Source organism: Sus scrofa, chromosome 17 (genome assembly GCF_054392235.1).
Source record: "Sus scrofa isolate SSC_HxYL_T2T_F1_AM1 chromosome 17, Sscrofa_HxYL_maternal_Yorkshire_Landrace_v2.0, whole genome shotgun sequence".
Classification (NCBI taxonomy): domain Eukaryota; kingdom Metazoa; phylum Chordata; class Mammalia; order Artiodactyla; family Suidae; genus Sus; species Sus scrofa.
The window spans coordinates 33,764,685-33,881,354 of NC_139399.1; the positions used below are offsets into that span (position 1 = coordinate 33,764,685).

The 116,670-nt window shown below is 44.3% G+C and overlaps 2 protein-coding genes and 1 pseudogene across 3 annotated transcripts; all 3 read left to right on the forward strand.

Annotated features, from left to right (window-relative positions):
* Nucleotides 1-21,232: 21,232 nt before the first annotated feature.
* On the forward strand, nt 21,233-61,943 carry KAT14 (lysine acetyltransferase 14). Of its 2 annotated transcripts, none has more exon segments than NM_001445176.1 (11): nt 21,233-21,431; nt 25,228-25,944; nt 28,087-28,205; nt 34,530-34,651; nt 38,135-38,316; nt 39,209-39,625; nt 39,741-40,309; nt 55,702-55,838; nt 56,463-56,638; nt 58,188-58,378; nt 61,207-61,943. In NM_001445176.1, coding segments are annotated over 10 exon segments (2,346 nt in total). In that variant the 5' UTR covers nt 21,233-21,431; nt 25,228-25,685; the 3' UTR covers nt 61,381-61,943.
* PET117 (PET117 cytochrome c oxidase chaperone) lies at nt 21,336-25,377 on the forward strand. Its single transcript, NM_001445175.1, has 2 exons — nt 21,336-21,431; nt 25,228-25,377. The coding sequence occupies exons 1-2, from the start codon at nt 21,336-21,338 to the stop codon at nt 25,375-25,377; spliced, it is 246 nt and encodes an 81-aa protein (NP_001432104.1).
* Nucleotides 61,944-82,028: 20,085 nt separating the features above from the next.
* On the forward strand, nt 82,029-82,127 carry LOC146395210 (U6 spliceosomal RNA; annotated as a pseudogene).
* The last annotated feature ends 34,543 nt before the right edge of the window (nt 82,128-116,670 follow it).

Consider the following 116,670-nt stretch of genomic DNA (forward strand, 5'->3'; position numbering starts at 1 on the left):
AGGACTTGACATTGTCTCTGTGAGGATATAGAATCCATCCCTGGCCTCGCTCAGTGGATTAAGGATCTGGCATTGCTGCAAGCTGCGGCATAGGTCACTGATGTGACTCAAATTGATGTTGCCTAGCTGTGGTGTAGGCTTCAGCCGCAGCTCTGATTCAGACCTTTGCTTAGGAGCTTCCATATGCCACAACTGCAGCCCTAGAAAGAAAAAAAAAAAAAAAAAAAAAGGGATTTGAAAAGAGCAACTGGAAGGAAGTTGTGTGTTATGGAACTGCTCAGTATCTGTGGTAGCTGATTATATGAACCTACACATGAGATACATTGTATAGAATTACACACACACACACACACACACACACCAATGAGCACAAGTAGAACTGGGTAGATCTGGATAAGACCTGTGGGTTGTCTTAATGTCAATATCCTGCTGACAATACCTCCCTCTCCTGCAAAATTCACCCTTGGGGGAAGCTGGATTATCTGCATTATCTCAAAATTTAAAGTTTAGTAAAAAACAAAACAAAAACAGGAATTCTCATCAAGGATCAGTGGAAATGAATCTCCTTAGCATCCATGCAGATGCAGTTTGATCCCTAGCCTCGCTCAGTGGTTCAAGAATACAGTGTTGCTGTGGCTGTGGTGTAGGCCAGCGCTATAGCTCCTATTCCACCCCTTGCCTGAGAACTTCCGTATGCCACAGGTGCAACCCTAAAAAAAAACAAAAACAAACATTGAAAGGTGTTAAAAGAGTTGATCTTAAAAGTTTTCATCAAACTTTTAAGAATAAAATTGTAATTATGTATGGTAATGGATGTTAACTAAATTTTTTTTTCTTTTTCTTTTTATAGCACTACATATTTTTTTTCTTTTTATAGCCACACCTGTGGCATATGGAAGTTCCCTGGCCAGGGGTCAAATCAGAGCTACATCTGCAGGCCTGCGCAGGCAACACTGGATCCGAGCCGCACCTGTGTCCTGAACTTCAGCTTGCAGCAACGCTAGATCTTTAACCCACTGAGTGAGGCCAGGGATGGAACCCATGTCCTCATGGAGACAATGTCAGGTCCTTAACCGGTTGAGCCACAATAGGAACTCTAGATGTTAACTAAATTTATTGTGGAAATTGTTTTTCCATATCATATATTAATCATTATGTTGTACCCTAAAACTGATACAATGTCATATGTCAATGATATCTCAATTTAAAAAACATTAGGCAAAGCAGTAAAATGATGGATACAAAAGTCAGAAGATTGCTGCTCACTTGGGCAGAGGAATGGGTGTAAAATTAGGGAGGGACAGACAGGTAGAGGTGAGGTTCCAAAGTACTGGTTATATTGTATTTGTCACCCTGGAAAGAGAATAACTGTTGTGGTTACTTAACCATGCATATGTATTATATATGCTCTTGTCTGTGTAATATATTTGACAACATTTTAAAAAATAGAAAACCAAACCAGCTGATGTAGTGGACGTGTGCCCTGCTTGAGGAAACCCAGTAACTTTGCACAACTTTGTTTTTGAGTAATTTCCCCCCAGGAGTCTCACCTTCTCACAAGGGAGCCAGAAAATTGCTTTCCCAGACTCCCTTGATGATGGGTGCAAGCATGTGACCCAGGATCTCCAACTGGGGCTTACCTAAACATTCCCTTTTGCAAGGAGCAGAGGTCAGGTTGGTGGAGGTGGGTTCCTGTGCTTGGATGATAGAAGCTGAGGTAAACCCCAACCCAACCCAACCCATACAGAGACGGCTGCAACAGAGCCCCTACCGGAAGAAGCCTGAAACTGCAATCTGAGCATCCTGTCAGGCAGTTTTTTTCTGAGACTGATTCTATGGTCCCCTAGACATTCCATGAGCTACCTACCATCCTTTAATTAATTCCTTTTCTGATTAAACAAGCCAGAGTGGAGTCTGTTGCCACATCCTGCGCCACCCATGCTGATTGGTGTTGTATCCTGGACCTCATTAGGTTGTCTGCCAGGCAAGGACAAAACTTTGGTGTCTCTTTATTCCCAGGCTACTGTAATTCAAAATAAAACAATACTAAACCACAAAATGTGTATACTTATATAATTAATTTATTTTATGACCACACCTACAGCATATGGAAGTTCCCAGGCTAGGGACTGAATGTGAGTTGTAGCTTTGACATGCACCACAGCTGTGGCAATTCCAGATCATTTAACCCACACCAGGCTGGGGATAGAACTCATGCCTCTTCAGAAAACCAAGCCGCTACAGTCAGATTCTTAACCTGCCGTGCCACAGCGGGAACTCCTATTTTATTTTATTTTGCTCATGCCTGCTGCATGCAGAAGTTCCAGGCCAGGAACAGAATCCACACCACCACAGTGACCCACACCACAGCAGAGAAAATGACAGATCTTTAATAACCACTAAGCCACCAGGGAACTCCCATATACTTATTTTAAATTTGCAAGGTTTTGGAGTTCTGTTGTGGCACAGTGGGTTAAGGAGCTGACATTGTCACTGCAGTGGCTTGGGTCGCTGCTGTGGTCTGGGTTCCATCCCTGGCCCAGGAACTTCCACAAGCCACTGACATGGCCAAAAAATAATATTAATAAATTTGCAAAGTTCTGGTTAAACTCATTGAGGTAATCTCTCTCTCTCCTCTCAGCCCTTCTCATACTATTGCTTTTCCAGTGGCCTAAATTAATATCTAATCTGCCTCTAGTCCTGCACTGTCACATAGAGAACAACCAGTGGTCATACGTGGCTGCTGAAAACCTGAAAGTGACTGGTCTGAACTGAGAAGTGCTGTAAGTGTGAAATACACATTGGACTTTGAAGCCTTACTTCAAAAAAAAAAAAAAAAGCTGAACAATATTTCATTAATAGTTTTGTATATCCGAGTTCCTGTCATGACTCAGCGGTTAATGAACCTGAGTAGCATCCATGAGAATGCAGGTTCGATCCTTGGCCTCTATCAGTGGGTTAAGGATCCAGTGTTGCCGTGAGCTGTGGTGTAGGTCACAGACATGGCTCGGATCTGGCATTGCTGTGGCTGTGGCTACAACTCCAAATCACCCCCTAGCCTGGGAACCTTCATATGTCGTGGGTGCAGCCCTAAAGAGACAAAAAGACAAAAAAAAATAGTTTTGTATATTGATTTACATGTTGAAATAATAATATTTTGGATATTTTGGGTTAGATAAAGTGTATTTTGAAAGTAGCTTTCAGAGCTTTGTTCTGTTTTTTACTTTTTAATGTAGCTACTAGAAAATTTAACATGACATCTGTGGTTTGAGTTGTAATTCTGTCTCACAGTGCTGATCTAGACAGTTAATGACCAGCATGAAGAGCCTCTGTGGTTCTGGAAGGCGGTCCTTCAGTGTCCCCACATTTTTCTAGTCAGCACTGTGATTTGGGGGGGCATTACAGGGAGGTTGCATTGAGAGGCCAAAAACTTGGCTTTGAAACATGGCTCTACCACTGACCCGTTCCAGGGACATGGCAAAATCATTTAAATTCTCTGAGCCTCAGCGTCTTCATCCCTAAAATGGGACAATAATGTGTCTTTTACCTACTTCGTAGAGTTACTATGAGAATCAAATAATCATATTTGCAAACGGGCATATAGGAAGCAGCTTGCTAGTGTTCAAATAACAATGACAAAAATATTTTTTCTTTTGTCTTTTTAGGGCCGCACCCGAGGCATATGGAGGTTCCCAGGCTAGGGGTTGAATCAGAGCTGTAGCTGCCAGCCTACGCTACAGTCACAGCAAAGCGGGATCCCAGCCGCATCTACAACCTACACCACAGCTCACGGCGACACCGGATCCTTAACCCATGGAGCGAGGCCAGGGATTGAATCCAAGTTCTCATGGATCTTAGTTGGGTTCGTTAACCACTGAGCCACAACGAGAACTCCAACAATGACTAATGTTAATCAAATGCCTTCTCTAATCTAGACACTGGATCATATGCACCAGCCATATTGTTTCACTAAGCAACTGTCTGTGGGAGAGAAATTTTTTTTTTTTCCCATACCCTCGGCACATGGAAATTCCCAGGCCAGGAATCAAAACTGAGTTGCAGCTGTGACCTATGCCACAGCTGTAGCAATGTTGGATCCTTAACCCACTGAGCTGGGCTGGGAATCAAACCCATGCCACGACAGAGACAACACCAGAGCCTTAACCTGCTGCACCAAAATGGGAACTCTGAGAAATACTCCTTTTACACCCATTTCGTAAGTGAGAAAACAAAGGGCCCCTACTTATTAGGAAAGCACCAGATGCCAAGAATGTCTATCCTAGATAAAGAAAGAAAGGAAAGAAGAAAGGAAGATAAAAAGGAGTTCCCTGTTGACTCAGTGGGTTAAGGATTCTGCATTGTTACTGCTGTGGCTCATGTCACTGCTTTGGCACAAATTCTATCCCTGGCCCCAGGAACATCAGCATGCTATGGGTACCACCAAAAAAAATTTAAATAGGGGGGAAAAAAATAAAAAAGAGCATCCATCTACGCTCAGCAGAAACCATCAGTGTGTCCTTCAGGGCTCCCAGCCGGGCCAGGGTGTGCCACGTGGGGGACCCTCTCAACTGAGGGTTACTCAGTCTGTAAACACACTCTGAATCTTCCAAGATCTCAGTGTCTCTTCCACACTAACGAGCTCTCCCTGCTTCTGGGCGCACCTGTGTCTGAGGAAGGGCATCGTCTACCTATGGAGACCACCTGGTGTTTTCACTTGCCCTCTGGCATCCATTCCCCCATCTTCCAGTAACTGAATGTGCAGTTCTGGACAGGCTGACTCCACCTATCCTGGGGGGAGGTGGGCATTTCACGTGGCTAATTAGAACCTTCATCTTGGCCACAGTGATTGCTTTGAGGGCCGAGATCCAAGCTGAACCAGCACTGGAGAGAAGACTCCTTCCCCCTGAGGCTGAGAGAGGATGTGACACAAGCCCAGGGCAGGCAACCACCTTTGCCACCAGCAGCTGCCTGAGGATGTTGCCAGCACTAAGGAAATCAAAGCCAAGAGATGGAGAGAGCCAGACCGAGGCCTCAGAACAGTACTGGATCTAACCTGGCCTGAAGCAAACCCACCCCTGGGACTGTTGAATAAATTCTTACTCACTCTCTTGCTCAAGCCAGTGGGCACTGTGCGTTCTCACTTTCTACCAAGAGTTTCAATTACATACCTAATAAAATGACACGGGCTCACGTCTCTGCTCTCCAGTGACATGTGGAAAAGGCAATATATTCCTTCCCCATGAACAACAAGGTGCATCTCCCAAGGCCACCAGTTACTTGTTCGCTCACTCCTATAAGTCGGAGGGCATGGTTCTGTAAATCAAACAGCAAATCTCCATCATCTAGGGCTCCATTAATATATAGTTATAGGAGTTCCCATTGTGGCTCCGCAGGTTAAGAACCCCACAAGTATCCATGAGGATGCAGGTTTGATCCCTGGCCTTGCTCAGTGGGTTAAGGATCTGGCATTGCCACAAGCTGTGGCTTGGGTCACAGAGGCAACTTGGATCTGACGTTGCGGTGGCTGTGGCGTTGGCCGGCTGCTGCAGCGCTGATTGGACCCCTAGCCTGGGAACTTCCATATGCCACAGGTGCAGCCCTAAAACAAAATAAAACAAAACAAAAACAAAACACTATAAATAGATAAATGGCTTGGGAGTGGGTTGATTATCGTCATGAGTTACTGATCTAATCTTCTTAAGATGCTTACAAGTGTGTTTGAATCCAGATTCACAAACTCAGGTGTGGAAACAATGTTGCGGGATTTTCTTTTCTTTAACCTGACTCGGAGGTCCCTTCCCAATGTGGTGGGTTTGCCATGAAGCCACTTTCTTCTCCTTCCCCTCTAGAAGCCACCCTCAGTGAGGGGCATGGGGAGTCTCTCTCTCTCCGCAGCCTCCCCACCAGCCCTGCTCTCCTTCCATCCACACTTCTCTATCATGTGTCTAGGCATTCTCTTTTTTGTGTTTTTTGTTTGTTTTTAATTTTGTTTTGTTTTAAGGCCTCGCCTGCGGCATATGGAAGTTCCAGGGTAGAGGTCTAATCAGAGCTGTAGCTGCTGGCCTACCCCACAGCTCATAGCAACACTGGATCTTTAATCCACTGAGTGAGGCCAGGAATTGAACTTGCGTCCTCATGGATACTAGCCAGGTTCATTACTGCTGAGCCATGACAGGAACTCTGAGTCTAGGCTTTCTTCAAAGACTGAAAGAGAGCTGCCCTCAAAAGTCTTTGCTTTTTCAACCCAGACCTCCCCAAAGCCTAGAGAGCATGAAGGCACATCTACCTGATTGTACTGATGGGAGGAAAATTACTACTTGAACATAATACTTATTAATATCTCAGTTTTCTCACTGCAAGACTTCCCAGGAATGAGCTCACCATTGTTCCTTGTTAACAGTGCAAGGCTCTGTGGCTGCTTGAGGCCAGTTTCTGGTAAACATTACATGGAAACCGAGGGAATTCCCTGGTGGCGAAGTGGGTTAAGGATCGGGTGGTGTCATTTCTGTGGCTCAGGCCACTACTCCGGCCCAGGTTCAATCCCTGCCCCAGGAACTTTTGCATGTTGTAGGCTCAGCCAAGAAAGAAAACAAACATGGAAGCTCCCAGGTGAGACAGTTATTCTCTTAATTCTATTTTACACATCTGATTAGGTCAGGAGAAAGTCTCAGCTTGGTGCTAACAGGTCTTTAACACCTTTCTGATATTGGCTAGACTCCCTTTAACCAGCAAGCCAACCTCAGGCTTTGATCCTCTGTCAGGCAAGCCATAGGCACCTGGTTAAACTTTAACAACATCGTTCTGCTGGTTTATATCACTATATTTTCAGCTTTCCCTCTGTTTATGGCAAGTGATATTGGCTTTCTATTTCTAGTACTGATATAAAATGTCCTTTTTATTTATTTACTCTTATATTCTCTTTGATTATTTTATTTTATTATTTTGTCTTTTTAGGGCTGTACCCAAGGCATATGAAAGTTTCCAGTTTAGGGGTCAAATGGGAGCTATTAGCCTACACCACAGCCACAGCAACGCCAGATCCTTAACCCACTCAGCAAGGCCAGGGATCAAACCAGAGTCCTCATGGATACTAGTCAGGTTTGTTACCACCGAGCCATGATGGGAACTGCCTTTTATCTATTTAATCTTTGAAATTGAAGTATATTGAAGTATTATATTAGTTTCAGGGATACAGCGTAGCGATTCAGTATCTTTGCAAATTATACTCCATTGAAAGTTATTACACAGAGTTCCCATTATGGCTCAGTGTTTTAAGAACCCAACTAGTATCCATGAGGATCCAGGTTCAATTCCTTGCCTCACTCAGTGGATTAAGGACCCGGCGCTGCCATGAGCTATGGTGTAGGTCTGGTGGCTCAGATCTGGCATTGCTGTGGCTATGGTGTAGGCTGGCACTGAGGCTCTGATTCGATCCCTCGCCTGGCAACTTCCTTCCACATGCCGCAGGTGCGGCCCTATAAAGGAAAAAGAAAGAAAGAAAAAAAATTACAGCTTGCAAACACCATGAAGAAACAAAGAATGCCTGAGCTATGGAGGAGAATTGTGAGTTTAGACTGGGTGCTCATAGAGGGCTCCTCTGAAGGACAAGATCTTGCCATTAACAGACGGCAACCATAAAACAAATACAGTGAAAACAAACCAGTTCTGGAGTTCCCATCGTGGTGCAGAGGAGACGAATCCGACTAGGAACCACGAGGTTGTGGGTTCGATCCCTGGCCTCACTCAGTGGGATAAAGATCCAGCGTTGTTGTGAGCTGTGGTGTAGGTCACAGACACTGCTCAGATCTGGCGTGGCTACGGCTATGGTGCAGGCCGGCAGCTGTAGCTCCGATTGGGTCCCTAGCCTGGGAACTTCCATGTGCTTTGGGAGCTGCCCTAAAAACAAGCAAAAAAAACCCCACCTTGGTATTCATTCTAACTCCATTCCCTTGCTCTCCGGAGGCCAAATTGGAGGCCCTGCTTTCTCCTGCTTAGAGACTCCTGAGGAGTGTCTTATAGCACAGCAGGTTAAGGATCTGGCATTGTCACTGCTGTGGCTCTGCTTATATCTGTGGTGCAGATTTGATTCCTGGCCTGGGAACTTCTGCATGCCTCGGATATGGCCAAAAAGAAAAAAAAAAAAAAAAAGCTGCATACTTAAGATTTGTACTTTCCCTTGTATAAGTAATGCTCTGACAGCTTCTTTGTTTATTTTTTTCTTTTTTAGGGCCTCACCTGCGGCATATGGAAGTTCTCAGGCTAGGGGTCCAATTGGAGCTGCAGCTGCTGGCCTACACCACAACCACAGCAACACTGGATCCAAGCCTCATCTTCGGCCTACACCACAGCTTGCAGCAATGACAGATCCTTAACCCACTGAGCAAGTCTAGGGATCAAACTCTCATCCTCATGGATACTAGTCAGGTCTGTAACCCGCTGAGCCACAGCAGGAACTCCTACCACAGTGTTTTTAAATACTTAAGATTTAAAAATTATTTTAATCTTATTTGTGTATGTCTGTGCGGTGCAGTAGAACGGGCTTAGGAGCAGGCTCCTTATCTCCACTCAACAAACATGGACAGGGCTCTGTGCTAGGCTCGGGGGACTCGAGGACAAAGACGTGGTCCCTGCCCTGGATAAATATTTGCTGTTGATAGCAAAGGTGATGATGGTATTTAGAATCCACCAAATTCAGGATTCCTTTTTGTTCTGCTGGTGAAAATGTAGCTGCATGAGAAGAACACGTGACCCGTTTTTCCTCAGGAGGAAAAAGGTTTCTAAATGTACCTATCATCCCATGATGGCATCAGGAGGGGATTAGACGTGATTCATGGTAGATCTCTCCTGAAGGGAAACTTGCCAGGGACTGCAGAAGCATAGATCCAAATTCATACTAGAATGATCCTGGCACAGGGCTGCCTCCAACCGTCTTCCCGGGGGACACACCGTTCTTTCCTTTTGTCCCCACAGTGGTTTGATTTATGCTGTCTTTGCCTTCTGCCTTCATGTTCCTTACAAAAAGTTCCCGAAGAAAAATGGAAGTCCATTCCCTGTAAGAAAAACACTAAACTTTGAAAAAAAAAAAAAAAGGAAAGAAAAATACTAAATTTTGACTCATTTATTTGAGGAAGTTATTTAGGCTGCACCTATGGCATACGGAAGTTCCCAGGCTAGGGGTCAAATCGGAGCTATAGCTGCTGGCCCACACCACAGCAATATCAGATCCGAGCCGAGCCTGCAACCTATACCACCGCTCAAGGCAGTGCTGGATCCTTAACCCACTGAGTGAGGCCAGGGATCGAACCCGCATCCTCATGGATCCTAGCTGTGTTCATTAACCACTGAGCGAGGAAGGGAACTCCTACACACATTAGGTTTGAATGACATTCTGATATGATTTTTAACACCTTTTTCCAAGTTCCGAAATACTATCAGCCTATCCTTAAAAATGCAAAAAAAAAAAAGGACAATTACATATGTTTTTAATTATTTAATTAATTTTTTGGCTTCCTCTGCATCTTGTGGACATTCCCTGGCCAGGGATCAAACCCAAGCCACAGCAGTGACAATGCCAGATCCTTAACCCACTGAGCCAAAGTCCAGTGGTCATGAGATTGGTCACTATTGGAAAAGTATAGGTGTTGCATACATTTTCCTAATATTAATTCATTTATTCCACAAAGACCTGTTCATCATCTTTTTCAATTTAGCTCACCTTTATGGACCATGTGTGAAGGAAGCACTGCAGTAGATAAAGCACTATCAGAGATAAACAAGACACAGCTTTCACCTCCATGAGTTTGAAATATAACAGGAATGAAGAGATCTACTTGTGTGGCAGGTTAAATGATAATCGTACTAAAATTATTTAAACTAGGACTTCCTGTTGTGGCTCAGTGGTAATGAACCCAGCTAGTATCCATGAGGATACAGGTTCTATCCATGGCCCCACTGTGTGGGTTACGGATCTGGCATTGATGCTGTGAGCTCTGGTGTAGGTCACAGATGTGACTCAGATCCCACGTTGCTGTGGCTGTGGCGTAGTCTGGCAGCTACAGCTCCAATTTGACCCCCAGCCTGGGAACTTCCATGTGCCTTGGGTGCAGCCCTAAAAAAAAAAAAAAAAAAAAATAGAGTTATTTAAACTATATATATGGGTGTTCCCTGGTGGTTCAGCAGAAATGAATATGACTAGTATCCATGAGGTTGCAGGTTCGATCCCTGGCCTTGCTCAGTGGGTTGAGGATCCGGCATTGCTGTGAGCTGTAGTGTAGGTCACAGACACGGCTCAGATCTAGTATTGCCATGGCTGTGGCATAGGCCAGTGGCTATAGCTCTGATTTGACCCCTAGTCTGGGAACCTCCATAAGCCAAGGATGCGGCCCTAAAAAGACAAAAAAAAAAAAAAAAAAAAAAAAAGAAAGAAAAAAAAAAACACCCCTGTATATGGCTATATAAGAATTTTTTTTTGATTCCTACAAAGACATCAAGAACAGGAGAAATCATTCCCTGGCCCCAGAACCTCTGCATGCTGAGGGCGAGGCCTGTATCTATATGAGATGGTGAATATTCACTAAACTGATACTCACTGGAGTTTCTGTGTGGTTCAGTGGGTTAAGGATCCAAGTCATCCTGGCGCAGGAACTTCTGCATGCTGTAGGTGTGTCCAAAAAAAAAAAAAAATCACTTCATGATGTATGTAAGTCAAATAATTAGGCTTATACTTTAGCTTATCTTGTGCTCTATGTAAATTATATCTCAATAAAACTGGAAGGAAAAAATGAGGAAAAAAAAAAGATCAGCTAGTTTGGTCATTTCAGTCGGCTCTGGGGCAAAGGGGCTTTTCCTAGTTTCCTCATACGTGGCCTGGGTATGAGAGCCTGATTAATGGCTGATTGGGGTGTGGGCTCTGGATTAGTGGTTTGCATGTGAGAGGCATACTTACTTGCAGGTGGTCCTTGTAGGAATTGGCTAGCCTGGGATGGGGAAGCATCTCTAGGTTCAGCAAGAGGCTCCAAGTGTTAGAGTACCAGGAAATAGAGAAAATAATAGACATGATTACTGTGATACTGCTTTAAAAAAATGAAAAATTAACATAAGAGTATATGCGCTCCCTCCTAGGATATCTATCTGCCTGACTTACAGCTCTGCCTTCTCTCTCTCTCTTTTTTTTTTTTTTTTTTTTTTTTTTGCTTTCTAGGGCTGCACCCACGATATATGGAGGTTCCCAGATCAGAGCTAGAGCTGTCAGCCTACACCACAGCCATAGCAATGCAGGATCTGAGTCATGTCTGTGACCCATATGCCATAGCTCACAGCCCAGATCCTCAACCCACTGAGCGAGGCCAGGGATTGAACCCAAAACCTCATGGTTCCTAGTTGGATTCGTTTCTGCTGCGCCACGACGGGAACTCCAGCTCTACTTTCTTCAACATCCAAGATGGTCCCCAGTAGCCAATTCTCCAGTTGACATGATGACCTCTGGCCGTGGCTGCTTGGTCCAAAGTAGGCCCAAGATGGACCACTGAGATTCTCTCTTCTGCAAACCTGGTATTTGAAACAGAGACACAGGCAAAAAAAGTCAGGAGCTGAGTTCCTTCAAGAGCAGTAAGAATTATTCTCCATGCTTGATTGTCCAATATGGTAGCTGCTAGACATGTGGGGCTACAGAACACTTGATTTATGTCAGGTGTGAACTGAGATGCACTGCAAGTGTCAATTACGCAGCAGATTTTGAAGCAGTACAAAAACAAAATGTAAAACATCTCTAACACATTTTTATATCGATTACACATTGAAAGAATATTTTGGGAGTTCCCCTGTGGTGCAACAGGATTGGTAGCATCTCTGGAGCACTGGGACCCAGGTTTGATCCCTGGCCCGGTACAGTGGGTTAGGGATCTGGTGTTGCTGCAGCTGTAGCCTAGGTAGAAACTGTGGCTTGGATCTGATCCCTGCCTGGGGAACTCCATATGCCACAGGGCGGCCGAAAAACAACAACAACAACAACAACAAAAACCCCACAAATGGGAGCTACAGACCTGCCCCACACAACCTTCTAGTTCATTGCCTTGTACATCCACCCTGGCCTGCACATTTGTGCCCACCATCTATTCCACTTTGAACCTGTGCCTCTCTGTTTATACCCCCTGCTAGAGTAGATGATTAATATTCCCAGAGACAAAAGTGACTTGGAAACCCAACTCTCCCACAATAGCTTCGAAGACCTGGCTCTGATTCAAGCCCACATCAGAGACGCCAAGTTACACACTCAGTGGTGAAGGCATTTTTTCAAATCCCGCCCTTGTTTGAGTGAATGGGGAATAAGCATTGGGTGACCACATTGTTCAAACACAGGGAGATGACTGTACTCCCTTCCGCTTAGTTTCCAGTTCTTGGTTCCTCTCCAAGCTGCTGATTTCCACCTGTACCTCTTTTTGTTTGTTTGTTTTTGTTTTTGTTTTTAGAGGGCTGCACCCAGCAGCATATGGAGGTAAACAGGTTAGGGGTCGAATCAGAGCTGTAGCCACTGACTTATGCCACAGCCACAGTAACACCAGATCTGAGCCTCGTCTTCCACCTACGCCACAGCTCATGGCAATGCTGGATCCTTAACCCACTGAGCGAGGCCAGGGATCGAACCTGTGTCCTCATGGATACCAGTTAGATTTGTTTCCACTGGACCACAATGGGAATTCCCAACCGTACTTTTTTTTTTTTTTTTTTTTTAATATTTCCTCTTACTTTGAAGAGCCTGCAGAGGAGAGCAGGTGGTAGTATTCTAGAGAGTTTGGGGTTTTATCCTAGAGGAATGGGCAGCCACCAAGAGGTTTTTAAGACGGTCAGATTCATATTTTTGTCTTAGAAAGTTCAATCTGGAGTTCCTGCCGTGGCTCAGTGGTTAACGAATCCTACTTGGAACCACGAGGTTGTGGGTTCAATCCCTGGCCTCGCTGAGTGGGTTAAGGATCCGGCATTGCCGTGAGCTGTGGTGTAAGTTGCAGACGCGGCTCTGATCCCGAGTTGCTGTGGCTCTGGTGTAGGCCGGTGGCTACAGCTCCGATTAGACCCCTAGCCTGGGAACCTCCATATGCTGCAGGTGCGGCCCTAGCAAAGGCAAAACACACACACACACACACACACACACACACACACACACACCCAAAAAGAAAGTTCAACCTGATGGCAGTGGTTATGCCTCCCAATGATTTTACTTAGGAAGATGTATCACGCAAGCAATCAATTTCAAAGGGACTTTAAGGTTTGAGAATAACTTCAGTGGGGTAGGCTGAAGCTCCTGGGCTTCCAGGGCACCTGAGCTTGGCCAGATTTGCTCCCAAGACTTCTTGTTTTCCTGTTACCACCAGCCTCTTCTCCAGCTCTAATCAGAGCTGACATTAAAAGGACAGGAATTGTGGAGTTCCTGTCGTGGAACAGTGGTAACGAATCCAACTAGGAACCATGAGGTTGCGGGTTTGATCCCTGGCCTTGCTCAATGGGTTAAGGCTACGTGAGTTGTGGTGTGCTGGAGCTGTGGTGTAGGTCACAGCCTTGGCTCAGATCCTGCGTTGCTGTGGTTGTGGTGTAGGCCAGTGGCTACAGCTCTGATTTGACCCCTAGCCTGGGAACTTCCATATGCCACAGGTGAGGCCCTAAAAAGCAAAAAAAAAAAAAAAAAAAAAAAGGACAGTAATTGTGAATGGAGCAGTGTCCCCTGCAGGAGAGCACTGTCACTCTGGGCACATCTGGGTCAGTCCACAGCTGAGAGGAGTAGGAGCTGATGTGATTGCAGGACACAAGACACTAGAATAAAGGCCGATACACAAGGTTCTGAAGTTGCCTACAAAGCAAATTGTGTTAAACTAGCCATGCTTCCTAATCTTCGTCCCATTGGTAAACATTTTACTGTGTTGTTTTTCATTATTAATGTATAATTGATTTACAACAATTTTTTTATTTTTATTTATTTTTTTTTAGGGCCACGCATGTGGCATATGGAAGTTCTCAGACTAGGGTCTAATCAGAGCTGCAGCTGCCAGCCTACACCACAGCCACAGCAATGTGAGGATCTGAGCCTCTTTTGCGACCTACACCGCAGATTACAGCAAGGCCAGATCCTTAACCCACTGAGTGAGGCCAGGGATCGAACCCACATGCTCATGGATGCTAGTCAGTTTCTTAACCCGCTGAGCCACAACAGGAACTCCCACATCTAGCTTTTTTACATCAAGTTTTATGTTTAAAATGTCTGCACACAATTCCCAATTGAGACATTTTAAATGATAATCTCTTCAATCCTTTTTTTAAAGTATAGTTAATTTACAGTGTTGTGTTAGTTTAAAAAATACAGCAAAAAGATTCAGTTATATATATTCTTTTTCAGATTATTTTTCTACTATAGGTTATGACAAAATGCTGAGTAGAGTTCCCTGTGCTATACAGTGGGTCCTTGTTCTTTACCCACTTTATATAGATTAGTGTGCATATGTTAATCCCAAACTTCTAATTTATCTCCACCCCCACCACGCCATCCCCTTTGGTAACCATAAATTTGCTTTCTATGTCTGTGAGTCTATTTCTGTTTTGTAAATAAGCTCATTTATAGCATCTTTTCCATTCCACATGTAAGCGATTTCATATATTTGTCTTTGTCTAACTTACCTCACTTCATATGATCTCAATTCTTTTTTTTTCCTTTTTTGTCTTTTTAGGGCCGCACTTGTGGCATGTGGAAGGTCCTGGGCTACGGGTTGAATCATAGCTGCAGCTGCCCACTGGATCCTTAACCCACTGAGCAATGCCAGGGATCAGACCCGCCAACTCATGGATACTATTCGGATTCATTAAATGAGCCACAATGGGAACTCCCAGATCTCTTCAATTCTTGATGTTCATCGCAGAGAATAAACTTTCTTGGTGTAAGAAGTGGTGATAAAATTTGAAGCCATTTTTTTCAATTCATAATTTTATGTACTATTTTGCATAACCATAAGTCAGACATATAGATATGAGTACAAAATCCATGTACCACTTGATTAAGCTTCACAAATACCCAGTACCAACACCAGGATCAAGAAAAAGAAGCTCGAGAGGTCCCGTCACGGTGCAGTGGTTAACGAATCTGACTAGGAACCATGAGGTTGGGGGTTCGGTCCCTGGCTTTGCTCAGTGCGTTGACGATCCAGCGTTGCTGTGAGCTGTGGTGTAGGTTGCAGACGCGGCTCGGATCCTGAGTTGCTGTGGCTCTGGCGTAGGCCAGTGGCTACAGCTCCGATTAGACCCCTAGCCTGGGAAACTCCATATGGCGTGGGAGCGGCCCAAGAAATAGCAAAAAGACAAAAACAAAAACAAAAACAAAAAACTCCATTTACACCCCATTCTCCCAGTAAATATTCTTCCACTGCTCCCTCCCCTAGCAAGGTAATCCCCTGCCAACTTCTGCAAGGGGGGTTTATACAGATGTCTTTGGAGGTTCACATGCATGCAGTTCTGAGGGGCCTCTATCTGGGGCTGAAGTTGCTGGGTCATGGGTGCATGTGCGTTCAGCTCCAGCCGATACAGCTGAAGTGGTTCCAAGGGCCAGTCCCACCAGGAGTACAGGGTGTTCCAGCTGTTCTGCGTCTTTGCCAATGTGTGGTATAGTCAGTTAAAGGCATTATTATTATTTTTTAAGCAATGATTCATAAATTTACAGCAGTCAAAATTGCATGGAAAGGATTTAACAGCTCTTTCTTTCCCTTAACAGTAACGTTGACATTTTTCTCTGACGATGTGACTGGAGTTTGAATCCAAAAGAACTGAGCCACACTACGTATTCTGGAACCACAAAATGCTAATCCAGTTTGGGCAAGTGCCATGAAAGCACTCACAATGCCGCCAGCTTGGGTGTCCCTGAAAAGCGCTCTGAACAGCAAATGAACAGACTTCTCCTGAGGGTGTAAAGATGAAGATTCCCCTTCCCCAGGGCTGAGGGGTTCCCTGTCTTATATCTCAGTGGGACCAGTGAAGGCTCATGACATGCCTCCTTGCCACCTCAGTGGCAAGGCTCAGTGCTTTTCACACTACTAACTTGTGGTCTCAACCAGCAAGCTCAGGAGGTGGCAGACACATGATTGTTCCCATTATACAGATGGGGAAACCGAGGCCCCAGAAGGTCAGGGACTGTCCTCTGTAAAGCCAAAAGCCCTTTGTGGCTGTAGAGCTTCGATCACAGAGGCCACCTTCTGCGAAGGATATCCCACTGGAGAGCTCCTGGGAAGGGAGGGGTCGGAGATGGGAAATCGGAACCCCAAAGGGTCATGTGAAGGAGGCGGGGATGTCAGAAGTCCAGTGAACATCCCCAGAGGTCAATGCCATGACCTCAGAACCCAGGAGGAATTCCTGCTGATTTGTTCTCTCCCGTTTTCTCCTCTCCCACCTGAGCATCTTGTCCTAGTTCCCCTATTTCCTCTCCTCCTGTTCTTTAAGCAGCTGGAATAGAGAATTGGAAAATTCTACATATATACATTCTCCTTGTCTATTGTCTGAAGATACACATTCACTGGGTTAAACTTTATTTATTTATTTTTGTCTTTTTAGGGTCGTACCCACAGCATGTGGAAGTTCCCAGTCTAGGTGTCAAATCAGAGCTGCAGCTGCCGGCCTACGCCACAGCCACAGCAACACGGAATCCATCTGAGCTTCGTCTGTGACTTACATGACAGCTCACAGCAATGCCGGATCCCTGACCCACTGAGTGAAGCCAGGGATCAAACCCATTCCTCACGAATACTAGTTGGATTCATTTCCACTGCATCACAGTGGGAACTCCCACATACTTTACCATTTTTGTCTGTGGTGAGAACACTTAAGGTCTACTCTCAGCAAATTTCAAGTATATAATAATAAACTATAGTCACCAGGATGCATAATAGACACCCAGGATGTATTCATCTTAGAATTGAAATGGTCAACAGGCACATGAAAAGGTGCTAAACATCACTAATCATCGTGCAAATCAAAACCACAAGGAGATATCACAGACACCTGTTAGAGTGGCTGTCATCAAAAAGATAAGAGATAACGAGTGTTAATGAGGATGTGGAGAAAAGCACTCCTGGTAAGAATGCTGAGCACTGCTGGTAAGAATGTTAACTGGTGCAGGAGTTCCCATTGTGGCTCAGTGGTTAACGAATCCAACTAGGAACCATGAGGTTTCGGGTTTGATCTCTGGCCTTGTTCAGTGGGTTAAGGATCCGGCGTTGTGGTGAGCTGTGGTGTAGGTCACAGATGCGGCTCGGATCCCAAGTTGCTGTGGCTCTGGCCTAGGCTGGCGGCTACAGCTCCAATTAGACCCCTAGCCTGGGAATCTCCATATGCCTCGGAAGCCACCCTAGTAAAGGCAAAAAGACCAAAAAAAAAAAAAAAAAATGTTAACTGGTGCAGCAACTAAGGAAAACAGTATGAAGGTTCCTTGAAAAATTAAAAATGAACTATCATATGATCCAGCATTCCCACTTCTGGGTATTTATCCAAATGAAATGAAATCAGGATATCAAAGAGATATCTGTACTCTCCCATTCACTGAGGCATTATTCAAAATAGTTAAGATATGGAAACAACCTGAGTGTCCACTGATGGATGGATAAATAAATTGTGGTATTTGTATACAGTGAAGTATTATTTAGCCATACAAAGAAGGAAATCTTGGAGTTCCCACTGTGGCACAATGGGATCAGCAGCATCTTGGGATCACTAGGACGAAGGTTCAATCCCTGGCCCAGCACAGTGGCTTGAGGATCCAGTGATGCTGCAGCTGCAGCCTATGTGGCAACTGTGGCTCAGAGGGAAAAAAAAGGAAGGAGTTCTTGCTATTTGCAACAACATGGATGAACCCAAAGGACACCTTATTATGCTCAAAGAAGTAAGCTAGACACAGAAAGACAAATATTGTATGATCTTGCTTAGATGTGTAATTTCAAATTGTTAGAGAAACAGAGTGGAATGGGCATTGCTAGGGGTTGGGGGGTGGGACGTGGGGAGATGCTGGTCATAGGATGAAGAGCTTTAAATTGTGCATGGTGGGAGTTCCATGGTGGCCTAGCAGGTTAAGGCTCAAGAGTTGTCACTACTGTGGCTCTGGTTACTGCTGTAGCTCTGGTTTAATCCCCAGCCCAGGAACTTCTGCACACTGTGGGTGCATCCACAAAAAAAATACATGTGTTCGGTGCCTGAATGTGCTGATGTTTGCACATTTTGGAGTACTTTTTTTTTTTTTTTTTTTTTTTTTTAATTTTCCCACTGTACAGCAAGGGGGTCAGGTTATCCTTACTGGAGTACTTTTTTTTAACCACCTTGTAGCAGAAACTCTGCCTGTGATATTTCAGGAGCACCTGGCACCCGGAGTCTCCAGTGGTTAAGCAGGACTTTTCCATTTAGTCAGCATTAGTGATGATTTACTACTGAGAGGAAGAGCGTGAGGAATTTAAGACAAGCCAGCACCTGGAAGGAGACTTACCGGAAGGTTTTGACCAAGGTCTTGAATCTGTGCATTGGGTGATACTGCCTCTGGAGCAGTAGGCCCACACCCGCACTTAACTTTGGGGAACAGTTAATTGCTGTTTTAGTCAGCTCAGGCTGCTGTAACAAAAGTACCATAGACTGGGTGGCTTAAACAATAGAAAATTTATTTCTTACAGTTTTGGAGGCCGGGAAACCTGAGGTCAGGGTACCTGCTTGGTCAGGTTCTAGTAAAGGCCCTCTTCCTGGTTTGCAGTGCTATCTCCTTGCTGTGTCCTTACATGGTAGAGAGAGAAAGCTCTAGTCTCTTTTTCTCCATGTAAGGATGCTAATCCTGTTATGGAGACCTCATCCCTATGACTTCATCTAAACCAAACTGCCTTCTAAAGGCCCCACCCCCTAATGCCATCTCATTGGGGATTATTACTTCAACATAAGAATATGAGCGAGCTGAGTTCCCTGGTGGCACAGTGGGTTAAGGATCTGGCATTGTGACTTCTGTGGTTTGGATTGCAGCTATGGTACAGGTTTGATCCTGGCCTGGTAACTTCCAGACACTGTGGCATAGCCAAAAAATAAAAAAGAATACACGGGAAACAGAAAAACACAGAACATAAGAATTGCTACTGTTTGATAATACTCAGCTGTCTCCCTATCTTTTTTATTGTGATTATTTGATATAACAGTCTGTCTTCCCTCCAGGCACTGAAATGCTTTTGGAATGGGAGCTACCCAGTCACTTCTCCTGAGACATTCACTCAAAGTCTGTTGAACAGGAGTTTCCTTTGTGGCTCGGTGGTTAACGAATCTGATTAGGATCCATGAGGATGGGGTTTGATCCCTAGCCTCGCTCACTGGGTTGGTGACTTGGCTTTGCTGTGAGCTGTGGTGTAGGTTGCAGACGTGGCTCAGATCCTGTGTTGCTACGCCACAGCTCGCAGAAACACCAAATCACCGACCCGCAGAGCGAGGACAGGGATCGAACCCACATCCTCATGGATCCTAGTTGGGTTCATTAACCATTAAGCCATGACGGGAACTCCTAGAAATTTTTTAATGAAAAAAAAAAATTGGTCTCAATGTTTGAAAATGTGCACTCTCTCTAAAATCAGTAATTTATGTGGCAATAATCACAGAAAACACCCTGCTTAGGTTTATAAATATTTAAACAGATAATCCATTTCTGAATTTGACACTAATAGTACATTAAGGATTTACAGGAAACAATACATTTGAAGAAGACAAGTTGAAAAATTAGACGTGATAGAATAAAAGGCCATCTGACTCTGACATACATTCTAAAGACATGTAGTTTATTGCAGGCTCACTGACTTAAACAGAAAAAATATCTAGAGTCTACTACAAGTAAAAAGCAGTCTAAAATAATTTTTTTCTTTAGAGAAATATTCAAATATGCCCTGAATTCAATTGCTTCTAACTCTGAGGTCTGTTAGTGCAGGGACTCCTCCTCTCTTTTCCAACTCAATAGTTCTTGTTCCTCTGATGAGAAAAATGCTGAAGACAAAATGACATTTGAAAAGGATATTTATAGTTTAAAAATTATTTTATCTTATTATATTTAAGAGCAACATTCATCCCATGCTATTTACGCTGGCCTAACAGATGCTGCAAGAGCTCTAAGCGCTGTAGAGATGAATGTGGGAAAAGCCCTGGGGTGAGGCTAACCGAGACCTAGTCCAAGTCGACATTGTCCACAGTCCTTTGCACAGGTTTGTTCTTCATGAATTCTAGTATAAAAGAAAGACGCAATGATGATATCTCTTCTTTGGAAAGCCAAATACCTGTCTGCACCTCGCATAGAATCTTATGCGGTTCTCAAGGCACAAATTTAATCATTTATGTTTCTAGTAATGTGGGCACCAATCCCCAATCCTGCCTACTGATGTTGGCAACTAGGTGCAGAAATGAGCTCACAAGGATTGTGGGCAACATGATGACCTGCGCTTTTCTTATCAGCAGGCAAGGAGGTGCCGCTGCGCAGCGAACATGCTCTCTAGCCAGAAGGCTTTTCCTTTCCTTTATCTTTTTAGGACTGCACCTATGGCATATGAAGTTCCCAGGTCAGAAGTCGAATTAGGGCTACAGATGCTGGCCTATGCCTCAGCCACAGCAACACCAGATCCCAGCTGTCTCTGCGACCTACACCACAGCTCCTGGCAACTATGTATCCTTAACCCACTAGGAAGGCCTGGAATGAACCCTCATCCTCATGGATACCAGCTGGGTTCCTTACCGCTGAGCCACAACGGGAACTTCCAGAAGGCTTTTCAATTTAAAGAAAAACCAGACCCCGACCTTGTTCTGGGGACACCTCCCCCGCCAAAGGGGCAATGAGAGCTGCGTTTGGTGAAGGTGGCATTGAGCAAAGCAGCCCCGCGCTTGGAAGGGACACGCGTGGTAGACGCGACACGGAAGTACCCGGTGGGTAATCCAGCCTCCAGCCCCTCACTCCGCTGGGGGCGGTGGATGAAATGAGGTGGCTCAGGCCTGGAGCCCCCGTCCTGTAAGGCGCTGGGGCCAGCTTTGGGCCGGGGCCCTGTAGAGTTTGACTTTGGAATATTCCCACTCGGCCGCCCGCAGAGAATAGAGGAGAAGCCCTCGGTTCCCTGTGCCCACCCAGGAGCCAGGTTCTCGGCAGAACAGAGGCTCCAGTCGGCGCTCGATTGCTCGTGTCTGGTAGCGAACCGCGACTCTCAATGCAGTAGGGCTCTGTGCTCGTGGGGTCAGGCCTGGCGCGCACCGGTTGTGACGCGCACTTGGCGGCGACCTTGGGACCCCGAGGGCCGGGACAGGAGGTCTCAGCGGCTGGCGCGGGGATGTCGAGGAGCTCGAAAGTGGTGCTGGGCCTCTCGGTGGTGCTGACGGCGGCCACCGTGGCGGGCGTGCATCTGAAGCAGCGGCAGGACCAGCAGGTCGGTATCACGTGACCGTCTCTTCCGGGCTCGCGCGGCAGCGGCTGCGGCCTCGGGGCTGGGGTCTGTCTCCGCGTGGCTTCCCGCTTCCTCTTCGCTTTTCCTCCCCTGCCCCATCCCTTCTCCCGTGACCGCGTGTCCCCGAGCGCCGGGAGACCCCTTCCTGGTTGGCGCCTGCGGAGCGGTCATCGGCCCTGTTCTCGGGTTGGGGCCAGCTGACCCCTCGAGCATTCTAGGAAGTCGGGTGGGGGAAGGGGTTCCCCTGGCCTGCATTCGGCGGGGTACCGCCCCCCCCCTCCCGCGAAGGCTGCGCTCTCCTTAAGTGTTAGTGACACTTTACCCACGATAAAGAAGGCGCCCCGCACCGCCTTCCTGCCTTTGGCCGAGGGAATTTGGTGAGATAGTTGTGTGTGTGTGTTTTTCCTTTTTAAGAAACAGTTTGCTATGGAAACTAGGTTTTGGGAACGAAAGACATAACAGCCTCCAAATTTTCTTTTTTTGGTACTTTTATCTCTGGAAACATCCGTGACTTAACTGCTCAGTGGACTGACCGCCCATACTGTGTCTCTCGGTTCATATTTTCATCCTTTTTCAAGTTGGCAAACGTTTAATGACTCAGCTCTGTGCGCCACGCTCCACACTGGGCACTTTGGGAGACAAGGATAAGGAAGCATAGCTGCTTCTGAGACCGTAAATTATGGGAAATGGTCCTGAAGGTTGGATGTGGGAAGAGGCGGGCAGGTGGGTGTGGTATTAGGGTTGATCCTGGTTTGCAGAGGTAGAAGGAATGACTTGATGAACCAAGAGTAACCAGGCTTGTCTTGCATTGGACTGTGCGGTGTGCTTGGTGAACAGGGATGCATCGAATGAGGCCTTTGTCCTCGGTGTTCACACTCGGAGAAGTGGAAGCTTGTGAAGATAAAAGAATTGGGCAGGAGAGGGGGTGGGTACATTTAAGGATGATAGGGCATGAAAGAAATTGGAGATTTGGGATTAAAGGAGGAGTTCTAAGGGTTTTTGGAACAAAGACAAGACACTTCCTCCTCTAAGAAGGAAGAGATGGTGACCCGGAGGAAATTTGAGATGGGTTTGAGGATGGTATGTCAGATGTAGTTCTGAGGTCCATGAACAGGGGTTTTCTGAGTATGGAGTAGGGCTGATTTTAAAAACTTGGTTCTGACCTTAGCTACAGGTGTGATTGTCCCTGGGAAGTTTTTACCATGTGATGGCCTGGGGCCCTGCTCCAGATCTTTTAAATCAAAATCTCTTGGGGATGGGAATCCTACTTAAGTATGTTGTAAAAGTGATCCAGAGGGAGCTTCCCTTGTGGCTCAAAGGGTTAAGAACCGGACTAGTATCTGTGAGGATGTGGGTTCGATCCCTGGCCTTGCTCAGTGGGTTAAGGATCTGGTGTTGCAACAGGCTACAGTGTAGGTCACAGGTGGTTGGATCTGGTGTTGGAGTTGCCGTGGCTGTGGCATAGGTCAGTGGCTGCAGCTCCAATTCAGCCCCTAGTCTGGGAACTTCACATTGCTGCAGGTGTCTGTAATAAGTAAAAAAAAAAAAAAGTGGCCCAGAGATTCTAACATGCAGCCAGGATTGAGAACTACAGTTAGAGCATGAAGGAACAGCAAGATTTAGATATTTGGAAGTTAGAGGTGAAGATTGACTAGAATAACCTGTGTGTTTTACATCCTGTCACTCACTGTGGGCTTACCTTCTAGCAGCGGGAAAGAGGTGAACAAATGATTTGTTGGAAGGTTCAAGGAAACAAGAAATAAAACTGTCATTCCTTTTTGTTTCCTGTTTATCACATACTAGGCACTGTATTAGCACTTTGTATGCATCGTCTTTAATCCTCACAGGAAGTCAGCAAAACCAGCAGAACTGCGTGAGGAGCCAGAGTTGTAGGTTTTAGAGCTGCAGTAGTAAAGAGATTTTGGTCAGAAAGTGTCATGGTTATTAAAGTAGTTAGTGGACATTGCAGGAAGGATGTGCAAGGCAGTTAGCATAGACCTTGAAACTTGGAGGAAAGTAGCAAATGGTGGATGGAGAATAAGATCCTAAGCCATGTGCTAAAGTCTCTGAGAAAGGAAGGGAGGACCTCAGAGCAGGTATGGATTCCATTGGGCTTGTGGGTTAGTTATGTGCTGATGCACAGAGGACAGGAAGAGCTGGTGAGGGAGGAGTGGAATTGGAGCCCCCGTTTCTGTCTGGAGATCTTGCCAAGGGCACAGGGTTCAGGAAAGTTGGTTTAGAAGTCCCAGGACTCCTAAATTTCCTGGTTCCCCTGTAATTGGGGCTCTAGGCCTGGAGGAGGGCCAGCAAACAGGTACCTAGTGAGTTTTTAAAGTAGACATAATAGTAATTTAAAAAAAAAAAACCCATACCTGTGCCCCAGGTCCTGTTCCCATTATTCTGCCTTACACGGCCACTGTGAAAGGTTATGAGTATTTTGGAGTTCCCAGATGGCTCAGCAGGTTAAGGATCCGGTATTGTCACTGTACTAGCTCCGGTCTGATCCCTGGCCTGGGAATTTCCACATGCTGTTGGTATAGCCAAAAAAAAAGTTGAGTATTTTGTGACTTATAACCTATAAAATGTTAGTTATTAGTAACGACTGAATTGATGCTTTTGGACGTCTCATCTTAGATGCCAGGTCCATGTTCCGGAATATTCTTCTTGTCTTTTTAGTGCTTATCAAAGCCACAACCATTGATGGGCCGTTATTTTTGCCTCTGCTGGTAGTGTTCTTTTTTTTCCCCCTCTCTCTCCATTGTGTAATTGATAGTAATTCTGTATAATTTTTACTTTTTCTCTTAACCTAATAGAAGAAGCTGAGTTCTTTCTTGTATCTTTACAGTTGTTTAAATTTTAATAATTATTTTTTTCTGTGATATTTATTGCTTAGCTTGCCAATAGGAAGGTAGTTCATAGTCACTCAGGTAACTCTCATCAAGTTTTTAGAGCATCACATATCAACTAAACTTGTAAAATTCAGGTGGGGCAGTTTTTTTAAAAAAAATATTTCTTATTTGGAGTTCCCGTCGTGGCGCAGTGGTTAACGAATCCTACTAGGAACCATGAGGTTTCGGGTTTGATCCCGGACCTTGCCCAGTGGGTTAAGGATCCGGCATTGCTGTGGCTCTGGCGTAGGCCGGCAGCTACAGCTCTGATTAGACCCCTAGCCTGGGAACCTCCATATGCCATGGGAAGCGGCCCTAGAAAAGGCAAAAAAGACAAAAAAAAAAAAAATTATTTCTCATTAAACTATATTTAATTTAGATTTTCATGCTAAACGGTGAGGAATTTCTTAAAACATGATAAGAAGTCTGTAATAATACCATAGCACTCTGCCAAATTAATTTGATGGTTTCTTTACTACATCATACTTACACAGAGGAGTTCCCGTTGTGGCTCACCAGAAACGAATCTGACTGGTATCCATGAGGACGCAGGTTTGATTGCTGGTGGGTTAAGGATCTGGTGTTGCAGTGAGCTGTGGTGTTGGTCGCAGATGCAGTGCAGATCTGGTATTGCTGTGGTTGTGGCTATAGTTCTGATTTGGCCCCTAGCCTGGGAACCTCCATATGCTGCAGGTGCAGCCCTAAAAAGCCAAAAAAAAAAAAAAAAAAAAGACACGTTACACTTATGCAGAAAATTAAAATAGTAATTGGGTACTTGGAATCTAAAAGTTTGAAGTGTATTTTGGTAACACTGTTTTTGGATTTGAATGGCACAGGGATGGGAACCACCTGTTCAGGGTTTTATTGAAATCTGTTTCTTACACTTTTAGAGGCTTCGTGACGGAGTGATCAGAGACATTGAGAGGCAAAGTCGGAAAAAAGAAAACATTCGTCTCCTGGGAGAACAGATTCTTCTGACTGAGCAACTTCAAGCAGAAAGAGAGAAGATGGTGTTGGCAAAAGGATCTCAAAACACATGACTTAAAATGCATGTGAAATATGGATGGAATAGACAGCATTAAGTGTGTGTGTGTGAATGATGGAGAACAGCTTATTGAAATCTTCAGCCTGTGTTTTTGGTCACTGTCCTTTTAAACTTGATTAGAAAATGGACAATGGATCATGTGTTCTAAGTAATTGCTTTAAGAGCCTTTTGTATCTGAGTAGAGGTGGGCAGATGATTTTCTGAGAGTTTCTGTTTGTATGGTCAGTGAGGAGCCCATTTAAGCTTGGTGTCCAGAGCTTAGGATTGTTCCTGGGAGCACTCTGAACCTTCAGGAAGAGGGGGATGGAGACTAACATCCACCTGGGCAGTTTGATCAGTCGGCATGATGATGAAGCCACAAGAACGTCCACATCAGAAGGGCTGGAGGAGGGGGAGGTGGAGGGGGAGACCCTCCTGATCGTGGAGTCGGAGGACCAGGCGTCTGTGGACTTGTCTCACGACCAGAGCGGGGATTCCCTCAACAGTGACGAAGGGGACATGTCGTGGATGGAGGAGCAGCTGTCCTACTTCTGCGACAAGTGCCAAAAGTGGATCCCAGCCAGTAAGGAGCCTCTCAATTCCTTTGCGTTGTCAGTTCCTGTGGGAAGGTTTGCTTTTCTAACCTGGGAAAGCAGTGTGAATGTAACATAGACCTAAATAAAAAGCTAACAGTTGGGAGTTCCCATCATGGCGCAGCGGAAACGAATCTGGCTAGGAACCATGAGGTTTCGGGTTCGATCCCTGGCTTCCCTCAGTGGCTTGAGGATCCAGCTTTGCTGTGAGGTGTGGTGTAGGTCGCAGGTTCGGCTCGGATCCTGTGTTGCTGTGGCTGTGGTGTAGGCTGGCAGCTACAGTTCCAATTAGACCCCTCGTGTGGGAACCTCCATGTGCTGCGGGGGCAGCCCTGAAGAGACCAAAAAAAAAAAAAAAAAAAAAAAGCTAACAGTTATATTTGTTATTAGTTTAGCTGATTACAAATTTATGTTAAATAGACACATTTGTCAGCCTCTGATCACGTTGTTAAGTTAATGTTCTTGATTGTAACCCAATAAAAATGAGAAAATGGGAAATCCTGTGTTAAATTCAGAGATAGCCACATTTTTCTATCAAGATCATGTAATTGTGGGGCCAAATTATAAGACCAGTGTAGAGCTGAAGTTCAGGCTCATAAAAATGACTCTGGTGATATTTAACTTACACGGCCAGTGACTTGCTATTGTATGCTGATGGAAGGTCGGAATTAGCAGATTGAGAGTCTTACGCCTTTTTCTAGGGTGGCTTTCTACTTGCTGGCCTTCTTGATCTGCTGACAGTAGATGCACACATGTGCTTTCCTAACAGCTCACTTTTTCAGCTGTGAGCTTCCAGCTCTCAAGGAGTGTGCTCTGCCGGGCATCAGAGCTCTTACCAAACAGGATTTTCAACTAGGCCGAGACTAGTAAAGACATATGTACTAGAGAAATACTTGTGCAATAGAATTTGTAACTAGGTCAGAGAAGTTTATGTATATGCATGTATGTCTGTATCATTGTGAAGCAGGCCATTTTCTGCTGTGTGGAAATGTTTTGGATTCAACTCTTCACATTTGTAATTACTGTTAATAAATTGATAGCATTTTCACCAAAAGCAAACCCAAAATTGACTACATTTTAGCTAGTTTCTGCTTTTGAGCTGTCTCTGCTTATAAATTCAGGGTTCTGCCTAAGAATGTTTCCCATTGTCTTTGCAGCATTTTCTGCCCTTCCTGATGAGGCCCCTGCTAACTTCTCCAGCCTCACTCTTTAGTGTCCACCTATCTGCACATGGAAACACAACTTTGCAGTTAGAGTGAGCCTTTAATTCCCCATGAGCAGTTGCAGTTCTTTCTTCCCCCCAGGACTTCGCACACACAAACGTCCTCTGTGGAATATGTCTCTACAGCTTATGTCCCCCCACCTTCCCCACCCCGGCCCAGTCTCACACACACAAGCATCTCTTTTCGCCTGCCAATTTTGGCCATCCTTCAGGTCCCTGTCGGCCCCACTTCTAGCTCTCCTGTCTTCCCGATGTAGGTGGGCACCTCTTATGTGTCCTCCTATTGCCTCCTGCATGCATCACAGCGACTGCGGGGGTTTCTGTTTCTTCTAGAGCACCGGATCACCTGGGGAACTTCAAAAACTGCACTGCTTCCAGGGCTTGATTTATTTTGTGTGCAGTAGGCCCTGGGCATATTTAAAACAAGACAACCCCCGGGTGGTTCTGATGTTCAGTGAGGGTGGAGCCCTGCTGAGCTGCTCTGATTCCCTGCTTGCTCCTTTGTAGCCCTCAGACTTTGTAAGCTCAGGATCTGGCATCATATCTGTGTTGTGTGTTATGTTACAGGCTCCCAGCCTAGACCCTGGCTCAGTGAGAGCTCAGATATTTTCTGGAAGAAAGTGTGAAGAGACCTATAGGAATCTGGAATGCTAACGGTTGGAATAGCCAGTGAGAACAATCTTACCTGCTTTTCCAGGCTCTTCTGAAAGTTGGGGAACCACAGAAATACCTGAGTGGACATGCACCTGCTGTTAGATGAATAAAAATCTCCCTTCCCGACCCTGACCCTGCAGAAAAGAAAGGGAAAAACACAGCCTGGAAACTTGAAAAATAGTTGATAAATTGATTCAAGCTTTGGGTTACTTCTGCTCTGGACAGACGTGTGATGTGCCTTTTGTTTTTCTCCTAGGTCAGCTGAGGGAACAGCTCAGTTACCTTAAGGGCGATAATTTTTTTAGGTTTACTTGTTCTGATTGCTCGGAAGATGGCAAGGAGCAGTATGAGAGGCTGAAGCTGACCTGGCAGCAAGTGAGTAAAAGCTCTTCCTTGGGTATTTGTGAGGTTGGTCCCCCAGGTAATTTATTGGAATAAATATCTAGAGAATGAGGAGTTTAGGGATGAGCTTTTGAGTTGTTTTGAGGGTCAGTTTATTTCACAATGAAAGTCATGTAGCAAATACGTGAAGAAGGGATTTCTTAGTAAAAAATACTTGCTGCTAACTTAATGAATTGGGTTTGAGATTCTTTTTTCTTTTTTTTCTTTTTAGGGCTGCACCTGTGGTAAATGGAGGTTCCCAGGCTAGGGGTCGCATTGGAGCTGTAGCTGCTGTCCTACACCATAGCCACAGCAATGCTGGATCTGAGCTGTGTGCGTGACCTACACCACAGCTCACGGCAGTGCTGGATCCTTAACCCACTGAGCGAGGCCAGGGATCAAACCTGTGCCTTCATGGACACTAGTCAGATTCGTTACCACTGAGCCGAAATGGGAATTCCCCAAACTGATTTTAATGGAAGAGGTTTCTGGCAGCTATATGTATGTATGTATGTATTTTGTCTTGTCTTTTCTAGGGCTGTACAGGCAGCATATGGAGGTTCCCAGGGTAGGGGTCTGATCGGAGCTGTAGCCGCCAGCCTACGCCATAGCCACAGCAACGCGGGATCCAAGCCAAGTCTGTGGCCTACACCACAGCTCACAGCAACACCAGATCCTTAACCCACTGAGCAAGGCCAGGGATCAAACCCGCAACCTCATGGTTCCTAGTTGCATTCGTTAACCACTGAGCCACGACGAGAACGCTTCTGGCAGCTATTTTTAGAAAAATAAAGCCATTCTAAAAAATGTAAAGATGGTGAATCCTTAAGCTCTGCACCTGAAACTAGCATAATATTGTAAAACAACTATACTTCAATTAAAAGAAAAAAGATGGCTACCCTAATCACAGCCAACTATAGCCTGAACAATATCTTTTAACTGAGCTCCAGGTTGTATTAGTTTTTTGGTTTTGTTTTTATATTAATATCTTTTTTTTTTTTTTTTTTTTTTTGCTTTTTAGAGCTGCACCTGTGGCATATGGACGTTCCCAGGTTAGGGGTCTAATCGGAGCTACAGCTGCCGCCCTACACCACAGCCACAGCAACGCCAGATCCAAGCTGTGTCCATGGCCTACACCACAGCTCACAGCAATACCGGATCCTTAACCTACTGAGTGAGGCTAGAGATCTAACTCACAACCTCATGGTTCCTAGTTGGATTCATTTCTGCAGTACCGCAATGGGAACTGCCTATATTAATATCTTTATAACGAGGCATGAATGTATATGCAGCCTTTAAGTTCTAAAAATGAACGAATTAGACATCACATACTGGGTTTTTATGTTTATTCATTCAATAAATATTGAGTGTCCATGATGAACCAGACACTGTTCTAGGCCTGGAGAATAGAATCTAGCGAAGACCAGTTGGTTCTCTTTGTGATGAATAAGAAAGTCAAGACCCCAGCCCCAGGCAGCCGACATTCTAGACATTAATTCTAGACAATAAGCAGACAAACAATTTAATTACCCCAGCACTTCTTGCTATGAAGGAAATAAACAGGGTAATGAGAACAAGATTTTAAATTATACCCTTTAAGTCATTTAAGATGTTCCTTGTAAAGTGTAGTGGTGTTGGCAACCTTAGGGTATTGTTTTAATTATCAGCGCTTTATTAGGACATCTGATGAAATCTGTCAGTGGAGCTTGTTGGAGCCTTTGTTGACGTACCTGAAAATATCAAAGTAGAAAATGAAGGGAAGTTTGTTTGAGGATACAGTCTCATGAATATTACCACTGGGATTTTTTTTTCAAAGTGTACATAAGATACTATGTCTAGGGAGTTCCTGTCATGGCTCAGCAGAAATGAATCCAACTAGGAATCATGAGGTTGCGGGTTTGATCCCTGGCCTCGCTCAGTCAGTGGGTTAAAGATCCGGTATTGCCGTGAGCTGTGGTGTAGGTCGCAGATGTGGTTCAGATCCACATGCCACGGTTGTGGCCCTGAAAAGACAAAAAAGACACTGTATCTAGGCAAGGTCAGATTACTATTAATAGGTGATTCTGACATGTGCGCACAAAGGCAGATATGCATTTGGCCTGCAAGTAGCTTCTCATAAAACTGTGAAATGGAAGAAGAACGAATTTACGTTCCTTTCAAGATAATGAGTTTTTGGGAGTTCCTGTTGTGGTGCATTGGAAATGAATCCAACTAGTATCCCTGAGGATGTGAGTTCAATCCCTGGCCTCACTCAGTGGGGTCAGGGATCCATCGTTGCTGTGCTGTGGTGTAGGTCACTAGGTCACAGATGCAGCTTGGATCCCCAGTTGCTGTGGTTGTAGTATAAGTCTCAGCTGCAGCTCCAATTCGACCTCTAACCTGGGAACTTCCATCTGCCACAAATGTGGCCCTAAAAAAGCAAAAAAAAGACTACGAGTTTTCCATGGAGGTTCTTTTAAATGAAATTCTTTCTTTCTTTCTTTCTTTCTTTCTTTCTTTCTTTCTTTCTTTCTTTCTTTCTTTCCTTCCTTCTTTCCTTCCTTCCTTCCTTCCTTCCTTCCTTCCTTCCTTCCTTCCTTCCCTTCCTGCCCTTCCTTCCCTTCCTTCCCTTCCTTCCCTTCCTTCCCTTCCTTCCCTTCCTTACTGGTGCCAGGGATCAGATTCAAGCCACCGTTGCCACCTCTGCTGCAGCTGGGGCGATGCTGGATCCTTAACCCTTTGTACCTGGCCAGGGATCTAACCTGCTTTCTGGCGCTACAGAGATGATGCCAATTCCGTTTGCCACATGGGGAACTCCAAACTTTTTTTTTTTTTTTTTGGCTGTGCCCATGGTATGTGAAAGACCCCAGGCTAGGGATCAAACCTGTGCCACAGCAGCAACCCAGGCTGCTGTAGTGACAATGCTGGATCCTTAAGCCACTGAGCCACCAGGAAACTCCTGCCATTTTAAATCTTAAACTCTGTTGATTTATCAAAGCAAGAAGTAGAAATCCTTGTTACAAAATATCAACAGTAAAGAGGTGGCTAAAAGTTCTACTCATTTTCTTTTTTTAAAAATTTTATTGGCATATAGTTGACTTACAAAGTTGTATTAGTTTTAGGTATATAGCAAAGTGAATCGGTTATACATACACGTATATAAATTCTTTTTTCTCATGTATGTTATTACAGACTATCAGGTGGATTTTCCAGTGCTGTACACTAGATCCTTATTAATTATTTTATGTATGGTAGTGTTTGCATTATTCCCATCCTAATTTATCCTCCCCTACCCCCTGCCCCCACAGTTTCCCTGGCGGAAACCATAGTTTGATTTCGAATCCACTCGATTTCTGTGTCCTCTCCTCTTCCTTGGAGACTTTAAACAGTAGTCTGGAAAGTAGGGGAAGTGATCAGGTGTTTGAGAGGGATAGGGCAGGTTTTTTTTCTTTCTTTTTAGGGCCGACCCGGAGGCATATGGAGGTTCCCAGGCTAGGGGTCAAATTGGAGATGTAGCCGCTGGCCTATGCCACAACTGCAGCAACATCAGATCTGAGCCACATCTTCAACCTACACCACAGCTTTTGGCAAGGCCAGATCCTTAACCCACTGAGCAAGGCCAGGGATCGAACCTTCGTCCTCATGGATGCTAGTTTCTCCTGAACCACAGCAGGAAATCCTGGGATAGGGCAGTTTTACATTCTTGTCCTGGGTGCTTCTTATCTTCCTGGGTGCTCTTTAGACATTTGGGAGGTTCCTTCTGGGCAGTGCCAGCCTGAGTGAGGCCTTGGGGTTGCTGGTCCCCAAGGCTGGCCTGTTACTGTGAGCTGGGACTAGTGGTGTGAGAACAGAAAACAAAGCTGGGATTCATTCATTTAAGATTATAAATGGGGGAAAACCATGTCCTTAATGCTTTGGATTTGTAGTTTGCTCAGTAAATATGACAATAGGAAAAGTTATTTTCAGTAAATATGTGAATCTTAATTTTTTAAAAGTCGTGAAGTGTTTCAAATATTTCAAAAAAGTACCAGAAATGGGACAACACACTTATGCCTGTACCACTGAGGTTAACAGTGAGTACATGTTTCCAAGGAGCCTGAGAGTGGGCAGAAGAGTTCATTCCATTCTTTTCTTCAGGTATTTCTTAAACCATTGTTAAAATTGTAGTGAAATAGTCATAAAGCTTTATGTAGTAAAATAGACATAGCAAAGCTTACCAGTGTAATTATTTTTAAGCATACAATTCAGTGGCATTAGTTACATTCACAGGGTTTTGCAACCATCACCATCATCATCTCCAGATCAAGCTCATGTTCCCAAACTGAAATCTTGTATCCATTTAACAGTGACTCCCGTGAACAATAATTGTTTAAAGGGAGAGGTATGTTGGCCATTGTTGACCTGATGCAAAAATAAGTGGAAGGATTTGAACAAACTCCATGGGGTTAATTGTTTGGCAGAATCCCGCCAGAATCCCCAGGCCCCTTTGAGGTGTTAATCATAGGTCTTCCTGTTGGACATTAGGATTTTCTGCTGATGGAGAGCATGAGCTGCCGTTTATTAGACTCTTTACAGCTTCTTATGGAAAGAAGAATCATGTAAGGATTTCAGTTTCATTGGCCCCAAAGTAATCATTATTTTTATTAGGTTGAAAACATGATTTTGGATAGCTTGTGGGTTTTTTTGTTGTTGTTATTCATTTACAGTTACAAAATTGCATTTAGATGCAAAGAGAAATATTTGGGAGTTTTCCTCGTGGCACAGTGGAAACTATCCAACTAGGAACCATGAGGTTGAGGATCCACCGTTGCGGTGAACTGTGGTGTAAGTCTCAGACGAGGCTCGGATCTGGTGCTGTGCCTCTGGTGTAGGCTGGTGGCTACAACTCCAATTCAGCCCCTAGCCTGGGAACCTCCATATGCCTCGGCCGCAGCCCTAAAAAGACAAAAAGACAAAAAAAAAAAAAAATATATATATATATATATATACATACACACACACATACATATATGTACATATATATGTGTATATATGTATGTATGTGTGTGTGTGTATATATATATATATATATATATATATATGTATTTGAAAGGACAGTCACTAAAAATGTTAAGAAGGATTATTTCTTTTGTTTTTCTTTTTCTTAGGGCCTTTCCTGTGGCATATGAAGTTCCCAGGTTAGGGATCAAAATTGAGTTACAGCTGCTGGCCTACACCACCGTCACAGCAACACCAGATCCGAGCCTCATCTGTGATTTACACCACAGCTTATGGCAGCACTGGATCCTTAAATCACTGAGCAGAGCCGCATCCTCATGGATGTTAGTCAGGTTGGTTTCTGCTGAGCCACAACAGGAACTCCCAGGATTATTTCTTTTTTAAAAATATTTTTCTTTTTTTGGCTGCAGCTGCCGGCCTACACCACAGCCACAGCAATGTCAGATAGGAGCTGCATCTGCCACTTACACCACAGCTCACGGCCAGGGATTGACCTTACATCCTTGTGAATACTATGTCAGGTTCTTAACCCACTGAGCTACAACAGGATGGAGGATTGAAAATTATTTTTACTTCCTTCTTTGCTTATCTTTATTACTGAGGTCTTTTACAGCGAGCATGTATTACTTATCCTCTGAAAAATTCTACCATGTTTGGGGCTGTAAATTCATTATCTAAAAAAATTGGATAATGAATTCACAGCCAGATGTGGAGGCTCTTGTGGAGCTGGAGGGTTGTCCACTTTCTTAGAGGGGCCTGGCAGCCAGGCCTTTCAGGCCCCATCCCTTGTCTCTGCTGATTTCATCTCAGTAAAGGTTTCTACAGCTGAGAAAGGCTAAACCCAGAATAGGTTGTACCTCACGTTATCTTCAGTTATGAAATTCTGAGTCTTTTGTTTTTGCCCTCTGAAGAGTATATGTGCAGGGGTGAAGTTCAAAATATCTAATAAAGGTCAGTACCGTCTGTCAGAAATGTGGGCTGCAGCAGGCCCTGGAGCCTCCAGCTGCCAGTAGCCAGTAGCTGGCACAGTATTTTGTGCTGCCTTGTGAGTGTTGGAGGGAGACTGGGTAGAGGCTGCTTAGGGCAGTTGCTCCTTATCCCAGCTCAGCCACACATCAGCCTGGCATATGTAACACACGAGATTGAAATCAGTGCTACTCATTTACTGAAAGCAAAAAAGGAAGTAAAATTCTGTGCTAAGAATATTCCAAGATGTTATTCTTCCTTTTCCTGCTCCATTCCTCGCTATTCCTACTCAGAAGACAGAACAGCCAACATTGTCCTCGGGAGTCGATCATCCCCGTTTGTGCTTTTCTCCAGCCTTGTTTCTTTGTGTTTCAGGTGGTCATGTTGGCGATGTACAACCTGTCTCTGGAAGGGAGTGGAAGGCAAGGCTACTTCAGGTGGAAAGAAGATATCTGTGCATTTATTGAGAAGCATTGGACTTTTTTACTAGGGAATAGGTAATGTGATTGTAAAAAACTTTATACTTGAATGAAGATGCAAAGGATAAAGTTTGTGAGATTTGAGGCACCCTAATGCAAGCCTTTAGAGGATGCGAGTATTTACTTGTGGCAATTACTGAGTATTTTTTAATCCAAACAGTTTTGTTACTTTAAGTTAAAAATCAGAGTGGGTGTGTATAAAATTACAAATCTAGATTTCGATACTTCTTAATGCTACTTTCAGAGGAAATTGCTGGTTTCTACTGAGCAAGAAGACATTTGAACAGATTCTTAGGATGTTAAAAAATAGAGAGTTTGATTAAATGAGGCTGTTGTTGTTGTTTTTGGCTGTTCCCACCACGTGTGGAAGTTCCTAGGCCAGGGATCAAACCCATGCCACAGCAGCAGCTTGAGCCACTGAAGTGACAATGCTGGATCCTTAACCTGCTGAGCCTCTCGGAAACTCCAAATGAGGCTGTTTAATAGTTGGTTGATGGAGTTTCTTTTGTGACTTAGTTGGTTAAGAACCCAACTGGTATTCATGAGGATGCAAATTTAATCCCTGGCCTCACTCAGTGGGTTAAGGCTCTGGCCTTGCCACAAGCTGTGGTGTAGGTCACTGTGCAGCTTGGGTTTGGTGTTGCTGTGGCTGTGGCATAGGCCAGCAGCTGCAGCTGCAAGTCAACCCCTAGCCCTGGGAACTTGCATATGCTGCAGGTACAGCCCTAAAAAGAAAAGGAGAAAACGGTTGAGTGACTAACTTGAGGATAGAGGATTATTATGTCCTTTAAAGATCAGTGCCTTATAGGAGGTCAGAAGAAGAGACAGAGGCAGTAATTGACTGCACTCATTCCAGTTGCTCTTTGTTAATTAGTATTTGTCTTTAGTAATTCTGGCAGGTAGAAACCACTGTGTACTCTTTGGTCTTCACAGTGCTTCACCAAGCCTGGGCATATTAACATGCACCCAGTTTATTCATTCATTTCTCTTTTCATCATTACTCCTGAGCGCTCCACCTCTGTGACTCCTCCCTGGTTCATCAGACTTAGGGAGGGATTCGGGGCGCAGACATCCGGACCACATGCATCTAATAAGATTTTGATTGCTCTCGGGGATTATCTTGTATTTGCATTGGTGGATGGTTTGAGATTCTAATTGTTAGTTGTCTTCTGAAGTCCTCTGAGATTCATAAATCTTGCCTAAATGGATCAGTGTGGACACAAGAAATGTCAGAACAGGGAGTTTGTACCCGTCCTTACTCTGAACTCTCTGCTGCCAGTTTCCTCAGATGCCGAGAAGTCACAGCTCTGCTCAAGTTGTTGAGGAATCAGGGAGGCGTGACCTTCTGCAGGCCGCAGTGAGGAAAAAATAGAATAGATGCAGTGCATTTTTACAAAAGAAGTTATTTTTGTTCTTGAGTTATTTAGTGGTACTAAGAAAGGAATTGACAGTCTAACTGGTTCTTAAAAAAGGAAATCTGTTGTCTTAGTTTAATGATTTAGCTCTATTTATGGATCTTAATATACCCCATTCATAAGGGACAAGAAAGGGAAAAAAGTGGTAAAATTAGATCTTGGAAGGTTTTCATGATCTTTGAGTGCTGTTCTGTTTGGTGGATTATCTTCTGGAAGTTGGATTTAAATTGCCTGTTTTAAGGATGTTGCTGTATTTTAATAGCAGTTGCTCAGTTGTTTCATTTGTTCATTTGTAGAGTGTGTTCTGTAAGGCATCAGCTGAGGCTTTTTTCTTTTTACTACTTTTGAAAGGCATTAATTACTCTCCAACTTATAGTTTAATCGTTAAACTAGTGGGCTTTGGTCATATTAGTATATCACTGAATCAAGTCACTTAAAAATACATTATTTTTAAAAAGAAATGTCACAGTGCTATGGTTAGTGGAAAACCCATATCATTTGCTATAAATAGAATGAAGCTATTAAAAAGTGCATTAGAGTTCCCGTTGTGGCTCAGCGGTTAACGAACCTGCCTAGTATCCATGAGGATGCAGGTTCGATCCCTGGCCTTACTCAGTGGGTTAAGGATCCACTGTTACTGTGAGCTGTGGTGTAGATCACAGATGCAGCTCAGATCTGGTGTTGCTGTGGCGTAGGCCGGCAGCTATTGCTCTGATTAGACCCCCTAGCCTGGGAACCTCCATATGCTATGGGTGCGGCCCAAAAAAAAAAAGAAAGATACTTCTTTTGCCTCCCTAGCAATATTTTCCATATGTTATACTGGCCTTCTTATGAGAGACTGTTCTTTAGGATTTCTAGTCCTTGATTTTTGTTTTTAAGATGGAAATAGAATAGTTTCCTTAAAAAGAATTTTTAATAGGGACCTGAATAGTTGACATTTTTATATGTCATTTAAAAATTTTGGTGCATACACTCTTGTGCGGTTATTTTGAAATGCTTGTGTGTTTTGAGGGGTGGTCAGAGTTGGTTTTTCCCCAAGGTTCAGTTCTGTGTTTGTGGGACGTAGTTTTATGTGAAAGCAAGTAGCAGACCAAGGGTTGCCTCTGACTTTATGGGTACGATGACCTGTTCACCAGGCTGATGACCCTCCTGTCTTCTTTCATGAGGGCTGTGTTAACTCATATGTAAAAGCAGTTCAAGTGAAGTAAAAGTAGCCTGTAGAACTCCATAATCATGGTGATTGTTGTAAGAAGTGCTTTACGAGCTTTGAGTTGTTTTATTTATTTTTACTTTATTTTGCCTTTTTTTTTTTTTTAGGGTCACACCCGTGGCATATGGAGGTTCCTGGGCTAGGGGTCAAATTGGAGCTACAGCTGCCAGCCTTTGCCACAGCCACAGCAACACAGTATCTGAGCCATATCTGTGACCTATACCACAGCTCACGACAACGCCAGATCCTTAACCCATTGAGCAAGGCCAGGGATCAAACTGGCAACCTTACAGTTACTAATCAGATTTGTTACCACTGAGCCACAATGGGGAACTTCTGAGTTGTTTCATTTGATTCCCACAGTAGCCTTGCAGGTTCTAATATTCTGGTTTTATTTTATTTATTTGTTTGTTATTTTGCTTTTTAGGGCCTTACCTGAAGCACATGGACGTTCCCAGGCTAGGGGTCCAATTGGAGCTACAGCTGCCGGCCTACACCACAGCCACAGCAATGTGGGATCCGAGCCATGTCTTTGACCTACACCACAGCTCACAGCAACGCCAGATCCTTAATCCTCTGAGCAAGGCCAAGGATTAAACCCGTATCCTCATGGATACTAGTCGGGTTTGTTACCACTGAGCCATAATGGGAACTCCATTCTGATTTTAAAGATGAAGCAACTGAGGCAGCTGGAAGGTGATGGAGCCGGGATTTGAAGCCACACAGACCCCAGAGCTTTTCCCTTCTTTCATTGTGTTCTGTTCCTTCAAAGAGAGGAGGTGCTGTAGCCCATCACAGACTTGGAGTCAGAGACTGCACTTTCTGTATAAGGATAGAGTTGAAAACCAATAATTTTTAAATTCTTGGGCTCTCCAGGAAGAAGACTTCCACCTGGTGGAGCACAGTGGCGGGCTGCCTCAGCGTTGGGAGCCCCATGTACTTCCGCTCAGGCGCGCAGGAATTTGGGGAGCCGGGGTGGTGGAAGCTCGTGCACAACAGGCCCCCAACCTTGAAGCCCGAGGGCGAGAAGCTGGCCACCTCGGCTCTGAAGGTGAAAGGTACTGTCGTGACTGCCAGAAGTACCAGGATAGACAGTCCTCTTTTACCAGGCCCAGCCTCCCTGCCTCCCTGTGGCTGCTCTGCAGTTTTGTTCTGATACTGTTTCTTATGCTATAAATAAATATGCAAAAAATATTTTGCTCCTTCCCAATGAAGTTGCCAGTTTTATAAATTTCCTTTAGTATCTGAAAGGGTCTCTATTTCCACTCTAAGTTTTTAACCTTTTCATTACGGAAAATTTTAAATCTATAAATGTGAAGAGAGTAATACTATGTGAAGTACCTTCACTTCAACAGTTTTTTGCTGGCAATCTCTTTTTATCTGGCCCCTGGGTACTTTCTCCCCTCCCAGCCCTCCACCCACTGGTCACCACCCTTGGATTATTTAGAAGCAACTTCCAGGCAACAATATTTCCTTATTAAATATTTCATTTTTTTCTCTCTTAGCCATAAGGACGTTCTTTCTCATAGCCTAACCATAATGTATTTTCACACTTTAAAAAAATTTATGGTAACTTTTTATTATTCACACATTGATCTGATTTTTTTTAATCTAAAAAATTTTTAATGAGCTTTAAAGAATTTTAAACAGGCGTTCTTGTAGTGGCTCAGCAGAAGGGAATCTAACCAGTATCCATGAGGCTGCAGGTTCGATCCCTGGCCTCACTCAGTGGGTTAGGGATCTGGCTTTGCTGAGAGCTGTGGTGTAGGTTACAGATGCAGCTTAGATCCTTTGTGGCTGTGGCTGTGGTATAGACTGGCAGCTGTAGCTCCAGTTCGACCCCTGGCCTGGGAACTTCCATAAGCTGCAGGTTCAGCCCTAAAAAGCAAAAAAAAAAAAAAAAAAAAAGAGAAAGAAAAAAAAAATAGATATTTTATTCTTTTCTTGCAGCCTCAAAACCAACTTTAGATCCCATCATTACTGTTGAGGGACTTAGGAAACGGGCAAGTCGGAATCCTGTGGAATCTGCCATGGAATTGAAAGAGAAAAGGTCTCGGACTCAGGAAGCAAAGGACATCAGAAGAGCCCAGAAGGAGGCGGCTGGCTTTCTGGACCGGAGCACCTCATCCACCCCCGTAAAATTTGTAAGCCGAGGCCGCAGGCCAGATATGATCCTGGAAAAAGGAGAAGTGATCGACTTTTCTTCCCTGAGCTCCTCCGACCGCACCCCACTGACAAGCCCATCTCCTTCTCCGTCTCTGGATTTCTCTGCCCCTGGGACCCCCGCCTCCCACTCAGCCACACCCAGCCTGCTGTCAGAAGCTGATCTGATTCCAGATGTGATGCCGCCACAAGCCTTGTTTCACGGTAAGACCAACGGTTCTCAGGTTCTGTGTTGTGTGTGGGCCTCCATGTCAGTGGGTCCGCTCCCCCTCGTGGGTGGTGGGCTTGCATTTTCCCTCCTCTTTTCTGTTGCACACAGATGATGATGAGCTGGAAGGCGACGGCGTCATAGACCCTGGGATGGAGTACGTCCCGCCCCCTGCCTGCTCTTCCGCCTCAGGGACAGGGGTCGGGGGCAGAAAGAAGGTCAGGGCCCCTGAGCAGATAAAGCAGGAGGTGGAAAGTGAGGAGGAGAAGCCCGACAGGATGGACATTGATAGTGAAGACACAGACTCCAACACATCCCTGCAAACGAGGGCTCGAGAGAAGAGGAAGCAGGCGCTGGAGAAGGACCGTAAGCCCAAAGGGCCCAAGTTCACCCCTGTGAGCATCTACGAGGAGAAGCTGCTCCTCAAGCGCCTGGAAGCCTGTCCTGGTGCCGTGGCCATGACCCCAGAGGCCCGGCGGCTGAAGCGGAAGCTGATCGTCAGGCAGGCAAAGCGGGACCGAGGGTTACCGCTCTTTGACTTGGATCAGGTTGTCAATGCGGCGCTTCTCTTAGTGGATGGGATTTATGGGGCCAAAGATGGAGGAGTTTCCAGGCTTCCAGCTGGACAAGCCACATACAGGACAACCTGTCAGGACTTCAGAATCCTTGACCGGTACCAGGTGAGTTTTGGCCACACTCCCTGACTCCTGGGGCTGCTGCTCCATGGAGCACGTGCAGGAATGCAGGACAGAGCAAGAGAGAGAAATACAGAAATGACTGGGTTTGGGAGTTCCCTGGTGGCCTTGAGGTTAGGGATCTGGTATTGTCACTGCTATGGCAAGCAACTTCCACATGCTGAGGGTGTGGCCAAAAAAAAAAAAAAAATGGCTGGACAGTATTTTTTTTTTAATTGTCCAATGTCCCTTAGTATATCTGAGTTTGGTTCTTTTGTCTTCCTTTTGGGGATTTTGGACAGAACCTAGACTCTGTATCTTTTAGCTGCTGAGGGTGGCTGTACATGGCGCTGATTGACAGGTTTGTTAGGACAGTGCACTAGACACAGCTGAGCATTAGTGAAGGAGTGTGGACATCTGTGTCATCGGGAGACACCCTAAGAAAACAGTAGCCAGGGTCAGCATGGCTGGAAGACCTCGGTGGAACCCTGTCTGTGCTCTCGGGAACAGTGCTTATTACTAACCAGTTAATCAGATTAACTTGTTTTGCTAATATGATGGCTGAAAATGAAATCTTGTTTTTTATTCATGTTTCTTTGGTTACAGGTGAAGTTAAACATTTTCCCTGTTTCCTGGTTGTCTGAGAATTGCTTATTTTGATTATTTCACGTTTTCCTATCTTCTTTGGGAACTAGTTGGATCTGGTCTCATTGCCTGTCTTTATTGCCAGTGTTCTGATGCTGTTCAGTGATGTACTGTGTGGGGCTTTTCTTTTCTGCTGCTGGGCTTTGGTATATGGCTCTTTCCATATGAAACGCTCCTTCTTGAGTTCCAGAATTTCCTAGCTTCTCTTTGCTCTGCTCCGTCTGTTAGGAGCACCCCTCTCATTTGGATGTTGGACCCTGGGGTTGGCAAGCCTTTTCTGCAGAGGGTCAGATAGTAAGCAGTTTTGGCTTTGCAGGCCAGCACTGCCATATGGTATGAAATCAGCATAGATGGTAACAGTGAGTGGGTGTGGTTCTAACACAGGTTGGATTTTTTTTTAATTTATTTTTTTATTACTCACCGAGTTTATTACATTTATAGTTGTACAATAATCATCACAATCCAATTTTATAGGCTTTCCAACACACAACCCCAGTGCATCCCCCACCCCCCGAACTATCTCCTTTGGAAAGCATAAGTTTTTCAAAGTCTGTGAGTCAGTATCTGTTCTGCAAAGAAGTTCAGATTCCACATGTCAATGAAAGCATTTGATGTTGGTGTCTCATTGTATGACTGACTTCACCTAGCATGATAATTTCTATGGCCATCCATGTTGCTAAAGATGCCGGTATTTCGTTCCTTTTAATGGCTGAGTAATATTCCGTTGTGTATATGTACCACACCTTCTTGATTCACTCTTCTGTCGATGAACATTTAGGTTGTTTCCGTGTCTTGGCTATTGAAAATAGTGCTACCATGAACATCGGAGTACATGTGTCTTTGTGAGTCATGGTTTTCTCTGGATAGATGCCCAGGAGTGGGATTGCTGGATCAAATGGTAGTTCTATTTTTAGTTTTCTGAGCAATCTCCATACTGTTTTCCACAGTGGTTGCACCAATTTACAATCCCACCAACATTGTAGCAGGGTTCCTTTGTCTCCACACCCTCTGCAGCACTTATTGGTTATAGACTTTTTGATGATGGCCGTTCTGGCTGGTATAAGGTGGTACCTCATAGTGGTTTTGATTTGCATTTCTGTAATCATGAGTGATGTTGAACATCTTTTCATGTGTTTTTTGGCCATCCGTATGTCTTCTTTGGAGAACTGTCTGTTTAGATCTTCTGCCCATCTTTGGATGGGGTTATTTGTTTTTTTGGTGTGGAGCTGCAGAAGGTGTTTATAAATTTTGGAGATTAATCCCTTGTCAGTCGATTCATTTGCAAAGATTTTCTCCCATGCTGTGGGTGTCTTTTTGTGTTGTTTAGGGTTTCCTTTGCTGTGCAGGAACTTTTAAGTTTGATTAGGTCCCATTTGTTTATTTTTGTTTTTACTGTCATGATTCTAAGAGGTGCATCTGAGAAGATGTTGCTGTCATTCATGTCAGAGAATGTTTGGCCTTTGTTTTCCTCTAAGAGTTTTATAGTGTCTGGTGTTATATCTAGGTCTTTAATCCATTTTTAGTTTATTTTTGTGTGTGGTGTTAGGGAGTGTTCTAATTTCATTCTTTTCCATGTCCAGTTTTCCCAGCACCACTTATTGAACAAGCTGTCCTTTCTCCCTTGTATATTCTTGTCTTCTTTGTCATAGATTAGTTGGCTATAGGTGCATGGGTTTAATTTTGGGCTTTCTATCCTGTTCCACTGATCTATATTTCTGTCTTTGTGCCAGTACCATACGGTTTTGATGATTGTTGCTTTGAATAGTCTGAAGTCCGGGAGCCTGATTCCTCCAGCTCCATTTTTCTTTTTCAGAATGTCTTTGGCTATTCTGGGTCCTTTGTGCTTCCAAACAAACTTTAAACTATTTTGTTTGAGTCCTGTGAAAAATGCCATTGGTAATTTGATAGGGATTGCATTGAATGTGTAGATTGCTTTAGGTAGTATAGTCATTTTGATAATATTGACTCTTCCAATCCACAAACATGGCATATCTTTCCATCTATTTGTGTCATCTTTGATTTCTTTCCTCAGTGTCTTATAGTTTTCAGAGTACACGTTTTTTGTCTCTTTAGGTAGGTTTACTCTGAGGTATTTTATTCTTTTGGATGTGATGGTAAACGGGATTGCTTCCCTAATTTCTCTTTCTGATCTTTCATTGTTAGTGTATAGAAATGCCATTGATTTCTGTTTATTAATTTTGTATCCTTCGACTTTGCCAAATTCATGGATGAGCTCTAACAGTTTTCTGGGAGAGTCTTTAGGATTCTCTAGGTATAGTATCAAGTCATCTGCAAATAGTGATAGTTTTACTTCTTCCTTTCCAATGTGGATTCCTTTTATCTCTTTTACTTCTCCAATTGCTGTGTCTAGGACTTCCAGAACTATGTTGAATAGTAGTGGCGAGAGTGAACATCCTTGTCATTGTTCCTGATCTCAGCAGGAATTCTTTCAGCTTTTCACCATTGAGAATAATGTTTGCTGTGGGTTTGTCATATGTGGCCTTTATTATGTTGAGGTAGGTTCCCTCTATGCCTACTTTCTGAAGGGTTTTTATCAGAAATGGGTGTTGGGGAGTTCCCGTCGTGGCGCAGTGGTTAACGAATCCGACTAGGAACCGTGAGGTTGCGGGTTCGGTCCCTGCCCTTGCTCAGTGGGTTGACGATCCGGCGTTGCCGTGAGCTGTGGTGTAGGTTGCAGACGCGGCTCGGATCCCGCGTTGCTGTGGCTCTGGTGTAGGCCGGTGGCTACAGCTCCAATTCAACCCCTAGCCTGGGAACCTCCATATGCCGCAGGAGCGGCCCAAGAAATAGCAACAACAACAACAACAAAAAAAAAAACAAAAAGACAAAAAAAAAAAAAAAAAAGAAATGGGTGTTGGATTTTGTCAAAGGCTTTTTCTGCGTCTATTGAGAGGATCATTTACGCACGCTGGATTTGGCCTATGGGCTGTATAATTTGCTGAAGACCCTTGCTCTAGCCGAATCCCGTTCATTTTCTCCCCCGGCCCCCATTTCCCAGCTTTGCTTTCCTGAGAAGCAGTGACCTGCCTGCCTGCATCCTAGGAGCAGGGTGGGGGTACGGGCAGTAGCTGACCATTCAGTGGTTAAACTTCCACTGAGTCTCCTGCTTCCAGGACTGAACTTCCCCTCTTGGCTGTACCAGAATCTCTCTTTGGAGCCTCCAGAGAGTCTAGCCTGCCATCGAGAGAGAGGTCGTTTCTGGCTGTGGGCAGCAGAGATGTAATTGGAGGCTTTAATCTCTTAACTAAAGACTCTCCTTCCCACCCTCAACTTTAGCAGGACCTGATGCCCTCATTGCTGCACTTTCTTAAGGCTCTGATGTGTAAACCACTGGCTCCTGGCCAGGCTTCGCTGCTGCCTTAGGTTTTGGCTCTCTCTGGTCTTAGTCATCTGCCACTCTTTCATATGCTTTTGTTGCTGTCATCTATTCACCTGTTCTTTGTCTTCATAAGTTTGTCTTTTTAATTCCTGAACTTCATTTTTTAAAATTTTGAAATGCATCATACCCACAGAAGAATGCATAGAACATATGGGTATAGTTTAGAGGTTAGTAAGATAAATACCTATGAATCCAGTTCCTGGATTGACGTGGGGCGTTACAAACACTTCAGTGATCCTTCTGCTTACTGCCTGCTCCCCTCAGAGGGAGCCACTCTGACTCTTAGTGTTAATCGTTCCTCTGCCTTTTTTTTTTTTTTTTTTGTCTTTTTTGCCATTTTCTTGGGCCGCTCTCACAGCATATGGAGGTTCCCAAGCTAGGGGTCCAATCAGAGCTGTAGCTACCGGCCTACACCAGAGCCACAGCAACACGGGATCCGAGCTGCGTCTGCAACCTACACCACAGCTCACGGCAACACTGGGTCCTTAACCCACTGAGCAAGGCCAGGGACTGAACCCGCAACCTCATGGTTCCTAGTCGGATTCATTAACCACTGTGCCACGAAGGGAACTCCTCCTCTGCCTTTTTAATGTCTTTATACCTAAACAGTGTACTTTTAGATTTTTTTTTTTTTTTTTTTTTCTTTTTAGGGCTGCATCCATGTGGAGGTTCCCAGGCTAAGGGTCGAATTGGAGCTGCAGCTGCCAGCATACACCACAGTTACAGCAACACCAGATCTGAGCTGCATCTTCAACCTGCACCATAGTTCACGGCAATGTCAGGTCCCCGACCCACTGAGTAAGGCCAGGGATCAAACCCGTGTGCTTTTTGGATACTAGTGGGGTTCATTTCCGCTGCGCCACAACAGGAACTCCCTAGATATTTTTCTAAAAACCAGGTGGGAAGCATAGATGGAGCTGTGGAAGGAAGCTTGCCACTGTTGCCTGAAGGTTTCCAGAAGATAAGTTTAGCAGGCTTTGTGGGTCACTGGTGTAGATTGAATTGTGTCCACAGAAGCATGTATTGAAGTCCTGACCCCTGTTGCCTGTGAACATGAACTTAATTGGAAATAGGGTCTTTGTAGATGTAAGTAGCTAAGACGAGGTCACACTGGAGTAGGGTGGACCTTAATCCAATGTGACTGGTGTCCATATAAGAAGAGGAGAAGAGACACAGACACAGGAGAGAAGGCCATGTGATGACTGAGGCAGAGATGATAGTGATGTGTCTGCAAAGCTAAGAGACACCAAGGCCTGCCAGCAACGCTGGAAGCCAAGAGCAAGAGCCTCAGGGGAAAGGTGGCACTGTTGGCACCTGGACGTCTGACGTCTCCAGAACTGTGAGGGAGTAAATTTCTGTTGTTTCATGAGCCCCCTGTTTGTGAAATGTTGATATGGCAGCCCTGGGAAACTGACAGGCGTGTTCTGGCTTCAGCTGCCATGAGCCTCTCCTGGGGAGGTTAGTGGTCAGGGTCCCTAGGAAGTCCTGGGAAACATGAGGCTTTCCACTCTGTCACTGTCAGCAGGCTGCGGTGTATGCCAGGGAACTTGCACAGATCTGGTCAAGGGCATGGCATGGGGGTCCCTGTCTAGTCTCAGGGCTGATGTGCATCCCTCCAGCTTGTGGGAGGTCAGGGTGGTCATCTGTCAGGTGAGTGGGCTTAGCTGACCCGGGAGCGTATGTTGGGGGAGCGGGGGAGTCTTGTGCATTGTGAACCGAGCTGAGCCCAGACGTGATGCTGCCCACAACTCCTTGGGTATAAAAGACAGTCCAGGGGCAGGGACTTAGTGATGGTCACCTCAGGTTATCTGCCCCTTGATAAGAGTCACACTTGCTATTGAACCGGAGTCTCCCCTGGCTAGAGCCACACTTCCCCTCCACTGTACTGAACCTCTGTTCCTGCGCCCCGTCTATACCTTTTTTGTAGATTGACTCCCTTTAGTGAAGCACACCCTTTGCAGCTTGGGTGTCCAAAAGCCTTGGACTTAAAGCCAGAATCCCTCATCAGCAGGGGGTAGAGCTGAGCTCCAGCTTAACAGCAATGAGGCGCTTTCAAATTCTGAGGGAAAACAGGACTGAACCTGGAATCCTGTAGCTGCCACATTACCTTTATGCAGGACCCCCAGTGTCACTTTAGATCCTTCCCCCAGGCGGAAGAGTCTTCTGTCTCAGAACCCTTGTTGTCCCCTGGGGAGGGGGGAACTTCGCCTTTTCAGCTGGCCGTGTCAGAGCCCACTTACACTGTTTACACAGTTTGACCTGGTCCTTTCTTCCTGCCTCCTATATTCCCAGTTCCAGAGGAATCTGCTGCTGCCACCTGGGCTTTAGGAAGATCTGCAGGACGGAATCCTGGGCTGGTTCTCACTTTACCTAATAAAGCCAGCTTGGATTTGAGCTTCCTATCTGTTGCTTTTTGTCCATCTGCTTCCCAGTTGCTGTTGTTTCTTTTCCTGATCTTTTTGTTCTTGTGTGCTTGTCTTTTTTTTTTTTTTAATCTATTTTTATAGTTGTAATAAGATATGGGAAGGAAGTAAAATTGGATATGTGTTTAATCCCCCATCCTAACCTAAAATTTTAGTATCCTTTTTAATGCAGTTACATTGGGGAGCAGCTGTAAATGCATTTGTTCAGTTTATTGTCTTTCTTGTTTTTTGGTCAATATAGTCATAGCTATAACTGTTGCTATGATATTCTAGCTATGACTCATGACTTTTGAAATGATGTGATTTTTTTTTTTTTTTCCTTCGTTTTAGTGCCGCACCTGCGGGATATGGAAGTTCCCAGGCTAGGGGTCAAGTTGGAGCTACAGCTGCTGGCCTACGCCACAGCCACAGCAACTAGGTATCCAGGCCCCATCTGTGACCTACACCACAGCTTCTGGCAATGCCGGATCCTTAACCCACTGAGCAAGGCCAGGGATCGAACCTGCTTCCTCATGGATGCTAGTCAGGTTTGTAACCTACTGAGCCACAACGAGAACTCCCTGAAATGATGTGATTTTTAAAATCAGACAGTACTTAGCAGAGTTCTTTCTGTGGTGTAGTGGATTAATAATCTGGATTGTCTCTGCGGCATGGCCAGTTCAATCCCAGCCCAGCACAGAAGGTTAAGGATCTGACGTTGCCACCAGCTTTGGCTTAGGTTGCAGATGTTGTTGAGATTCCACGTGCTGTGGATGCTGGGGGTGAGGGGGAATCAGTATTTAGCGTTTTATAATCTTTCTCAGCATTTCTTCTTTAACCCAGGAGTTATTTAATGCCAGATAACTCTTAGTTTTCATATACATGAGAATTTTTAAGGTATCTCAGTAAATGGTTTAATTTCTAATCAAATTACATTGCAGTCAGAGAAAATAGTGTATGTGATGTTGATTCTTTGCTAGAAAGACAATTGTATGTTCTATTTTTATTCTTTTTATAGGTCCTAACTTAAGACATGTATTTATTTTTCTCTATTACTTTGTAATATTATCATGTGATCTTCTCCCTGAAAACAAAAAAGCAGCTGTGCACTGTGCATGCTCTTGTTGGTCTATTTTCTTTGTGTTGCTTATTTAGATAATGGTAAATCTCACTAAATTGTTTATCTAGCTTCTTTTTTTTTTCTTTTTATTAAAGTATAGTTGATTTACAATATTGGGCCAGTATCTGCTGTACAGAAAAGTGACCCAGTCATTCATACACACACTCACACATACACACACACACACACACACACACATTCTTTTTTTTTTTGTATTATTTTTCATCATGGTCTGTCCCTGTGCTGTACAGTAGAACCTCATTGCTTATCCATTCTAACTGTAATCATTTGCATCTACTGACCCCAAAACTCCCTGTCCACCCTACTCCTTCCTCCCTCCCCCCTTGGCAACCACAAGTCTGTTCTCTCAGTCCGAGTCTGTTTCTGTTGCATAGATAGGTTCGTTTGTGCCATATTTTAGATTCCACATATATGAGTAATATTTGTCTTTCTCTTTCTGCATCCAGTCTTGCTTTCCATTGTTTCTTCTCAGATTATTTTCTTGCTAGAGTATTTCCTGTAATAGTTCTTTAACATATGATCTTTTTAAAGTTAATTTTAAAAACTTGTATCTTGGAGTTCCCATCATGGCTCAGTGGTTAATGAACCTGACTAGTATCCATGAGGATGCAGGTTTGATCCCCAGCCTCGCTCAATGGGTTAAGGATCTGGTGTTGCCAGAAGCTGTAGTGTAGGGCACAGATGCAGCTTGGATCCCACGTTGCTGTGGCTGTGGTGTAGGCCAGCAGCTGTAGCTCTGATTGGACCCCTAGCCTGGGAACTTCCATATGCTGTGGGTGAGGCCCTAAAAAATCAAAAGACAAAAATAAATAAATAAAAAGAATATCTTCACTTTACTCTTGCATTTGAATGATAGCATAGCTGGATATAAAATTGTAGTTTGTTTTTTCTTTTGACATTTTAACATGATGACTCCATTATCATCTTGCAGATTGCATTGTTTCTGAGAGCCACAATGACTGTCTTGCTCTTGTTTCTTTGTAGGTGACCTCCTTCCCAAGCCCTGGAAGCTTTCAGCGTTTTCTCTGTTTTTGACTTTTATTTATATTCATGCACTTTAAGTGCTTTTTTGTTCTCATTTATCTTGCTTGACACCTCTGCTTTTTGAATCAGAGTATCTGGTACACTTCTTGGCAGTTATCCTGCTTGTGCTATGGATCTGTGATTTGGGTTTGGTGTCTGATTAACTTGGGGAAATTCTTAGTTCCTGCTGCTTCAAGTGTTTCTTCTGTTCCTTTCTTCTCCTCCTGGTGCTCCCATTATGCATGTATTACACCTTTTGTAGTTGTACCACAGTTTTTGGCTATTGTTCCATTCTGCTTTTTATTGGTCTTTTTTCTCTTTGCTTTTTAGTTTTGGCAGTTTCTGCTGATGTGTCCTCAAGCTCAGGTAATCTTTCCTCAGCTATGTGCATTCTGCTTGCTTCCCAGGTCAATAATTGCAACATCTCTGCCGTATCTGAGTCTGGTTCTTCTTATGCTTGCTGTCTTTTCAGTCTGTTTTTTTTTTGTTTGTTTGTTTTTTTGTGGGTTTTTTGGTTTTTTTTTTTTTTTTTGCTTTCTAGCTTTCCTTGTAATTTTTTGTTGAAAGCCAAGGATATGTTCTGAGTAAGAGGAGCTGTGGGAAATAGGCCATTAGTGATGTGCTGGTGTGGGTGGAGAGGCTGTTCTAAAGATTAGTCCTCAGTCTGTGAGCGTGAGCCCCCTGGGCTGTGACTTCACAAGGGTGTCTCAGGTTTTACCCCCATTTAGGTGGGACAGGGTGGCTCAAGGGGGCTGGGGTTGGCTATTCCCCTTCCACAGGTAGGTTAGGCTCTGATGAATCTCCAGTGGGTCAGGCTCTGGCAAAATAGTTTCTCCTGAGGGCAGTCCTGTGAGGAAGCACAGAAGCCGGCACCTTTCACAATGGAATGCACCCCACAGAAGCGGGAGGGAGGGGATCTTTCTTTGATCTTCAGGGTAAGAAGCTGGTGAAGCTCCTGGTGGTGAAACTCATGCAAATGTAAATCAGGGCCTCCCTGGAGTTATGTTCTCAGACTCTCCCTGCAGGGCCTCCAGCAGTTCAGCAACTGCAGTTAAGTTTCCCCTCCCCGCCCTGTTTCCCCGAGGCTGCTCACTCCATTGGGTCCCAAAACCTGTGTACCCATCTTCTGGCTCCAGCCCCGGGGCAGCAGTTTGCCCTGTGACTTTACTTCTCTGACGGATCTGAGAAGAGTTGTTGACTCTCCTTTTGTTCAGCTGTTTACTTGTTAGGTTGGAGTGGTGACTTCCAAGCTCCTTATGTGCAGGACTGGAAGCCAGAAGTCTGCTCGTGCTTCTTTAGTTTGGGAAACTCCTCATCATTACTTCTTTAAATATGTTTCTCCTTTATTCTTTTCCCTCCCCTTCTGGAGTCCTCATATGGATCTCAACATCGTTACTTCTTTGGTTTTTTGAAGAGACCTGTCCTTGATGTTATTTGTTGAGTGTTTTATAGGCAGACCTAAGAGATAATAATGAGGGTTTGTCAGGACACCACAATAAAGCAGATACTGTAACAGTGAGTCACATGAATATCGTGGCTTTCCAGTGCATGTAAAAGTTATATGTACAGTATATTGTAGCCTAGTAAGTGTGTATTATTATTATTATTATTATTATTATTATTTTAAAAGAGTACGTACCTTAATTAAAGCATACTTTATTGCTAAAAAAATGCTGACCATTATCTGAGCCTTCAGTGAGTTTTACTACTTTTTCTGGTGGAAGGTCTTGCCTTGATTTTGATGTCGATGTGGTTGCTAAAGTTTGGAGTAGCTGTGGCAATTTCTTAAAGAAAGTCAGTGATGAAATTTGGCTTGCTTTTATAAATGATTTCTCTGTAGCATGCGATGCTGTTTAATAGCATTTTACACACAATAGAACTTCTTTCAAAATTGGAGTCAATCCTCTCAAACCCCTCACCTGCTTTATCAACTAAGCTTGTGTAATATTCTAAGTCTATTGTTGTTATTTCAGCAATCTTCACAGCCTCTTCACCAGGAGTAGATTCCAACTCAAGGAACCACTTTCTTTGTCCATAAAAAGCAACTCCTCATCTGTGAAAGTTTTATCCTGAGATTGCAGCAGTTCACTCGTATCTTTAGGATCCAATTCTAATTCTCCTGCTATTTCCACCACATCTACAGTTACTTCCTCCACTGAAATCTTGAACTTGTTAAGGTCATCCGTAAGGTGGAATCAACTTCCAAACTCTGGGAAGTTTGATATTTTGACCTCTTCCTATGAAGAGATGTAGATGTATTTCAGAGCTCATGTGTTTAATATCTGGTAACAAATGTATGATCGATAACTTCTCATTCCTGTTTCCAGGTGCCTTCATTATCTCGGAGCCTATTTATCATGCCTTGTGTTTTTGTTTTTGTAACAGCTTTATTTAAGTACAAATCACATACCAGACAATTCACCCATTTTAAAGTGTGCAATTCAGTAGTTTCTGGTTTCTTCACAGAGTTGTATAATCACCATAATCAATTTTAGAACATTTTCCTCACCCTAAAAAGAAACTCTGTCCTATCATTCTTACTGTTCAACCCTCCATACCTGCCCATCATTAATATACTTGCTTTCTCTGTAGAGCTGCCTCTTCTGGTCTTTTCACATAAATGGAATCACACAAGCTGTGGTCTTTTCTTACTGTCTTCTTTCATGGAGTCTCAGGATTCATCCATGTCATAGGATATGTTAGTACTTTGTTCCTTTTTGTGGTTGAAAAATACGCCCTTATGAATATGCACATTTTGTTCATCCGTGCATCCGTTGATGGACGTCTGGGTTGTTCCCACCTTTTGGCCATTACAAATAATGCCGCTGTGAATATTTGTGTAAAATTTGTGTGGACATGTGTTTTCATTTCTCTTGTATTATGTCCCTGGGATTGGATTTGCCTGGTTAAGTGGTAACATTGTGTTCAACTTTTTGAAGAACCGCCACACTGCTTTTTCCAATGACTGCACCCTCCTATAGTCCTGTCAGCAGTGTGTGAGGATTCTGACCCCTCTGCATTGTTATTGTCTGTCCTGCTCATGGCCACCCTGGTGAAGTCAAGTGCTGTCTCACTGTAGCTTTGACTTGCATTTCCCTGATGACTGTTTATTGTGCTTTTGAAAAATCCTTGTCTTTCTGGTAAATCAGTTCTGCCTTTCCCAGTACAGTTTGTGTACTTTATCCTTCTTTTGTTATCTTGCGGTTCTTATTTACACGTCTGGAATTTTTTCTCCGCGAACTCACATTCCCTTTGTCTGATTTGCTGCCATTGCTGGTAGTGTCCGTTTGCCCCCTGCAGGGAGGGGCAAAAACCTGGTTCCTCGCTGGTCATCCCCTGGCAAGTTTGGCAGAGTGAGAGGTTCTGGGCTCAACCCCTTCCCATCCTCACCTTTCTCCAGGCAGGGACCCTCATCTCTGGGGACGCTCCCAGGACCTCTGCCCGTCATCTTTTTCCCTCCCTCTGCCTTTGCTGCTGCTCAGGGGTTGGAGGTCCTGGAATGGTGGGGCTGTTAGGATGGTCTACCCTCCACCTCAGGAGGTTCCCTGCTGCCCTGGTAGCCCCCCTCTGGCCAAGGGTGGCTGGGGAGGTTATGGGCAGAGATCTAGCAGAGCAGAATTTGGGAGAGACCGTGTCCCTACCTGCCGTGCCGGCAGCCATTCTGCACCCTGGCTGCCCTCTGCTGCCTCACCTGTGCCAGCCACCACCCGTCTCCCTGGGGGGGGTCTCACCGCGCATCTGTCCCCGTTGTCCCTTTCATTTTCGAGGCCCTCCCAGCTTGGGTTTGGGGTAGGGGCCCAGCAGCCCACCCAGTGCTCCATTTTGTTTAGGATTAGAAGTCTGAGGAAACTTGTTTAACATTTTCCAAACTTATTTTACTTTAGGACACTTTCCACCACCATTTTGTCATTCAGCAAGTGTAAGTTAAGTATTTCACATATGCCAGGCGCCAGCCTAGCTGGGGATGTGCAGTGAGTTAAGACAGAGGAGGTCCCTGCACTTAGGGGGTGACATCCTGAGCAAGGAGGTGATAGTACTAGTCAGCTAACAAGGTGAGCGCTGTGGGGAACAGAGGGGTGGTTGGTGCCTTTCTATGGAGGTGACGTTCAAACCTTCTTCTGATCCACAAGGTGGAGCCAGCCTGAGAGGGTTCAGGGCAGGAGGCCCTGAGGTGGGAGAGTTGGCTGGGACTTCTGATGGCAAAGGAAACGGGTGGTGGTGGGAGATGAGCCGATCCTGCAGGTATGGGAAAAGGGTTTGAGTTGTATTCAGAATACATAGCAGGAAGCCACATAGGAGTTTCAGCAGAGTTTATGAGTTTGTTTGTTTTTTGTTTTTTGGTTTTTTTTTGCTCTTTAGGGCCAAACCAGTGGCATATGGAAGTTCCCAGGCTAGGGGTCAAATTGGAGCTATAGCTGCCAGCCTATGTATGTCACAGCCACAGCAATGCCAGAGCTGAGCCTCATCTGTAGTCTATATCACAGCTCACCGCAACACCAGATCCTTAACCCTCTAGGCGAGGTCAGTGATTGAACCTGCATCCTCATGGATAGTAGTCAGGTTTGTTTCCACTGAGCCATAATAGGAACTCCCTGTGAGTTTTTAAAAGGAGAACCCGGCTTTGTGGGGGGTGGGAAACATGGCAGCAGGGAGCCCGGTTGGGAGAGGAGGGGTGGTCCAGGTGGAAGTCGAGGGTAGGTAGCCCAGCGTGGAAGCAGCGGGAAATGGAAGGACCTGGCCTGGGATGGTGTAACAGCCACAGGGCTTCACAAACTCACTGACATGTTTACCTGACACTATTTCATGGCTCAGTGGCTGGCATTTGGGTAATCTGTGGCTGCATCACAGATCACCCCAAAACTTAGTGGCTTTAAACAGTAAGTGTTTGATTCTTCTGAGCCTATGGGTTGATTGGGCTCAGCTGGGTGTTTCTTCTGCCTGATGTGCTAAGGGAAGGGCCATGCTTGTGTCTCCACTCAGCTGGGACCTGGGTCTGGGTGGAATGGCCAGGATGGGCCTCTCCTGTTCCAGAGCCTAGCTCCATGTGACCTCTGGTTCTTTAGTGGTCTGGTCTGGATAACGTGGCCTCTGGACTCAAGAGGAGCAAAAGTGAAAGCTGGCTCCCTTACAGCCTGGGCCGAGAAGTCCCAGAATGTTACCTGGGCCACATTCTGATTGGTCAAGCCTGGCCCAGGCCCACCAGATTCCAGAGAGGGGACCATGATTCCACCTTTTGATAGGAGGAGACATGTGTACCTGCAGGCACGGAAGGAAGCATGGGGCCGTATTTGGAAACTATGCTGCAGCTTGGAATTTCACTGCGAAACTTATTATAAAGTCCTGGAAGAAGTTCATGAGTGGCCTTTGAAAGTTTTGGTGTCCAGTTTGGGAAAGTAACGAGAGCACATTCTTAAAGAAGGAATTCTTGCTCTTCCAACAGGGTTATTTTCTAGGTTAAGAGCAAGCTGATTCTACAAAAACAACTCAGGTTTCTAAACTTCATCCAACCCTTGGCAAAGCACTTCATAAATGTGCCTTTTAATCTTCCATCCGAGCGCTTTGCTGTAAAACCCTAATTGTCCGTGTTCTGTTATGACATGACCGAGGGCCCTGGAGCAGCACTGTCTGGAGAGCAGATGTCTACAGCTGTTCTTTTGGGATGCCCTCCTGAGGAACAGGAGCCAGGTCCTCACGGACCCTCTGGTTGGGCCTCTCAGCTGTCATGGTGTGTTTTAGGGATGAAGATCTACATCAGTTCCACTCCGTCAGGTTTACTCAGTAGAGACAGATTTGAATAAATCCGTATACAGTACAGACACAGCAGTAACTGGCCCCATGCCTCTTGAGGTAACAGAGGCCATTGTGAGACATCAGCCCCGTGTGTGTTACCTATTCGATTCTCAGCCCGGTTGATATTTGATGAGTGGATTAAAGGTACAGTGTAGACAAAATGAATCCTGGAGAAGCAGTAAATCCAGTGGTCATTTGTGTATGTCACCTGTTTAAATGTCTTTTAAAGTTGTTTACATAACTAACATTTAAAAAATTATTATTATTTTTTTGCTTTTTAGGGCCGCACTCATGGCATGGAAGTTCCCAGGCTAGGGGTCTAATCGGAGCTACAGCTGCCAGCCTACACCACAGTCACAGCAACATGGGATCTGAGCCACCTCTGCAACCTTCACCACAGTTCACGGCAACCCTGGATCCTTAACCCATTGAGCAAGGCCAGGGATCGAACCTGCAACCTCATGGTTCCTAGTCAGACTTGTTTCTGCTGAGCCACAACGGGAACTCCAAAAGTTATTTTGCTTTTAAACTGGTATAACTGGGGAGTTCCCGTCGTGGCGCAGTGGTTAACGAATCCGACTAGGAACCATGAGGTTTCGGGTTCGGTCCCTGCCCTTGCTCAGTGGGTTAACGATCCGACGTTGCCGTGAGCTGTGGTGTAGGTTGCAGACGTGGCTCTGGCGTAGGCCAGTGGCTACAGCTCCGATTAGACCCCTAGCCTGGAAACCTCCATATGCCGCAGGAGCGGCCCAAAGAAATAGCAAAAAGACAAAAAAATAAAAAAATAAAAATAAACTGGTATAACTGGGATTAATTTTCAGTTATAATTTTATGCAAATTACCTTTGAACTTTGTATTAAAACTTGAGCTTTCCAATTAATGCAAAAAGACCTACTTTCTGATACATAAAAATGTCACAAGTACTGCTTATCTGTGAGAATTAAACCAGTCCTTTAAGTAATTTTATTTTTGTGTAACTAGTATGTGTTTCTCATAGACTGCCTTGCCATCCAGGAAGGGATTTCGGCACCAGACCAGTAAGTTTTTGTACCGTTTGGTGGGATCAGAAGATATGGCTGTGGACCAGAGTATTGTCAGCCCTTATACTTCTCGAATCCTGAAACCTTACATCAGGTACATGGAGTGTGTCATGGGGAATAATGTTTGTGGGTTTTGAGCCCCCATTGGAGTGAATAAAGACCAAAGCCTGATGTCCAGTCTCATCCTTGGCTTGTTTTAATTGTACTCCTGTGCAGAAAGGATGATCCTTTGAAGGAAACATAAAAGACAAAGTTTAAGTTCTTGGTTCACAGTTGCCCCTGCTGAGCACACTTGCTCTGCAGTCAAGTCATGTGGTCCTGCTCGCCCAGCACTGCCCTCCCTGGCAGACACGTGGAGGCAGCCTGCGTCACTGCCCCAGTCCCCAGCTGCCCTGGCAGGGTTGGCCCTATCTTTCCTGGGCTCTGTCCTGGGTCAGAGCATTCAGAGGGTTGAATTAGGATGCTGTTTCCTTTCCCCACTGTGTTTGTTAAGGCTCGCCAGCACCAGGTAGAATTCCTGGCCAGTATCGAGGGGTTTGGTCTGACTAATGTTAATAGAGTGAATTTAAAAGTATTGTAGCTGTTAAGCTGGCTGCCATATAAAGTAGGGCAAATTAATTTAAAATTTCGAGCAGATCGAAGAGTTGTGTGAATCAAATGGCTAGGAATAATGGGTATTTTTCTTGACTTCAGTTTGTTTATTTTCTGGGTTCTGGAGGCGTGATTATGAAACCAAGCCACCCAAACTGCAGCTGCTGTCCCAGATTCGTTCCCACCTGCACAGGAGTGACCCTCACTGGACACCGGAGCCTGATGCACCTCTTGATTACTGCTACGTCCGGCCAAATCACATCCCAACGATAAATTCCATGTGTCAGGAGTTTTTCTGGCCTGGTATGTTCTCCCCTCCCAGACTAGGCAGATCCATTTTCTGTGTCGCTTGCTTTAGCAGATTTTTAAAATTAGTGTATGTCATGTGATCCCCAAACCTTCACTCATATATGACTTCATTCAGTTTGTCTCTGCTAACATGGAAATTTTGAAATACAAATACCTCTTTTTTCCTAAGATCAAGAAGAAGCCAGCAATTAAAGTAACAGTGTTTTTGTTTACTTCTCTTATTGGTTTGTGTCCGGTTCCAGGATAAACAATTCATCCTGTTTTGCTTCTCCTTGTGTTTAGATCCCAGGTAATGTCCATCAACACCGCACAGGCTGCTAACTTGGAGATGTTTGGACACCTCTGATTTTTGCTTAATAATTCTGTGTGCTTTGTTTATTTAGCTCTTCTTTAGAGAGTGTTAGGGCAACCAAAAGTTGGTTTTAGAAAGCCAGGTACAGTGTTCCCATTGTGGCTCAGCGGTAACAAACCTGACCGGTGTCCATGAGGATGCAGGTTCCATCCCTGGCCTCACTCAGTGCATTAAGGATCTGGCATTGCGGTGAGCTGAGGTCACAGATGCGGCTCGGATCCTGTGTTGCTATGGCTGTGGTGTAGGCCAGTAGCTACAGCTCCGATTCGATCCCTAGCCTGGGAACCTCCATATGCTGTGGGTTGGGTACTACAAAACAAAAACAAACAAAAAAAGAAAGACAGATACTCCAATCACAAACTTTAAAAATACGAATAAACCCAATGTGATTTGTTGTTTTATCAGCTTTAACATATTGTCTCTGAAGCCCTCAATTTTCATTGCTAAATGTAGACACGTTCTTTGTGGATCTGTTTTACTGTGGTGCTTTGAAATGTAAGGGATAAGACATTTCTTCCAGGTGTTAGATAAGTTTTTGTCCGGATGAGAGCTGTGTCACCTTCACTGTCTGATAATCATGTCACAGTGCATGTGGTGGGGGGGTGGGATGGAGGTTGGAAAGAACATTCTGGGAGAGTCTGCTACTTCCTGCTCCTACGCCGGGCACCTTCCAAACGTTAGGCGTGGAGTTATGTTATATAACTCCTTTGTTGTAAAATGTGGCATTTGGACCAAAGAGCCTGTCAGTTGTCTGTGTATGAGGTAAAGAATGCAGTGCTGGGGGCGGTCTCAGGATTTTTCCCAGCCCAGTGGGGTCCAGGTATCTCTCATTTTAAACAAGGCAGACACAAGGCGGTGGTGTTTAGGGAGGGACGTGTGTCAGCTGACACATGTGGCCTGGAGGCCGAGTTCAGTGCCAGGTGTGTCCAGCTCCGAGCCTGCTGCTCTCTCCCACCCACCCTCTCCTGCTTCTCTTCTTTTAACATATGCACTCACACCAGACAATGCTAATTTTGATATTTGCTAAAATTCACTTTTACTTTTATGATCTAAGTGTGTGGTGTCTACGGCGACATCTGTCTGCGGTTTGGGGTTTTTAGCATACAGGTGCAACTGAAAGCACAAACCGGGCAGCCTGGTGCTCCCTCATCCCAGGGCCCGGCCGTGACCCCCAGTTGTCTCTTCCCTCAGGCGTGGACCTGTCTGAGTGCCTGCAGTACCCAGACTTCAGCGTCGTCGTCCTCTATAAGAAAGTCATCATTGCTTTCGGCTTCATGGTTCCCGACGTAAAGTACAACGAAGCTTACATTTCATTTCTCTTTGTCCATCCTGAGTGGAGGAGAGCGGGCATCGCGACTTTTATGATTTATCACCTGATTCAGGTATGTGGTCGGGGCCTCCCTGAAAGGAGGGATGAGGCTGAGCCCAGGGGGAGGGGACACAGGGTGAGGGGAGGCTGGTCTGTGTCGCTTGTGGAGGAGTTATTAACACCCAGGCAGAAACCTTCATCCCTGGAAAAACAGGTCACTCCTCAGACCCAGGTTTCAAAGAAATCAGTTTGTGAACATATGCAGTAAATAAAATGAAGAAAAGACCAAAGGTGTGGGAGGGCCTGAAGCACTTGTACCGTCTGTACTATAACCTTGGCTGCTCTTGGACTTGTCTGTGGGGACTCTGAGAAGTGGAAGTGGAGCTGGGGGTTTTAGTTCTTTTTAAACATTTAGCAAAAGCCTATCAGTCATGAGCACGTGCCTTCTGTTATTGCTGATTGTTGCTGTATAAGCTGATAGGAACCTTCTAAGAATTCATCCTTGAATATATCTGTATCACCTTTGAGGAAAATAGACCATATATTTCTATACTAATATCAGAAAAGAAAGCCAAGATTTTTTTTGTCCCTCAGAATTTTTCTTGTAGTTTTATTTAGAAACCATTTGGAAGGGGGGCTTGTGTGTCAAGTGGGCAAAGGTTCTTTTTTAAACAGAGGGTGGAGATGATTAAATGTCTTTTGCAGTTTTTAATGAAACTTGCTTGGTGGCTCCCAGATGTTGGTGGGAACCTTGAGACCCGTTTTCCTGGGAATTGCTTTCTTCTCTCTCTTGACAGGTGGTACTTGCTGCCCGTGTGGTCTTAACCTGGTTATTTCCACCAGGCCCCCTCTTTTCTCTGCCCCTCCCTGTCCTAAGGACCGACCTCCTTGTGCTCACTTGGCAGAACTGGCCACAGGACTTTTGTCTTCTCAGTCACCAGCAGCGGCCTGGGGCAGGGCAGGGGTGATATTTAGGTGGCACCGTCAGTCCTTACTGAGCCTCCCTGGCTGGGAGGAAGCATGTCCATCTTTGTATGTGGGTCCCTGGCCCGCGGTCAGACCATTAATCCTGGTCCAGATGTAGTCCTGCCTGGTTGGTCAGCCATGCTCCGCCTTGGTCCTGCTGGGACTGGGCCTCTTGGCAGCAGAAAGAAGGCTCTTGTCCCTGGCATGCTCATAGTTCTTTCTTGTTCTGAAAGTGTCCGTCGATGCAGAATGTGAGTTAAGCAGAGAAGAAAAGGGATCTGTCTTCTCTACCTTTGACTGAGGCCTCTTAGTGTAGATGCTTGAGGAGCCTGGGGTTATAAAATCTCAAGGACACCTCGAGTCTAGGATCTTGGCACCTCCTCTTTAAAGAGCAAGTTCTGAATTTATGCGACATTTAGGATCCTCTATTCTGTGTAGCTAATTAAAGAATCTAAGAGAGTTATTACTCTTGTCCCCTAGGAATAGGCTGATGCTCAATGTAGAAACCTGAGTTCTGAGAGTTCCTGTTGTGGCTCTGCGGAAACAATCCAACTAGTATCCATGTGGATGCGGGTTTGATCTGGTATCATTCAGTGGGTTAAGGATCTGGCGTTGCTGTGAGCTGTGGTGTAAGTCACAGACATGGCTGGGATCCTGCGTTGCTGTGACTGGTGTAGGCTGGCAGCTATAGCTCTAATTCAACCCCTAGCCTGAGAATTTCCATGTGTCATGGGTGCAGCCCTAAAAAGCAAAGAAAAGAAACCTGAGTTCTGAGAAGTGGAGGGTAATGAAAGTGTTCTTTAGGGTTCAGAACATCTGTACAGGGTATTCAGGTTATGTAATTAAATGGACGTCTTAATATTTCATATGCAGCCACATACTTTAACACTTCTGGAAGGACTAGGAAGGGAGTTTTTGTGATTCCCTTGCAGGCGACACCTAGTTGTGTTTTTTTGTCTTTTTTTTTTTTTTTTGCCTTTTTCTTGGGCCGCTCCCTCGGCATATGGAGGTTCCCAGGCTAGGGGTCTAGTCGGAGCTGTAGCTGCTGGCCTACACCAGAGACACAACAACGCGGGATCCAAGCCGAGTTTGCAACCTATACCAAAGCTCACGGCAATGCCGGATCCTTAACCCACTGAGTGAGGCCAGGGATCGAACCCACAACCTCATGGTTCCTAGTCGGATTCATTAACCACTGAGCCACTATGGGAACTCTAGACACCTAGTTTTTAAAAACAGAACATCTCATCTCATCTCATCCTCTAGTTCTTCAAGATTATCATATTGTTGGTGTTGAGGTGATTGATCTATTTATTTATTTATTTGAAGGTATTTATTGATTTACTTATTTTTTGTCTTTTTGCTATTTCTTTGGGCCACTCCGGCGGCATATGGAGGTTCCCAGGCTAGGGGTCGAATCGGAGCTGTAGCCGCTGGCCTACACCAGAGCCACAGCAACGTAGGATCCAAGCCTCGTCTTCGACCTATACCACAGCCAATGGCAACGCCAGATCCTTAACCCACTGAGCAAGGCCAGGGATCGAACCCGCAACCTCATGGTTCCTAATTGGATTCATTAACCACTGAGCCACGACGGGAACTCTGATCTATTTATTTTTGATTGATCTGTTTAAATGTGATTGAAGTATAGAGCAGTTGATGATGAAATATCCCCCTTGGCTCTTTGCTCCAAAGAGAAAAAGCGCACCCACCCAGCTTACAGCTTAGGTTGTTTCCTTGGTCTTGATGAGTGTTTAGATCGGCAGCAGAACAGTGTTGGGCCTCTCGCTGTTGCTGGGCGTTGCAGTGTCTCAGCTTCAGGCCCCAGTTTCTCCAGTTTCCATAACTGCCTGTGCTTAAAAGATTTCCTTCACCCACTCATTTTCCCTCTGGCATTTTCATTTTCACCTTGTGTTTTTCCACTCTTTTTGGCAGACCTGCATGGGCAAGGACGTAACCCTTCACGTCTCAGCAAGCAACCCCGCCATGCTGCTCTACCAGAAGTTTGGATTCAAGACTGAAGAATATGTTTTAGATTTCTATGATAAATATTACCCCTTGGAGAGCACCGAGTGTAAACACGCGTTCTTTCTGAGGCTGCGACGCTGACGTGAGCGCCGCCCTTCCCAGGGGGCCGCACGTGCTGGTAGGGCAGGGTCTTCAGTAGACCTAACAGCAGCTCCTTTCACCGTGGGTTCTGTTCTCTGTGATGGCATGTCTGTTCCAGCTCTCAGGCGAGAGGAGAGAGGCCTGGGCAGTGGAGTGAGTGGTGGGTGCCCCTTCAGTGGAGGCTCTGTCCAGCGCTTTCTGGACAGGTCTTCACCCCATACCTTGGACTATATAGTCAAGTAAGACTGACAGGTGTGTTGACCTTCACCCGACAGCCTCTCGAGCCAGGAATGTCTAAACTGATGTTCTTGGGGAAAGAGGACCCGTCCAGGTTAAAGTGTGAGAAATGTGATCGTGGTTAAAAGATTCCTGCCTGAGAGGAACGTCCTGTCCTGGGACAGTGAGCGGTTGTGAGAGGAGAGTGACAGTTGTTGCCAGCCTGTTCCCAGCCTGGTTGTGTCGTCCCTGAATCCAGGAGGACTCCGGGGCGCTGAGGTTCTGTTGTCTCACTGACTTTGGTCGTGGTCAAAATAAACTCAGTGTTTGTGTGTGATGTTGCTTCACCTGTTGTCCCGTGAGCATCTCACTCCAAGGCCGGGGCTGGGAGGCAGGATCTCGTCTCCCGGCCTGTGGTGTTGGTTTGGGGTTGGTTCTGATCGTGCGGGACAGAGGTGGGTGGAACTGGCCGTGGGCAGAGCCTGTCTCGTCTGCAGGATGGAGGTGTTTGGTGTGTTTGTGGGGGGTGTAGATAGACTGTCAGGTGTTTTTGGATTCAGCAGGAACATTTCCAAAAGTACCCAGTGTTCTCAAATAAAAATCTTTCCTTGTGACAACCTAGGGCTAGAGCTTCAATCTAATTAGTTTGCTGTCAAACTCTCTTTAATTAAGAGCTGAGGTTCTTAACTTTTGGGGACTTGAATCCCTTTGAGAATCCAAAGAAAGCTGAATACTCTCTGGAAAACTGTTTATGCATGTCTAGGATTTTGCATCTGTGGTCTGTGGACCAGAAGCATTCTTGCTCCAGAGGCTGTGCTTAGAGCTTGAATCACTTTGTTCAAGGGGAATGTGTGTCGCTCCTGGGAAGTCTGGAAGTTGTCCTGTCACTTGGCTCTGTTAACTGCTATCAGGGCAATGGCTGCCCTTCCCCTCCCCCTTGTGGGGTCCACGGCTGGACACATGGAGTCACTCAGCTGCCAGGGTCCCCAAAGCGCATCGATGGGCAGCCTCTGAGAGGGAGTCTTATGGGCTCTTCATCCCCCCTCCCCCCCTCCCAGAGAGTTAAATCCAGCAGTCCCCTGCCTCACCCTGCGGGGACCCCTGCATGCCTGTCACCTGATGGTCACTTTTAAGGTTCAGTTTTTTAAGATCACAGGTATGGTACATTCTGCTGAGTATATCTGTTTTAATGTTGAAGGAGTGGGTTTTTTTCATTTGAGGGAAACAGGCAGGTGGAGCCTCTGCACAGACTAGCCCCCGGGTGGGTGTTTGTGCTTATGGACCTGCAGTCTCGTATTTTCCTCAGCAGTGAACCAGCAATGACCCACACTCTGAATGGCACCTTATAATTCATGTTATTTTGAGGTGAAGATGAGTGTTGGCTGAAAAGCAAAATGTACACTGCTATTATGTTCATGTTTGGCCAAAATATCTAGTGTTCCGGTTACTTTGACTGTGGCAGAAGGCTAAGTTAAATCAGAAGGTATGTCCAGCAGGAGTTCTCAGTGTGGCTCAGTAATAACAAACCTGACTAGTATGCATGAGGATGAGGGTTTGATCCCTGGCCCTGCTCAGTGGGTTAAGGATACAGCATTGCTGTGGCTGTGGCGTAGGCCAGCAGCTGCAGCTCGTATTCGACCCTTAGCTTCAGAACTTCATATGCTATGGATGTGGCCCTTAAAAAAAAAAAAAGAAGGCATGTCCAGCAAAAGGCAGGAAGTGCCACGTGGGATGACAAGCAAAGACCTGATCTCAGAGGTTCTTGGAGAAATAAGAATTGTTGGCAACTTGGGGCCTCTGGGGCGAAAGCCTCAGGCGGGGGTTGGGGGTATGGCTGTCTGCTTGCTCCGAGCAGCACCCAGCACTCAGCACTCAGCCCGGTGGGCTCTGGTGGAGCAGCAAGTTCCCTGGGGAATAGAGCAGACAACATTCTAAGTGCTAAAAGTAGGAAAAGCCCCATTTCTGAGCTCTGAATTCTCCCAGAGACTCCATGAGGTGGTGTTACAGTTAGTTGCCTCTGTTTAATGCGAGAAAACAGGCCTGAGAGGCCCAGTAGCTCTGTGCAGAGGGCGGGACCCCAGCCCAGGCCCGGCTCCTCCCCGCCTGCAGGGGCCTGTGAAGTGGAGGAGGAGCTCTCCCCAGGCCTAGACCGCCCAGGAGGGCTTCACAAGGTTGAATATTGGCGTATGTGGTTCCACGGGGACCACCAAATCATAGTCAACCACAGAGGCTGTTATAGAAAAGCCAGAGGGCAGCTACCCAGCTTTGGAACTGTCCCACTTCGGGGCAGCCGAGTGGGTCGTAACTGGTGGACCCCTCATCTATCTGGGAATTACAGTGAGGGCGTTACTGGTGGTGCTCTGGGAGGCCACAGTTTGGGGTTTTGTCTTGTTTATGGGACAGTCTATGGAGAACAGGAGAGGGAGACAGTCTGAGGTACACTTCAGGTGAGGCCTTTCCTTGAGGGCTGGCTGGAGCTCCCCCAGGACCTGGGAAGGCCTCCCCTTAACATCTGCCCAATTTTACAGTAAGTTATTCCTTTTTCCTTGTAAAGTTTCATTGAGATGTTATTTGCATACTATCAAAATTCACCAATTTTAAGTGTACAGTTCAGTGATTTTTTTGAAGTCCGTTTGTAGAGTTGTACACCCATCAGTCAATCAGTTTGAGAACATAGGGCCTAAAAGGTCCCTGGTGCTCATTTGCAGTCAGTCTCCACTCCTACCCCAGCCCAGTCAACCACCAGTCTATTTGCTGTTGCTCTAGATTTGCCTTTTCTGGATGCCACATGTCAAATGACCCTTCATTGCTTTACTTCACATTGGCTTCCATTACCAGCTACTAGATGGACTTCTCTAACCCAGCAGAGCCAATTGCTTCGGGTATTTTGGTATAAACCCTCCAAGGCCTTTTATGCACATACACACGCCTTCACATATAATAATTATTTTCATATACTGATTTTTAAAATGAACTGTGATCATATTGTGTATCTTGTTCTATACATTCCTCGAAGTGGAATTGCTGGATTGGAGGAGATGCAGTGTCTTGAAGTGCAGGCCGTGGTGCTCCTCATAAGCCTTGTTGTTTACTGAGTGTTTCTGCTGTGCGGAGACTGTCCTGAATGCCTTTAACAACTCAGAAACGTATTCAGATTTCACAGCAGCTTAGTGAGGTGGGTACATGGTGATTGTCTTTTTTCCTGGAAAAAAATAGGCTCAGCGTTAGTAACTTGCCCCAAACCTCACAGCTAGTGACTGGCAGAACCTGGAAGTCTGGCTCCAGACCCTTTACCTTTAACCACACACAAAAAATTTAGTTTATGATTCCATCCCTTCACTTCCTTCCATTACATCTACATTTCCTACTTTTGTTGCTGTTTTGTTGTTGTTTCTGTTGAATAGACACTTGTGTTGTTCCAGGAGAAATTCCAGAGCAAAGTGGGAGAACTTTACACATCACTTTCAAACCTTACTACAAAGCTGCAGCAGGTGATCGTGGCAGCACGGTAATAGCATAAGGGACAGATGTTACCGAACAGTGGAAGAGAATGGAGAGCTCAGAGATAAAGCTTCATATTTGTAATTAACCGATCAATGTGAGATTTAGCAACTGGTGCTGGGACAACTTGATGTCCAAATGCAAAGAAACAAATTTTTATCTTTACCTCACACCATACAAAAATTAACTCAAAATATATCCCAGACCTAAATATAAGAATTAAAGCGGCTTTTCTGACCTTCAGTGCCCTGGGATGATAAAACTATAGCCCATCTGATCCTCAGGGAAGAGCCTCCTTACCTGCCCTCTTGCATCTCTCACAAGTGTCCCATCTTAATAAATCCATTTCTTGCCTATCACTTTGTCTCTCACTGAATTCCTTCTGCGTGGAGGCATGAAGAACCTGAACTTCAGTGAATCCAGACACTGGAACCAAAACCCTCAGCAAATGGAAGATGTTGATGAAGCATTCTTCATTCCAAAAGAAGGATCATCAGAACCAACTCTGGGACCACCTAAGCACCAGCTGTGAGAAACAACGCACAGTCTCATCTACCCTGATCTTTATCAATGGCCCTATTTTTCACTCCCAAACTGTAAAATCACCTCCCCAGGTGGCCATGGTATTTAAGGCACTAGCCTGCTGTGGCTCCCTTTACCTGGCAAAGCAATAAAGCTATCCTTTTCTCCTTCCAAAAAATAAAAAAAAGCACAGTTCCCATTGCAGCTCAGTGGAAACAAATCCAGCTAGTATCCATGAGGGTGTGGGTTCGATCCCTGGCCTCTCCTAGAGGACCGGGGATCTGGTGTTGCTGTCAGCTGTGGTGTAGATTGCAGATGAGGCTCGGATCTGGCGTTGCTGTAGCTGTGGTGTAAGCCAGCAGCTACAGATCCGATTTGACTCCTAGCCTGGGAACTTCCATGTGCTGAGAGTGTGGCCCTAAAAAGCAAAAAAAAGAAAAGGAAAAAGCAATAAAACTCATTGGAAGAAAACAGGAGGAAATCTTTTTTTTTTTTTTTTTTTTTTTTTTGAAGAAGAAATCTTCATGGTCTTGGATTAGGTGATAACCTAGCCTGAAATGAGAAATTGGATTTCTTAGATACAACACCAAAAGCACAAGTGATAAAAGAAAAAAACGGGTAAATTGGACTGTAAAAAAATACTTACACTTCTAAAGACACCATCTAGAAAGTGAAAAGATAACCCACAGACTGGGAAAAAATACTTGGAAATCAGGTATCTGAGAAAGTATGTATAGAATATATAAAGAATCTTACAACTGAACAATAAAAAGAAAACTACTCACATGGATTCACTGGTAACAATTAAGGAAGAAATGATACCAGTTTTCTACAGTCTTCCAGAAGATAGAAGCAGAGGGAGTAATTCCTTACTCGTAATGAGGCCAGCATTGCCTAACATTAAAACCAGACAGACTAATGAAAGAAAACTGGGCCAGAACATAGATGCAGAAATCCTCACCAAAATATTAGCAAATCAAATCCAACAATTTATGAAAAGAATTACACACTGTGATCAAGTGGGTTTTATCCCAGGTGTGCTTAAATTGTTCACCATTAGAAAATCAATCAATGTAAACACACCACAAACAGAGAAAAATCTTTGCAAAGCACACATCTGATAAAGGACTGTTAGCCAAAATACGCAGAGATCATTTAAAACTCAATAATAAGGAAATGAACATGACTTTAAAATGGGCAAAAGAGCTAAAGAGAAGATGTGCAGAGAACGTATGAAAAGATGCTCCACATCATATGTCATCAGGGATCTGCAAACAAAAACGAGATACAACCACACACCTATTAGAATGGCTCAAATCCACAACACTGACACCACCAAATGCTGGCGAAGATGCGGAGCAACAGAACTCTCATTCATTGCTGGTGAGACTGAGAAACGGTGCAGTCACTTTGGAGGGCAGTTTGGTGGTATCTTACAAAGATAGATATACTCTTATCACATGATCCAGCAATCACACTCATATTTACCCAAATGATGTTAAAATGTCTGTCTTCACACAAACCTGCCTATGAAACTTTTTTTTTCATAATTGTCAAAACTTGGAGGTAACCGAGATATCCTTCAGTAAGTGAATGGATAAATAAACTGGTATGTCTAGACAATGGAATCTTTTTCAGCACTAAAAAGAAACAGGAGTTCCCGTTGTGGCTCAGTGGTTAACAAACCCGACTAGGAACCATAAGGTTGCAGGTTCAATCCCTGGCTTTGCTCAGTGGGTCAAGGATCCGGTGTTGCAGTGAGCTGTGGGTGTAGGTTGCAGATGTGGCTTAGATCTGGTGTGGCTGTGATGTAGGCTGACAGCTGTAGCTCCAATTTGACCCCTAGCCTGGGAACTTCCATATGCCGTGGGTGTGGCCCTAAAAAGCAAAAATAAATAAATAGAAACAAGCTATCAAGCATGAAAAGACATAAAGGAACCTTAAATGCACATTATTAAGCAAAATAACTAGTCTAAAAAGGCTATATACTGTGTGATTCCACCTATATGACATTCTGGAGTTCCCTTGCGGTTCCCTTAAAGATCTGGCATCACTGCAGTGGCTCAGGTCGCTCCTGTGGCGTGTGTTTGATCCCTGGCTGAACTTCCATGTGTCACAGGCACGGCTAAAAAATAAAAATAGCCCAATTACATGACATTCTGGAAAAGATGAAACTGTGAAGACAGTGAAAGGGTCAGTTTCTGGGGGTTTGTGAGGGAGGGAGAGATAATAGAGCACAGAGGATTTTAGAGCAGTGAAAATACTCCGTATGATAGATAGCGTAATGATGGGATATATGTCATTATACATTCGTCTAAACCCCTGCTGTGCGCAGCACCAAGAATGAACCCTAATGTAAGCTATGGGCCTCGGATGACAATGTGCCCGTGTAAGTTCTCCTATAACCAGTGTACCACCTTGCTGGGGGATGTTGATAATGGGGAAGGCTGTGTATCCGTGGGGCAAGGATATGTGGGAAATCTCTGCTCCATTTTGCTGCTCTAAAAATTAAAGTCTAAATTAAAAAGCTAATCCAATTAAAATGGGCAAATGATTTGAATAGATAGTTCCCTGAAGAAGGTGTACCAGTGGCCAATAAGCACATGAAAAGATGCGCAGCATCATGAGTCATTGGGGAAATTCAAATGATCTTCACAAGAAGATGTAATCAGGATGGACAAGGCTATGCAGAGATGGGTGCCCCCACACATTGCTGGTGAGAGTGTAAAATGGTGCAGTCCTGTTGGGAGAGCAGGTTGATAGTTTTTCAAAGTGTTAAACATAGAACCATATGACGCAGCAGTTCCTCTCAGGAGTAACGAAAACACGTCCACACAAAGACTTATACGTGAATCTTAACTGCAGCATTATTCATAATAGCCTCCAAATGGGAACAACCCAAGTGTCCATCAACTGATGAATGGATAAACAAATGTGATAAGTGCATACTCATTAATAAAAAGGAGCAAAGGAGTGATAAATACTATAACGGGAGAAACGTCACTCATCAGAAAGTTTCAAAACATGCTCAGTGAACAAAGCCAGGCTTAAAAGAACACATATTGTAGGATTTCTTCCATATGAAATATCCAGAAAAGGCAAGTTAATAGAAACAGAAAGTAGATGAGGGACTATCTACTTGTATCACTTTACAGTCGTTTCTTTCAATTTGCTAAATGGTTTTCATGACCATTCTGTAGTGGTTCTGTTTTCGTAGTTATACTTCTATTGTTTCTCAGTGAGATTTCTGCTTTTATATATATATAAAACACTGCAGTGAACATATTTATGGTTAAGGGTTTTTTTTTTTTCTTTTTTCTTTTCTTTTTTTCTTTTTTTTGCCATGGATTGGACTTGTTTACTTCTGGATAGATCCCAGAAGTGGAATTCTTAAGTCAAAGGATATGAACTTTTTCACTGCCAGCTTCTCGTTGCCAACTCTATCATTAATATGTTAAGGCTCTAGTCTTACCTCAAAACTCCCAGGATTAAGTATTATCACTTAAAGTACTTGATGCTAATTTTAAAATAGCCAATAATTTGCCATTTAAAAATTATTAGTGTGGTTGAACATTTTCCATTGTTTTCCTAATAGCATTCCTTCTTTTTATTGTTTGCATCCTTTGTTTTTTAATTTCAATGAAATAGGGGAATCTTGGTGCTTCTCATCGTTTAGTCATAGGAGCTTTTTCCACAACTGAAATGATTTTCAACCAAGTCTAACCAACTGGTCCCACCTGGGAATTTGTGGTGAGGGTTCCTTAAAAGTCCCCTTTATGTGGTGTTGAGGAGAGGGATGGAATGGGGGAGGGCAAGAGAAGGGAGGGACCAAGGTTAAAAAAAAGGTAGGTCCTGGAGTATCTTTTCCAGGCCCTTGGCTGGTCCTCAACCATGCCCCCTCCTTATTTCTGAGTCCCAGGAGAAGGTGCTGCATGGAAGAATAAGGCACATGCTCTCTGTTTTGGGGGCCCCTTGCTCCAGCTGCTCAGCCTGGTTCCCTTGTTAATCTGCCCCCATCAGTCCACGAAGTCCATCCCAGGAATCCTGCCCCCCTCTTGGTTCCCCCAGGGCAACAGCTATGCCCGCCCAGCCCAGGCCCTCTTTTGAGCCTCTTGGGAATGTCTGTCCTCTCCCCTAATTCTCAGGTTATTTGAATCCCTGAGGTGTGTGGCATGGCCGTCAAAAGCTTGGCCTCTGGACTGTTTGGGCCTGACCCCTACACCTGCCACTGGCTGACTATGCCTCAGTTTCCCTATTTGTTAAAAGCCTGTCATGTGTTGTGAGGAGGACATGCAAGAGCTTGTGAAGTACGCAGTGTGCTGTCTGGTGGCCGGCAGCCTGGGATAATGATGGTTATTTCCCTTAGGGGAGTGGAGAAAACCCTAGTTCAGATGAAGCTGGAGGGTCGTGTTTCTCAGCCTTGGCCACAAAAATGCCCAGACCTGGGTGCTGTCCTCAGAGAATCTGCTATAGTTGGTCTGGGGCCCAGGCATGGGGATTTTTAAAAGTTTCCCAGCTCAGGTGATTCTGTTGGTGGCCAAGGCTGGAGAGCCTGGTCCAGGTGGAAACCTGCCCTTTATCACACACGATTCCAGGCTTGGCTCTTTGCCTCCCCGGTGGAGGCTCCTCACCTCATTCTCCAAGATGCGTGCCTTCTCCAGGCCCGAGCATTTGGTGCCCAAGCATTCGGTGACTGACCTTCCCCAAAAGGTCAGGTCCTACTTCCTCTCCCAACTCAGGGGTTAACTCCATTTTATTGTCACACCACTTTTGTTCTTTTGTACATACTGGTTTCTCTTTTGTACATATTGGTGTGTGTACACATTGGTGTTTGTCCTCCCTGCACGTCTGTAGGCAGAAAGGCAGATGTACTGGCTTTTTTGATCGTGGGACATCTTGGAGGAGCTGAGTGTCAACTAATGTTTTAGAAAAGCATGCCTTTCGTCCCAGGCTCCTCAGAGCTTCTCTATGGCTGGGGAGGGTGAGGCCAGGAGAAGGCCATGCAGGTGGACGAGGTAGGATGCTTTCAGCAGCAGGTAAGGTAAGGCCCAGCTCAAACTACTCAAAGACCAATTATTGTCTCACCCAGCAGATGTCCAGAGGCATTGTATCCTGTGGTCATATAGCCATTATTAACTATGTGAGCTTGGACAAGTAGCTTCAACTCAGTCTCCTCGGGAGTTCCTGTTGTGGCTCAGTGGTAACAAATTTGACTAGTATCCATGAGGATGTGGGTTTGGTCACTGGCCTTGCTTAGGTGGTTAAGGATCCAGCATTGCCATGGGCTGTGGGGTAGGTCGCAGACTCTGCTTGGATCCTTTGATGTTGTAGCCGTGGTGTAGGCTGGCAGCTGCAGCTCTGATTCAACCCCTAGCTTGGGGACTTCCATATTCTGCAAGTGTGGACCTAAAAAGACAAAAACGAAAAACACAAACAAAAACCTCAGTCCTCTCATCCATGAAGAAGGACTATTTCAGGTGCAATGAGTTAACATAAGTGTAGGTCTTACAACAATCCCTAACATAAAGAGAATCTTTTGTGCATGTCGGCTACTGTATCAATAAGTTGTTGCTGTGTAAAAAATGTAAAATTCTCAGTGATCCACAGCAATAACCATTTCTTCTGCAGGTTGGCAGGGGTTGGTTTGGCCTCTCTAATTCAACCTGTGCATATAGATAGCTCAGGGGTGTCCCACGCGTATTTCCTCTGGGTCCCAGGGCCGCAATGCAGCAGGCACGGGGTGGAGGGATGCTCTTCACATGATGATGTTCAGAGGTTCTCTATGGCATCTGAGATACAGGATAGAAGAGAAGCACAAGCCTTGGTCAGGAACTGGCCCATTCTGTCTCCACCCCCTTTCCTTTGACTCTAGCAAGTCACATGTCCCAGCCCAGTTTCAGCAGGGAGGGGAGAGAAATTCTGCTTACGCCAGTGAGTGGTAGTATCAAGTCACGTGGCAAAGAACTTGAAGAATTATAAACTGTGTAATTGGTAGGTGAGCTCAAAGTATTGTAATATTTAACATTGTTAAATTTGGAATGTTTTCTGATTTCTGCTTTGATTCATGGGTTATTTAGAAGTAAGTTACCTAATTTCCACGTCTTGGGGGATTATTTTCCTGTATCTGTCTGTGATTGATTTCTAGCTTAATTTTCTTATGATCAGAGAACCTACTTTGTATCAGTGTTAAATTTCTTTTTGTCTTTTTTTTTTAAGGGCCATGCCATGGCATATGGAGCTTCCCAGACTAGGGGTCAAATCAGAGCTGCAGCTGTTGGCCTCCACCACAGCCATGGCAATGCCAGATTGGAGCTGCGTCTGTGACCTACACCGAAGCTCATGGCAACGCCGGATCCTTAACCCACTGAGCAGGGCCAGGGATTGAACCCACATCTTCATGGATAGTCGAGTTTGTTTTTTTTTTTTGCTATTTCTTTGGGCCGCTTCCTCGGCATGTGGAGGTTCCCAGGCTAGAGGTCTAATCGGAGCTGTAGCCACCGGCCTACGCCAGAGCCACATCAACGCAGGATCCAAGCCGCATCTGCAACCTACACCACAGCTCACGGCAACGCCGGATCGTCAACCCACTGAGCAAGGGCAGGGACCGAACCCGCAACCTCATGGTTCCTAGTCGGATTCGTTAACCACTGCGCCACGACGGGAACTCCGGATAGTCGAGTTTGTTATCACTGAGCCACGATGGGAACTCCCTGATTGTCTTTCTTAACAGTACATCATAAAAGTCCTTCTAGGTCCACAGGCATAGGTTTAATCACTTTTTTAAAATAATATTTCTATTTTTTCTATTATAGTTGATTACAGTGTTCTGTTCATTTCTGCTATACAGCAAAGTGACCCAGTGATACATACATATATACATTCTCTTTCTCACATTATCCTCCATCAATCGTGTTCCATCACACATGAGTAGATATAATTCTCTCTGATGCACAGCAACTTTTTTTTTTTTTAATTGAAGTATAGTTGACTCACAATGTTGTGTTACTTTCAGGTGTACAGCAAAGTGATTCCTATATATATATATATATATATATATATAGATATAGGCTATGCATATATTCTTTTTCAGAGTCTTTTATAGGTTATTACAAAATTTTGAGCATAGTTCCCTTACTTTTTTTTTTTTTTTTTTTTTTTTTTTTTGCTATTTTAGGGCCACACTTGGGGCATATGGAGGTTTCCAGGCTAAGGATCAAATTGGAGCCATAGCTGCCAGCCTAGGCCACAGCCACAGCAACGCAGGATCTGAGCCACATCTGCAAGCTACACTGCAGCTTACGGCAATGCCGGATCCTTAACCCAATGAGTGAGGCCAGGGATTGAACCCACATCCTCTTGGATCCTAGTCAGGTTTGTTAAACTGCTGAGCCACAAAGGGAACTCCAGTAGTTCCCTTAATTTTAAACAAAGCTGCAGTGTATCCATAGGTGTGTAAGTGTCACAATTTCTTCAGCCATCTCCCTATTGTTGGACATTCTGGCAGGTTCCAGTTTTTTGTCACTACAAGCACGGCAGCAAAAACCATCCTTGTACACGTCCTCCATGGTCTTGGTGGGGAGTCCGTGATCACTGCTGGAGTTAGAATTTCAGAGTCAGGTGGCACCACAAATGCTTCATGATCCACTATATTCAAAGTGTCGCAGTGGGAGTAAGGCTGGTCTCCAGACGCCATCTGCTCACACCTTGTGTCCAGTTGCACACACTCCTGGCATTTCCAGAGGAAGGCTGGACTGTCCTCCAGGGAGCTGGCTACACTGCATTTCTCTCTGGATATGGGGGACTGCTGGAACCTGTCTGTTGTCCTGTGGCAGGTGCCTTATGTTGATGTGACAGGTGAGCTCAGCATCATACAGGTCACCCTGTCTTCACAGGTCACTCCTGGTTCATGCACCTGCTCATCATGTAACTTTACAAAGCTTCTGCTAGAAATTTTAGGCAGAGCCCAGGCTTCTGTAGGTAGGGCCACTGGTGGCTCAAAAATAGCTGGTTGGATGCTCAGGTGGAGACAACTTCTAGCACAATATATATATATATATATATTTTGTCTTTTTAGGGCCACACCTGAGACATATGAGGGTTCTCAGGCTAGGGATCGAATTGGAGCTGCAGCTGCTGGCCTACACCACAGCCACAGCCACACGGGATCCAAGCCATATCTGTGACCTACACCACAGCTCATGGTAACGCCAGATCCTTAACACACTCAGTGAGGCCAGGGATGGAATCTGCATCCTCATGGACACTAGTTAGATTCTTAACCTAATGAGCCACAACTGGAACTCAAACTTCTAGCTCAATTAATGTGGCTCAGATCTCGTTTTTGATCTTCACATGGGACAGTGACCCACACCAAGAGTAAGAGTGAACATTCATGGCATGTTGTTTTGTGCCTGGCACTGAATTAAGCACATTACATACAGCATCTCATTTAACTCCCTCCGTGACTTGAGGTACAAGAGTTATGTAATCCTATTGCCTGACTCACCTGCAGCCATGGTAGTTCTGCATAAAACCACTCCCAAAATTTAGGGGCCTGAAAACCATCACCAGTTATTTACTCGTGATTCTGTGAGTGGATGATTTAGGCTGGGCTCTCATAGGCGATCCCTCTGGTTTCAGCTGGTCTCCCTCATGGGTCTGTGGTCACCCGCAGATCAGCTTGGCTTCTGGGAGTGGGCTGGCTGTTGGCTGGAGCAATAAGGATTTTGGTCCATATGGCATCTCTTCCTCCAGCAGGGTAGTCTGGGCTTGTTTTTGTGGTGGGGGAAGGGATGGGCATGGGAAACAGGTGAAGATGAGGGAGAAAGACAAAGGGCGCCCAGGCTTGTGGAGATCTAGCCCAGAATCGACACAACATCACTTTTGTCACATTCTGTTGGCCAAAGCAAGGCACCCGGTCAGCCCAGATCAAAAGGTAGGAAAATAGCTCCAGGAGTTCCTGTCGTGGCGCAGTGGTTAACAAATCCGACTAGAAACCATGAGGTTGCGGGTTCGGTCCCTGCCCTTGCTCAGTGGGTTGACGATCCGGCGTTGCTGTGAGCTGTGGTGTGGGTTGCAGACGTGGCTCGGATCCCGCGTTGCTGTGGCTCTGGCGTAGGCCGGTGGCTACAGCTCCGATTGGACCCCTAGCCTGGGAACCTCCATATGCCACGGGAGCGGCCCAAAGAAAGAGCAAAAAGACCAAAAAAAAAAGGAAAATAGCTCCACCTCTGGATGAAAGGAGCCACAGTCAGATTGCCTGGGGCGGGATTCAAGGAGGGGTGAAGGTCTGGGGCCATTTTGGGAGTTTACCTCAATGGCTTTTCCAGGTCAGGTGGGTGACATACAGAGAGGTTATTTAATATTGCCCAAGCTCACAGAGCCAGCTGGTGGTGGGTCTGAACTTGGGTGGGCAGATGCTAGTGCCCCAGCATCAGTCCCTCTCCCATCTGTCCGGGTCTGTGAAGTCTTCCTGCCATGGAAGCCACCCTCAATGATCTTGCCATCTATGAAAACCCCCAGTGCAGTCAACCTCCAGGAGAATATCACTCCCAAAGACCCTTAGCTCCTGGAAGGACAGGTGTGTGGTGGAAGTCACAGGTGGTATGTGGATGGATGGCGTGCCAGATGGTTGAGTGGACTGGTGAGTGGATGAATCTTCGCCAATTAGGTAAGGATGTGAGAGGGCTGAGGATGTCTCTAACCTCATCTCTGACCCATCACTGAAGTGGAGGGACAGGAAATAAATCTGCACCTCCAGGTGGCCTTTCTTGGGGTCTTCAGGCTGAGAACCTGAGGTGTGAGGTGAGACAGCCTGTCCAGTCAGGGAGATGTGAGCAACTGCAGCCTCTGAGCTGGGAACGGTGAGTGCAGAGTCTTCCTTCAGAGCGTGGGGTGCCCAGAGCGAAGTTTGGAAGGCAGTCTTCAGTGCCAGGGTTTGGGCTGATCACGTCCCAAGTCTCTAGCCCTGTGCAGGGCACCAGGATTCCCAAGAGGACTCTTGTCTTCGAGGAGTTTACAGTTTGAGCCTCCTCACAGGGCCGTCAGCAAGGTCAGGGACACAGTCTCCAGGCTCAAGTCCTGGCTGATGGGTCAGTCCTGTTGTGGCTCAGTGGTAACTAACCCAACTAGTATCCATGAGGATGCAGGTTTGATCCCCGGCCTCACTCAGTGGGTTAAGGATCCAGCATTGCCATGAGTTGTGGTGTAGGTTGCAGATGCGGTTCATATCCTATGTTGTTATGGCTGTGGCTGTGGCTGGCAGCTGCAGCTCCCATTCAACCCCTGGCCTGGGAACTTAACATATGCTGCAAGTGCAGCCCTAAAAAACAAACAAACAAAAAAACCCAGGGTCACCAGCAAGACCAAGTTGTGGATCCCATATCTCTGACCAGGTGTCGTATTAAGTATCCCAGCCCATCCCCAAGGGATTTGGTCTTGAGAAAGGTCTTGAGTCTGGTCTGATGCCACCCCCAGGCATCCTCCTGCCAGATGATGCCATCAGTGTTGTTCCCAATTGCACTGGTTCATAGTCCATCATACCATCAACCATGACACCACTTCTTCCCCATAGAACCCCGAGGAGTGAGACTGGGGCTGAGAGCCCTTCAGTACCGGGATGGGCTGCTGTGATGACCTCTCAGGTGTGGCCTCAGAGAGCAGCTGCTTCACCATCTGCCAGCTTCCATCGAATTCCACCAGGCTCTTTTTTCTTTGAATGTGTGTATTTTATTGGGTCAGCTTGATGACTTTTTACCTAGGTACACAAGGTACCTACCTGAAGACACCAGCATTTCCAGTACTGCAGGTCCCTCGTGCCCTCCTCGGTCACTGCTTTTCTGACCTTTATCCCCATAGGGGAGTTTTGTTAGTTCTTGACGTTCATGTGAGCGGAGTCATTCTGCATCCCATGTTTTTCTGGGGTGACACCCACTGTGAGTCTACACTAGTCTGTCCCTGAAGGGCTGGAGCTCCGTGAGGGTGAGACCGTTACTGAACTCAGGTCCGCTGCTCACCACTCAAGACAAGGGCAAGTGTTCACAGGAAGGGAAAGTTGGCTTTACGTCAAAGTCCAGCAACTCGGGGAGAAGATGGACTCATGTCCAAAGGCCAACTCCCTCACTGACAATCGGGGGGAAGAGCTTTTAAAGGGGAGCTTCAGGGGTGGATAAGTGGAGGGAGGGGGCCACGTGCAGAAACAGCACCATCAGCTCTGACAGTTATCTCAAAATTGGGCATTCAGCGGTCTGATCAGCATCATCTTGATTGTTTTAAGTACAGTTAGTCCTCAGTTCCAAGGTCAGTTTGTTCCCATTTCTTTGAGGCCAATTCTCAGAACCGTGACAGCTGATGTCATGGTTACAGTCTGATCATCATGTACTAACTTCTTCCACCTGGTGGGGGTTTCAGTGTCTGCAAAACAGCGCCCAGGCTGTGGCTTAGAATATTACCTATAGTCCTTGAGGAGGAATGAAAAGTCCTTGACTTTGTTCAATGACTAAGCTATTATTAGTTTGTCCCGTTTGACTGCTTTCCTTTGTTTCTGTGTTTTCTCATTTCTCTGATTAATTTTATTCTTTGGCTAATGTTTCTCTACAGACAAGAGGCAGGTGGAGGGCACGGGGGTGGGGGGGGTCTGTCCTGGGAAGGCCCCATAGGTTTCTGTTTCATTTCAGGACTGGGTCTTTGTCATCTCTGTCCCTGTTCCCCTCCCCGCCCCAGGCTAGCACAGAGCAAGGTGCCCAATGGATGTTCCTTCCATGAAGGCCATCCTGCCTTTCCACAGCACAGGGTGATGGCGAAGAGTACAAGCTGCGTGCATCCAAGTCCCAAGGCTCTCACGTACCACTGTATGACCTTGGGCAAGTTACCTGACCTCTCTGTACCAAACCAGGGAGAATAATAGCACATGCCTTGTAGGGACATGGCAATAATTAAGTGCACCAATATTTATAAAACTCTTCCAGATGTCCGGGACATTGTGAGAATATTTAAGTGTCTGATAAATGAAGACATAACAAAATATTTTCCACCTGAGCAGCTGAGGGCAAGGTTTAGTCCTGTTTTTTGGACCACCATCTCCTGAGTCAGGAGTCAGCAGATTTTGTAAGTGGCATTTTGTGCGTGTGTCTTTTTTAAGGGCCACACCTGCCGCATATGGAAGTTCCCAGACTAGGGGTTGAATCAGAGCTGCAGCTGCTAGCCCACACCACAGCCACTGTACCATGGGATCCGAGCAACATCTGAGACCTACACCACAGCTCATGGCAATGCCAGATCCTTAACCCACTGAGCGAGGCTAGGGATCGATCCCCAGTCCTCATGGATACCAGTTGGGTCGTTATCACTGAGCCACAATGGGATTTTATTGGTCTGTGTGTTGTCTAAGGCTCCTTTCACACCGCAGGGGCAGAGTTCCATGGTTACAACAGAGACAACATGGCCCACAAGCCCGAAACATTTACTGTCTGGCCTTTTCCAGAGTAAGCTTACTGATCTCTTCCCTGAGTTTTCTAAACCCAAGATGACAGGTGCTGCTGCAGCTTCAGTGCAACCACTCCAACCTGGAAAGAGTGGTTTCATGGATGTTGCAGGTTCATGTGCATCAACACCAGCCTCTGCACAAACCCCCTTGGCTCCCAAGGGTTTCCTTGGCTTCTGTCCTGGTCCTCGAGAGCCCATGTGGGCCAAGCCTCTGGTGGCTTCTTTGTCTGGGGGGGGCAGGTAGGTTTGAATGTGTGGGGAGAGGTGAGGAGAGAGGCGCAGACACGTCCTCCGGGGATTGAAGTTCCGCCCAGAGCAGTGGCCGGCTCCCTCCTGCCACAGGGGCACAGTCACAGCACAGTCCTGTTTGAAGTAAGTGATTAAGTGGTGGCCTTGGGGCCAACTCTGGCAAGCCTGCCATTTCCTCCAGCACTTTCCACCAAGTCTGCACTGCAGAGGACTCAGAGAACAGGTCATGAGATGCAGTTTACTGTGGAGAGCTGGGGCTGGTCTTCCCAGGCCATGGGTTCACTGGGGTCCCCTCAGGACCTGGCAGGGGCTTCTGTTACTCCTGGCAACAGACTCTCCCACAGTTCATGGTCTCACTGAGCAGGCTGCCTTCGCAGACTCACCTGGCTCTGCCCCATTTCCTGGGTCTCTTGCCAACAGGAGAACAAAGCAAAACCAAGAAAACCAGCACAAAGGCATAAGTTACTCGAGAGGAGACATGCAGGGGGAAAAGGACAGAGGACCTTAGCACTTCAGTAGGAAAAATCTGCTCACATATCACTGGGGGTGGGGTGAGAGTATACATTGGAACCACCTTTTTGGAAAGTAAATTAGCAACATGTGTCAGGATCTTGAAAATGGCCCCAGCACTTCTAGTCATGGCTCAGCAGAAACAAACCTGACTAGTATCCATGAGGACACAGGTTCAATCCCTGGCCTCGCTCAGTGGGTTAAGGATCCAGCATTGCCATGAGCTGTGGTGTAGATCACGGACATGGCTCAGATCCTGTGTTGCTGTGGCGGTGGTGTAGGCTGGCAGCTGTAGCTCCATTTCGACCCCTAGGCTGGGAACCTCCATATGCTGAGGGTGCGGCCCTAAAAAGAAAAAGAAAAGAAAATAGCCCCAGCCTTTGACCAGGTTGACCCAGTTACAGTAATGAAGCGACCCATCTGGGAGTTCACTGTCATCTATAGCTGACCACCCCCAAACTCAGATTTATCTTATTTATTTAATATTTTTAAAAATATTTGTTCTTTTTTGGCTGCCCCGAGGCATATGGAGCTCCCGAGCCAGCAATCAGATCTGAGCTGCAGTTTCAACCTACACTACAGCTGCAAGCAATGCCAGATTCTTAACCCATTGTGCCAGGAAGGGAATTGAACCCATGCCCCCGGGTTTCAGAGATGCTGCCAATCCCATTGCACCCCAGTGGGAACTCCAAACTCAGATTTACAATAATAAACAGTTTTTTTGCACACAAGTGTCAAGAACTGTGAAGAATCTAAGGTATTATCCTATTTCCAAGTTACTGAGTGAGCCAGCTGGTTTCATGGGGGCCGGGAGGAGACATGCATCTTCTGGATCCAAGAGGAAGGGTGGTTTATTAATCTCAGCATTGGCAGTTGTCAGAACACCAGCATTTGCCCCAGTTCTTAACGTTCTGATTCTCACCCAGCAACACAGTTGGGACAGGGGGTACCTGCACACACAGCAGCTTACACAAAAATGCACCACAGTCCATTCAAGGTGGATTGTGGACGTAAATGCAAAAGGTAAAATAGTAAAGCTTCCAGGAGAGCAACTTGAGACAGACAAAGAAATTAATGATTTGGCCTCGATTTCCAGTCCAAGCAGCTGCTTGAGAGGTCGGACCAAGGCAAGACCGCCTCGCTGAGCAGCAGAGCCGCCCAGGGCCCCTGGGTCTGTACCTTCTTTCATCCAGTCATTCATCCCAAGTTTATTAAGAGTCAACTATGGCCAAGGCTAACAGCAATGAAAAAACAAAGACATGAACCGCCAATGAAAAATGGATTAGACTTCATTACGAGTATAATTTGGGGGCAGAGCCTCCTTGCCTGTCAAAAAAAAAAAAAGTATATTTGGGAGTTCCCATTGTGGCTCAGCGAGTTAAGGACCTGACACAGTATCCATGAGGTCCATGAGGACATGTTCTGATCCCTGGCCTTGGTCAGTGGGTTAAGCATCCGGTGTTGCTATGGCTGTGGTGTATGCCTGCAGCTGCAGTTCTGATTCAACCTCTAGCCTGGGAACTTCACATTTGCTGAGTTTTACTATAACGCTAAAATTTCTGAAAACTTGTGGCTAAAGCTTTGGTGCCAGATCAGTGACCAGGATCAGTAGGGCTGGTTCGCCTGGCATCTGGAAGCCAGCTTTAGCTTCCAGGTCCCTTAAGGCTGCTGGCACCATTAAAGGCTGCATTTCCCAGAGCATCAGGCTAATCAAAGCCAGCCGTAGCCATTCCTCTCCCTGCCCCAAGCTTACCATTACTGATCTCAAGAGTGCCCCATTGCCCCCTGATCAGCCATGCCAGTGCCATATGCTGCAGGTGCGGCCGTAAAAAGAAAAATAAATAAAAACAAATGTTTAGAGTTCCTATCGTGGAGCAGCGGAAACAAATCCAAGTAAGAACCATGAGGTTCTGGATTCCATCCCTGGTCTCGCTCAGTGTGTTAAGGATCCGGTGTTGCTGTGAGCTGTGGTGTAGGTTGCAGACAAATCTCGGATCCTGCGTTGCTGTGGCTCTGGTGTAGGTCGGCAGCTGTAGCTCCGATTAGACTCCTAGCCTAGGAACCTCCATGTGTCGTGGGTGCTGCCCTAAAAAGCGAAAAAACAAAACAAAACAAAATAAATTTTTAAAAAGGATGAGGAAAGAGTTTCAGAGAGATTTAGGAGCTTGTCCAAGGTCACACAGCTAGTGACCTGTGCAGCTAGAATGTGTACACATACCTGTGTCTGTCTCTCAGGTTGTGTCCTGAGATCTTGCTGGGGAAATCACTGACTGTCATGAAGTCCCAAACTCTTATCAAGAGTCTGGATACTCTTATCAATATAATGTCACAGCAGTGAACATGCGGCCTTCTAACACCGCAGCTGTGTTAGTTTCCCTAGACTGCAGAAATGAAACACCATAAGTTTGGCAGCTTGAAACAGCAGAAATTGGTCATCTCACAGGTATGGAGGCCACAAGTCCAAGATCAAGGTGTTGTTGGTGGGACACTTCTTCTGAAGCTCTAGAGAAGGTACCATTCAATGCCACTCTCCTGGCTTCTGGTGGCCTCAGATGTTCCTTGGTTTATCCATCCAGCCCTCCTGCCTCTGCTAGACTTCTCCTTGTGTCCCCATCACCTTCCCTCTTGGTGTGTCAGGTCCAAATTTCTTTTTATAAGGACACCAGTGACTTTTTTTTTTTTTTTTGGTCTTTTTAGGGCCACACCCATGGCATATAGAGGTACCCAGGCTAGGGGTCAAATCTGAATCGAAACTGTAGCTGCCAGCCCATGCCACAGCCACAGCAATGCAGGATCTGAGCCACATCTGTGGCCTCCACCACAGCTCACAGCAATGCTGTATCCTTAACCTATGAGGGAGGCCAGGGATTAAGGCTGCGTCCTCATGGATCCTAGTCAGATTTGTTTCCACTGAACCAGGACAGGAACTCCTAGTGACCTCTTCTTAACTTGGTTAAATCTGCAAAGACTCTATGTCTGCTTAAGGTCACGTTCTGAGGTACCCAGGGTTAGGACTCCAACACATCTCTTTTGGTGGGTGCAGGGTCAGGGGGATGGGGCTGGGGCACAACTTAATCCATATCAACTGTTCACACTTCCCATGGTTTCAGTACATTTTTTCATTGATTTCCAGTTTCCCAGAAGCAAAGACATAAAAGATTATAGAGTTCTTACTTTGGCAGCATTTTACTAACATTCAAACAATACAGAGATTAGCCTGTACCCTGGGCAAGGACACACGAATTCGTGAAGTGTTCTGTATTTTACAATAAATGTTCTGGTTCAAGAAAAAAAAAAAAGACTTTTGGAGTTCCCATTGTGGCTCAGTGTTAACAAACCCAACTAGTATCCATGAGGACTCGGGTTTGATCCCTGGCCTTGCTCAGTGGGTTAAAGGGCATGGTGTTGCTGTGAGCTGTGGTGTAGGTTGCAGATGCATCTCAGTTCCCGTGTTGCTGTAGCTGTGATGTAGGCCAGCAGCTACAGTTTTGACTTGACACCTAGCCTGGGAACTTCTATGTGCTGTGGCTGTGGCCCTAAAAAGACCAAAAAAAAAAAAAAAAAAAAAAAGCAAAAAACAAAAAAAAACCACCTTTAGATGGAGTTCCCATTGTGGCTCAGTGGTTAACAAATCCGACTAGGAACCATGAGGTGGAGGGTTCCATCCCTGGCCTTGCTCAGTGGGTTAAGGATCCTGCGTTGCCATGAGCTGTGGTGTAGGTCACAGACAAGGCTCGGATCTGGCATTGCTGTGGCTCTAGCGTAGGCTGGCAGCTAGGGTCCCATTCGACTCCTAGCCTGGGAACCTCCATATGCTGCAGGAGCGGCCCTAGAAAAGGCAAAAAGACAAAAAAACAAAAACAAAAACAAAAAACAACAACAACAACAAAAAACTTTAGAGATGTAAAGAAACACAAGAGTTTTCTTCTATTCCTTAAAAAATTATTTTAAAATAATACTTCTGGGAGTTCCCTGGTGGCCTAGCAGGTTAAGGATTCAGCATTGTCACGGCTATGGCTCAGGTTGGATCTCTGGTCCAGGAACTTTCACATAGCATGGGTGTGGCCACAAATTTAAAAATTAAAGTACATAAAATAATACTTCCTTTGCAGCAAGCTCTGTCAATGCTGAGAAAACAGTATCTGTATCAGACGTCCCAGGTTTAAGTCTGTTCTAAACCTGGCCTGATTCTAGGAATTTCTGTTGTTGCTATGGGACTTTCTATCAGCCAAGAGAACCAAGAAAAAAAAAGTCACTTCCAGGGACCTAAAAATATGTGGTCTCGGAGTGTCTGCTCTGGCACGACAGGATTAGCGGTGTTTTGGGAGGCTGGGACGCAGTTTTGATCCCTGGCCCTGCAAAGTGGATTAAGGATCTGGTGTTGCCACTGCTGTGGCTTACGTTGCAACTGTGGCTCAGATCTGATCCCTAGCCTGGAAACTCTAAAAAAAAAAAAAAGAAAAAAAAAAAAAACAACAACAGGTGGTCTCTTTGCATCACCCTGGTTTTAGGCCCTCTCTGAACCCAAGGCTGATTCATGGGGAAGGTTCTTGAACCTCAGTCTTTTTTTTTTTTTTTTTTTTTTTTTTAATTTTCTTTGCTTTTTCTTACATGCCACCTGGCTTTCCTACTGGCTTCCATGGGCAGCGTGCCCAGCAGTGCCCCATCTCATGCTCAAGGCCAGTTGACAGAGCTGCTGGCTGAGGAACCTAGGGACTGAGATTAAAACAGCCTTCAACTTCTTCACCCCTGCCTGCCAAATAAGAAAGGCTCTGAGCTGAAGGGTGGCAGGTCCCACCCATCATCCTGGGTGAGTGATGATTCTTGGATGATCTATGTTTTTCTTGGCTGGATGCCAGAGCCAACACATCCAGGCAACATTTGTAGAGAAAAACCCTTATGTTTGCTTACTTTGCTTTCTTGTTATTTCTCATCAAGACTTAAGCAATGCTGGGGCTGAGAACAAGCAGTTTCAGGGAAAAACAGCAACAAAAACTATAACAACCTGGAAAATGAGTTGTCGAGTTCCATTGGCTGGGCTGGCAGTCTCGGAGGCCCTCTGGAGGTGGTGACTTTTTGACTGTCACTCGAATTTCTACTGTGTTGTCCCGCCATCTTTTCCCTTACTTTTCCAAACCTGGGTTATGCAATTAAGGTCCAGAATTGAGGGCTGATAGGAACATGAGACCTGGAATAAGCAGAGATATCAGTGTTGTAGGAAGAGAAACCCAAATTCAGCCAAGTAGATAATTCTTCTGAAGCTAAGAGAGAAAAATGCAAGTGTGGAATATGAATTCTCAGAGATGTTATGACCCACTATGTGTCATATACTGTTCTAGATATGACTTAAGTGAACAAAAATGTAAAACAAAACCATAGTATCTAAACTAATTTCAGAGTTTCTGAATGGTAATGATAGAGTGATCTGGGATATTATTTTAGCCCCATCATGCAAATATCAATAAGCATATTTTGTTTTATTCATGATTAATTAGATAGCAGTATAATTTGAGCTTCTTTTCTAGGACTGGGACAGGAAAAATACAAAATGAGCCTGAAACATCCTATGTTTTCAAAAATTGAGGTGTAGTTGATTTGCAATATTATGTAAGCTCTTAGGTGTACAGCATGGTTATTCACAATTTTTAAAGGTTATACTCCAGGAGTTCCCATTGTGGTGCAGTGGAAACAAATCTGATGTGTAACTATGAGGTTGCAAGTTCGATCCTTGGCCTCGCTCAGTGGGTTAAGACTTCAGTGTTGCTGTGAACTGTGGTGTCGGCTGCAGACTTGGCTCCCATCCTGTGTTGCTGCGGCTGTGGTGTAGGCCAGCAGCTACAGCTCCAATTCAACCCCTAGCCCAGGAACCTCCATATGCCTTGGATACAGCCCTGAAAAAAAGAAGAAAAAAAGCTGTTATATTCCATCTATAGTTATTATAAAATTTTGACTATATTCCCTGTGCTGTACAATATATCTTGGTGGCTTGTTTATTTTTATTTTATACATAGTAGTTTTATCTCTTACTCCCCTACCCCTATCTTGCCCCTTCCCCCTTCCTTCTCCCCCACCTGTAACCACTAATTTGTTCTCTATATCTGTGAGTCTGCTTCTTTTTTTGTTATGTTCACATTTGTTTTATTTATTAGATTCCACATATAAGTGATATCATACAGTATTTATCTTTCTCTCTTTGACATTTTACCTAGCATAATGCCCTCCAAGTCTATCCATATTGTTGCAAATAGCAGAATTTTATTTTTTATGGCTGAGTAGTATTCCATCATATATATATATATATATATATATATATATATATATTCTTTATCCATTCATCTGTTGATGGACACAGGTTGCTTCCATATATTGGCTATTGGAAATAGTGCTGCTAGGAAAAATTTGAGGCATCTTGTGGTGCCAGTAAGTAAGTAAGGCAGGACTTGAAAAGGATGGGGACATGTCCAACCAAAGACACAGGAATCAACTTGACAGAGCTCCTAATGGCCAAAGCTGGAGCAATTGGAGTGATGAAATGAATGACAGTAATGTTGGGTTATAACCTATAGGATAAAGTAAACATCCTTGGACATATACTGATATAAATAAGTAAATTTTAAAAATCAGTAGAAAAAGGGAGAAAAGACAACTCTTCCTTATAGAAGAATTCTAATTAATAAATGCAGAAAGGCAGAGGAAAATTGAAAATCACCTTGAGAAAACCAGTCTATTGAACATCGGATCCACTGATGAATGCTAATGTAGTTGGCAAAAGTTTGAGGAAAAACAGGATGTTTGCAGTCTCAAATATCTCCCTGAAGATATATATTAATTTATAAGAGGAAAATAGTCGTTGTCTTTTTTTTTTTTTTTTTTTTTTTTGTCTTTTCAGGGCTGAACCCACAGCATATGGATGTTCCCGGACTTGGGGTCGAATCAGAGTTGTAGCCACCGGCCTACACCACAACCACAGCAATGAAGGATCTGAGCCGTGTCTGCAACCTACACCACAGCCCACAGCAATGCCAGATCTTTAACCCACTGAGCAAGGCCAGGGATCAAACCCATGTCCTCGTGGTTGCTAGTCAGGTTCATCAACCACTGACTCACGAGGGGAACTCCAAATAGTCATCTTCTGGTGCATAACTCCAGGAGACAGCACCACAACCAAGTGACCAAAGGCAGCATCACTATGAAAAGATAGGCAACTCATTGCTTCCTCTTGGCAGCACTGAGGAGGGCACAGTAATGCCAGGGCTCCTGCAATATGCTTCTCCTGCATCTGATACTGAAAAAAAAACCAAACTGAGGGATTTTCTACTGACTAACCAATTACTAAACAACCAATCAAGACTTTTCAGGAGTTCCCATCGTGGCTCAGTGGTTAACAAATCCGACGAGGAACCATGAGGTTGCGGGTTTGATCCCTGGCCTCGCTCAGTGGGTTAAGGATCTGGCGTTGCTGTGAGCTGTGGTGTAGGCTAGCGGCTATAGCTCTGATTAGACCCTTAGCCTGGGAACTTCCATATGCCACGGGAGCGGCCCTAGAAAAGGCAAAAAGACCAAAAAAAAAAAAAAAAAAAAAGACTTTTCAATAACGTGAGTCACGAGAGACAAAGAAAGACAGGAATGGTCCCAGATTCGAGGAGATTAAGGATATGTCATGTCCAAACGCAGTCATGGGAAAACTGCTGAGGTCCAAATAAGGTCTGCAGATGGGTTAGTGGTACTGTACCCATGACAGTTTCTTAACTTTATATGGTTGTGCTAGATAGTAACATCGGGAGAATCTGGGTAAAGGGTAGGTGATAAAATTCTCCAAGTCTAAAAAAATTTCTCAAGGACAGAATACATTTGAAAGTAGGTGTATTTTATGTTTCATAGAAAAAAGATTTACCTTTCGATTCAGAATGGTCTGGTTATACAAAGCACCTGTTCATCATGGACTTAAGGTCATTTCGAGAGACAAATAAGTATGTCTGGGAAGAAGGAGCCAGAAACCAATGATCAGGGTAGCCAAGATTCTCCTCTTGCTCACTCAGTCTTTCCAGGTCATTTTGGTTTTCCCAGATTTGTACAAATGAATCCCTGGCTCCTAAGTATTACAAATGATTACAAATCTTTGTATGGGGTAATGGCTTCTACGATACTTTGTTCTTAAAAAAAAAAAAAAAAGTAACACAAAGACCACTTGGTGTGAATTTTGTTTACCTGAAATCAGATGTCATGTTGACCCTGTAACTTTTCCTGGCCCCACATGGGTATGGTAAAGTCTTCAGACCGTATCCAGAAAGACCACATCTCTTTTAACACAATGCTTCTTCGGTTACAGGGACCCAATTGATAGGATGCAAAATAAAGAACAAGGGATTTTTCCCTACTACCCAAACAATTAGGACCTTCTGAGAGAGGAAAAAAATCAAATTTCAAGTAAGCAGAAAGTTTCACAGGTTGTTGTGATTATGAAAAGCATAGACATCAACAATTAGCAGAAAATTTGGATGGTGCCCTGTTCTGCATCACTGAAACAACTGAAAATAATGAAACAGTCCCCTTTTCTACCTTTTGTATGATTTCCAAAAGAAGTATTTATTTTTAAGGAAATTGTATTTTTAGCAAGGGTGCTATGTGTTCTTTCTTGGTGTATGAACAGTAAGACTGGTCAAATAGGAAAAAATGGCTCTAGACAGGGCCCCCATGAACAGTTGTGGATGTTGTGCACTGCAAAAAAGCCCAGCTGGAGGGCTAATGTGACTGAAGTCCAGACTTCTCTCTGCTCTTCAAGCTGCATGTCTATAGGGTCATAACCACCCAGAGAAATGGTTGCTTTATTCTAATTACACAAAGTTGCTGAGCAGGTTAGTGTTGGCCCTAACAGTAGCTGTGCTGTAACTGTTACAGAAAATTTAAGTTTGGTGTGGCAAAAGGGATGTTGATGATCTGTGACTGTTGGAAACTCTTTACTATTTTATGGCAAGTATTTTCCCCAAATCCAGTGTTTTTGTTGAAAAAGTAAGGCTCTCTGCTATCCCAGAAACCCAGCATATTCTGCTTTTATCCTTTAGAAATTTCCTACACATACACAGCACACATATACATTTACACGAATGGCAGCTTATTATTATACCTTTAACTTTTTAAAAACTTTAAAATAATATTCTTTGGAGTTCCCGTCGTGGCTCAGTGGTAATGAACATGACTGGGATCCATGAGGACACAGGTTCAATCCCTGGCCTCACTCGGTGGGTTAAAAATCTGGTGTTGCCACAAGCTGTGGTGTAGGTTGAAGATGCAGCTTGGATCCACTGTTGCTGTGGCTGTGGCTGTGGCCAGCAGCTGCAGCTCCAGTTTGACCCCTAGCCTGGGAACTTCCATTTGCTGTGGGTTCAGCCCTGAAAAGCCAAAAAGAAAAAAGAAAAAGAAAAAGAAACAAAAAGTATTCCAATTTCTCTACATCCTCATTAACATTTGTTATTTTCCTGTTTTTTGATAGTAGTCATCCTTATAAGTGTGAGGTTGTATTTAACTGTAGTTTTGGTTTGCATTTCCCTAATGATTAGTGATGTTGAGAATTGTTTCTGTGCTTATTTGCCACTTGCATATCTTCTTTGTTGAAATGTTTTTCCAACACCATCTGTTGAAAAGACTGTCCTTTCCCCATTATATGGTGTTGGCTCCATTGTCAGACATCATTTGACTCTGTATATGAGGTTTATTTCTGAGCTCTCTTTGCTATTCCAGTGGTCTGTATGTCTATCTTTGTGTCAGTACCACACAGGTTGGATTACTGTAGTTTTTTGTTTTGTTTTGTTTTGAATGGCCATACCCATGGGAAGTTTCTGGGCCAGGGATTGAATCTAAGCTTCAACTGTGGCAATGCTGGATCATTTAATCCAGCTGCACTGGCCAGGTATTAAACCTTCACCTCTGCAGCAATCTGAGCCTCTGCAGTCAGGTTCTTAACCCATGGCACCACAGCAGGAACTCCTGGATTACTATAGTTTTTGTAGTAAGTTTGGAAACTCATTGGAAACCAATGAGTCCTCCAACATTGTTTTTGTTTTTTTTCAAGATTGCTTTAGCTATTTGGGGTCTCTTGAGATTCTATATGAATGTAAGGGTGGATTTTTCTATTTCTGCAAAAAAAGTCACTGGGATTTTTTTTTTTTTTTTTAGAGCTGCTCCTGTGGAATATGGAAGTTCCCAGGCTAGGAGTCAAATTAGAGCTGCAGCTGCTGGCCTACGCCACAGCCACAGCAACAGAGGATCCTAGCCACATCTGTGACCTACACCACAGCTCACAGTAACGCTGGATCCTTAACCCACTGAGCAAGGTATCCTATGGATCCTAGTCGAGCTCATTAACCTCTGAGCCGTGAAGGGAACTCCCATGTCATTGGGATTTTGCTAGGGATTGCATTAATGCTATAGATCATGCTGGGGAATATTAACATTTAACAACGTTAAGTCTTCCAATCCATGAACATGAAACATCTTTCCATTTATCTGTGTCTTCTTTATTTTTTTAATAATGATTTTTATTTTTGCCATTATAGCTGGTTTGCAGTGTTCTGGCAATTTCTACTGTACAGCAAGGTGACCCAGTCACACATACATGTATACATTCTTTTTTCTCACATTATCATGATCTGTCATAAGTAACTAGATAGAGTTCACAGTGCCATTATATAACAGGATTTCTGTGTCTTCTTCATTTTACCAATGTTTTATACTTTTCAGTATGTCTAAGTTTTTCACTCCCTTGGTTAAGTTAACCCTTAAGTATTTCATTCTTTTTAATGCTACTGTAAATGGAATTACTCTCTTAATTTCCTTTTCATTTTTTTTTATTTTTTTATTTTTTTGTCTTTTTGCCTTTTCTAGGGCTGCTCCCACGGCATATGGAGGTTCCCAGGCTAGGTGTCTCATCGGAGCTGTAGCCGTCAGCCTAGGCCAGAGCCACAGCAACGGGGGATCCGAGCCGTGTCTGCGACCTAAACCACAGCTCATGGCAACACTGGATCCTTAATCCACTGAGCAAGGCCAGGGATCGAACCCACAACCTCAGGGTTCCTAGTTGGATTCGTAAACCACTGAGCCATGACGGGAACTCCTCTTAATTTCCTTTTCACATTGTTCATTGTTAGGGTATAGAAACACAACTGATATTTGTGTGTTGATTTTGCATCCTCCTCTATCTCTTGCGTTTTGAAATGCACTGCGGGCTTTTCACATAATTAATATTTATTTAAATATTAATAGACACACATCATCATACTCTGGAGAACATTTCATTCTGTGGATATTCTAGATCTGAGACCAAGTTTTCATACCTGAGCTGAGAATATTGTTAACGTAGTACCTACATAATAAACTCTTATATTGCTTCTTGGCCGCAGAAGCCCAAAATATTGTCTGGCCCTTTAAGAAAAAACTTGTCAGTCCCCATTCTCAAACACACTTGGCCAGTCTCTTCTGGAAAGGTCATTTGAATGGCTTCTAATTCAGTGCTTTTATAGACAATTCTCATTTACTGAGTTTCGCCCTCAGGTATAACTATCTGGAGGTATAATCCTAGTAAAGAAATGCTAGATGAAGAAGTACATGAATGTTAGTTTTTGATAATTAACACCAAAGGGCCCTAGAAAGAAACCAGTGCCATTTACCTCTTTCAGCAGTGCCCCTTTCTCTGCATGTTTACTATGTGAATTATCCACTTTAATATTTATTGTCTCATTAGAATTTTCATTTCTTTCATTGTAAGTTAGGTTGAACACCTGTTTGTTTATAAACTATCTGTTCTTGTCTTTTGTTCACTTTTCTCTTGGATGTTGGATTATTGATGTTTACCAGCACTTTTTGTTTTTATTTTTTAACCGCTTTTTTTTTTTTTTTTTTGGCTTTTTGCTATTTCTTGGGCCACTCCGGCGGCATATGGAGGTTCCCAGGCTAGGGGTCTAATCAGAGCCGTAGCCACCGGCCTACGCCAGAGCCACAGCAACGTGGCAGGATCTGAGCCACGTCTGCAACCTACACCACAGCTCACGGCAACGCCAGATCGTTAACCCACTGAGCAAGGGCAGGGACCGAACCTGCAACCTCATGGTTCCTAGTCAGATTCGTTAACCACTGCGCCACGACGGGAACTCCCCGCTTTTTTTTTTTTCAGGGCTGCACCCACGGCATATGAAAGTTCCCAGGCTACGGGTCGAATTGGAGCTGTAGCTGCCAGCCTACACCACAGCTACAGCAATGCCAGATTCTTATCCCTGAGCAAGGCTAGGGATCGAACCCACATCCTCACAGATACTAGTCAGGTCCATTACTGCTGAGCCACAGTGGGAACTCCTTTTAACTGGCTTTTTATTTTAATTTTTTATTATGGTTGATTTACAATGTTCTGTCAATTTCTGCTGTACAGCGAAGTGACTGAGTTATACAATATGTGTATATATATATGTATATATTTATATACATTCTTTCTCATGTTATCTTCTATCATGTTCTGTCATAAGTGATTAGATATAGTTCCCTATGCTATACAGCAGGATCTCATTGCTTATCCATTCTAAATATAATAGTTTGCATCTACTTTCCCCCAAATCCCTGTCCATCCCACTCCCTCCCCCTCCTCCTTGGCAACCACAAGTCTATTATCTAGGTCCGTGAGTTTGTTTCTGTTTTGTAGATAGGTTCATTTGTGCCATATTTTATTTTATTTATTTATTTTTTATTTTTTTGTCTTTTCTAGGGCCGCACCCACAGCATGTGGAGGTTCCCAGGCTAGGGGTCAAATCAGAGCTGTAGCTGCCGGCCTACACCAGAGCCACAGCAACCCGGGATCTGAGCCATGTCTGCAGCTACACCACATCTCATGGCAATGCCGGATCCTCAGCCCACTGAGCAAGGCCAGGGATCAAACCCACAACTTCATGGTTCCTAGTCGGATTTGTTAACCACTGAGCCACGACAGGAACTCCTGTGCCATATTTTATTTTATTTTATTTTGTTTTTTGTCTTTTCTCCTTTTAGGGCCGCACCTGCAGCATATGGAGGTTCCTAGGCTAGGGGTCTAATCGGAGCTATAGCCACTCGCCTACACCACAGCCACAGCAACACCAGATCTGAGCTGCATCTGTGACCTACACCACAGCTCACGGCAATGCCGGATCTTTAACCCACTGAGAGAGGCCAGGAATCAAACCCGCAACTTCATGGTTCCTAGTTGGATTCGTTTCCGCTGCGCCACAGCGGGAACTCCCTGTGCCATATTTTAGATCCTAAGTATAAGTGATATCATATTGTATTTGTCTTTCTCTTTCTGACTTACTTCACTTAGTATGAGAATCTCTAGTTCCATCCATGTTCCTGCAAATGGCATTATTTTGTTCTTTATGGCTGAGTAGTATTCCATTGTGCTTATGTACCATATCTTAATCCGTTCATCTGTCAATGGACATTTAGGTTGTTTCCATGTCTTGGCTATTGCTAATAGTGCTGCAGTGAACATAAGGGGGCATGTATCTTCTGAATGAAAGTTTTGTCCAGATATGTGCCCAGGAGTGGGATCTAGCACTCTTTGTTTTTAAATAACATTTCCTTCAGTATTACAGTAAGTAGGTCTTTGCAGTATGAGTAGCAAATTTTTTTTCTAAGTTTGCCATTTTAAAAAACATTTTAAATAAATATTTTCCCTAAATAAACTCTTTTTCCTTAGAATATTAATCCGCTTTTTAAAAACGTATAGTTGATGTACAGTATTATGTAAATTATAGGTGTACAATATAGTGACTCACAATTTTTAAAGGTTATACTCCATTTATAGTTATTATAAAATATTGGCTATATTCCTCATATCATATAATATATCCTTATGGCTTATTTTATATATAATAGTTTATTCGTCTTAATCCCCTATAAATAAACTTTATAAGCACATAAATGTAACAGTCCTTTCCTTTATGGCTTCTGGGTTTTATGTGTCATGTAGAAAGATCTTACCTATTTGGAGATGATTTTTTAAAAAAATCAACTCGCAAGTTTCTTCTAAAAGAAAAGTACTTACTTTCTTTTAAGAGTTTTTGAAAGTACTTTTATCCATCTGGAATTGACTTTGGTGTAAGGAATATGGTATGGCTCCAGCTGGCACTCAGCTGTCCCAAAGTCATTTATTGAATAATCCATCTTTTTTTCACTGCTTTGAAATGCCATCTTTCCATATGTATTTGGGTCTATTTCTGGACTTTCTTATTTGTCCCATTGATCTGGCTATACATTCACATGTCATTTCCTGGTCATTTAATTAAGTATAGTTTTATATGTCTTTTATTATTTAGAAGGAGTAGCGTTCCCCCATTAGCCTTCTTTTATAGCATTTTCTTGGCTGTTTTTGCATGTTTTACTTTTCATGTGAGCTTTAGAATCAGCTTGTCTAATTAAAAAGCAGATATTTTCATTGGAACTGCCTTAAATTTTTAGATAAACATAAGGAGAAAAAAACATAATATCAGTTCTTTCTCTTCAAAAGTGGAGTGTCTTGCTATTCATTCAAATTGTTTGTTTTTTGTTTTGCTCGAGCTTTAAAGTTTAGGTTCATTTAAATTCATTTCAATGAGTTTATTCCTAGATATTCTGTCTTTTGTGGGTATTGTAAGTGGAATTTTTCTCCCACTGTATTTTCTTCTTCTTCTTCTTCTTTTCTTTTTAGGTCTGCACCTGTGGTATATGGAAGTTCTCAGGCTAGGGGTTGAATTGGAGCTGCATCTGTCAGCCTACAGCACAGCCACAGCAACACAGATCCAAGCCACATCAGTGACCTACACCACAGCTTGTGGCAATGCCGGATCCTTAACCCACTGAACAAGACCAGGGATTGAACCTGCATCCTCATGGATACTAGTTGGGTTCTTAACCCTCTGAGCCACAATGGAAACTCTGCCTGTTGTTTTATCTAACAGGTTCTTTGCACATCAAAAAGCAATTGCTTTCTGTGTATTAAATTTGTAATTAGCCACGATACTGAATTTTCTTATTTCTATACATCTTCTAGTCAGTTCTCCTGGGTTTCCCAGGTACACAATCATATTACCTAAATAAGTAATGATACTTTCTCCTATAAGTACACATTTATGTAGGATTTCATTACAGGGCCATTCAAAAGTCTTCTAGTTCTGCTCTCTGCAAAGGCTGGGCTCTGCTCTCCAATGCTCTGCTCTCCAGCCCGGGTCCTAGTGGTTGATTTCCCACCAGCATAAAACTGAACAGAGAAGAGCTTTAAGCAGAGGTGAGACAAGGTCATTTCTGGAGATAAGAAAACCACCCAGCACCTGCCATAATGATGTTCCTCTCTGAAGCTGTGAGCTGCATCTTCCAACCTCTGTCGAAAACGAAGATGGTCCAGGAGTTCCCTGGTAGCCTAACAGGTTAAGGATCTGGCATGGTCACTGCTGTGGCTCAGGTCACAGCTGTGGCACAGGTTTGATCCCTGGCCAGGGAACTTTCATATGTGGTGGGCACGATGAAAACCCCCCCCCCAAAAAAACAAAAAAAATGAAGATGGTCCAACTCATTCAAATCATTACCAGGCCTTGTCTGGGCTGTTCAAATACTCAAATTACTTCAGGATTAAAGGTGTGTGTTCCTAGGTCTTAAAGCTAATTCCAGGCAGGAGAAATTTAGTACATCCACCCTAGAAACCTGCTTGGCATAATTTCCTAAAGATCAACACACCTATGGCCTCTGATTCAGCAATTCCACTCCTAAGTTTTATTTTTATTTATTTATTTATTTTTTAAGGTCACACCCTTGGCCTATGGAAGTTCCCAAGCTAGGGGTCGAATCGGAGCTATGCCAGCCTACACTGCAGCCACAGCAATGCAGGATCTGAGCCTCGTCTTTGACTTACACTACAGATCACGGATCCTTAAGCAAGGCCAGGGATTGAATTCATGTCCTCATGGATACTAGTTGGGTTTGTTACCCCTGTGCTACCACGGGAATTCCACCACTCCTAAATTTTATACTCAAGAGAAGTGAGTGCATAGAGCCATCCAAAGTCATAGGCAGGAACATTCTCAGTATTTCTGTTGGTAGCACCTTCTAACCAAAACCAACTCAAATGCCCGTCAACAGAAGGGCGGATAAATTGTAGTTTATTCACTGAACATAATCTTTTGTAGCAGTGAAAATGTCTGATCTTCACATGAGAATGAACATATTCTTGCTACACTCACAGCATAAATAGTTCTTTCAAAAATGATGTGAGCCCAGAGGCCAGACCCAGCAGAGTGCACGCTGAGGGATTCAGCTCTGAACTACTTTTGTGTATCTTCAAAATTCTCCATAATAAAGGTGTTTTTTTTTCAAGCTCTGAAAAGAAACGTAAAGAGAATGTCTAAAGCATTTTAGAAAATTTTCCATCAAAATTGCTAAAATAAAGCCTGGCAGGGAGTTCCCATCATGGCGCAATGGTTAGCGAATCCAACTAGGGACCATGGGGATGTGGGTTTGATCCCTGGCCTTGCTCAGTGGGTTAAGGATCCGGCATTGCTGTGAGCTGCGGTGTGGGCTGCAGACATGGCTTGGATCCCGCGTTGCTGTGGCTGTGGTGTAGGCCAGTGGCTACAGCTCCAATTAGACCCCTAGCCTGGGAACCTCCATATGCTGCGGAAGGAAAAACGTAATGTATTTTACAAAAATGTTAACCTAAAATATCATTTAAGGAGTTCCCTTTGTGGCTCAATGGGTTAAGAACCTGACTGGTATCCATGAGGATGCAAGTTTGATCCCTGGCCTCATCAGCGGGTTAAGGATCTGGCATTACCATGAGCTGTGGTATAGGTCACAGATGAAGCTCGGATCTGGTGCTGCTATAGGCCGGCAGCTGTAGCTCTGATTTGACCCCTAGCCTGGGAACTTCCATATCCCACAGGTGCAGCCCTAAAATGAAAAAACAACCTCCCCCCCAAATATCATTTAAGAAGTTTTTAGGAGTTCCCTAGTAGTGTTGCGGGTTAAGGATCCAGCATTATCACTGCTGTGGTTTGGGTTGCTGATGTGGTTTTGGTTGGATCCCTGGCCTGGGAACTTCTGTATGCCGCAGGTGTGGCCAAAAAAAAAAAAAAAAAAAAAAATTGCCATATGGAGCAGTAGGGTGATGTCATCAGTGATCTGAATTGGGCAGCCCTGGACCAACCTGGTGACCAGAGGTTTGCTGGTCACCCACCATGGGTGGACCACAGGGGCCTGGGCTCTGGGGCAGGGAGACTGTGTGCCCTGTGTCTGCCAGTCACCTGTGCCCACATGGCCCAACCCTTCCTGGTTCTAGATCAGTACCCACTTTACTGTGTCGTGGGGATTAGAGAGAATCACGGATGTAGATGATCTCACTTCTTATAGGAATTGACAAGGGGTGTGGGAGGCATATTTGCTTTTGGAATGATGCTCTGAGCAGGCAGGGTGAGCAGATAGCAATTCTTTTAGAGAAGCACACAGAACCCTAAGGTTATGGTAGTTGAAGGAACAGGCTCAAAGAGTGGCTGCAGGACCCCCATAGCCAGAGCCCTGAGACCTATCCGGGGTACAGCTATGTCATCCCTGAAGTCAGTAAGACCTCAGAGACCTGCAGTGACAGAGAGTTAGTATTTGGGAAGGTTGAGAACACTTGGCCTGCAGGTAGTGCTTAATGCAGGTGCTCAACAAGCCTACTTATTGTTGTTACAATAATGACACTGACTGTTTATTCTGATGCCCCATGGGACACTTAAGCATTTCTGGAACCTGCCTACATTTGCAAAATGACAAACCCTTCCATAGGTATATTGAGCATCCTTTTGTTAAAGCCATAATCAATTCAGGCTGCACCTAATTAACTTAGCCAGGAACTCAGAATTTCAAAATGGCCAAGGAGACCTTGAATAGCACGTTTATAGGTCACGTACAAGGTCACGAGCCACTGTGACACAATCTTCGGTTTTCCTCTCCTGGGAAATGGATGCAAACCCTCAAGGTTCAAGGAAAGAGAGGCTGCATTATTAGTATGACTAGATCCTTGCATAAGGGTAAGACTAAGAGGTCCCTGGAAGGGGGCCTGGGTAATTCCTCTTCTCTTTGGGTTTACCCCAGACTCTCCTGTATCTTGCCTTCCTCACTGTGAGATGCTGGTGATTCACCAGGTTCAGTCTGGAAGCAGGTGCTGAGGGTCTTGCCCATCTTCCCAGATATTCAAGGCCCCAGGTTTCCTTCTCCCAGTCTCGCTGCCTTTGCCAAAGATTCAGGGTACTGGCTGCAAAGCGTGGGAGAGAGGAGCGCCCTCCAGCTTCTCCTGGTGGGGCATATTGAAGGCATTAGTCACCGAGTAAGCCCTCTGTGCATTTGTTTAGTCACTGTAGCAATAGAAATGTTCCACATCAGTAACTTCTTTGGTATTCCGACTTTGTCATCTAAGAAAGCCTCATCAAGCCAGAGCCATTTACTGCAAAGCACAGCGCCCGTGAAAGCACAATGCCAGGACTGTGGGCTGTGTGCCTGGCTCCACACTCACTCAAACCGCCCTTTATGTCAAAAGCCCTCTGGCAGTCCCTCCCAGAATCACCTGGGCTCAGAATGTCACTCCCTGGTCACGCCCAGATTCTTAACTGATTTATTAAGTTTCATGGGGAAAGGTCCTTCTCTGTTATTTGCTTGGGAAAGACTTTTTGGCTGCTGTTGGGAAATGATTACAAGACATGCGTGGAAAAGAGGTGGAGGCTCCAGTCCCACGTAGTCCCCAGATCTGACCGACAGTTTTCCAGAGACCCAAGGGGCTGGGGCTGGGGCTGGGGCATGTGTGGCTGGATGGGGAGAATCATTCACCTCAAGATCTGGGCACACTAATGAGTGGAGAGCAATGCTGATCATCCCCCAGGCAGTCACAAAGGCCCAGGTCCCCTGGGTCATGCAATAGGGAGTGGTGGAGACTGTGGTAAACTCGAGAGTGGTTACCCCTTCCAGAGAGCAGCCCCCTCCCACTCTGGCCTTGTGGGAATGAGGGCCCAGCTTTGCCCGACCTTTTGATTTGTGAAAAGAGGCCAGAAATTTGGAGTTATGAAATTTCCACATTGTTCAGGTTGGGAATTACTTTTTAAAAAATAGTATAAGCACATGAAAAGATGCTCAACATCAGTCATCATTAGGGAAATGAAAATCAGACACAGTGAGATATTATCTTATATACCCATAGGGTGGCTATTATTATTTTTTTAAAAAGGAGGAAAAATAACAGATCTTGGTGAGAATGTGGACAAACTGGAACCCTTACACACTGCTGATGGGAATGCCAAATGGTACAGCTGCTGTGGAAAGCAGTGTGGCTATTCATCAAAAAATTAAAAATAGAATTCTTATGATCCAGCAATTCCACTTCTGGGTATATGCTCAAAAGAATTGAAAGCAGAGTCTCAAAGAGATGTTTATACAGTCATGTTCATAGCAGACTCATTCACCATAGCTGAAATGTGGAAGTACCCCAAGTGTCAATTGATGGGAAAGTGAAATACGATATATTCATATGATGGAATATTATTCAGCCTTAAAAAATAGGATATTCTGGAGTTCCTGTCGTGGCTCAGTGGTTAACAAATCCAACTAGGAACCATGAGGTTGCGGGTTTGATCCCTGGCCTTGCTCAGGGGGTTAAGGACCTGGTGTTACCATGAGCTGTGGCGTAGGTCGCAGACGTGGCTTGGATCTGTGTTGCTGTGGCTGGGGCCTAGGCCGGTGGCTACAGCTCCAATTAGCCTCGGAACCTCCATATGCCTCGGGTGCGGCCCTAGAAAAGGCAAAAAGACCAAAAAAAAAAAAAAAAAAAAAGGATATTCTCACACCTGCCACAACGTGGACAAACTTGACATTATGCCATGTGAAATAAGCCAGTCCCGAAAAGACAAATACTATACCATTCCATTTATAGGAGGCATTTAGAGTCATCAATTCATAGAAATTCTACAGAAAGTAGAACTGTGGCCGTCAGGGTCTGGGGGAAGGAAGACTGGGGAGTGAGTATTTAATGGGGACAGATTTTCAGTTTTATAAGATGAAAAGAGTTCTGGAGACAGATGGTGGAGATGGTTGCTCAACAATGTGAAGATATTTAATGCTATTGAACTACACACTTAAAAGTGGTTAAGGAGTTCCTGTTGTGGCTCAGCAGGTTAAGAATCTGATATAGTGTGCATGAAGATGCAGATTTGACCCCTGGCCTCGCTTAGTAGGTTAAGAATCTAGTGTCGTCATAGGTGGCAGGTACAGCTCAGATCCAGCGTTGCCTTGGCCATGGCATAGGCTGGCAGCTGCAGCTCTGATTCGACCCCTGGCCTGAGAACTTCCATATGCTGCAGGAGCAGCCATAAAAAGAAAAAAAATAAAAGTGATTAAGATGGATTTTTTTGTGTGTGTGTGGCTTTTTAGGGCGTCACTTGAGGCTAGGGGTTGAATTGGACCTGTGGCTGCCAGCCACAGCCACGCAGGATCTGAGATGCCTCTGCGACCTACACCACAGCTCACAGCAACGCCAGATCCTTAACCCAATGAGCAAGGCCAGGGATCGAACCTGCATCCTCATGGATGCTAGTCAGCTGAGCCACGACGGGAACTCCAAGATAGAAATTTTTCTTTTTCTTTCTTTCTTTTTTTTTTTTTTTTTTGTCTTTTTGCCTTTTCTAGGGCTGCTCCTGCGGCATATGGGGGTTCCCAGGCTAGGGGTCTAATCGGAACTGTAGCTGCCAGCCTTCACCAGAGCCACAGCAATGCAGGATCCAAGCTGCGTCTGCAACCTACACCACAGCTCACAGCAATGACAGATCCTTAACTCACTGAGCAAGGCCAGGGATCGAACCTGCAACCTCGTGGTTCCTAGTCGGATTCATTAACCACCGAGCCACGACAGGAACTCCCCAAGATGGAAAATTCTATATGTTTTTTTCCTACCAAAAAAAAATTTTTTTGGAAAAACATTGTAAGTACAGCACAAGCTAAAGAAATCTTTTCTTTGGGCCAGTGGGGCCTGAGGCTGCTGGCTTGTCCCCTTTGCTGTACATGACCCTCCACATCAGTCCATTCACTGCATCCACTTTCCTGCCTGGTCCAGCCCTGCTCAGCCTCTGGAGCTGGGCACACCTGGGTTTGAATCCTTGTTCTGCTTCTTATCAGTCATGGGATGGTTACTCCTCTGTGACTAGATCAGGGATTATAAAAGTTTTGTTACTCTGTTTGTTTCCTACCTGAAGATCTCTGGAAATTCTGACCTGAAATGCCTTAGCCCAAGTGACCTGGGTGATGATGCAAAGTTGAGCTCAGCTCCTGGCCAGGTCACCAGCACACTGGTTTGATGTGGTGCTTGAGAATTATAATCGCTCTTTGAACCTAGGCTTAGCAGTTTTGGAAGAGGGCAGAAAAATCACCAAGGCATGCTGAGGGCAGGAGTGCCACGTGAGCCAAACTAAACATTGTGCAGGAAAGAGGAGAGAGTGGCTGTATCAGCAAAACTTTTTTTTTTTTTTTTTTTTTTTTTTTTTTTTTTTTGCTTCTTAGGGCCACATCTGCAGCATATGGAGGTTCCCAGGCTAGGGGTTAAATCAGAGCTACACCTGTTGGCCTACATATACCACAGCCACAGCAACATGGGATTCAAGCATCCTCTGCAACCTACACCAGAGCTCACATGGCAGCGCCGGATCCTTAACCCACTGAGCAAGGCCAGGGGTCGAACCTGCACCCTCATGGATCCTGGTCGGGCTCGTTACCACTGGGCCACAACAGGAACTTCCTCAGCCAAACAATTTTTAAATAACTTCCCTCACAGTTTCCTTGTCAAGTTTAAAAGTTTTTGTGGTTGCCTGTTTTCTTTGAGGGGTTCCAACAGACTTGCTTTTTCTGACAGTGTAAAATTTAGTAAAAGTCAATTAGACTTTTTTTGGTAAAAGTAAGTTTGTGAGTTATAGTCTTAACCTGTACCATCTTTTCTTGGGCCTTTACTGAGGATGTGAAAATGAATGAATAAGTTGTGTAGGTTCCGTGTCCTCAGGAAGCTTACATTGTAGAAGACAGAAAAGTAAATGTCCTTTTTTTTTTTTCCCAAGCAAGCAAAGTCTTTATTACAGGAAAGCAAACAGCTCCCAGGACAGCTGGGAGGGGGAAGAAGAGCCCCCTCTCTCTATTGTCCTTAAGGGGGGTTTATCCCTTAAAGATGGGAGGGGTACCACCGTGAGGTCTAGAAAGATGTGGTTTTCCCCCATTGGCCTTGCCCAGTTACCTATATCAGTCCTTGTCCAATAGGGGTCCTAGAGGTGGAAATGTCCTGTAAGTTTCATGGTTTCTTTGTCCTTCTCTTCCCGTAGACTGAGTCACAGAGGGTTAGGGATTCGTGTCCATCTGGGCATAGGTACACTCCCCATAGTAAACAAGGCCTGTGGGGATGTTACGCCCTGGAGCCTTTAAGCCACAAATGTTAATTAATGGCCATATCAAAGAATGCATCGAAGCCCATGCTCCTACACTGACTCCCTGAGTGATTGCTCTGCCTCAATCCCCCCTCTAGAGTTGGACACTCTAACTGCGGGGGGTAAATGTACTTTTTTAGCTTCTAGGCAGAGGGAGACCATGAGGATTACCTACCATGAGGGGTAGGTAAGTGACCAGCTGGAGGGGAGCGGTCAAGGGAAGTGTCCTGCTGAACAGAAAACCTGAGCTGAGAGCACAGGGGGACCAGGACTGAGCCAGAGAGTCAATGGGAAGGAAAACGGAGAAACACAGAGATGAAGTTCTTGTGCCTGAATGATGTAAAGTCTAAACTTAGGGTCTGGTGTAAAGGCTTCCTTGACATATGGTGAAACCTACAGAGCCTCAAAGGTCCTAACCACAGGCTCCCTCCCCACCCTGCTCCTGAGGATGAGCAACCCCCCCACCACCCCGCAAACAAACCTCCGTGTCAAGGAGTTCCTGCTTATCTCTGGCAGCAGCCTGTGGAACGGTTCAAATAAGTCAACCACATCCTTCCATGTGGGCCTGAGGTCACCCCTGCCCCTTAATATTACCAAGCTGACCCCCACAAAAATAGGCTGCTCCTTCTGTCTCCAAGCACAGCTTCCATGTGGCCCTGTGTGGCACCAGCTCCTCCTCTCTGGCTGTGAGCACGTGTGACTAAACTGCTGGTGGTCTCGTCTGTCCAGACTTTAAAATTTTTTTTATTATAGTTGATTTATAATGTTCTGTCCATTTCTGCTGTACAGCAAAGTGACCCAGTTATACATACATATACATTCTTTTTTTTCACATTTCCTCCATTGTGTTCCATTGCAAGTGATTAGATATAGTTTCCCGTGGTATGCAGCAGGACCTCATTGCTTATCCACTCCAAATGCAATAGTTTGCATCTACTAACCCCAAACTGCCAGTCCATCCCACTCCCTCCCCCTCCCCCTGGCAACCACAAGTCTGTTCTCCATGTCCATGAGTTTATTTCTTTTCTGTAGATAGGATCATTTGTGCCATGTATTAGATCCCAGATATAAGTGATATCATATGGTATTTGTCTTTCTCTTTCTGACTGACTTCACTTAGTATGAGAGTCTCTATTTCCACCCATGTTGTTGAAATGGCCTTATTTTTTTCTTTTTTATGGCTTAGTATTCCATTGTGTATATGTACCACATCTTCTTAATTCATTCATCTGTCAATGGACATTTAGGTTGTTTCCATGTCTTGGCTATTGTGAATAGTGTTGTACCACAGAAAAGAAACTCGTGGACTTGGAGAACAGACTTGTGGTTGCTGAGAGGAGGGAGAGGGCGTGGGATGGACTGGGAGCCTGGGGTTAATAGAGGAAAACTATTGCATTTGGAATGGATAAGTAATGAGATCCTGCGGTATAGCACTGGAAACAATGTCTAGTCACTTGTTATGGAGCATGATGGAGGATAATGTGAGAAAAAGAAAGTGTGTGTGTGTGTGTGTGTGTGTGTGTGTGTGTGAGAGAGAGAGAGAGAGAGAGAGACTGGGTCACTTTGCTGTACAGTAGAAAATTGACAGAACACTGTAAACCAACTATAATGGAAAAAATAAAAATCATTAAAAATACATTAAAAGTGAATAGTGCTGTAATGAACATATGTGTACATGTATCTTTTTCAAGGAAAGTTTTGTCCGGATATATGCCCAAGAGTGGGATTGCTGGGTCATATGGTAGTTCTATAGTTTTCTGAGGTACCTCCATACTGTTTTCCATAGTGGTTGTATCAATTTACATTCCCACCAGTACAGGAGGGTACCATTTTCTCCACACCCTCTGCAGCATTTGTTATTTGGTGACTTTGTTATTTGATGGCCATCCTGACTGGTGTGAGGTGGTACCTCACAGTAGTTTTGATTTGTATTTCTCTAATAATTAGTGATGTTGAGCATTTTTTCATGTGCTTGTTGGCCGTCTGTATGTCTTCCTTGGAGGTGTGTGTGTGTTTGTGTGTGTATGTGTGTGTGTGTGTACACTTGGCCATCCCCCTGACCCCAGGACTTGAATCCCTACCTCACCAGCAGGATGAATAGGAGGTGGTTACACAGTGGGCATAGGGATGTGCATGCAGAGCCCCTAAGCAGCATCGCTGGAGGCTTTGGTGAGGCGGGAGAGCTGAGCTGGCTGCCCAGGAATTGGGCAGAGACCAGGTCATGACAGTTCTAGAGCCTTTAACCAGGTAGTGTGGATCTTAGTGGCAGGAAAACTGGCTGCATCTGAGTAGTGAACAGATGACTCTGGGCAGTGTGTGAGCTGGGTTCGAGCGGATGGGGTTAGAGGTAGAAAGTCTGATGAGGGAGCTGCTGCTGACATCCAGGTAAGAGAAGATGAGGACCTCAACCAGAATGGGCGGGTGAAGTCGGGGCGCAGAGGAAGGGAGAGCCTCAGGGAGGGTTTATAAAGTGGGAAACGTAATCAGTTGCGCACCGCCCCCCACCCCACCTCCCGCGCTCCGCACCCAATCAAAAGGCAGCAGGGATGTGTTGGATCTGATAGTGAGTGAATGAGTATTAACGGAGCGCTTGCGAAGCTCAGCAGGACCGTAGGGTAGGGCTGTGCAGGGTGAGGGGGCAGCCAGCCTGAAGACGTGAGGGCTGTGGGGACCCACCCTGTGCCCCACCCACTACGCGTAGTAGGTCACCAGGAGATCTGAGATAAGGCCCCCCCCCCCCAGGTGATGGCTTTGATTTATACACCCCAAAGATGATGTGACCGCATGCTCAAGTGCAGACTCAGGCTGTGCCTGCAGAATTCTGAAAAGGCAAACAGCATCTCTCTCCATTTTCGCATGTAAGATAAGAATCGGACTTCTTGAAAAAGAAAAAAAAAAAAAATGAAAACCCTTTCATTTCCTTCCTCTGGGTAGGATTAACCTTCAACATGTTGACTCAAGCATGAATTAAGCAATGGATCCGAATTTAGGGTTTGGTTTTTTCAAGGCTGGGGAGTGCTACCAGGGTCCTCTGGACTACAATTTCAGGAGAAAATTTAGGAAGATGAGAAACTCAGTGAATGAAACACTGAAGAATTTTCTGCCAGTGGTTCTCAACCCTGGCTGCATGGTAAAAATATCTGGGGTTTTGTATTTTATTTTATTTTATTTTATTTTATTTTATTTTATTCTGTCTTTTTGCCTTTTCTGCGGCTGCTCCTGCAGCATATGGAGGTTCCCAGGCCAGGGGTCTAATCGGAGCTGTAGCCACCGGTCTATGCTAGAGCCACAGCAACGCGGGATCTGAGCCTCGTCTGCCACCCATACCATAGCTCACGGCAACGCCGGATCCTTAACCCACTGAGCAAGACCAGGGACTGAACCCGCAACCTCATGGTTTCTAGTCGGATTTGTTAACCACTGAGCCAGGACGGGAACTCCAAGGTTGTTTTTTTTTTTTTAAATTCAGTAAATTTTTATTATATTTATACAACCATCATCAACCTAATTTTAGAACATTTCCATCCCAAACCCCCAGTTCACCCCTCCCTCCCCTCCACCTGTTTTTCAAAGTCTGTGAGTCTGTTTCTGTTCTGCAAATAAGTTCATTTATATCTTTTTTTTTTTTTGATTCTACATATAAGTGATAGCACATGATATTTGTCTCTCACTGTGTAACTTCACTTAGTGTGATGATTTCTAGGTCCATCCATGTTGCTGCAAATGCCATTATTTCATTCTTTTTAATGGCTGAGTAATATTCTATTGTATATATGTACCACATCTTCTTTATTCACTCCTCTGTTGATGGACATTTAGGTTGCTTCCATGTCTTTGCTATTGTGAATAGTGCTGCAGTGAGCATTGGGATGCATGTATCTTTTTTGAGTGGAGTTTTTAAAAATACTTAAACCCAACTCCACATCTGGAGGTTGTGATACAGCTAGAGGGGCAGGGCCCCTGCATCCGTTTTTATGTTATCACCCCCAGAACAGCCCAGGCACTGGTGGAAGAGAAAATGAATGTTATGAGACCAGCAAGAAACGCTTCATGTTAAAGGGCTTGCATAATCACTAGCCTTTACTACCTCCTTTTCCTCACACATGACACTGAGTCACTTTCAAAATCCTTGCTCATGAAATGGTTCTTAGAGCAAGCATTTAAGTGAAATCTCCAAGTTGGGGGGAAAAAAGCATTCAAGAAGATTCCAACTTATTGATTCAAACTTAAGCACATTACCAAGCACTTTGGAGGATTAGTTGTTATCCAGTGTGTTAGCCGGGTTTGAAGAACCACCCAATAATTGAACACATTAGATGCTGAACCTGAAAGCCCGGATCCTTAGGTTGATATCTTAAATTCAGATGACTCTACTGCATGCCCCACTTATGTGACATTACTGTTGTGTAAAATGAGTGGGACAGGGTGTAAAAATGGTCTTTCAAAAATGATCATTGGGAGTTCCCATCGTGGCGCAGTGGTTAACGAATCCGACTAGGAACCATGAGGTTGCGGGTTCGGTCCCTGCCCTTGCTCAGTGGGTTAACAATCCGGCGTTGCCGTGAGCTGTGGTGTAGGTTGCAGACGCGGCTCGGATCCGGCGTTGCTGTGGCTCTGGTGTAGGCCGGTGGCTACAGCTCCGATTCAACCCCTAGCCTGGGAACCTCCATATGCCGCGGGAGCGGCCCAAGAAATAGCAACAGTAAAACAACAACAACAACAACAACAACAACAAAGACAAAAGACAAAAAAAAAAAAAAATGATCATAGACATTCCTATTTCCAGTAACAAATAAAGTCAGAAAATACCATATTATAAATGGAGTTAAGAAATTAAATACTAATTATCTTGAAAATTATTATCATCTTTTAAAACTTACCCCTTAAAGTGTGGTCTAAAGACTGGCAGGAGTTCCCGTCGTGGCGCAGTGGTTAACGAATCCGACTAGGAACCATGAGGTCTCGGGTTCAGTCCCTGCCCTTGCTCAGTGGGTTAACGATCCGGCGTTGCCGTGAGCTGTGGTGTAGGTTGCAGACGCGGCTCGGATCCCGCGTTGCTGTGGCTCTGGTGTAGGCTGGTGGCTACAGCTCTGATTCAACCCCTAGCCTGGGAACCTCCATATGCCGCGGGAGCGGCCCAAGAAATAGCAACAGTAACAACAACAACAACAACAAAAAAGACCAAAAAAAAAAAAAAAAAAAAAAGACTGGCAGCTGCTGGGAACGTGCTAGGAATGCAGACTCTCAGCTTCACCCCAGCCTTACTGAATAAAAACCTGCACTTTGATGTCTCCCCAGGTTAAGGATCTGGCATTGTCACTGCTGTGGTGTGCATTTGACCCCTGGCCCAAGAAGTTTTGAATGCTGCAGTTGTGGCTGGGGGAAAAAAAAAAACACCGCACTTTAACCAGATATCTAGGTGATTCACATGCACATTAAAGTTTGGGAAGCACTGATCTGATTTACTTTCATTTTTTTTTTTTTTTGTCTTTTCAGGGCCACATGTGCAGCATATGGAGGTTCCCTGGCTAGGGGTCGAATTGGAGCTGCCGCTTCCTGCCACAGACACAGCCACAGCCACAGCAATGCCAGATCTGAGCCACATCTGCAACCTACAGCTCAGCTTATGGCAATGCCAGATTCTTATCCCACTGAGTGGGGCCAGGGATTGAGCCTTGAGTCCTCACGGATACTAGTCGGGTTTGTTACAGCTGAGCCACAACAGGAACTCTCATCATTCTGTATTAGTTAGTTATCACAGTAAAGGACTTGCCCAAACCATAACAGAGCAGAAACCGAAGAAAAGAAATCTTGGAAACCTCCAAATGTTTGGAAATTGAATAACACCCTTTTAATTAACCCATGGATCAAAGAAGAAATCACTGGGAAAATTAGAAAATACCTTGAAACAATTAAAATTCAAATGCAGTATGTCAAAATTTATGGCATACATCTAAACTAGTGCTTAGAGGAAAGCTTATAGCATTAAATTCTTATATTAGAAAAGAAAAATGTTTCAAATCAATTACATAAGCTTCCACCTCAAGAATCTAGAAAAAGGAGATAAAACTCAGTAAACAGAAGGAAGAAAACAGTAACAATCAGAGCGAAAATCAATGAAATAGAAAAAAAAAAGAGATCAGTGATTTTGCAAAGATTTTCTCCTAGCATGTAGCTTGCTTTTCTTTTTCTTATGTTCTTTTGAAGAACATTAAAGTTTTTCACTTTAATGAAATCCAAGTTATTAACTTCTTTCATAGATGGTGCTTTTGGTGTTGTGTCTAAAAGCTATTGCTGGAGTTTCCATTGTGGCTCAGTGGAAATGAACTGACTAGTATCCATGAGGATGCAGGTTCAATCCCTGGCCTCTCTCAGTGGGTTAACGATCTGGCGTTGCTATGAGCTGTGGTGAGGGTCACAGACAAGGCTCAGATCCTGTGTTGCTGTGGGCCTGTAACTATAGCTCCAATTTGACCCCTAGCCTGGGAACCTCTATATATATGCCAAGGGTGTAGACCTAAAAAGACAAAAAGGAAGAAAAAAAGAAGGTCCATGGTCATAAAAATAAATAAACGAAGCCATTGCTGACCACAAGCATAATGCCCTCAGGTCTGCCTATGTTATCACAAATGGCAGGACTTCCTTCTTTTTTATGGCTGAATAATATTCCATTGTATATACACATACCACATTTTCTTTCTCCATTCATACATCGATGAACACTTAGGTTGTTTCTATGTCTTAGCTGTTGTGAATAAAGCTGCATTGAACATGTCTCTGCAAGACACTGTTTTCATTTCCTTTGGATGTTTATCCAGAAGTGGGATTATTGGGTAATATAGTAGCTCTATTCTTAATATTCTGAGGAACTGTCATACATTTTCCATAATGGAAATGGTAGTGGCTGTACCAGTTTACATTCCCACCAACAATGCACCATCCTTTTTGCACTATCCAGTGTTGAACTATCCATGCATCCTGGGGATAAATCCCATTCGATCATGGTGTATGATCCTTTTAATGTGCTGTTGAATTCGGTTTGCTAGTATCTTATTGAGAATTTTACATCTATATTCATCAGGAATATTGGCTTATAGTTTTCTTTTCTTGTAGTAACCTTATCTGGCTTTGATATAAAGGTAATTCTGACCTCCTAAAATGAAATTCAAAATATTCCCTCCTCTTTAGTTTTTTGGAAATTTGAGAATTACTGGCATTAATTCTTCCTTAAGTGTTTGGTAGACTTCACTAGTGAAACCATCTTGTCCTAGGATTTTCTTTGTTGGGAAGTTTTTTGATTACTGATTGAATCTCCTTACTTGGTGTGTTCGGATTTTCTGTTTCTTTATGATTCAGTCTTGGTAGGTTGTATGCTTCTAGGAATATACCAATTTCTTCAATGTCGTCCAGTTTGTGGTGTATGACTGTTCATAATAGTATCTTATGATTTTTGTATTTCTGTGTTTGTTGTAATGTCTTTCATTTATAATTTTATTAAGAGTATTTTCCCTTTTTTGGCTTGGTAAATCTAGCTAAGTTTTATCCTTTCAAAAAAAAAAAACAGCTCTAGGTTTTGTTGACACTTTCTAGTCTCTCTTTCATTGGTTTCTTTCTTTCTTTCTTTCTTTTTTTTTTTTTTTTTTTTTTTTTTTTTTTTGCTTTTTAGGGGCGCACCTGTGGCATAGAGAAATTCCCAGGCTAGGGGTAGAATCGGAGCTACAGCTACCAGCCTACACCATAGCTCACGGCAACACCAGATCCTTAACCCACTGAGCAAGGCTAGGGATTGAACTAGCAACCTCATGGTTACTAGTTGGATTCGTTTCCTATGCACCACAACAGGAACTCCATCTCTTTCATTAATTTCTTTTTTCTTTCTTTCTTTTCTTTTTCTTCTTCTTCTTTTTTTTTTTTTTTTTTGTCTTTTTGCCACTTATAGGGCTACTCCTGCAGCATATGGAGGTTCCCAGTCTAGGGGTCTAATTGGAGCTGTAGCCACTGGCCTACACCACAGCAATAGCAACGCCAGATCCTTAACGCACTGAGCAAGGCCAGGGATCGAACCCGAAACCTCATGGTTCCTAGTCGGATTTGTTAACCACTGAGCTATGACAGGAACTCCCTGCAGTGGTGTTCTTAACCCACTCAGCCACAGAAGGAACTCCGCTTATCCATTCTAAATGTAATAGTTTGCATCTACTAACCCCAAACTCCCAGTCCCTCCTACTTTCTCCTCCTCCCCCTTGACAACCACAAGTCTATTCTCTGTGTCTATGGGTCTGCTTCTGTTCTGTAGATAGGTTCAATTGTACCATAGTTTAGATCCCACATATAAGTAATAACATGTGGTATTTGTCTTACTCTTTCTGACTTACTTCATTTAGTATGAGGACCTCTAGTTTCATCCATGTTGCTGCAAATGGCATTATTTCATTCTTTTTTGTGGCTGAGTAGTTTTCCATCATATATATGTACCACACCTTCTTAATCCATTCCTCTGTCAGTGGACATTTAGGTCGTTTCCATGTCTTGACTATTGCGAAGAGTGCTGCTATAAAAATACAAGTGCTTGTATCTCTTTGAATGAAAGTTTTGTCCAGATAGATGCCCAGGAGTGGAATTGCTGGATCATATGGTAGTTCCACATTTAGTTTTCTGAGGATTTTCCATAGTGGTTGTACCAATTTATATTCCCAACAATGTAGGTGAGTTCCCTTTTTTCCACACCCTCTCCAGTATTTGTTATTTGTAGACTTATTAATTATGGCCATTCTGACCAGTGTGAAGTGGTACCTCATTGTAGTTTTGACTTGCATTTCTCTAGTAATTAGTGCTGTTGAGCATTTTTTTCATGTCCCTGTTGGCCATCTATATGTCTCCATGTAAGATATTAAAAAATAATGCACCAAATTCAAATATACATAGGTATCACTATGAGCATATTTTGTTTCTAAACTAAGCAAATAAACCTGGAAGCAATGTGGTTGCCTCTAAGAAACTGACAAAGATTACAGCAGTCACAGGCTTTTAGTAAGCCTATTAGTACAACAGGCAATTTTATCTTCCTGCATATCTTTACTGTAAGTAAAAATGAAATTTTAAAAATTAAATTAAAAAACAATAAAAAGAATGTTATGTATATGGAATCATACAATGTGTAATCTTTGAGATGCTTTTTTTTTTTTTAAACTCAAAATAGTCTCTAGAGATTCTTCCAAGTTGTTGCTTATTACCTAATGGTTTTAACACAGATAAGCAGTTAACTTAACATGGATAAGCAGCTGTCTGGGGACTGTTTGACTCCTCACATTAACCCCTTGAGAAAAGCAGGGTCATCAACTCCATTTTACAGATGGGGAAACTGAGGTTTCAAGAAGTGGCAGAGTTGCCCAAAGCCACCCAGATAGCAAATGGCAGCACTGGGATTTGTCTGAGTCAGAATCAGTGCCCCTGACCACCCTGGCCAATGGTTCTGGTGCCCAGGCCACTCCTCTTGTGGCTGTGAGGACAGTTCCCCAAGTGTCACCAGCATCCCCTCTCCACTGTTGTGCTGGAGCCTCTGTCTGCTTTCCTGTCTCAGGGTTTCTAAAGGCTTGAGAGGCAACTGAGTTCACAGGCACAACCCCTGGGAGGTAACACCCACCAAGGGGTTAATTTGAAGCACATTCTATCCTTTTTTCCCGTTTTAGGTCCACACTCAGGGCATATGGAAGTTCCTAGGTTAGGGGTCAAATCAGAGCTGCAGCTGCCAGCCTACACTACAGCCACAGCAATGCCATATCTGAGCCTCATCTGTGACCTACACAGCAGCTTGAGGCAATGGGTCCTTAATCTATCAAGCAAGGCCAGGGATCACAAACCCGCATCCTCATGGACACGACCCTATGTCAGGTCCTTAACCTGCTGAGACACAACAGGAACTCCTGAGCTCATTCTTCTTCATGTAAGCATTTATTATTGTAAATTTTCCTCTTAGAACCATTTTTGCTATATCCCATACATTTTCCCCTCTTTTTTTAATAACATATAGTTGGTATACAACATTATATAAGTTACAGGTGTACAATAGAGTGATTCACAATTTTTAAAGGTTGTACTTCATTTATAGATATTATAAAATAATGGCTATATTCCTCATGCTATACAACATATCCTTGTAGCTTGTTTTATACATAATAATTTGTACCTCTTAATCCCCGACTGCTATATTGCCCCTTCCCACTCCCCTCTCCCCACTGGTAACCACTAGTTTGTTCTCTATATTCAAGTCTGCTTCTTTTCTGTTATAATCACTAGTTTGTTGTATTTTTAGATTCCATGTATAAGTGATATACAGCATTTATCTTTGTCTGTCTTATTTCACTTAGCGTAATGCCCTCCAAGTCTTATCTTTGTTTTCACAAATGGCAAAATTTCATACTTTTTTATGTTATATTTTCAATTTCATTTTCCACATTTTTTTTCTTTTTCAGCCGCACCCATGGCATATGGAAGTTCCTGGGCTAGGGATCAAATCTGAACTGTGGCTGTGACCTATGCCACAGCTGCAGTAATGCCAGATCCTTAACCCCCTGTGCCACAGCAGGAACTCCTCCAGATATTTTTTTATTTCCTCTTTTACCAATTGGTTGTTCAGAGTGTGTTTTTTAATTTCCACTTATGTGTAAATTTTCCAATTTTCTTCTTGTTATTGATTTCTAGTTTCATACTATTGTGGTCAGATAAGATACATAGTATGATTTCACCCTTTTAAAATTTGCTAAGACTTGCTTTGTGACCTAACAGATGATCTATCCTGGAGATTGTTCTATGTGTGCTTAAGAAGAATGTATATTCTGCCCTTTTCAGATGGAATGTTCTATATGTGGCTATTAGGTACATTTGTTCTAAAATATTTTTTCAATTTCAAAGTTTCCTTATTGATTTTAAGTCTGGATGATCTATCCATTGTTGGAAGTGAGGTACTAAAGTCTCTTGCTATTATTGTACTGTTGTCCATTTCTGCTTTCAGATCTCTTAGTATCTGCTTAATTGATTTAGGTGCCCTGATGTTGGGTACATATAAATTTGCAATTGTTATATCCTCTTGATGAGTTGACTCCATTATCATCATATAATGACCTGCTCTGTCTCTTGTTATAATTTCTTACTTAAAGTCTATTTTGTCTGATATTAGTAGAGCTACCCCTCCTCTCTTCTGGTTTCCATTTGGTGTGGGGAATATCTTTTTCCATCACCTTGCTTTGCTTTTATAGGTGTCCTTAAAGCTAAGATGGGTTTCTTTTTCTTTTCTTATTTTTTGGCTGCATCTGTGGCATATGGAAGTTCCCAGGCTAAGGGTCAGATCAGACTTGCCAACCTATGCCACAGCCACTGCAATGCCAGATCCAAGCTACATCTGTGACCTACACTGAAGCTCTTGGCAACACCAGATCTTTAACCTACTGAGCAGGGCTAGTGATCAAACCTGCATCCTCATGGATACTAGTAGGGTTTGTTTCCACTGAGCCACAATGGAAACTCCCTGAGATGAGTTTCTTATAAGCAGCATATAGTTGACTCTTGCTTTTTTTTTTTTTTTTTTGTAGTTCTTTTGTTCCTGAGCATCCCATCTGAGGCATGGGGCATGGTATACTGTAGCAAAATGAAGCTGCTTCTCCCACTCCTTTTTGGTTTTTTTTTGCCTATGCCTGCAGCATGTGGAAGTTCCTGGGCTGGGGATCAAACCTGCACCACAGCAGCAAACCAGGACGCTGCAGTGGCAATATCAGATCCTTGACCCACTTCGCCCCAAGGGAACTCCATTCCTACTTTTTTTTAATGCAGTTATTCTTAGTTTTTTTGTTCCACTCTGTAGTTGAAGGTTCTTAAGTGAATTCCCGAACTCCCCCAGAGCTGTTTTCATTCATGGATGGCTATTTAATTGTTTATCTTTGTTGTGGGATGTGGCTGGGGTCTCCTACTCTACCATTTTTGTTACCTATGCATATATTTTTAAAGAAAGAGGAGTTCCTGTTGTGGCTCAGCACGTTGAGAACCTGACTAGTACCCATGAGGATGCAGGTTCGATCCCTGGCCTTGCTCAGTGGGTTAAGGATCTGTCATTGCCGCAACTGTGGCATAGGTCATAGATGTGGCTTGGATCTGGGCATTGCCATGGTTGTGGTGTAGGCTGGTGGTTGTATCTCCGATTCAACCCCTAGCCTGGGAACTTCCATATTTTGTGGGTGTGACCCTAAAAAGGAAAAAAAAAGGAAAATATATATCTACTGACTTCCTCACTTAACAAATTGCAAACACGGGGATTTAATTTCAGATAAAATATTAATTCAATGTATATTTCCGCATTTCTTATATATTACTATGTACATGTAGAATAGAGAAAAAAGGGATGATTAGTATGTAGGTACCAAAAAGCCTAAATTCTCACACAACCTTGGTCCTTGACCTGCTATGAATTAGAGTAAATGATCTCATATGAGTACTTTTAGTGCTTATTTTGTAGCATCTATAAAAGGCTTAATTAAAAACATTAAAGTAATTATGTTACTTATCCCTTAGTTCCTCTTTCTGAATAATCACTATTAGGGCAGAATATCTTCTTCAGGGCATGATAAAAGATAAACAAAAGATAGATAAAAATGCAAGATATGAAATACTCAAATAATTAGGTTTCAAACTTCAAATTTAAGACTTTTGTGCTCATCTTGGCATTTACTTGGGGAAGCAACAAGATGCAGATAAAAGAGTGGCTTTGACCCAGAGCCCTGTATTTGAATCCAGGGTTAGTCCAGTGCTCACTGTGGCAGCACATTTACTAGAATTGAATCCAAGGTTAGTCCCAACAACCAGCTGGGTTGTTTTTTGTAACCTATTAATGTAAAGGATGTTTTGGCTGGTCTTGGTTTCCTATGTAACTGTGTGTGAAGGCCTATTTTATTTGGATGTCTGGATAGAATCCTGACTGGGAGTTTCACGTATGTCCAGGGCTTACTGATGAGCAGTTCTCCTCCAGGGCATTTGGGCTATAAATGTGCCATGTGCTGAAGTGAGGAGAGCTCTGCCCCCAAACAGAAGGAGTTGTGGCTTTCCCTGGACAGTACCTTGATTCTTGTGGGAGAAGAGGGCAGGCAGGCCCCATATCCCTTGGTTCCTCATCTGAGGATTCAACCAACAGTGATCAAAAATATCCACCACCATCCCCAATTCCAGAATATTCCAAAAAGTAAAACGAATTTTTTGTGCACTGGCATCTACTTACATAGAGTTTACATTGTATTAGGTATTATAAGTAATCTAGAGATGATTTAAAATATACTGGAGAATAAAAACCATATAATCATCTAAATAGATGTAGAAAAACTTTTGACAAAATCCAATGCCCATTCCTAATAATAACAATAATAATAGTAATAAAAACCTCCAGAAAGTGGGCATAGAGGGAACCTACCTAAACATAATAAAGGCCCTATATGATGAACCCACAGCTCACATCATTCTCAACAGTAAAAAGCTGAAAGAATTCCCACTAAGATCAGGAACAAGACAAGGACATTCACTCTTGCTGCTCTTTTCAACATAATTTTGGAAGTTGTTTCTCTGGCCATAGCAACCAGAGAAGAAAAAGAAATAAATAAAAGGAATAAAAAATCATTGGAAAGGAAGAAGTAAAACTATCACTGTTTGCAGATGACATGATACTATATATAGAAAATCCTAAAGACACTACCAGAAAACTCTCAGAGCTCATCAATGAATTTGGTAAAGATGCAGGATACAAAGTTAATACACAGAAATCAATTGCATTTCCATATACTAACAATGAAAGATTAGAAAGAGAAATTAGGGAAATCATCCCATTTACTGTCACATCAAGAAGAATAAAATACCAAGAATAAACCTACCTAAAGATACAAAAGACCTGTACTCTGAAAATTATAAAACACTGATGAGGAGTTCCCACTGTGGCTCAGTTGGTAATGTACCTGACTAGTATCCATGAGGACATGGGTTTGATCCCTGGCCTCACTCAGTGGGTTGAAGATCTAGTGTTGCCATGAGCTGTAGTGTAGGTTACAGACATGGCTTGGACCCTGTGTTGCTGTGGCTATGGTGTAAGCTGCAGCTACTGCTCTCATTCGTCCCTTAGCTTGGGGACTTCCATATGCCATGGCCCTAAAAAGACCAAAAAAAAAAAAAAAAAAAAAAAAAGGGCTGATGAGAAATCAAAGACGACATAAACAGATGGAAAGATACACCATGCTCTTGGATTGGAAGAATCAATATTGTCAAAATGAGTATACTACCTAAGGCAATCTACAGATTCAGTGCAATCCTGATCAAATTACCAATGACATTTTTCATAGAACTAGAACAAAACATTTTAAAATTTGTATGGAAACACAAAAGACCCCAGATAGCCAAGGTAATCCTGAGAAAGAAAAATGGAGCTGGAAGAATCAGGCTCCCTGACTTCAAACTATGCTACAAAGCTGCAGCCGTCAAAACTGTATGGTACTCGCACAAAGACAATGGAACAGGATAAAAAGCCCAGAAATAAAGCCACACACCTATGGTCAACTAATTTATGACAAAGGAGGCAAGACTATACAATGGAAAAAAGACAGTCTCTTCAATATGTGGTGCTGGGAAAACTGGACAGCTACATGTAAAAGAATGAAATTAGAACACTCTCTAACACCATATGCAAAAATAAACTCAAAATGGATTAAAGACATAAATATAAGACCAGATACTATAAAACTCTCAGAGGAAAACACTTTCTGACATAAACTGCAGTAGTATCTTCTCAGATCCATCTCCTAGAGTAACGAAAATAAAAACAAAAATAAATCGGACTTAATTTAAAAAGTTTTTGCACAGCAAAGGAAGCCATAAACAGAACAAAAAGACAACCTATAGAATAGGAGAAAATATTTGCAAATGAAGTAACTGACCTGGGATTAATCTCCAAAATATACTAACAATTCATGCAGCTCAATATCAAAAAACAACCCAATCAAAAACTGGTTAGAAGGAGTTCCCATTGTGGCTCAGCAGGTTACGAATGCTACTAATATCCACGAGGATGCAGGTTTGATCTCTGGTCTCACTCAGTGGGTTAAGGATCTGGTGTTGCTGTGAGCTGTGTCTTAGGTCACAGATGCGGCTTAGATCCTGAGTTGCTGTGGCTGTGGTATATGTAGGCCGGCAGCTGCAGCTCTGATCCAACCCCTAGCCTGGGAACTTCCATATGCCGCAAATGTGGCCCTGAAAAAAAAAATGAGCAGAAGATCTGAATAGACATTTCTCCAAAGAAGATTTACAGATGGCCAAA

What these genes read in the sequence shown, in the direction of transcription:
- PET117 (NM_001445175.1), top strand. Translation starts at nt 21,336, where the DNA reads ATGTCGAGGAGCTCGAAAGTGGTGCTGGGCCTCTCGGTGGTGCTGACG. An exon ending in AGCAGCGGCAGGACCAGCAG is followed by an intron (nt 21,432 to 25,227) that starts GTCGGTATCACG and finishes TTACACTTTTAG; the next exon opens with AGGCTTCGTGACGGAGTGAT.